Genomic DNA, 142,656 nt, shown 5'->3' on the forward strand with positions numbered 1-142,656 from the left:
CTAGGGAACGCTTTGCCAATTTGATTGGAGCTAATTAAAAATGGTACGACGCATCACATTATCTTCATCCAACATTATTGCTCCAATTTATGTTATGGTCATTCTGTAGGAGGATATCATTTGATGTGTCATAAGCAAAAACACTCAAATGATGTTTGGGTTAAAGCTGCTTAGATTTCATTCTCATACGTCATACACGAAAAATCAAAGAAGATACAAAGGTTCTGTCTACTAAAAAGCCAATATGAAACAGCGTTAATCGGTGCAAAATAACAATTCTCACAAATAATTTCTCAAGAATAACTGGGGATTCCATTCATTCACACCTGCCAGATACTCATTCCCACTTTGCATCCTTCTCTGGCAGTCCTTTCTGACAAGACAGAATTTTTCACAAATTTCAAGTATAGGCTACTTCTCTGCTTAGGACCTACTTTGATCATCAGATATCGAAGTTACCACATTAACTTCTTGCTTGGATTTACACCATTCATTTCGTATTAAATGTAATTAAATTATTATTACTGTTGTTCAATACATATGTTTTGGATTCATGTATTTAAGCATTTTTATTAGGACCAAGATGCGTAGGCCAATATAAGACCAAGCATGTTCGTTAACTTTTTACAAAATATTTATTTGGGCATTTCATTTAATCATGCAAATATTTCAACAACAATAAAATATTTTAAATTTGTTATTGAAATCCTGCTATTGAATTTGTCATATTTCTTCTGGTATTGGCAAGCAAAAAAATATATATAATAAAAAGATAGGCCTATATCAAAACATGACAGTCCAATTCAGTGGATGGTCTTCAGGAGTGGTCAGCTGTGCTCCTGAATGTGTGTTACCATTGTTACAACTCCAAGGTTTCTCCCCGATTCAAATAAACAATGTGAGGGGAGACCATTCTTGCTCTTTCAATGAGCTCCAATTACCAGGATTTAATCTTGAAATAAAGCTCATTGTGATTTCTCTATATTGAAGACTTCCTGTTTACACTACTTGACACAAAGAAAACATATGCCGTTATGACCATTCAAGAACCCTATTGAAAGTGCAACTCCTCGCAATTACCTATTGTAACCCAATAACCTTTATGAATGTGCTAGAACGTGTGTGATTATTGAGTTGCCAAGTTTCTGAAGCGAATGGTGAGTGGGCGTCAGAAAATAGAGAGGGGGAGGGAGAGAGGCGGTGACGGGCACGAGTGGGCTTATTTGCGCAATATTTATCTCCCATTGGTCACTTAATAGAAGCTATTCTGATGTTCTTCAGTGACACGACGAAGATTCCGTCAATAAAAAGAGACGACAAGCCAGTCAAAAGAAAAACAACTGTTGGGGAAGAACATACACTGACTTGCATCATATGCGCTCCTGTTCCATCTGCACCTCTCCACGCCTGGGTTGAAACAATTATCCAACATTACTGCGGTATTTACATTTGATTTATTATTCCATTTTTGTCAGTCTGATTATTACCGTGTTGTACTGGCGTTATAATATTTCCAAATAATAACATTTGTTAGTCGTGTGATTGCAGCTGTTACTCGCAATTACTGTATTTTATAATCAGTAATGGACTTGCAAATGTCCTGTTTATTAATAAAAATGCTCCCGTGAAGAGTTATACTAGCCTATTACAATTTGGTAAACTGTTGGCAGTTAACATCGTACACTAATTGAATAGCGTGGTGGCCACACCATTACGCATGGCGCTTGATCAATAAAAAGAGAGAAAAGTTGTGCCACTAACATGGAATTGAAACAAAGACTAATCAAAGTTAAAAAGAAATACATGCTTATTGTCGAGGGATATTTAAAACCAAATCTGTAATAAGTCTAAATCTCATAGGCAAGTGTTACATTTTCCCTGGCAAGTGAACATTACATTTTCTTCACGTTTTCTTTTTCATTTCAGGGATTTGGCAAAATGGAGTGGTATGTCCTGGTGTTGATACTTAGCTTGCCATCTTCGACCCAAGCAGACTGCTCTTCCCAGTGTCTGCAATGCGCGCAACAAATCCTCAATACAGACATCCCAGTCAACAGTCTGGTAAGAGTTGCTTTACATCATGACAAGATAACTTTGCTTTTATCCAATGGAAACAAACAGAAAGTGTTGTTTTACGTTGATGTGTGTTTATGTATCTATGATGGTGTACTTTTTGTTATCAAATATCGTGGAGCGTTGAGCTTGTTGTGGCAGTGCGCAAAGGCTCGTGGCCCATTTCAGCACCATGGAGAGCGCGCGTGGATTGTGGAAGCGAGTGAGAATTGTCTTCAGACAAACTTGCCATTTTTCCCAAATGTGTTCTACAGAAGCCTGGGGGCACACATTAATGTCAAACTCAGATTAAATGTTTTCTGTAGTAAACAAACAAAGACATAGAACTGAGTGTAGGTAAATATATGATTCTCTTTCTGCCTACTATTTTTCTTTTCTAGCCTTCTCATAATGTGGTTAGTAAATTGGCCGATTTTTGCTCACTGCTCTTTGCATTTTCCTTTCAGACTTGTACCTTGGAATGTGAGGGAACTCTACTGACCACGGCCGAGTTAGACAAATGCGGGAAGACTCTACAATCCCGCGCAGTGGGCTCGGAGTTCAGCGATGAAGATGCGGGTCCGCGGACCACGCCAGAGAGGGAGGACGACCAAGACGCTTCAATTGCAAACGTGGTCAAGCGTTATGGTGGATTCATTAAACGAATTGACAAAAACAAAAACAAATTGTTAACCTCTCCGTGGCGCGAAAATGGCGTTTATAAAGGAGCGTACGCGTTCCCTAAGAAATACGAGGACTTGCTTAGAAAATTTGGAGAGAGAGACCTCTCGGAGTTTTCGGAGGACGATCAGGGCGGAGATGTTGATTCTGAAAACGAGATGGGAGTGTTCAATGATGATGAAGCAGCAATAAACAAGGTCAAACGTTACGGAGGGTTTTTACGCAAATTTGGTCCAAAGACAAAGTCAAAGAGAAGTGACTCCAGGGAGCAAGGTAGTCGAGAGGAGTTACAAAAGCGATATGGAGGTTTCATGCGAAGGATTCGGCCAAAGTTGAACAACTTGAACACCTTGAAGTGGGACAATCAGAAGAGGTACGGTGGCTTTCTACGTCGCCACTACAAATTGTCCGTTCGTTCAGATGAGGAGCCTAGTTCATACGATGACTTTGGTCTATAAAAAAACGAACTTCTTTCGCTAATTCACTTGAATTCTCACGATTATCCGTATGTGTGCTACCTATAGCCTACTGCTTACACATTGTTGCGGCAGATTTCATATCTGTAAAGCAAAGGCCAATAGGCCTACCTGCTTGTGTCAGTCATGTTTAAAAGCTTTCTGTGTGACGGACTTACCCGTGACGAAACAATTAATTTCTGTGTTATTAGTAAAATATTATTTATTACAATATGATGCTTGTTTAATAAATCAATGAATAAATACTTTATTTGTCAAAGTCGTAAGTAAAACATGTTTGTGTCGCTTGAATGAAAAAAATGTCTAGGCGAATTGATTATCAAACTCCAAATGACTCATTGAACGCGAGCACACAACCACCCACACGCACACCTGATTTATGTACGTAGGCTACCATACAACATAGCCTACAAAAATGAAATCGACATCTTGCCATTCACCTTGTAGCGCCAAAGGTGACCAAACGCGTAAAGACGCAGACACATTCTTGGCCACATTCTTGACCTTGCCATAATATGGACTTGGTCTTTTACCAAATAGAGCTATCTTATGTATACCACCTCTACCTTGTCACAACACAACATTGGCTCAAACGCATTAAGAAGGAAAGAAATTCCCCAAATTAACTTTTAACAAGGCACACCTGTTTCATGTTACCATTCGGAGAGAAAATAATACATACACGAATGAGATATGGACCTTTACATCAGTGGTCTAATTTTTAACATAAATACATTTCTTAATTTAAAATCAATCACCCAACTAAATTGAGTTGTGAGGATGAGTGGAAGTGTACTAGCACCATCTTGTGGACGAGTAGCCCAAAAGTAGGCCTTCGGTGCCAAGAGGACAGCGCGGAGCGTTGAGCTTGTTGTGGCAGTGCACAAAGGCTCGTGGTGCATTTCAAAACCATGAGTTCACTGATTGCAATGGCTATTCTAAGAATCCATCAAACATTTTAAGTTGAAGCATAATATTCCCATCAACTTAAATCAATGACATGGATACAAGGACATATCAAACTCACTGTTGAGCGGTCACCATTGAGTCCAGCAACTGTTATCCAGGTTTGATGTCATCTGACTTCATACGCCGTAGTGCACCCAAAGCCAACGCACCTGCCGGCAGTTGCTGGCCAAATATGAATATACGGAGAAACAAAGTTAAGACTTCAGCGCCCCCTATCGGTAAATTCTGATATCAAGGTGAGTGGCACGTCTGAAAACGTGTTTAGAAAACGTATAGGCAAGCTATTGTAACATACCGATGAAATAATATAACAGACTTCCAAGCAGGTAACGAAGTTAAAAAAAATAAAAACATTGACTGTGCTAAAACACGCCATATTTCAACATCAAAACTTCAAGCTTACCTATTTCATTGCAGCACGACTAGCCGGTGACATTTACGAGTCAACTATACTAGCTTGCTTGTATGCTTGCCAATCAAGCTGGGGCATGATCATGTGGTGAATTAGAGAAGACAAGTGATGAAATTCTCGCACAAAACAACTCTAAACCCTGTTTCTAGTCAGAAGAAAAATACAGTACCAGTCAAAAGTTTGAAAACGCCTACTCATTCAAGGGTTTTTCTTTATTTGTACTATTTTCTACATTGTAGAATAGTAGTGAAGACATTAAAACTATGAAATAACACATATGGAATCATGCAGTAACCAAAAAAGGGTTAAACAAATAGATTCTTCAAAGTAGCCACCCTTTGCCTTGATGACAGCTTTGTACACTCTTGGCATTCTCTCAACCAGGTTCATGAGTAATGCTTTTGCAACAGTCTTGAAGGAGTTCCCACATATGCTGAGCACTTGTTGGCTGCTTTTCCTTCACTCTGCCGTCCAACTCATCCCAAACCATCACAATTGGGTTGCGTTTGGGTGATTGTGGAGGCCAGGTCATCTGAAGCAACACTCCATCACTCTCTTTGGCCAAATAGCCCTTACACAGCCTGGAGGTGTGTTTTGGGTCATTGTCCTGTTGAAAAACATATGATAGTCCAACTAATCGCAAACCAGATGGGATGGGGTATCGCTGCAGAATGCTGTGGTAGGCATGCTGGTTAAGTGTACCTTGAATTCTAAATAAATCACAGACAGTGTCACCAGCAAAGCACCCCCACACCATCACACCTCCCCCTCCATGCTTCACGGTGGGAACCACACATGCGGAGATCATCTGTTCACCTACTCTGCGTCTCACAAAGACAGGGTGGTTGAAACAGAAAATCTCAAATTTGGACTCATCAGACCAAAGGACAGATTTCCATCAGTCTAATGTCCATTGCTCGTGTTTCTTGGCCCAAGCAAGTCTCTTCTTATTATTGGTCTCCTTTAGTAGTGGTTTCTTTGCAGCATTTCGATCATGAAGGCCTGATTCACGCAGTCTCCTCTGAACAGTTGATATTGAGATGTGTCTGTTACTTGAACTCTGTGAAACATTTTTCGGGCTGCAATTTCTGAGGTGCAGTTATTAACTCGAATCAACTTATCCTCTGCAGCAGAGGCAACTCTGGGTCTTCCTTTCCTGTGGTGGTCCTCATGAGAGCCAGTTTCATCATAGCGCTTGATGGTTTTTGCGACTGCACATATTGACTGACCTTCATGTCTTAAAGTAATGATGGACTGTCATTTCTCTTTGCTTATTTGACCTTATTTGACCTTGCCATAATATGGACTTGGTCTTTTACCAAATAGAGCTATCTTATGTATACCACCTCTACCTTGTCACAACACAACTGATTGGCTCAAACGCATTAAGAAGGAAAGAAATTCCCCAAATTAACTTTTAACAAGGCACACCTGTTAATTGAAATGCATTCCAGGTGACTACCTCATGAAGCTGGTTGAGAGAATGCCAAGAGTGTCCAAAGCTTTCATCAAGGCAAAGGGTGGCTACTTTAAAGAATGTCAAATATAAAATATATTTTGATTTGTTTAACACTTTTTTGGTTACCACATGATTCCATGTGTTATTTCATAGTACTAATGTCTTCACAATTTTTTGACAATGTAGAAAATAGTAAAAATAAAGAATAACCCTTAAATGAGTAGGTGTGTCCACACTTTTGACTGGTACTGCATGTTATAAAAAGTTATTTTAAATTATTGATTTCATGATGAATTGAGAAAACAGGTTTACAAATAAAAATAAAGGCCTTAAACAAAATACTTACATTTTTCCAGTAATGGCTATGAGGCCATAAATCAGATAGCATTCTGTATTTGACATATACAGTGCATTCGGAAAGTATTCAGACCACTTCCCTTTTGCCACATTTTGTTACGTTTCAGCATTATTCTAAAATTGATGAAATAAAACATGTTCCTCATCAATCTACACACAATATCCCATAATGACAAAGTGAAAACAGGTTTTTAAAATTTTTGCAAGTTTATTCACCTTATTTACATAATTATTCACACCCTTTGCTATGAGACTCAAAATTGAGCTCAGGTGCATCCTGTTTCCATTGATAATCCTTGAGATGTTTCTACATTTTGATTGGAGTCCACCTGTGGTAAATTAAATTGGTTGGACATGATTTGGAAAGGCACACCCTTTTCTATATATGCTCCCACAGTTGACAGTGCATGTCAGAGCAAAAACCAAGCCATGAGGTCAAAGGAATTGTCTGTAGAGCTCCGAGACAGGATTGTGTCGAGGTACAGATCTGGGGAAGGCTACCAAAAAAATTCTGCAGCATTGAAGGTCCCCAAGAACACAGTGGCCTCCATCATTCTTAAATGGAAAAAGGTTTGGAACCACCAAGACTCTTCCTTGAGCTGGCCACCCGGCCAAACTGAGCAATTGGGAGAAGTTCCTTGGTCAGGGAGGTGACCAAGAACCCAATGGTCACTCTGACAGAGCTCCAGAGTTCCTCTGTGGATATGGGAGAACCTTCCACAAGGACAACTATCTCTGCAGCACTCCACCAATCAGGCCTTATGGTCGAGTGGCCAGACGGAAGCCACTCCTCACTAAAAAGCACATGACAGCCCGCTTGGAGTTTGCCAACAGGCACCTAAAGGACTATCAGACCATGAGAAACAAGATTCTTTGGTATGACGAAACCAACATTTTACTCTTTGGCCTGAATACCAAGCGTAATCTCTGGAGAAACCTAGCACCATCCCTATGTTGAAGCATGCTAGTGGCAGCATCATGCTGTGGGGATATTTTTCAGCGGCAGGGACTGGTAGACTAGTCAGGATCGAGGGAAAAATAAACGGAGCAAAGTACAGAGAGATCCTTAATGAAAACCTGCTCCAGAGCGCTCAGGACCTCAGACTGGGACGAAAGTTCACCTTACAACAAGACAACGACCCTAAGCACACAGCCAAGACAACGCAGGAGTGGCTTCGAGACAAGTCTCTGAATGTCCTTGAGTGGCACAGCCAGAGCCTTGACTAGGGTTGCAAAGGGTCGGAAACTTTCCATGGGAAAGCCCGGGAATTGTGGTTATTTTGCTTAAATTCATCAAAAAAGTTAACTTTTAACAGTGAACCTTTTTTTGTGGGATACACATAAGGCAATTCTAGGTCTTGTGGCATATTTTGGTTAAACTATCCCCAATTAAATGGAATTGCAACCCTCTGCATGCACAGTGCATCACATGTATAGCTGATTCTCAAGATCTTTACACTAATGAGATGCTATTGAGCCCACACTACTACACTGTCTTAGCCAAGGACTACATGCTTTCTGGTAAGTTTTGATTATAATACTGGGTGGGGTGTATTTTATAATATATTTTATATGACATACATTATTTTTTGTTAACTGGTCAATAGTAGCCTACAGCAAAGTGTGTTTAAATAATTTCTAACTTGTTAACAATTTCTGCTAGTTAGTTTTTGCTACCATGTGGGTTTTAGCTTGCTTGAGCCTGCTAACTGAAGAGTGTTAATTCACCTGTTTCCATACATGTTTCATTTTAAAACATTTATCTTACAAATGAGATGTTTAATCTAACTGCTTAGCTATTTATCTGTACATGGAATTCTTTTAGTTAAAAAAAAATAAAAAAATAAAATCTTTACAGGAAAATGCTACGGGCACTTTCTGATGTGTGGAGACATTTCACTGCAGCTAATGTAGAAGGAAAAGCTGTGTACATTTGCAAATAATATGTGAAGAATGCAACAAAGATGCAGAATCATCTGGCCAAGTGCATAAAGTTCCCTCAGCGCTCACAAGCAACCTCTGACAAAAGTCCCTCTACTTCTATTCGAGGTGAATATTATGATTCAGACACCTTATCGATAGCAACAGCTCATGGTCCTCCTGGGATCAGAAGTTTTTTTTGACTCCATGGAGGAACGTAGTCAGAGAAATGCTGAAGAATGTCTTGCTCGAGTGTATGCAGCTGGTTCACCTCAGATGCTCACAGGCAATGTGTATTGGAAGATATTTCTGAATGTTCTTCGCCCAGCATACACCCCTCCAACCAGACATGCTTTATCTACTCATTTGCTGGATGCAGAGTTCGACAGAGTTCAAGTGAAGGTCAAGCAAATCATAGAGAAAGCAGACTGTATTGCAATCATCTCTGATGGGTGGTCGAATGTTCGTGGGAAAGGAATAATTAACTATATAATCTCCACCCCTCAACCAGTATTTTACAAGAGCACAGACACAAAGGACAACAGACACAGCGGCCTCTACATTGCAGATGAGCTGAAGGCAGTCAACAGTGACCTTGGACCACAGAAGGTATTTGCACTGGTGACATACAATGCTGCAAACATGAAGGCTGCTTGGTCAAAAGTGGAAGAGTCCTACCCTCACATCACACCCGTTGGCTGTGCTGCTCATGCATTGAATCTGCTCTTCAAGCACATCATGGCACTGAAAACAATGGATACACTCTACAAGAGAGCCAAGGAAATGGTTAGGTATGTGAAGGATCATCAAGTTATAGCAGCAATCTACCACACCAAGCAAAGTGAAAAGAATAAGAGCACCACATTGAAGCTGCCCAGCAACACCCGTTGGGGTGGTGTTGTCATCATGTTTTACAGTCTCCTGGAGGGGAAGGAGTCTCTCCAAGAAATGGCCATATCCCAGTCTGCCTATATGGTCAGCCCCATCAAGATTATCCTCCTGGATTATGTATTTTGGGAGAGAGTGGTAAGCAGCCTGAAACATCTGAAACCTATAGCAGTAGCCATTGCACAGATTGAAGGAGACAATGCCATCCTGTCTGATGTTCAGACTCTGCTTGTAGATGTAAGAGAAGAAATCCATACTGCCCTGCCCACTGCACTGTTGCTCCAAGCAGAGGAAACTGCAGTTCTGAAATACATCAAAAAGCATGAAGACTTCTGCCCGAAGCCCATACACGCCGCACCGTACATGTTGGACCCCAAGTATGCTGGCAAGAGCATCCTGTCTGATGCAGAGATCAACAAGGCCTATGGTGTCATCACTACCGTGTCTCGCCATCTTGGCCTGGATGAGGGCAAGGTTCTTGGCAGTCTGGTGAAGTACACTTCCAAGCAAGGCCTTTGGGATGGAGATGCAATATGGCAGTCGTGCCAACATATCTCATCAGCCACCTGGTGAAGGGACTTTGTGGATCTGAGGCTCTTTCCCCTGTTGCCTCCATCATCCTCCAAATCCCACTAACATCAGCCGCCTCAGAGCGCAACTGGTCTTTGTTTGGGAAGACACACACCAAAGCACGCAGCAGGCTGACCAATACAAGAATGGAAAGATTGGTGGCCATCGGGGCAAATTTGAGGCTTTTTGAGCCTGACAACGAGCCACCCTCAACAAGGTTGGAAAGTGATAGTGAAGATGCCTCAGAGTCTGATGTTCAAGAGGTGGACATGTAGGAGGTCCAGGGAGAAGACATGGAAGCCTGAGAGGAAGACAACCAAAGCTTTATTTTCTAGACTATCATTTTATTTTGAAAACATTTTTGGGAGATGCGATGGATCATTGGGGATCATGCAGTATTCCCTTTCTTTTGTTGTTCAGTGAAATCATCCCATGTGAAGAGTCACAAATTGAACTTTAATTAAATTAGTTAACTAAATAGTCTTTTTTATTTCTATTGTTAGGATTTAATCATTTGCAATGTCTACTTATGAAAAGGTTTATGTTTGTCTCCATATGATATGGTAAATATATCCAATGCAAAAAACATCTACATTTAAATGGTATTCATTTGCATATATTTCCGTTAATTCCCATATATTCCCACGGAAGGTTTCCACCTCTGAATATTCATATTCCCCAAAATGTGCAACCCTAGCTCTGAGTGAACCCAATCGAACATCTCTGGAGAGCTGAAAATAGCTGTGCAGCGGACACTCCCCATCCAGCCTGACAGAGCTTGAGAGGATCTGCAGAGAAGAATGGGAGAAACTCCCCAAATACAGGTGTGCCAAGCTTGTAGTGTAGCATTACATCCAAGACTCGAGGCTGTAATCAAAGTTGCTTCAACAAAGTAAAGGGTCTGAATACTTATGTTGATGTGAGTTCAGTTTTTTTATTTGGAATAAATGAGCAAATATTACTAAACCTGTTTTTCTTTGTCATTATTGGGTATTGTGTGTAGATTGAGTCAAAAAAACAATTGAATCCATTTTAATAAGGCTGTAGCGTAACAAAATGTGAAATAAGCGAAGAGGTCTGAATACTTTCCGAATGCACTGTAGATTTCAGTTATTCCGGGCACACTACAGTGGAAACATGACTAACATTGACCTGTTCTAATCGACAACTCATAGCCCTAACAAATTACAAAGATTGAAGAATTTAGCAAATTTATTTACAAAGTGTACACTCTTACAAGTTCAACAAAACTACCAGTATGTTCACTTTCAATTTGTTCAAAGCTTTAAAAGGTAGACTCAGCGATATGACATAGATGCATTAAGTAAACAGCATTGTTCGTTAATTTCCGCAACCACTAAGAGCGTTGAAGCACAAGGCTCAACTTCTCTGCTGTTTTGGTTCCCTGGCTGCCACGCTCTAACAGCCTGAAGCGAACCCGCGCACATGCGCTGATACTGTGTGTGAGCGAAATCTTGCATTTCATTTTCAGAACCCAATATAATTAAATGTATTGTAATATTCAACAAAAAGATATATACAGTTAATTCATTGCTTGAAATGAAAAATAATTCTGACATTGAAAGATGAGCATTTGTAGAATCTACATTTTTAGCATAATGTAAAGAAATAATGTAAACATGGCACGTAGACCCCAGTGAAAATGGACACCTGAGAAGAGCTAAGGTCATGACTTTTGAGCAGGGATGGCATCTACTTGCATGTTGGGAAAAAACATACACACACGTGCTGGTTCTTAGACTAAAACGGGCAGTGCATGTATACGTTGTTATACTTTTTTAAAGTCTTACTGAGATGGGTGCTTCATAGTTCAACACCACTAGACCTACACTGGTTCCAGCACTTAAACCAGTGAGGACAAACGGGGCCTCAGTTCCTGCTGTGTGTGTGTAATAATATAGGAGTAGTACATCTCTCTAACTCTCCACCTCCAACGTCTCCTTGGCTTCCTGCACCTGAACGTCCACCTGTGTCTCCAATGCTGTGACTGCTGCCATGCCCTGCAGCGTGTTGTTACCCATGGGCATTGCCACCATGGTGGGGGTGCCCTGGAGCGTGCCCCCTGCCAGGCCCTGTAGCTGGGTTCCCAGCGCGGCAGGCAGCGTGATTAGCTGGTAGCCCGGGCTGACCATCTTGATGAAGGCCGTGGTGGCGGCGGTGCCCTCCTGAACGGCGGCGGCTGAAGAGAGTACCGTCAGATTGGAGGCATCTGGGCCCAACTCGCCCACAGGAGATGTCAGCACCGTGTAGGTCTGCTGGCCGGCACCAACCGCGCCACCCATCGAGAGAACTTTGCACCCAGCAGGCAGGCCCGTCAGCTGGGTGAGGGGCAGGGTGATCTGGGTGGGGGCGCTGGACATAACGGCGGGGCCTGAGACAGCGCGGGTGAGGCGGGGGCGTTTGGGCGTGGGTGGCGTGGCCACGGGGGTCAGGGTCATGAGGACATTGTTGAGGTGTTGGGATTTGCTTTTCAGCTCCTTGGCACGTTTCCTGTGCTCGTCACACTGCTGCTCCAGAGCTACGGCAAGAGAAAGCGGTCAAACTTAATACACACCTAGGCCAAACAGTAACATTTCCCATTATTTGCTCAAGGAGCTGCTTCTAAGCGAGTTGCAACAAAAACAATGATGTCTACAAAAGAGAGTGTAAAGAATGTCTAGAAAACCCCATAAAAACACAAAACAAGGACTCAAAGACACAATAATGAAGAATGTTATTGTGAGCATTTAACTCACCAACAAGACTGCGTGAATACTGCTCCCTATATCGGTCCATCTGGCTCTTGTGACTGGCCAGCACCTTCTTAACCAGGTCGAGCATGCCAAAGTTCTGCACAATGTTGTTCAGCAGCACAGCGTCTGAGAAGTCAAGGTCCAACACAGAGAGTAGGGAGATGAAAAGACAAGTTTGAAGTTAGAATGGCATTAGGACAGCAGAACAACAGCTCCCACATGACTGCATGTTCAATAAATGGGAGAAACATACAAGCTAGTATAGCAATATTACAGAGTGAAATACCGTCATTAGTACATTTTATAAAAATATTTGAGTGAAATATCCCTTATGATCATCTAACAATATGAAACTGACCATTAACTTGCAGGGGAGGCTCGGTGATGCGCTCCTGCATGCCCTTTAGCACCTCCTGGATCTCCTTCTGGAAGTCCTCCACCACCTCCTCCAGCAGCCCCGCTTCCTTCAGACCCCTCCAGAATGTCACAGAGTCCTCTGGAACAATGCAAACACACACCATGGAGTTGCTTCTATACAATCAACTATATAGTCTCAAATAGATATTCAGAGAGTTGGATAAAGCACTGTTTAAACCGGATTGCTAGACTTGTGAATTGCCAGTATATAGAGAGTCCGTGTACAACATGGTCACAATTATAACAGTCAATGGATCTAAGTGCTTTTGCACCGTCTCAGGTGATTAGACAAATAGTTGGCCCATTACCTGATTGCCTGTCTGATTATTGAACTTTGAGCGGTCACCTAGCCTCATTTCTAAGCATTAGTGGTCAGTTGGAAAGAAGAAGGCAGGCTAAAAACTTTTGATATTTAAAATTATAACTGAGAGTTCAAACTCACCTCCTATGGCCGTGACCCATTCCGTGGTCTCGTCTGATGATACTTCTGTTGGAAACGTGGCCTGTGATCCGTTCACTAGAACAACAAAATCGTAAGCTTTGAATAACTTACAATTTTACACAAAAAATGACACACATAAGAGGGTTTGAGGGAATCGAGGCGTGTTTGTGCGCTTACTGTCGGCTGAGGAGGGGGTGACAGGGACGTAGTCGGTGGACTGCTGGCTTCTGAGTGACACTCTGGTCCCCACTAGGTCAATCTTGGTACTGCGGCATGTGTTGGAGCACACTTTGGAATGCTGGTAGAAATCCAGCTCGCCAGAGTCCATGATTTTCCTATGGGGAGTTGTATTATACACCATTATTTAGCTGCAAGACAGCATCAGAGAAAGTATTTTTTTCTCCAACAAAGTGCAGTGTCATGTTCATTAGGGAAGGGTTTTCCAAAGTCGGTCATGAGGCACCCCTTGGGTACACATTTTGTTTTTTGCCCCAACACTACGAAGCTGATAAAAAAACAAAAAAAACTTGATGAGTTGGTTATTCAATCAGCTGTGTAGTGCTAGGACAAAAACCAAAACGTGCAGCCAGTGGGGGGGCCCAGGACAGATTTTTGAAAACCCTGCATTAGGGCACACAACGTTAAATGTTTTAAAAGGTTTTGCAATGGAAAGCGAAAATAAGCGTTTCTTATTGGATAACTCCAGGAAGCCCCTCGTTTTAGTCCAATTTAAATGTTTTTCTTCAGTTTGGTGCCTAATGAACACTACCCAGGCCAGCCATACTGAACTAGTGCCCTAAAAAATCACCTGATATCATATGTTATGTCATAGTGCCATCTTGTGGCACATTTGAGAACTGCACAATGATTACATGCACAAAGGATCATGTTTTGGATAACTTGGGCATGAGAACTTTGAATGCTCCAACTTTTTGATCTACATTTCCACTTTGCTTAGCAGTGGGAACTACAAGAATTCTAGATTACTTGCATGGAGGACCATGTGATTCACATTATAAATGTATTGTGCAAACCCAAATATGCATCCTTTCGAAGCCACAGACCTGATCATTGTGCCGTTCACTCGGATGGCTCTCTTCCAGTCTTTCAGTGTAGATTTCCCAGCCATATAGACAAACTCCTTGGGACTGATGAGATGCTCATTGAACTGGAACACAGATAAACAGACATATGTCATCAGAGTTGTTTTCATTAGTGCACATCGTAGCAAAACGGTGTGCACTAAAACAATTAAAACAAGCATTTCTTATTGGACAATTTCAGGTTTTGTCCCAAATGAACAGGAATCAGTACCTCCACTGGTTCCTTCCTTGGTGTGCATATCAAAGGAATAAGTAACCTCAAAATCATGATCCAATAGGACTGAGTTAAGTTTTTAAAAATGGCTAAAGTGAGTTAATCAGACTTACTTGGACACATTTGATGTTGATGCCTGGACAAACAAACTTCTTCCAGACCAGAGTGGCCTTCACGTCCCCACAGGTGACTGGGTAGACCACGTCAGCCTCCACATCCATCTCACCTGACAGCTTCACTGATAAGACAAACACATAACACTTCAGTCCTTTTATTTGATTGTTTCAAAATACGAATACAGTACTGATGTGCAGGTCAGCTGTTTGTTCACTCGCACCCATCAGCAATTGCTAATAACCCGTCCACAACTGCCCGAATGTGATAAATTGAAAATCTGAGACCTGCACCTGACCCTCACCTGCAAATTTAGAAAATGCACTGTACAGTTCCCTTTCAATTCTCTCTTGAACAATTACGTTTTTCTTCAACATTTCTTCATTTATTTTGTTGAATATTTAGGCCTATTTAACAGTAGCCTAATGTTTTGCTGAAACAAAACAATTCTAACAATGACACCTTGTGCATGCTTTTGTCTTATTGAACTATACTCCGACATTGTCCTTTTTGCCTCAGTGGATCGACGTTAACTTACCAGAAGCATTTGGTGTGTATTTGGAGTGACTACAGTTACGCCTTAAAGCTTAGGCTTACGCTCTAATGCCAGATAAAGAATAATTCAAGAAAAACTCTATAAAGGCCTTGAAAGCTTTCCACAGGGTTGCTGGCCCATGTTGCCTCCAATGCTTCCCACAGTTGTCAAGTTGGCTGACCGTTCTTTGGGTGGTCGACCATTCTTGATACACACGGTAAACTGTTGAGCATGAAAAACCCAGCAGCATTGCAGTTCTTGACACAAACCGATGCGCCTAGAGCTCAGAGACAGGATTGTGTCAAGGCACAGATCTGGGCAAGGGTACCAAAACATTTCTGCAGCATTGAAGGTCCCCAAGAACACAGTGGCCTCCATCATTCTTAAATGGAAGTTTGGAACCACCAAGACTGGCCGCCCGGCCAAACTGAGCAATCAGGAGTGAAGGGCCTTGGTCAGAGAGGTGACCAAGAACCCGATGGTCACTTCGACAGAGCTTCAGAGTTCCTATGTGTAAATGGGATAATCTTCCAGAAGGACAACCATCTCTGCAGCACTCAACCAATCAGGCCTTTATGGTAGAGTGGCCAGATGGAAGCCACTCCTCAGTAAAAGGCAAATGACAACGAACTTGGAGTTTGCCAAAAGGCTCTTAAAGGAGAAACAAGATTCTCTGGTCTGATGAAACCAAGATTGAACTCTTTGGCCTGAATGCTAAGCGTCACGTCTGGAAGAAACCTGGCACCATCCCTACGGTGAAGCATGGTGGTGGCAGCATCATGCTGTGGGGATGTTTTTCAGCGGCAGAGACAGGCAGACTAGTCAGGATTGAGGGTATGATGAAGGGAGCAAAGTACAGAGAGATCTTTGATGAAAAACTGCTCGAGAGCACTCAGGACCTCAGACTGGGGCAATGGTTAACCTTCCAACAGGCCAACGAGCCTAAGCACACAGCCAAGACCACGCGGAGTGGCTTTGGGACAAGTCTCTGAATGTCCTTGAGTGGCCCAGCCAGAGCCTGGATTTGAACCCGATCAAACATCTCTGGAGAGACCTGAAAATAGCTGTGCAGTGACACTCCCCATCCAACCTGACAGAGCTTGAGAGTATATGTAGAGAAGAAATGGGAGAAACTCCCCAAATACAGGCGTGACAAGCTTGTAGGGTCATACCCAAGAAGACTTGAGTCTAATCGCTTCCAATGGTGCTTCAACAAAGTACTGAGTAAAGGGTCTGAATACTTTTTGTAAAATGTGCTATTTCATTTTTTATTATTTTTATTATACATTTCCAAAAATGTCTAAAAACCTGTTTTTGCTTTGTCATTATGGGGTATTGTGTGTAGATTGATGAGAAAAAAAAAGATTTAATAAATTTTAGAATAAGGCTGTAACGTAACAGAATGTGGAAAAAGTGAAAGGGGTCTGAATATTTTCTGAATGACTAACTTCACACTTTACCTAAGACTGCCTCCTTTGTCAAAGTGGTGGTGGTCTCGGTTTCAGACTCAATGCTTCCATCTGCAAGTTCCTCCCTGAATGGATATATACAGAGAAACTCCAATGAGTCTATAAACCATAGACAAACTTCAGTGAGTGCTAAACCAAAGACAATATGCAGCACCCCAGATGAGAGGGTACAATCAAGCGTACCACTACCAAAGACTAGTCTATAACCATCTTTGGTAGTGGTACACTTGATTACAAAACTACTACCACTAGTAGGGTTGACCTTTTGAATATATGTAACCTGACTAGGAAGAACTCATCACTAAATAGTGTTATGTAACATAAGGTATAGGCCTAAGGGGTATCACTGACTCAAATGACTGAGGTGTGTGTATGGTAAACACACGATCAACTAATTCGTTGTGTATCAGGCTCTAACACTTCCCTGGCTGGGCTGGAGTAGCAGCCATGGGAATTCACTGATCCTCATACATAGCTCTAGTGTGTCCACCACTCACCCCATCTGGGTCAGCTCTGTAGCCACCAGCACAGTCTTCACTTCGGCAGCTGAGCCCTCCCCTGCTCCATCCGGCGTTGTCACGACTACCACCTCCTCCACATGAACATTGACCTCAGATGATGCCATGAGGGAGGTTGAGGTCTCACTAAGTGATACGAAGACACAGTTGTGTGCTAATGATAACATTTGTAATTCAAGAGCACATCTCCCTTCAATGTCTTCAAGGCTGGTTTAGCTTGCATGAGATGAGGTGGGCTATTGGCAATTAACAGGAGCTATTGGGCACTTCATTGTGGCTACCACCAACTGGCCTTACAGGGGTGATTATGGTGGTAGGGATCATAAGCTTGGCTTTAATAGGCCCGTTTCAATTGGCTACGTAGCTAAACTAGCTTGATAGCTAGCTAGTGCAGTTAGTGATAAATGTTGTGGAGAGGGCCTGGCTAACTAATAAATATCACACCAATGCTATTATTGAGCGAGCTAGCTAGTTGTAACCTACAAGGTTCTCATTGCAGCTTTTTCTGTGCTGTAGCTAGCAACAACCATATTTATGGCGTAAGAAGTTTGCTAAGTAGCTAGCTAGTTAGCTAGCTAAGTGTTTAGCAAGCAAACCAGGCCCAAACAGGGCATGCCGATACAGATAGGGAGACTTATTCAGCTGGATATTTTACAATGCTAGATAAACCATACATTAGAAATTCCATTTCACAGGCTGTAGCTACGTTTTAGCTTGACAGTTCACGTACAGAAAGCGAACGCTACGTCGTGGTGATAAAATAACGTAATCTTTACCGAGCACGGCACGCACGTTACGACGACAGACATATTGAAGCATCCAGTGTTAACGGTCTGCTACTAGCTAGCTTGCATAGTGAGGAGCAGTTGGTTGCTTGTTAACTAGTCACAGAGGCACCCATCTGCCTGTTTTTAATAGTAGCTAGCTAACGTGACACTTTTTGAATAGGTTCTCGTCTTACCTTTTGTTTTCAGATTTACAGAAATGGCTGCTACTGTTGCAGTGCTCAAGAGTAACGCTTCGAACACACCGACTGCGTCATTGCATCACTGCTGCATAACATTTTGCGCAGCTAGGCAACTATACTGATGCAGGTACCTTTTGCAAATGGTCGCATGCGGTTGGACACATGGAGGAGAGAATCATTTTCGCAGTATCCTCAAAACCGTGTCTTTTTGACACAACTGCTGACAGCTACAGGGACATAAACACAAAAAATGCTGCTTGGAGACAAGTGTCCACGATAGTAGGATTGCCAGGTCAGTTTAGTAGTGAGCTTGTGCTAGATGTGGCTAGTTAGCGTTAGCTAGCTAGCTAACCTAACTTGCTAACCTAGCCAATGAGGTGTGTGTGAAAGAAATAGTCATACCACCTTCCTCAACGTTGGTTTCATTGTTGAAAGAGCCTACTCTGCCTATCTTGACTATTTATTATTGCATTTCGCTCCAAAACTGCATTTTGGAGGGAAATTATATTATAGGCTCTCACAATTAATTTGAGGATGTCATCGAATAAATAATATACTTGGCAAATAAATAAATAAAAAATGTAAAGAAATTATGCAATCAAACTGTTTTTATGTAATCCCAAATTTTTACTGAATGTGTGCAAAAAAAAATCTACATTCATATTTTGCTACTTTCTGTCAAGTCCACTCATACAATTTGATGCATACGTTCGATTTATCGAACGTATGCACCACACAGAACGCACTGCAACTGCCTCTGCAACGCAATGCTGCAAGGCAAATGCAGCGTTCCATTGGAAATTAATGTACTTCTGGTGTATCGAAACGCAATGTCGCAGTCGGTGTGTTCGAAGCATAACGCCAGAAGTACATTCATTTCCAATGGAACGCTGCATTTGCCTTGCAGCATTGCGTTGCAGAGGCAGTTGCAGTGCGTTCTGTGTGGTGCATACGTTCGATAAATCGAACGTATGCATCAAATTGTATGAGTGGACTTGACAGAAAGTAGCAAAATATGAATGTAGATTTTTTTTTTGCACACATTCAGTAAAAATTTGGGATTACATAAAAACAGTTTGATTGCATAATTTCTTTAAATGTTTTATTTATTTATTTGCCAAGTATATTATTTATTCGATGACATCCTCAAATTAATTGTGAGAGCCTATAATATAATTTCCCTCCAAAATGCAGTTTTGGAGCGAAATGCAATAATAAATAGTCAAGATAGGCAGAGTAGGCTCTTTCAACAGTGAGACCAACATTGAGGAAGGTGGTCTTGATCGCGCTGTTGGGCCGGGACCAGCCCCGCCGAAAGCTAGCTAACGCTAACTAGCCACATCTAGCACAAGCTCACTACTAAACTGACCTGGCAATCCTACTATCGTGGACACTTGTCTCCAAGCAGCATTTTTTGTGTTTATGTCCCTGTAGCTGTCAGCAGTTGTGTCAAAAAGACACGGTTTTGAGGATACTGCGAAAATGATTCTCTCCTCCATGTGTCCAACCGCATGCGACCATTTGCAAAAGGTACCTGCATCAGTATAGTTGCCTAGCTGCGCAAAATGTTATGCAGCAGTGATGCAATTACGCAGTCGGTGTGTTCGAAGCGTAACGCTTCGAACACACCGACTGCGTCATTGCGTTTCGATACACCAGAAGTACATTCATTTCCAATGGAACGCTGCATTTGCCTTGCAGCATTGCGTTGCAGAGGCAGTTGCAGTGCGTTCTGTGTGGTGCATACGTTCGATAAATCGAACGTATGCATCAAATTGTATGAGTGGACTTGACAGAAAGTAGCAAAATATGAATGTAGATTTTTTTTTTGCACACATTCAGTAAAAATTTGGGATTACATAAAAACAGTTTGATTGCATAATTTCTTTACATTTTTTATTTGCCAAGTATATTATTTATTCGATGACATCCTCAAATTAATTGTGAGAGCCTATAATATAATTTCCCTCAAATGCAGTTTTGGAGCGAAATGCAATAATAAATAGTCAAGATAGGCAGAGTAGGCTCTTTCAACAATGAGACCAACGTTGAGGAAGGTGGTATGACTATTTCTTTCACACACACCTCATTGGCTAGGTTAGCAAGCTAGGTTAGCTAGCTAACGCTAACTAGCCACATCTAGCACAAGCTCACTACTAAACTGACCTGGCAATCCTACTATCGTGGACACTTGTCTCCAAGCAGCATTTTTTGTGTTTATGTCCCTGTAGCTGTCAGCAGTTGTGTCAAAAAGACACGGTTTTGAGGATACTGCGAAAATGATTCTCTCCTCCATGTGTCCAACCGCATGCGACCATTTGCAAAAGGTACCTGCATCAGTATAGTTGCCTAGCTGCGCAAAATGTTATGCAGCAGTGATGCAATGACGCAGTCGGTGTGTTCGAAGCGTAAGGCTAGTTAGCTGCTTTCGCTAACGTTGACCTAACGAGATGTTTACGGGCGTCGGTTTGCGCAGTCACGGATGGTGCTATCGCAGAGTTCCATAGTCGTGATAGAGAATTTGGCAATCGATTTGGAGTAATATAATTAATTGGATATTGACATTTCATATTTATTACATTATAATATCACAAGAAACACAAAAATTTAAGCAAATATGTTTGTCTTTGCCAGTATTGAATATTAACTGGTCTGTAAAATACCATTCAAGAAAATGCCCGTATTTAAGTAATTCATTCATAACAAACACCGTGTGTTAGTTACCACTTTCATGTTTAACTACATATTTGACACTTACTATCTGACATAGATGGTCAGATGGGTCAGTTAGGACAATAGTCAATCATGATTGTTCCTGGTTACAGATTATTGAGCTATTGGCTTAGTTGGTTTATGGGTGCTGGCCTGTCATGTAACCTAGTTCATAAAATAAATAAAATACAATGCATAATGTGTAGACACATTACTCCTCTGTATTGTTGGCTTACAGTGCATTCGGAAAGTATTCAGACCCCTTGACTTTTTCCACATTTTGTTATGTTACAGTCAGTGGTGTAAAGTGCTTCAATAAAAATACTTTAAAGTACTACTTAATTCGTTTTTTGGGATATCTTTACTTCACTATTTATATTTGACAAATTTTACTTCACTATATTCCTAAAGAAAATAATGTACTTTTTACTCCATACATTTTCCCTGACACCCAAAAGTACTGATTGTATTTTGAATTGCTAGCAGGACAGGAAATTGTTAAATTCATGCACTTATCAAGAAAACATCCCTGGTCACCCCTATTGCCTCTAATCTGGTGGATTCACTAAACACAAATGCTTAGTTTGTAAATTATGTCTGAGTGTTGGAGTGTGCCCCTGGCTATACGAAATAAAATAAAAACAAGAACATTGTGCTGTCTGGTTTGCTTAATATAGGCAATTTTAAATTATTTATACTTGTACTTTTGATACTTAAGTATATTTAAAACCAAAAACTTTTAGACTTTTACACAAGTAGTATTTTACTGGGTGACTTACACTTTTACTTGAGTAATTTTCTATTAAGGTATCTTTACTTTTACTCAAGTATGACATTCGGGTTCTTTTTCCACCACTGGTTACAGCCGTATTCTAAAATATACCCCATAATGACGAATCGAAAAAAGTGTTTTAGAAATATAGACAGGCACGCACCTGTCTATATAAGGTCCCACAGTTGGCAGTGCATTTCAGAGCAAAAACCAAGCCATGAGATTGAAGGAATTGTCTGTAGAGCTCCGAGACAGGATTGTGTCAAGGCACAGATCTGGGGAAGGGTACCTACCAAAAAATGTCTGCAGCATTGAAGGTCCCCAAGAACACAGTGGCCTCCGTCGTTCTTAAATGGAAGAAGTTTGAAACCACCAAGACTCTCCCTAGAGCTGGACGCCCGGCCAAACGGAGAAATCGGGGGAAGGGTCTTGGTCAGGGAGGTGACCAAGAACCCGATGGTCACTCTGACAGAGTTCCTCTGTGGAGATGGGATAACCTTCCAGAAGGAGAACCATCTCTGCAGCACTCCACCAATCAGGCCTTTATGTTAGAGTGGCTAGACGGAAACTACTCCTCAGTAAAAGGTACATGACAGCCCACTTGGAGTTTGCCAACAGGCACCTAAAGGACTCTCAGACCATGAGAAACAAGATTCTCTGGTCTGATGAAACCAAGATTGAACTCTTTGGCCTGAATGCCAAGTGTCACATCTGGAGGAAACTTGGCACCATCCCTACGGTAAAGCATGGTGGTGGCAGCATCATGCTGTGGGGATGTTTTTCAGCGGCAGGGACTGGTAGACTAGTCAGGATTGAGGGAAAGATGAACGGAGCAAAGCAACGAGAGATCCTTGATAAAAACCTTCTCCAGAGCACTCAGGACCTCAGACTGGGGCAAAGGTTCACCTTCCAACAGGACAATGATCCTAAGCAGACAGCCAAGACAATGCAGGAGTGGCTTTGGGACAAGTCTCTGAATGTCCTTGAGTGGCCCGGACTTGAACCCGATCGAACATCTCTGGAGAGACTTGAAAATAGCTGTGCAGTGACACTCCATATCCATCCTAACGGAGTTTGAGAGGATCTGCAGAGAAGAATGGGAGAAACTCCCCAAATACAGGTGATCCAAGCTTATAGTGTCATACCCAAGAAGACTCGAAGCTGTAATCGCTGCCAAAGGTGCTTCAACAAAGTACTGAGTAAAGGGTCTGAATACTTGTGATATTTCACTTTTATACTAAATTACCAAAAATGTTTAAAAATCTGTTTTTGCTTTCTCATTATGGGGTGTGTGTAGATTGATTAGGGGGGAAAAAAATGTAATACATTTTAGAATTAGGCTGTAAGATCAAGGGGTCTGTTAGGCTGTAAGATCAAAAAATCAAGAGGTCTGACTACTTTCCGAATGCACTGCATGTGAAAGGAACATGAACAATGTATCATTATAGATAGGCTACATAGTTCTCTAAGGAAATGATGGATCCCATGAAATCATCATGGAATTGTTATTCAGTGTGTATTTATTCCTTGTGTTACTATTTCTATTTTATGTAGGCCTATATTTATCTTTAATTCTGCATTGTTGGAAAAGGACCCGTAAGTAAGCATATTACTGTTAGTCAATTCCTGTTGTTATTCCTCTATGGGATCGGTGTCCCTAAACCGGGACAGTTGTTGCTAATGTGACTAGAATGATGTAAGTAACAGCCAACTTTCCAGGACATAGACATGTCTTATATGAGGATAAAGCTTAAATTTGTGTTAATCAGTGAAAAAATACCATGCTATTGTTTGAGGAGAGTGCACAGCAACAAAACACATCACGGCAACTAGTTTGATACATTCACCTCTGAATCTTGCTCTGATTTGTCATCCTGAGGGTCCCAGAGATAGTTTTGTTTGATAAAATCAAATGTTATATTCAAATGTAGGAAATTGGTTCTACAGTTTGAACCCCTGCTGTCTCTGGAAAGAAAGAAAACGCATGTTTTTTGGTTTGTATTATCTTTTACCAGATCTAATGTGTCATATTATCCTACATTAATTTCACATTTCCACAAACTTCAAAGTGTTTCCTTTCAAATGGTATCAAGAATATGCATATCCTTGCTTCAGGTCCTGAGCTATAGGCAGTTATATTTGGTTATGTCATTTTAGATGTAAATTGAAAAAAATGGTCTGATCCTTATTGAGAAGCATGTGACAAATAAAATTTGATTTGATCTGTTTTTCCTCCCACCATGATGGCATGTATTGTGGCATGCCTGACTGCATGTTTATGCTTTATTTAGCACCAAATTGAAAACAAAGCCTAAATGTTGAGAATGTGACAGCAAAGATATTGATAACTAACCACAAATGATAACTATAAATAGGTTTCTCCTATTCATCTGGGGGTGACAGAAAAGTGCTCGCCATCACTAACCAGGTTTACATCCAAACTTTTTATGTGAGGAAAGTACATATCGGATAAAGCATGTCCTTACAGGCCTGATAGAAACGGAACTTTCCAAATGTTGATTAAACAAAATATGCTAGACAAAATTTGATTTTTTTTGTGCCAGTAAATGAATTATAAGAGAAATGCCGGTGGAAATGCTTATGCTCAAATATTGATTAAATAACCATCATATAGAAGTAAAGTCACGCGATGACATTTTGCGTGGTCCTCCCACTAAGACTCGTCAGGAAAGCATGCAGTTTATTAAGGTACAGATTGAATAAATCTGGGGGGGGAGTACAAGGTGATGAGATTGATTCTCCTTTCCCACAGGGTGGTGAAAGTGGAAGGGGATGAGCTTGATTCTCCTTTACCACAGGGTGGTGAAAGTGCAAGGTGATGAGTTTGGTGCTCCTTTCCATTAAATATCTAGGGTCTTATTCTGGTGACATGATGATCAATGCTTGATTGCCGTTTGAAAAATAAAAATAATCTCGCTCTTTTGTAAAGCGGCAGGGACAGATTATAATGTTTATGCATATTATAATCTCATTATAGACTATAGGCTATGTGCGCTCTAGCGGCTAGCCAACAGTGCACAGATAACGCTGTTGACTAGAGCGCACTTGGAAACTGCTAGGAATATTAGCTAGCAACCTTAACGTAACTTAATATCAGTTGTAAATGTTTCCACTAGTGACTGATTTACATTTACATTACATTTAAGTCATTTAGCAGACGCTCTTATCCAGAGCGACTTACATTTAACCTTTTTTTTTTTATTTAACTAGGCAAGTCAGTTAAGAACAAACTCTTATTTTCAATGACGGCCTAGGAACAGTGGGTTAACTGCCTTGTTCAGGGGCAGAACGACAGATTTGTACCTTGTCAGCTCGGGGATTTGAACTTGCAACCTTTCGGTTACTAGCCCAATGCTCTAACCACTAGGCTACCCTGCCGCCCCATTAACTTTACAGTTAATGCAACTTTATAGCATTTTAGCTATTTTACACAGCATTTTATGTCATATAGCTAGATAGCTATCTACATTTTGAAGAGAGCTTTTCAATTGGCATCTCTCCCCGTTTTCAGTCACAGGTGGGGACTGAATTAGGTGTGAGCAGTGACGAAGGTGGGCTCATGAGTTGTGCTCCAATTTTCCTTGGGATAGCTTTATTTGTGACCTACAGGCACAAATTAGAAGCATAAGAGAGTTGCCACATCAATGTTACACTGAGTTAATTCGTTAAGGTATTGTTATTAAATGTTATATTCTAATGTTATTATTTATATTCCATTCCAATATTATATTCCAATGAATTATTGTTTTTATGAATTAAAAACAACCATTGAAAACCTTTTGCTCCTGAATGTAATTTTAAAGACTGCTGGGATTTAAAATCTTGTATTATTCCAAACATATTTAGTGCAATTGTACATAATGGATTGTATGGAAAAGTAACAACAAAGAACAAAGAAAATTAATGTGCAGGTGAGTTAAGAGGGACTTTACATCAAATCTCCTCATAGTGCAGATATTAATGGTGACATGTGCAACACCATTTCCCTGCATATTATTTGACAACTAGACTTAGCTTTTAAGTACTACTTTCTAAAGAATTTGTAAATAAAACTGATTAAATGGATTTTAACACACTTGTGTGAAACCCCATGCCATAATCCTCTACCGGGGTAACTTCTAAAAACAACATTTCATGAAATAACTTAAAAAGTGTCAACTGTAGCCATTTATTTCCCTTTATAGTTTATTCGTCTAAGCATGTCCTTCATCCACATACCAATTTTTTTCCAAACGTAGCTTTTTTGTGTCAGCAATTAGACATTGTTCTTAGGAGGGAGGGCTAGTTACCTTTTAGTACCTTATGTCTTACAACCAAAAGAACATTGACAACATCCAGTACACTCACATTTTATTAGTCCATTACACAGTTAGATCAAGACAGACTCCCCTTCAACAATCCATGCCATTTATGTAAAAAGCGATGCATGTCAGTGTTTGAGTTTATACGTGTGTGAATTTTATGTATGTTTGTGTCTGTGCATGTGTGTGTGTGGGCGTGCGCAGCACATTTGAAATTCCAGCCATTAGAATGTATTCCAACCATTTAGAAATGTTAAAATCTACTGTTTGAAATGCTGGTGGTGTTGATGTTTTAGTGAGAGAAAAAAATGTTATACTGTAGGGATGTGTAGAGAGATGAAGAGCTATGACAGTTGTGATATCTTGCAGGTAAACTTGTTCCCTATTGAATGACAGATGAGATTGCAGGATGTAGAGCAGAATTATGATTTTTGACACAAAAATTCCTCGCTAAAAACACACTTCACACAAGCTGGGAAATGGGAATTCCTTTCAGTAAAGCCTTCTTATCCAGAAAGGTCTGCTTGCAGCTCCTTGTTCCGGCGCACTTCGGCTGCATGCATCTCCTAGGAAAAACCATTAACACCACAAAGAGAAATCTGTCAAGACGCAGGTGACAGGTTATGTTGTCTACAGCCTAGAAATATGTCAGAGTACTTAGCTAGTTCTGTTCTGAGCATAGATCTTTATTTCTCTGACCAAGAAAAGGTGGGGCGTCAGACTTAGAGATAGAGAGAGAGAGAGAGAGAGAGGAGAGAAAACAAAACAGGCCCTCACCTTCTCACGGAGCCGCTGCTTCAGTGAGTTCAGGTATGCCTCCCGGTTCGCTTTCTTCGCCTCCATTTTGGAGTTGAGCTTCTCTTCCGCCATCTTGCTGAAGTTGTTGTTCTCTTCCATGGCCTTGTGCAGCACCTCCTTCTCATGCTCCCTCCGCTCAGCCAAATGCCTCAGCACCTGAGCCTCCTGGGACTAGGGAGCAGAGAGAAAAAGTGCACTCTTTTCATGCACAGATTTTGTTAGCAGTGTATATTTACTGAAAATGAATGTCAGTATACGGCAGTAGTATGCTAACCCAATGCTAACTTCTATGATTTTCCGTAACCCTAACCCTTACCCTAACCTCACTTAAATTAACTTAACCCCTGTCCCTTAACATAACCTTGACCCTAACCATAACCAATTTCTATCCCTACACTAAAGTGTTTGTTTGCTGGTAAAATATCCAGTTCCTATTATGTTGTAGGAAAGACTGATGATAAAATCATTTCCCCAATATCAGGGAATTGAATCAAAATGCTAATGAGTAGCCTGATCATTTATTGTCAAAGCATTCAACCAGATTTTGCCCCCAGACTTCCACATACACATTTCCCTCCTCCCTACGATATATTCCAGCAGCCATGACAGGCGCTCCCCAGACTTTTCTTTCCCTCAGGGAACCCAATGACAGGTCTGTCTGGGTCTGTCTGATACGCAGCGATTAAGCATTGAAGCAGTTCTCACCCAACAACGATAATTAGTCATCAGTTTTTCTATTTAAGTAGAAATGCAAGGTAGAAAAAGGCTCACAGAAAACCCAGGAAATCCCCCTAACTGAACTAGGATGATGAAGCAATGGGTTGGTACGTTTTCATGAAATGTCAGATATCCGTCTCTTTTTCAAGGTTGTGTTCATTAGGGCATGCGACAGAAAACGTTTTGAAAAGTTTAGCAATGGAAAAAGACAATAGGTATTTCTTATTGGACAAGTCCAGGTCATTTTTCTTCCATTTGTTGCCTAATGAACACAACCAAGCTCATTCATGTGTGACAGCTCTGGCATTTCAGTAGAGGGTCTGGATGTCTAGAGAGAGACTGGTATTTGTTTCCCCATCTCATTCATCTTTCCTTACAGCTTCTTCGCCTCCTTCTCCCCATTGAGTGATGATCTTTTCCTCATTTCACTTAATCTCCTGTTTACGTCTCTTCTTCCGTCTCTCCTCAGCAAAGTCAATAGCCTTTTACCTCACTAGCTTTTTGTCTCTCCTCCTCCTTTTCCTCCCTCTGTCTTCCTTGCCTTGCCTTCCCTTCTCTTACCTTAAAAATGCCTTATGCCTTGAGCTGTTCTTGTCTATTGATGTTCTTTATTATGGTCATTCGTATTGTTTCATGTTTTGTGTGGACCCCAGGAAGAGTAGCTGCTGCTTTTGCAACAGCTAATGGGGATCCTAATAAAATACCTCTCAGCAAACTAAATTAACATACTTCACATGTTTTTTTCCTCTCCCCTCCTCCGTGACTTCCTTCATACACTTGCACCCTTCCATCATACACTTGCACCCTTCCTTCATACACTTGCATCTGTCATCCTCTCTTACCATCCTACTCTCCTCAGCAACCTCCATGAACTCTATGAACCTGAAATGCTTTTTCCCCTCCTCACCCCCCCATCCTCATTTCCTTCTCTTGCACTCTCCTTCCCCTCTGTTCCCATCTCTTACCTTCCGCCTGTCCTCAGCAACCTCCATGAACTTCTATCTCACCTGCTTTTCCCCCCACTCTCTCCCTATCCTCCCTTTTCTTACTCCCTCCCTCCTTTCCCTCCATCCTCTTGTCTTACCTTCCTCCTCTCCTCAGCTGCCTCCAGCCTCCTCTGCAGCTCATCCAGGGAGATGTCCCTCTTGGGGGGCGAGGTCAGGGCGGGGGGAGAGGCCAGGGGACTGGGCATGTCCGGGGACAGGTCGGTGGGGGACTTCAGGATCACCTCAAAGGACTGGCCCGACAGTCGCTTGTTGATGGGCTTCACCTCCAGGTCTATTGAGAGAGACAAGACAAATAAGACACAAAATGTCTGTTGTGCATTACCCTAGATGGGTGGGTGCTACACATTGGTGGTAGATTGTATGGCCGGTAATTCATCCTATGTAAAGTGTTTTGAGACTAAGAACGAATTTAAAGCCAAAATACAACATTCACATTAAAAAACAAAGCACACTTTGGGCTGACCTCCAAATTGGTAGTTGGTGGTGGGGTATGATGTCTGGGGGTATAGGCAGGAGCAGATGAGAGACATCATGGACATCTCCTTGATCTTCTCTGTGTAGGCTTTAAGGAACAAAGAAACAACGAGAGACATGGTAAGATATTAAAATGATATACAGGGTAAAATAATCGTCCTATTTTTATTTGCCATATTCCTTTGTGACCATGGCAACCATGGCCCCAGGTTTTTAGGAGGAAATGTAGTTAAGAAGGCTAGTATTACAAGGCTGTATACAGTGCAGCTGGGATGAGATTGAAGGTGTGTCTGCTATAAAAACGTGAAAGTGCAGTAATGGCACTTTCACAGCAGATTGAGTTAGAGACTATTGCATTAGCTGCCAACTGGACTAGTTTTTAAATTTCAGCACTTTGGCAGAGTCATGTGAGTGTGTGTGTGAGAGAGAGAGAGTAAGAGTGTGCCTGGTGCTACCCATACTGTAATTACAATGTTAGAGATACTTGTAATCTACTTTTACCACTATGCACGGTTATGCAAATCCAATAACCAGGGTCGGATTACCGAACGGACACGCAGGGATATGTGTGTCGTCGTCCCCCCCCAGATAGCATATGATAGCAAAATGTGTAGAATAACAGGAAATTTGCTTTAAATTGCAAAATTCTGTCTCAGCCTCAATGCAAAATTGTGCATTCGGAAAGTATTCAGACCCATTGACTTTTTCCACATTTTGTTACGTTACAGGCTTTTGATAAAATGTATTAAATTGTTTGTTTTCCTCATCAATCTACACGCAATACTCCATAAGGTTTTAAGAAATGTTTTTGCAAATGTATTACAAATAAAAAACTGAAATATCACATATACATAAGTATTCAGAAAATTTACTCAGTACTTTGTTGAAACACCTTTGGCAGCATCAAGTCTTCTTGGGTATGACGCTACAAGCTTGGCACACCTGTATTTCTCCCATACTTCTCTGCAGATCCTTTCAAGCTCTGTCAGGTTGGATGGGGAGCGTTGCTGCACAGCTATTTTCAGGTCTCTCCAGAGATGTTAGATCGGGTTCAAATCAAATCCAGGCTCTGGCTGGACCACTCAAGGACATTCAGAGACTTGTCCCGAAGCCACTCCTGCATTGTCTTGGCTGTGTGCTTAGGGTCGTTGTCCTGTTGCAAGTTGAACCGTCGCCCCAGTCGGAGGTCCTGAGTGCTCTGGAGCAGGTTTTCATCAAGGATGAAAACATCCCCACAGTATGATGCTGCCACCCCCATGCTTCACCGTAGGGATGGTGCCAGGTTTCCTCCAGACGTGACGCTTGGTAATAAGACTAAAGAGTTAAATTATGTTTACCAATAGAAGGCAGTATTAACTCAATACAGGGTTTGCTTTCTGCTCTCCATAGCCGTTTAAATGTCTGTCCACATAACCGTGCTCGGAAAAAGTCTCAGGTAGCTTACGCCAAGTGTATACCGGTAATGTTATTCTAGGTTCAAATTAAATACTAAAATGTATTTACGTGTCCGGTGTCATGAATCTAAGAAGCATTCTAAGATACTACAGTGTCCTTCCCCAGATCTGTGCCTCGACACAGTCCTGTCTCGGAGCTCTACGGACAATTCCTTCGACTTCATGGCTTGGTTCATGGTTCATGGCTTGGTTTTTGCGCTAACATGCACTGTCAACTGTGGGACCTTATGGTGTGTGCTTTCCAAATAATGTCCAATCAATGTAATTTACCACAGGTGGACTCCAAACAAGTTGTAGAAACATCTCAAGTATGATCAATGGAAACAGGATGCTCCTGAGCTCAATTTCAAGTATTATAACAAAGGGTCTGAATACTTAGGTAAATAAGGTATTTCATTTTTAGTAAACATTTCTACAAACCTGTTTTCACTTTGTCATTATGGGGTACTGTTTGTAGATAGATGAGGGAAAAGTGTATCCACTTTAGAATAAGGTTGTAACGTAACAAAATATAGAAAAAGTCAAGGGGTCTGAATACATCCCGAATGCACTGTATAGAATAGCAGGAAATTAGCTTTAAACTGAAACATTTTCTCTCAGCCTCATGACAAAATGTGAACAATAGCATGAGATGAGCTATAAAACAGCAAATGTTTCTCTCTGACCCATGGCAAAAAGTATAGAATTGCAGGAAATTTGCTTTTAAACTGCAACATTTTCTCTTTGCCTCAAGACAAAATGTGTAGAAGAGCATTATAAAACTGCAACATACCAAATACGGTAGTCCGGCCCTGCCAATAACTGTGGTAAAACCAAGCCCAAAGTTAACCCACCAAAGCTTAAGATGGCTAGCTCTGATAATAGACAGTATTGGGTTGTGTTCATGAGGCACCAAACGGAGAAAAAAAACAGACAAACAGCGAGGGACTTTCGTTCTAGATTGCTGAATGTTTTACAGCCTTTTTCCCTTGCATGCCCTTATGAACCCCCCCCCCCCCCCCCCCCCCCCCCCAAATAAATAGCTGTGACACAAAGCAACTGTTTAGCATTCTGTCCCTCTGGGTAATGAAGCTCTGTCTAAGGCTCACACCCAGATCAGTCAGCAGAGGCGAGGGAGAAGACGCAGCCTACACATCACAGTTACACTTAATCAATACAGGTCTAATTACTATTGTGTTAAAGGTCAGTGTTCTCATTATTTATGGTCTAAGATATGATCAGCAATGTGGGGGACATGTAGCTTTTAGGCTTGTTTGTCAGGGGAATTTCATTTACGACTTCTAGGCTGAAGGCAGGGTTTGTCTGGAGGTCGCTGATAGGACACATGAAGGGATTATCCAAGTGCCAGGATGTACTGTAGTCAGGTTTTGGGGAGTGAACTGGGGCTGAATGGATTTAATACCGTTGAGGTAGAAGGTTTGGTAACGCTTAATGTACTTAATGTAGCTTCTTATGAAGTGTTATTTTGCCATATGGACATTCACAACAGCTTATAGATGCAGTCAACATTATGAAACTGTATAACAAAGCAAACAGGTATGAGAGGCCGTGATATGTTGTGAATATATCACAGCTAAGAGGCCTCTCCTGTAGTTTTATTATCCAGTTCATCTTTAAGGTGTTATATGAATGTTTATAAGGCAATGTATAGTAACACCTCATCAGAAGCCACTTCAAGGAAAGTATGACAGTTTTTCCTTTCACAAATTAAAGGAAAATATCACCTGCACTCTCTGTAGCACACCAAACACAGGGAAAGACCCACTAATATGGGAGTGCAACCTAGTATGGAAATATCCACTAACTATCAATCAAATCAACTAATAGAAGACTGGTGACCCTTCACCATTTGAATTGCCTTATTGTGTGACTACGCCACCTTCTCTTCTGATGATGAAGATACTGTACTTTACAGCTGAGTATGTTCCCCTTCCTGTCACTGCTCCACAGCAGCACAGAGACTTAACATGTAATATTAATCTCATCCAAAGCAGTCCCCCCGCCCCCTCAACCCCTAAGTTTTCACATGGTCCCTCCCTGGCCCCTGTAGGAACCATGCCACTGAATGCAACCACTGAACAAGTGCGGGTTACGTAAGTAGCGTGTGCTCCGCAGTCTGTGTTCAGTGGTGTGCATTCTGCAGTGTGACTTGTTTTATGCTTGGCAGGGTGTGTGAGCCATTGGAGTGAATTCACCAGCACCCGTCTCAAAGTACTGCTCAGTTGTGGTGCTTTAAGAAACTCACGCCAACCTACATATTGTATATGAAAGACACCATCTGCTGTAGTATTTTTTCACCAGTGGTTCAAAACCTGGGGTACGTTTACCCCTAAGAGCAAGGAGAGATAATTGGGACGCGCCCCATGACTGCCTGTGTGTTGGTCCTGTCTGAAGTCAGTCGTCCTTTAATGCTAATGAGGCAGGAGCCTGAGCATGTCTAGACGATTAGCCCCTGGAAATACTACTTCCTCTTAAAGATCAATGCCTTTTAAGGTGGCTTGCTGCTGCTGAATAGATAAGCAGGCTGTGTTGGAGCAGATATACCGACCTGCTCTAACTCTCATGGGTACATGAGGAAAGTGGGCACAGCACACACCCTGGAGTTTAAAAAAAAGGATCCTTTATTTAAACATTTTTCAAAGTGCCGTTAATGTTTCAGCCATGTTAGCCTTGCAAACACATGTAAGGCCCCTTTCCATCGCAGTCGTGTAACACAGTGTCGCAGATGATCCATAAATCATATTGATGGGGTTCCTGCCATGTTAAACACTGCTTCCACATTTGCAGAGATCTGCTACGAATCTGATTTGTCTCAGATCTCTACTAATTACAACTAGGTGTGATGGATTTCAATGCAAGAGATAATTAAGCATGTGTCTCTAGTGTCTGTGTGTAGGTGGACAGCACCGTGATGCTGAAAGGGCTTAAGCCTGAATATAGAATCTGTGCAGGATAGAAATATTGTCCAAATGTGAGAGTCAGCAACTGCGCAACTTTTTCCAATGCTCATTAAATTGTGTAACATTTACAGTGTAAATGGCAAAGCAAGAGTGGTCAGAGAATTTGTGTGTTATACCTTTGTGTTTCTGTGTTATACCTTTGCTGTCATCCCTGCTCTCATTGCATAAATTGCAATGTTCTGTGAATATTTAGTAAACATTCTTCCAATGTCATCTCAAAGACAGGGTGCAGTACCTTAGAGCAACTGTACATTTTATGTATTTTGTATCTATTGTATTGTGTTTACCCTCATTGTGAAACGGACTGTATAAATACAAAAATGGAGAGAGAGAGAGCGAATAAGAGAATGAGAAGGGTCTGTAGGTGCACGTGCCCCCAGACATATTTTACTTAGCAGTTCTATTCAGGAAGAAAACTGCGTCCTGCATTGAGCAGCAGACATCTTATTCTCAGCAGGAAGCCTCCATCCTCCATTTAAAGTTTAAAGTTGCACTGTAAAGGTCTAGGATCAGTTTGCCCTCCCCAAATGCTAGCCTTGTGCATTAGTAGAGGAAATGCAAAACGAACCCCAGACCAGTGTCTAGGGGAAACTTCATCCTACTCCTTATAGAACGCAGGGGCTGAGCTGCTTCCTGAATCATGCCAGGAAACAGCAGATGATTGTGGCAGAGCACTCAAAAATGTGATTTTACCGTGTTTTGTATATATTTCTACACTATAAAGTTTGAATAATACTGTGAAATTGTGAAAATTATGATAATGCACTTTTAGTGTAAGTGCTGTTTGAAAAGACCACATGACATTTTTGCTTGTTTGGCTGAGTGGGATTTTTGGAAAGCCTGGTTAATAGACCAATAAGAAAGATAGTTTACCCTCCTGTCTCCCAATAACAGCTCGTTTTCAGGTTACATATACCTCCCATTAGGCTTCTCCAATTAGGCCCCTCTCTCAGACAACACCAGGACAGTTCCAGCAAAATTCTTGCTTGAGAAATTGCATATTGCTAAGAATAATTATTTATTTTTTTGGACCATTTTAATTTAAAACAATCACTGTAAGGTACTTAATTGTTACCCAAAAATGATTTGGTATTGAGAAGAAAATGGCTGCATTGGACCTTTAAAGAGAAGGCACGTTTTCGACAACGAGGCTGGGTCGCTAGGGTAATCTCAGTGGCTGTTTTTTGCCTGGTCATGTGCTGAATTATTGAGGAGTGATGTCAACTTCCATCCTCCTCTTCCTCCATCCATTTGCGTGTGCATGCATATCACACAGAGATACACACACAGCTAAAGCCTCACACAGATTCATGCACACCGCACAGACACACAAAGCTAAAACTACACATACACACACATCAGTATACGCACACCTAACACACACCTTTAATGCACGCACATATAGTATGCACACACACGCAAGCCTCCCTCCTGCTGTGCACACACACAGTCTTCCATGCTGGTGGGCGTGCATTGTAAATTATTCAAATGCTCTTTTTTAGAAAGGTGTCCTTGCTTGGTTTTCTTTGGAATAATAATCCCTGTGGTCCCCCCCCAAAAAACATCAGTCTACTCCTGCAGTGGAGAGCCAACAAACCCTTAGACCCCCATAACATGGCTGACATTGCAGAGGCTGAGAATTCATCTCTACAGCAGTGCCAGAGCCCTAAGTGCCTCAGTAGGAAAGGCAGGTTCATCAGAGAAAGTAAGGAACTGCTGATATTTACCAAGGTGCTGAATATGTCTATGGAGTGTGGCGCTTATTCCAACAGCTCCATGAAGGGGTTCAATGGAAGCAAAAAAGTCAATGCTCTATGATCTACTACATGAGCCCCCCCCAAACACACACACACACACACACACACACACACACACACACACACACACACACACACACACACACACACACACACACACACACACACACACACACACACACACACACACACAAAATAAGTCTATGATGCATAAACGATTGGATTAATCAACCATTTTCACTGTAACCTAACAGGAGAAAACTAAATCAGACTTTTGGTGGCACAATATCAGGAAATCAATTACTTAAATCCTATTTATTTCACTATATGCCCAATCCACAAAAAAATGAACCACAAAATATCCCCAATCCACAAAATACTGTGCCAAAAGCCCCCCTTCTACAGTAATAGAATACTATCTCCTCCAATAGCACTGCCTGACTAACTCGGTGTCGCTTGGGAAATTAAGTAGTTTGAGGCCCATATTTCATGTGCATGCTTCCAGATGAAACCTTAATATGATTTCTCCTTTGGCTCAGCAGCACCCCTCCCCACTCTCTCTCTCTCGCTCTCTCTCTCTCCCCCTCCTTCCCTTAAGCTCTTGTTACCCTGGCAGCCTCTGCAGAATTGTTTATCACTCTATTTCCAGATCTCTCCATCCTACTATCTTTTCTCTCTCTTCTTTGTAAACACTTGCCTTTCTTGTCTTGATCTATTCACGGCTACAAAATAGTTATTTTCAGTCTCTCTTTTCAGTCTCTCCTCACAGGAGACTAGGTACAACTTCAAAAGAACAGACTTTGATCATAACGAGTTAGCATGTAACGACGTACCACTGGTGGGAACCCAGCAGACACAGAACACCCAGAAGCAAAGAACACCATAGGGGGTTCACCTACTTTCTAGACCACTTAAGAAACAGATACAGATACACAAGCTGTGATCACTCCCCCAAACATTCCAAGGGAAGGTTCCAATAAAATAGATTGTTCCCTTCCCATCAACATTATGTATCCCTTTGTTATAGATCTCAAACTTTCTGGATTGGCAGATTATGTTGGGTGTAAGCAAACATATGATTATAGCTCCACATAGGCCAGCTAGTCGCTATATTGCTTAACCGTATTTTATACTTTTATATCCCAGAAGGAGAATCAACCAGGACAGAGGGGAAGGGGGTGAATAATCAGAATGTAATTGGGCCATTGATTGGAACAGAGCGCAAAGGTCAAAGCAGTTCAATTTTGACAGGAAGTGCGAGCTTGTTCTTTAACCTCCCTCTTTTGATTCGCTCAATTCTCTTCCAGCCGGACTGAGACAATGGCAGAGACAACAAACAAGGACTGACTCTAGCTAGTTTTGGGTTAGGTTTGAATGTGCATTATCTCTATCTGTCCACCAAAAGTGCTACAGTAAAACCATTGTACAAATGTATATAAATTAAGTAATACATTTGAGAGTATCATCTTTACAGTAGGCTTTCAGTGAAAAATGGGCATAAAGCATGCGTTTAGCTGAGGAGTTAGCTAATTCTTTATTATTATAAGATAATACACTGTACAGAACAAATAACCTGTATTCCTGTAATACAACTGAACACATGGACTGCTGTTGTATACTCCCCTGATTCTATCTGTTGCTAAGGGTGTGGCCGCTACTGCTCAGCACTGAGCTATTGATCCACAGCAAGACACACACACACACACACACACACACACACACACACACACACACACACACACACACACACACACACACACACAGTCATGATATAGGCCAGCTCTACCAGGAAGAGGGGTGACAAAGTGTTTAATCTGCAGAATTTAGATATCACACTGGTGGCCAGGTGTCTTTCCTTGAGGCTTTTTATATTAGCTCCATGTGACATTGGCTATTTAGGACTAGGCCAGGCACAACACACCTGACAACCTTTTACATGACATAGACATAAACCATCCAGATTTCAAACCATCTAAGAATGTAAGAAATGCTTTCTTTGTTTATCTAGTGTGTGTGTGTGTGTGTGTGTGTGTGTGTGTGTGTGTGTGTGTGTGTGTGTGTGTGTGTGTGTGTGTGTGTGTGTGTGTGTGTGTGTGTGTGTGTGTGCGTGTGTGGTTAACCAATATCACTGCTGAGGACTAAAGATCTAGTGGTTTGGTTCCTGTTTTGTTCTATGAAAACCATACTACTACTCCTGTGTGTCCTTTAGAGGACAGTTTGTTTTGGTTACTACAATAAACTTTGGTATATGTATAATAGCAATACCAGCTAATCTACAAATTTGATGAATTACTTGTCATTTGTTGCATAGCTGTCTCCTAGTGACTTATCCTTCTGAAGAAGATAATCCTTTATATAATTACATCTCTCTCTCCCTCCCTCCCACACACACACACACACACACACACACACACACACACACACACACACACACACATATACACACACACACAAAACAATCATAATAAGACATGTTCAAACTTTGGATGAACATTTACACTCATTTTTGAGTAAGTTGCAAGCAAGAGAACTGATGACCAAAATGTTACCTCCCCACATCAGTAGCCTATTCAGCAATTGTATTGCCACAATTGGCCAAATCTATATCATTGCACGTTTTAATTATCTATGTCTCCAGTGACTCCTTTGCTTACTTAAAAAAAAAACTGGATAAACATTTCAGTTTTGAGCTTTGATTGGTGCCCGTGGGATGCATCCATCAAAGTCTATTCATTTCCACAAATTAATATTGATCAGAAATTGCTTACTGTATGTCATATTGGGGATCTTACATTATTTGAAATGACGCAAGTTGTGCTGTAAAACATAACTCGCGCTAAGCGACATTGTGACAAAAGGAGTGGTCTCATCTGCATCAGGACCAGTAACCTTTCATCAATATCACAAAGACCGTCGTTTATACAACGTTTGAAATATTCCATCAAAGGCTTTACTGTTTGAGTGTATATTCAGCGTAATCTAGCCTAACATTTAGTCAATAGGTAGGCTAGGTGACTCTATATATGGTAGCCTTGTCTGTAACATGAAGTGAGTGCAGCCACACGGGTTGCTACTAGTCACCCAGACAGGTCGCACCTCGAGCCATCACCAAATCTACAGTAACGCAGCCGACTATGCTTGAAATAACAAAGCTTTTCCCCGACTCTTACCTGATACTGTGCTCGCCATGGTAACTGACGGGAAAGGCGATGAGGGAGAAGAAATGGTTGTGTATCCGTGTGAGGGTGGAAGCTGTCCGCTGCTGCGTTAATGAACAATGAACAACGCACTCTAGTCAGATCTAACCGGCTGCGGTCTGTCAAGAGGAGGAGTTAAGGAGAAGAGGCGGAGGAGTGAGCGCTTGAAGACACACGCGTGCACGCACACAGGATATGGGTGGCTATAAGGATAGACAGAGGCAGATGGATGGGTGTATAGGATTATTATCTAAGACTAACAGAAAATGGTAGCCTTCACTTTTGGCACCTTAAGAGGCATGGGCATAGGTGTGGATTAAGGACACCCCTTCAGCACCACGGACAGTGCCAACGACCACCAACCAATTTGTAGTCTATTCTCGTGTATTCAAATGGCGAGTTGTTTGCAACTGCTTGTACATCTATAGCCAATAGTAAAGTCAGTAAAATGTCATTGTCTCTAAGTTCACACTCCTAAAAGCTGTCTTTCTCTTTCCACAAACCAAGTTGCATAACCCAAACAATCTATCGCTCTACTGTATCTATCTACACTACATGGGCAAAAGAATGTGGGCACCTGCTCGTGGAATGTCTCATTCCAAAATCATGGGCATGAATATGGAGTTGGCCCCCCCTTTGCTGCTATAACAGCCTCCGCTCTTCTGGGAAGGCGTTCCACTAGATGTTGGAACATTGCTGCAGGGACTTGCTTCCATTCAGCCGCAAGAGCATTAGTGAGGTCGGGCACTGATGTTGAGCGATCAGGCCCGCAGTCAGCATTCTAATTCATCCCAAACTTTAGGGTTGAGGTCAGAGCTCTGTGCAGGCCAGTCAAGATATTCTACACCGATCTTGACAAACCGTTTCTGTATGGACCTCACTTTGTGCATGGGGGCATGAAGTGGTTTGAGAGACTAGTCAAGGACCATATCACCTCCCGCCTACCTAACACCCTAGACCCACTCCAATTTGCTTACCGCCCCAATAGGTCCACAGACGACGCAATCGCAGCCACACTGCACACTGCCCTAACCCATCTGGACAAGAGGAATACCTATGTGAGAATACTGTTCATCGACTACAGCTCAGCATTTAACACCATAGTACCCTCCAAACTCGTCATCAAGCTCGAGACCCTGGGTCTCGACCCCGCCCTGTGCAACTGGGTACTGGACTTCCTGACGGGCCGCCCCCAGGTGGTGAGGGTAGGTAACAACATCTCCACCCCGCTGATCCTCAACACTGGGGCCCCACAAGGGTGCGTTCTGAGCCCTCTCCTGTACTCCCTGTTCACCCACGACTGCGTGGCCATGCACGCCTCCAACTCAATCATCTAGTTCAGGAAACAGCAGAGGGAGCACCCCCCTATCCACATCGATGGGACAGGAGTGGAGAGGGTCGTAAGTTTTAAGTTCCTCGGCGTACACATCACGGACACCCACACCCACACAGACAGTGTGGTGAAGAAGGCGCAGCAGCGCCTCTTCAACCTCAGGAGGCTGAAGAAATTTGGCTTGTCACCAAAAGCACTCACAAACTTTTACAGATGCACAATCGAGAGCATCCTGTCGGGCTGTATCACCGCCTGGTACGGCAACTGCTCCGCCCACAACCGTAAGGCTCTCCGGGGGGTAGTGAGGTCTGCACAACGCATCACCTGGGGCAAACTACCTGACCTCCAGGACACCTACACCACCCGATGTCACAGGAAGGCCATAAAGATCATCAAGGACAACAACCACCCGAGCCACTGCCTGTTCACCCCACTATCATCCAGAAGGCGAGGTCAGTACAGGTGCATCAAAGCAGGGACCGAGAGACTGAAAAACAGCTTCTATCTCAAGGCCATCAGATTGTTAAACAGCCACCACTAACATTGAGTGGCTGCTGCCAACATACTGACTCAACTCCAGCCACTTTAATAATGGAAAAATGTATGTAAAAAATGTATCACTAGCCACTTTAAACAATGCCACTTAATATAATGTTTACATACCCTACATTACTCATCTCATATGTATATACTGTACTCAATACCATCTACTGCATCTTGCCATCTTTATGTAATACATGTATCACTAGCCACTTTAAACAATGGCACGTTTATATGTTTACATACCCTACATTACTCATCTCATATGTATATACTGTACTCTATACCATCTAATGCATCTTGCCTATGCCGTTCTGTACCATCACTCATTCATATATTTTTATGTACATATTCTTCATCCCTTTACACTTGTGTGTATAAGGTAGTTGTTGTGAAATTGTTAGGTTTGATTACTCGTTGGTTATTACTGCATTGTCGGAACTAGAAGCACAAGTATTTCGCTACACTCGCATTTGGCTGCAGGGGCAGTATTGAGTAGCTTGGATGATAGGTGCACAGAGGTGCCCAGAGTAAACGGCCTGCTCCTCAGTCATAGTTGCTAATATATGCATATTATTATTAGTATTGGATAGAAAACACTCTGAAGTTTCTAAAACTGTTTGAATTATGTCTGTGAGTATAACAGAACTCATATGGCAGGCAGAAACCTGAGAAGTTCCACTTCCTGTTTGGATTTTTTCTGAGGCTGCTAGATTTTCAACCAAGCTCCCATTGAAATTACAGCGAGATATGGAGGAGTTTTCACTTCCTACGGCTTCCACTAGATGTCAACAGTCAATAGAACTTTGTCTGATGACTAATGTGAAGGGGGGCAGAAGGAGACAGGAATGATTCACCACTGCCATGAGGTGACCACGCATTGAACACGCGCGTTCACGTGAGAGGCAGCTCCGTTCCATCGCTCAACTGAAGTCAATGTAATTCTCCGGCTGGAACGTTATTCAAGATGTATGTTAACAACATTCTAAAGATTGATTCAGTACATCGTTTGACATGTTTCTACTGACTGTTACGGAACTTTTGGACATTTCGTCACGTTATAGTGGACACACTTTGACTTTGGAATTGTTTACCAAACGCGCTAACCAAAGTAGCTAATTGGACAAAAATAACGGACATTATCGAACAAATCAAGCATTTATTGTGGACCTGGGATTCCTAGGACTGCATTCTGATGAAGTTCATCAAAGGTAAGGAAACATTTATCATGTATTTTCTGGTTTCTGTTGACTCCAACAAGGCGGCTAATTTGGCTATTGTTCTGAGCGCTGTCTCAGATTATTGCATGGTTTTCTTTTTCCGTAAAGTTTTTTTGAAATCTGACACAGCGGTTGCATTAAGGAGAGGTATATCTATAATTCCATGTGTATAACTTGTATTATCATCTACATTTATGATGAGTATTTCTGTTGAAACGATGTGGCTATGCAAAATCACTTGATGTTTTTGGAACAAGTGAATGGAACGCGCCAATGTAAACTCAGATTTTTTTATATAAATATGAACTTTATCAAACAAAACATGCATGTATTGTGTAACATGAAGTCCTATGAGTGTCATCTGATGAAGATCATCAAAGGTTAGTGATTAATTTTATCTCTATTTCTGCTTTTTGTGACTGCTATCTTTCGCTGGAAAAATGGCTGTGCTTATTGTGGTTTGGTGGTGACCTAACATAATCATTTGTAGTGCTTTCGCTGAAAAGCATATTTGAAATTGGACACTGTGGTGGGATTAACAACAAGATTACATTTAAAATGATATAAGACACATGTATGTTTGAGGAATTTTAATTATGAGATTTCTGTTGTTTGAATTTGGCGCCCTGCACTTTCACTCGCTGTTGTCATATCGATCCCGTTAGCGGGATTGCAGCCATAAGAATTAACATCTGCTAACCATGTGTATGTGACAAATAACATTTGATTTGATTTGACTTTGTTGTCCTTATGCCATTTTTCCACAACTTTGGAAGTATGCTTGGGGTCATTGTCCATTTGGAAGACCCATTTGCGACCAAGCTTTAACTTCCTGACTGATGTCTTGAGATGTTGCTTCAATATATCCACATAATTTTCCTACCTCATGATGCCATCTATTTTGTGAAGTGCACCAGTCCTTTTTACAGCAAAGCACCCCCACAACATGGTGCTGCCACCCCCATGCTTCACGGTTGGGATGGTGTTCTTCGGCTTGCAAGCATCCCCCTTTTTCCTCCAAACATAACGATGGTCATCACGGCCAAATTGTTCTATTTTTGTTTCATCAAACCGGAGGACATTTCTCCAAAAAGTACTATGTCTGTCCTCATGTGTTGCAAACCCCAGTCTGGCTTTTTTATGGCGGTTTTGGGGCAGTGGCTTCTTCCTTGCTGAGCGGCCTTTCAGGTTATGTCGATATAGGACTCGTTTTGCTGTGGATATAGATACTTTTGTACCTGTTTCCTCCAGCATCTTCACAAGGTTCTTTGCGTTTGTTCTGGGATTGATTTGCACTTTTTGCACCAAAGTACGTTCATTTCTAAGGGACAGAACGCGTCTCCTTCCTGAGTGGTATGACGGCTGCGTGGTCCCATGGTGTTTATACTTGCTTCAGGCGTTTGGAAATTGCTCCCAAGGATGAGCCAGACTTGTGGAGGTCTACAATTTCTTTTCTGAGGTCTTGGCTGATTTCTTTTGATTTTCCCATGATGTCAAGCAACGAGGCAGTGACTCTGAAGGAAGGCCATGAAATACATCAACAGGTACACCTCCAATTGACTAAAATTATGTGTCACGACTTCCACCAAAGGTGGTTCCTCTCCCTGTTCGGGCGGTGCTCGGCGGTCGGCGTAGCCGGCCTACTAGCCATCACCGATCCATTTTTCCTTTTCCGTTTGTTTTGTCTTTGGTTCTTTCACACCTGGTTTCATTTGCTTTATTTCTGTGTGTATAATTACCCCTGTTGCCTGCTTACCCGCTACCTCTCATCGCCACGGCGATTGAGTCATTTTACGGGGCACGCTTCTTCACAAAACTGGATCTCAGGAGCGCGTATAACTTGGTGCGTATCCGGGAGGGAGATGAGTGGAAGACAGCGTTTAGTACCACATCCGTCCATTATGAGTACCTCGTCATGACGTACGGGTTGAAGAATGCTCCAGCAGTCTTCCAATCCTTTGTAGACGAGATTCTCAGGGACCTGCACGGACAGGGGGTGGTGGTTTATATCTATAACATTCTGGTATATTCCGCTACACGCGCCGCGCATGTGTCTCTGGTGCGCAAGGTACTTGGGCGACTGTTGGAGCATGACCTGTACGTCAAGGCTGAGAAATGCTTGTTCTTCAAACAGGCCGTCTCCTTCCTAGGATATCGCATTTCCACATCAGGGTTGGTGATGGAGTGTGACCCCATTGCAGCCGTGCGTAATTGGCCGACTCCAACCACGGTAAAGGAGGTGCAGCGGTTTTTAGGGTTTGCCAACTACTACCGGAGGTTTATCCGGGGTTTCGAGCAGGTGGCTGCTCCCATTACCTCACTGCTGAATGGGGTACCAGTGCGTCTGCAGTGGTCGGCTGAGGCGGACAGAGCTTTTGGTCGCCTGAAGGCTCTGCTTACCTCGGCCTTAGGTTTACCTTACCTTAGGTTTACTATATCATATAGACCTGGTTCCCAGAACACTAAGGCAGACGCACTGTCCCGACTGTATGATACGGAGGAGCGGTCAATCGATCCCACTCCCATACTTCCGGCCTCTTGTCTGGTGTCACCGGTGGTGTGGGAGGTGGACATCGAGCGGGCTTCGCGTTTAGAGCCTACTCCACCACAGTGTCCAGCTGGACGGGTGTACGTTTCACTTGAAGTTCGCAACAGGTTGACCTGGTGGGCTCACACGTCACCCTCCTCTGGTCATCCGGGCATCGGTAGGACGGTGCGATGTCTTAGTGGGAAGTACTGGTGGTCCACTTTGGCCAAGGACGTGAGGATTTATGTGTCCTCCTGCTCTGTGTGCACTCAGTGCAAGGCTCCCAGGCACCTGCCCAGAGGGAAGTTACAACCCCTTCCCGTTCCACAGCGGCCTTGGTCACACCTGTCGGTGGACTTCCTGACCGATCTGCCTTCGTCACAGGGCAACACCACGATCCTGGTCGTTGTGGATCGGTTTTCTAAGTCCTGTCGTCTCCTCCCTTTGCCCGGTCTCCCTACGGTCCTACAGTCTGCGGAGGCCCTGTTAACACACGTCTTCCGGCACTACGGGGTGCCTGAGGACATGGTTTCTGATCGGGGTCCCCAGTTCACGTTCAGGGTTTGGAAGGCGTTCATGGAACGTCTGGGGGTCTCGGTCAGCCTTACCTCAGGTTTTCACCCCGAGAGTAATGGGCAGGTGGAGAGAGTAAACCAGGATGTGGGTAGGTTTCTGCAGTCGTATTGCCAGGACAGGCCAGGGGAGTGGGCGAAGTTCATCCCATGGGCAGAGATGGCCCAGAACTCACTCCGCCACTCCTCTACGAACCTATCGCCCTTCCAGTGCGTGTTGGGGTATCAGCCGGTCCTGGTACCGTGGCATCAGAGCCAGATCGAGGCTCCTGTGGTGGACGAATGGGTGCGGCGCTCGAGGGAGACCTGGGAGGCCGCCCACGGGTACCTTAAACAGTGCCGAAGGGCGGCAGAAGGCTAGCGCTGACCGCCACCGCAGTGAGGCCCCGGTGTTCGCACCAGGGGACCGGGTCTGGCTCTCGACCCGAAACCTGCCCCTCCGCCTGCCCTGCCGGAAGCTGGGTCCGCGGTTTGTGGGGCCATTTAAAGTCCTGAGGAGAATAAACGAGGTGTGTTATAGGTTACAGCTCCCCCTTATTACCGTATTAACCCCTCGTATCATGTGTCTCTCCTCAGGCCGGTGGTGGCTGGTCCGCTTCAAGAAGCTGAGGTGCGGGAGGTCCCTCCGCCCCCCCTGGACATCGAGGGGGCCCCGGCGAATGCAGTTCTGTCCATACTGGACTCGAGGCGTCGGGTGAGGGGCCTTTAGTACCTCGTGGATTGGGAGGGGTACGGCCCGGAGGAGAGATGCTGGGTGCCGGTGGAGGACGTAATAGACCCATCAATGCTGAGGGAGTTTCACCGCCTCCATCCGGATCGCCCTGCGCCTCGTCCTCCGGGTTGTCCCTTAGGCCGGCGTCGGCGTGCTGCGGGAGCCGCGCGTCATGGGGGGGGTACTGTCACGACTTCCACCGAAGGTGGTTCCTCTCCCTGTTTGGGCGGTGCTCGGCGGTCGGCGTAGCCGGCCTACTAGCCATCACCGATCCTTTTTTCCTTTTCCGTTTGTTTTGTCTTTGGTTCTTTCACACCTGGTTTCATTTGCTTTATTTCTGTGTGTATAATTACCCCTGTGTCACGTTCCTGACCTGTTTTCTGTTATTTTTGTATGTGTTTAGTTGGTCAGGGCGTGAGTTGGGGTGGGCATTCTATGTTTTGTGTTTCTATGTTTAGGTCATTGGTATTAGCCTTATATGGTTCTCAATCAGGGACAGGTGTTTGACGTTTCCTCTGATTGAGAACCATATAAAGGTAGGCTGTTCACACTGTTTGTTTGTGGGTGGTTGTCTTCCGTGTCTGTGTCTGTGCACCACACGGGACTGTTTCGTTTGTTCGTTCGTTTGTGTAGTCTGTACCTGTTCATGCGTTCTTCGTGTATATGTAAGTTCTCTCGTTCAGGTCTGTCTACATCGTTCATTTGTTTTGGAGTTTGTTTAAGTATTTTCGTGTTTCGTTTTTACTTTAATAAATTTCATTATGTCATATCACAACGCTGCGCTTTGGTCCAATCCCTACTCCTCCTCTTCGGACGAAGAGGAGGAGGACAACCGTTACACCCTGTTGCCTGCTTAGGTTTGTGAGGGATAATTTGTGTCATGTTGCTCCTTGAGGTTGTGCCTCAGTTATTTTCACGTATATACCAATTGTGTATAAGTTTAAGGAGCGTTGTTTTTCCTCCTTCCGTGAGTAACTGTGTTCTCTTTTGTCGTGGGCGTTTATTTGGTATTGTACCTGACCCTATTGTTGTGGACTTGCCTATTAAAAGACGCTACTTGGACATCTCTGCTCTCCTGCGCTTGACTCCTTCACCTACCTCTAAATACAAAATCGCAACATTATGTCAATTAGCCCATCAGAAGCTTCTAAAGCCATTACATCATTTTCTGGAATGTTCCAAGCTGTTTAAAGGCACAGTCAATTTAGTGTATGTAAAATTCTGACCCACTGGAATTGTGATACAGTGAATTATAAGTGAAATAATCTGTATGTAAACAATTGTTGGACAAATTACCTGTGTCATGTGCAAAGTAGATGTCCTAACCGACTTGCCAAAACTATAGTTTGTTAACAAGAAATTTGTGGAGTGGTTGAAAAACAAGTTTTAATGACTCCAACCTAAGTGTATGTAACCTTCTGACTTCAACTGTATCTACAGTGCCTTCGGAAAGTATTCAGACCCCTTGACATTTTATTATGTGACAGCCTTATTCTAAAATGTTTAAATTGTTTTTTTCTCTTCAATCTACACACAATACCCCATAATGACAAAGCAAAAACAGGTTTTTAGAACTTTTTGTAAACTTATTACAAATAATAAACTGAAATATCACAAGTATTCAGACCCTTTACGCATCACATTGTTGAAGCACCTTTGGCAGCGATTACAGCATTGAGTCTTCTTGGGTATGCCCCTACAAGCTTGGCACACCTTTATTTTGTGAGTTTCTCCAATTCTTCTTTGAAGATCCTCAACATGATGCTTGGTATCCAAGCGGGCTGTCGTGATTGGTGGAGCGCTGCATAGATGGTTGTCCTTTTGGAAGGTTCTATCATCTCCACAGAGGAACCTTAGAGTTCTGTCAGAGTGACAATCAGGTTCTTGGTCAGCTCCATCACCAAGGCCCTTCCCCCCTGATTTTTCTTTTGGCCAGGCGTCAAGCTCTAGGAAGAGTCTTGGTGGTTCCAAACATCTTCCATTTAAGAATGATGTAGGTCACTGTGTTCTTGGGGACCTTCAATGCTGCAGACATTTTTTGGTAGGTACCCTTCCCCAGATCTGTGCCTGGGGAATTTTTGTTTTAGATTCCGTCTCTCACAGTTGAAGTGTACCTATGATAAAAATTACAGACCTCTACATGCTTTGTAAGTAGGAAAACCTGCAAAATCGGCAGTGTATCAAATACTTGTTCTCCCCACTGTATATAGGAAAACTGTACATGTAAGGAGTCCTTAGCAATACATTGTTTCAGCTTACTGGTTCAGGTTTAGCTCTGGTCCAGGGCACTTGTGAGCATTCCTCCACTTGTAGTAGGGGATTGTGCGCCAGTCGTAGTGGCGGAATGTGCACTAACGTGGAAGAACTTTCACCAACGACTGGACCAGAGCTAGGTCAGTTTGGGCTCTTCTAGCTTGTTGCACCTTGGAGCTCCAAGATGTGCTCCGTCATTTTGGGATAAAAACACACACAACAGTGTTGAAGCAAGAATGTCTGGAACAAGAATTGTTGATATGAGTTTTGTTGTTGTGGTCAATTAAATCTTGAACTGGCCTCTCCTTCTTGATACTGGCAGCAGAGCATGGCAAAGCTTCCTGTCTGTGAAAGAAAATATACATGTTTTTATATTGCATTTATATTGGAAAAAAGCTATATCCACCAATTTTTCACATTTGTGTTTTTTCCTCAGAAATTATTGCTTATATGTACCTTCACATGTGTGTAAAATCTTACTGTTCTCAAATGTTCTATTAATAGATTTTAGAAGTGTATTAAAATGGGTTTTGTTGCAAAAACGCTATTTATCAATTGTTAATTAGCTGGAATGGAATATTCAAGTCCTGTATTTTTGACTGTGATATGTGGTTGAACTGTAAGTCGCTCTGGATAAGAGCATCTGATTAAAATGTCAAATGTTTATATTTTACTTACAGATCTATATTGCTGTATTGATAATTAAATTATACCGTTCTTTATAAAAAATGTAGGCTAGTTACTTTTCACAGTTCACTATGTAAAACTTAGCAGTACTACTTGTTTCTCTCAGTGAGGCGAATATATAGAGTTTGCAACAAAACATGATAATTTGTCTCTCTGAAATGAAATCACCAAGTGATAGATAAAAAAACAAATACATGTATGCCATTGAACAACCCAATGACTGTATATATGAACCCCATGCCTGATTTCATATTGAGGTGAACATCCAAGTGTCTTGTTTTCATTAAATAAGCATATTATTTTTCTTATTATCTACTTCTGTCTGACTTTTTGAGATCAACTTCTACAACGAATACATTATGTCTAATTAAGCAATAAGGACCAAGGACTTGTGGTACTGTTAATGGCCATTATATCACTGTTTATGCATGACACAATGCAGAGCACCTGGATGCAGCCACAAACCCCCGAGGTGCCTCATTGCTATTATAAACTGTTTACCAAAGTAATTAGAACAATAAAAGTATTGTTTTGTCATACCCGTGGTATAACACTGTTTCAGACAATCAGCATTCAGGGCTCGAACCACCCGGTTTATATGGCGCTTTTGCTAATTTCTGGGTGCTCTGCTAATTTACGAGAGAAAGAGAGCATACCTCCTACCATGTTTGTCTGTCTATGAGTGTGGTTGTGTAGTCTGCACGTGTGTGTGTGTGTGTGTGTGTGTGTGTGTGCGCAAAATGTCTTTGATTTCATATCAATGACACTGCCGGACAACATCACAGACATTCTGTTGTGAATAAAGACTATAAGCATTGGCCACTATACAAATTCAATTCAAGCAAACGCATCAACAGTCAGTGCACATAATAATCTAATGTCCATCGAGTTAGTAGATGAGCCTATCATGAGGCAGCAAAGAGCCATGCCTTTGCTTGTAATCTTTGCGCAAGTGCGCATGTGTGAAAGCAGAGAGTTCGCGCCAAGCATGAAAGTTGAACCGCACTGACTGTCTTTAATTCCGGTGAATTGAATTCGGGGAGATACATCAGCCAAGCAACTCCATACATCCTTAGTTATGTTTCAGGTGCTGACCAGTTCTGTGGTTTGACAGCCTGTACTTGTTAGGTTGCTTTAGCTGAAGAGCTAGTTTACTAATCTGCTAATGTAGCCAGCTAGCAAGCTGCGCGAGCCTGCTGAAAAACGATGCCTCCACTGACTTTGAAAGGGATAACTGTGGATTTCCCTTTCACCCCATACGAATGTCAGAAGGATTATATGAGCAAGGTGATTGAGTGTCTACAAAACGTAAGTGTGCTTTATGGACCTTCAAACATGACCATCTTGCTATCAAAGTTAGCAAGCTATCCAGGAAGTGCATTTTTTGTGTGAAATGTCATTGGTCGTCGGGTCAGATTGAGGTGGGTTTAAGATGGGTACAGTAACTTGTAGAGTCAACATGCTCAGATAAATAAATTAGCTAGCTATCAACCTGAATTAATAAATGCAGGAATTAATACAAAATAATAATTTTAAAAAGTAATGCAAACAACCTAGCGACAGTGGAAATGTAAACTCTTAATCCCCATGTATGGACAGTGGCCGCTACACAAACCAACAGATTCTCAGCAGTGCAAGGGGAACGCTGCTGAAACACATTTTAATAAGTGTATTTCAGAAGGTAAATGGGGTTCTGGAGAGTCCGACAGGCACGGGTAAAACCCTATGCCTGCTGTGTGCCACCCTTGCCTGGAGGGACTACTTCAAAGACACCATTTCTGCCAGGAAGATAGCAGAAAAGATGGGAGGAGCAGAGCTTTTCCCCAACACACCATTGGCTTCGTGGGGGACCGCTGCAACAGATGGAGACACAACAAGTATGGGCACCACACACATAGCATCTGTTCTGCATGAAAAACGGCTAATCTATCATATAACTGCCATCGTGATGTTGCTGATTGCAATACTAGGCTAATTCAGCAAAATGTGCAGTCCAGTTCACATAATCTGATCAATACTGATACAAACTGTTGTTTTTCTTAACACATTTTGTTTTCTTTAGTAGATCATCATGCTTTTATATTTACACCTGTATGTTAATACATTTTTGAATCCCTTTTATGATATCTTTGTCCCTTGTAGCTTATTATACTGATATTCCAAAGATCATCTATGCATCCAGGACACATTCTCAGCTGACCCAGGTTATTAATGAGTTAAAGAACACTTCCTACAGGTAAGGGCCTTCTTGTTAATCCTAGAAGACTCACACCCCTGTGTATGTAGCAATTATCGTCAGTGTTAAAATGGTGTTGTTGTTTTCTGACTTTCAGGCCCAAAGTGTGCGTGTTAGGATCCAGGGAGCAGCTTTGTATTAACCCGGAGGTGATGCGTCAGGAGAGCAACCACCTTAAGGTACAGAAAGGATAGGAATAAAGTCTGAGAGGTCAACACAGCTTGTGATGAATCAACCATATTAGGATGGACAGTAGAGGTGCAGTGAGCTTCTGTCAACGTGCAATTAGTAGATGTCAAGTCAGAATGTGTGAGGCATCAAATTAGTTTGTGTTCTGTCTTTACCAAATCAGTCTATACCCTGTTCTAATCACTTTACCAAATCCATATGTTTTGCTTCTACAATTCATGATTTACAGTTTTCAATCTTTATGGTATAAATAACACATGCTGTCCTTTACAACTTATTTTTATCCATAAATATACATGTTAGACATTTATTTTTGGATTTCAGAGCCTCAGTTGATATATCCTGAATCTGACTGACATGGTATTCTCTTCCCAGGTTCACATGTGTAGGCAAAAGATATCCACCAGGTCGTGCGTCTTCTACAACAATGTTGAAGGTATGCGTGTAAAGAGATTGAGAGAGGATGGCTCATACCACAGAATTAAATAGAACACTACTATAAAATATTACACTAGTAATATGTGTATCTTTATGCCTGATACTGTCTTTAAGCACTGACTTTTATTATCCTCTATGATTGAGGACATTGACAAAATCTTGTAAAAACAGAAGTTCATAAGCTATTGTGTACAGCTGTCTAATCCCCCCCCCAAGATAGTAACTGTCATTGACCAATAGTTGAATTAATTTAAATGCCTGCAATTAATTGTGAAATCGGATATTTGATTTTCTCCCATCTCCAGAGAAGAGCATGGATAAAGACCTGGTGAACTCCATTCTGGATGTTGAAGATCTGGTGAAAGCTGGCAACAAGCAAAGGTATGAAATCTCCCATTCCACCCCTTCTTGTACTATTCCACCCCTTCTTCCAAACCCCTAGCTTTACCAGCTTGGCTACAAACCGTTATCATTAGTCTTGTTTGTGGAGGGCATATTGGAATATTAATGTCTCTGGAGCATTTAAGCTGCAAATGCTGTTTCATGGGATGCCGGTTGCCAGATATATAGGCTTTCAGTTATAGCTGGAGCCATCAGTTACAGTATGGCATCCCACTGGATTCCCTCTGAAGTGCCACCCACACTGGCAACTAATAGAAACCTGGGAAACAGGAGGATGTATTTTGAGGCATTGTGTTTTGTAATTAATTTGTCTTGCAATTCAGATAGGACTAAAGGCAAACTTTTGGATGTAGCCATATGGGATTTGTAATTATTCACTCAACTACAGTTTTGCCAGGGAGGTTTAGTTTGAGACTATTGTGTTTTTACAAGGTCAAATCTTTTCATACTTATTAATGAAGATGGATTGAATTCAGTCTTTAACCTGTGCCTTTCATCTTCATTCCAAATCACACTGAACTCATCTGTTATTTTCTCCCTGCCATACTCTTTCTTCATGCAATCATTGACTTATTTCTGGAGAGGACTTTAATATCCCTATTTAGGAAATGTATTGATTTACTGGAGCATCCCTTTTTCTTTGTCTCACAGTTGCCTTGTTTTCATAGGGTCTGCCCATACTACCTCTCACGCTCCTTGAAACAGCAGGCAGAAATCATATTCATGCCTTACAACTATCTACTGGACCCAAAGGTGAGCCAAGTGTTCCTCTGTGATTCTGAGAATGCGAGGCCATATGGGTCATATTTATTAGTGCACACCATAGCAAAATGTTTTGCACCGAGCACAAAAACAAAGGTTTCTTATTGGATAAGTTAAGGTAGTCTCTCCCTCTCCAAGTCTGTTGTCTTCTGTTTGGTGCCAAGTGAATACGACCCTGATGTGTGAGGAGGCACAATCATTTCTCCCTGAAAATGGTCTTGACTGTTCTTTAGCTTTATAGTAGTAGGAAGTAATTTACTTAATCAAACAAGAATTCACAGAGCATCATACAGTATATCCAATGCTACCAAGTAAGATTTATTGACCTGTCAGTTGACTGGCTTTGTTGAATCAAATTTAACTGCTCGTTATGATGTATTATTGTTGAATCACACTAAAGAAATGTGTGTCTCTTTTCTCTCTCTGGAAAGTTATAATGCAATATTTTAGATTTCAGTTTCAGCCAGTTGCTTAATAGTAGTACAAATTAGAGGTCGACCGATTATGATTTTTCAACACCGATACCGATTATTGGAGGACAAAAAAAGCCGATGCCGATTTATAAAAAATAAAAAAATGTTTTATATATATAAATATCATGCACACACACACATTTTTGTAATAATGACAATTGCAACAATACTGAATGAACAATGAACACTTTTATTTTAACTTAATATAATACATAAATACACACACACACACAGCTCTGAAGTAACAATGATACGGAAGAGTCTGCTTAGGAGACAAATACTCAACTGTTTGAATAAAAATAGAGTTTAAGTTACCTGTGATGAATGTTGAAAACAAAAACTGTAATTTCTATATGCAGGAAATCCTATTTTAATAATGGGCATGGTAAGAATTGACGACCAAAGTGCGAGTCATAATTCCCATGACACCTTCTAGCAAAATCTGAAAAGCGGTTCCTTCATTTATTCCATGGGATATTTTTTAGATTCACTTAAAATAAGGTCTGTGTTTCGTGTAGGCTTACACCACCTTGCCAATTTTATAACTGTGTAGATATTGTTAGGATTTATGTTTATGCACTATAGCCTGCTACCATATTGTATGAAGATTAATATTGTTTTGTTACACACACACACACACACACAAACAAACAATACAGATGTATGTGTGTAAAGACTGACCAACATAGAGTGACAGGCCATAAAAGCTGTGGTCAATCTGGAGAGGGGAGGGGTGCATATCTCTGGGCCAACCAGGGAGGGTAGGGAACTGGACAATACCAAATAAGGAACTGTTTGAGTGTAGAATCGGGGGGAGACACAAGACGGATCTAATCTACGCAACGACCAGATGCGGACATCTGCGAGAAGGGGACCAGTCTGAGTACCGGCGATAGGCTGAGCAAAGTTTAAACCACGCTCAGCCTCTACTGTGATAGGCCAACAGACGCTTTGGAACTACGTCATCACGGTATAAGAACAGCTGTTTACGTACTTCCTGCCAGTTCCCAGTTTTACCCTGCGCGGTGATACAGCAAACCCGTATATACGAAAATTGCATTTGCCATTTATTGTTTGCGTTAATTAAACATAATTAAAGAAAGTTAGCAGACCTTGCTTTTTATTTATCCTGATACCGGATTTGTTACACGCAGCGCTCACAATATCCATAGGACAAGGTAACTCTGATCAATATTGCCTAAATATAAGCGAAGATCATTTTTTTTATTGAGTGGATTTATGAAAATATGTTGACAAACGTTACCTTATCCTAGTGAGATTTACACGGGTATCAAAACGTAGAGGCGGTTTAAGTCTGCACGAAACACAGACCTTATTTGAAGTAGATCAAGACATTCTCTATGGAAGACATGAACGGTAAAATAATGAAGGAACCCCTTTCAAGTTCAGCCGCAAGTTATTACAGGATTTATAACGCGTCGACTATTTCTCTCTAAACCATATACCTTTGACTAATCCGGAAACTATCACCTCGAAAACAAAACGTTTATTCCGTTCCGTATTTTATCTAACGGGTGGCATCCATGAGTCTAAATATTCCTGTTACATTGCACAACCTTTAATGTTATGTCATAATTACGTAAAATTCTGGCAAATTAGTTCGCAAAGAGCCAGGCGGCCCAAACTGTTGCATATACCCTGACTCTGCGTGCAATGAACGCAAGAGAAATGACACAATTTCACCTGGTTAATATTGCCTGCTAACCTGGATTTCTTTTAGCTAAATATGCAGGTTTAAAAATATATACTTGTGTATTGATTTTAAGAAAGGCATTGATGTTTATGGTTAAGTACACATTGGAGCAATGACAGTCATTGATTGATTGTTTTTTATAAGATAAGTTTAATGCTAGCTAGCAACTTACCTTAGCTTACTGCATTCGCGGCACAGGCAGGCTCCTCGTGGAGTGCAATGTAATCAGTGTTAGAGTATTGGACTAGTTAACTGTAAGGTTGCAAGATTGAATCCCCCGAGCTGACAAGGTTAAAAATCTGTCTTTCTGCCCCTGAACGAGGCAGAACGTTCCTAGGCCGTCATTGAAAAATAAGAATGTGTTCTTAACTGACTTGCCTAGTTAAATAAAGATTAAATAAAGGTGTAAAAAAATAAAATAAATCGGCGCCCAAAAATACCGATTTCCGATTGTTATGAAAACTTGAAATCGGCCCCGATTAGTCGGCCATTCCGATTAATCGGTCGACCTCTAGTACAAATGTAAGCTTTGGAGAAACTGCTGTGTCATGCCTGCCTTGAAAGGGTCTGTACGTGCTGCTTTTAGGTACTTGGTCAATCTTACTTACAGCAGATGTTTCTCATGTGCTAGCCATTAAACCCCTGTCAGGCTTATTTTAGACTGCTATATTAGCATGCTTTAGTCATGACATGGATGCATATAGAATACATATTGGCTTTAAAAGTAGATTTTCACAAAATTGTGCTCTTTTCACAATTCATTTTACATTTCTTCCTCATTGCTTGACAGAGTCGCAGGGCGCACAACATCGAGTTGAAAGGGGCAGTGGTCATTTTCGACGAAGCGCATAACGTGGTAAGTTGGACTGCAGGTCTCCTTGGTTTATTCATGTGCAATGGAGGTCATTGATAATTGATGATCCCCTTCACCCACCACCATTTTGAAACATCTAAGTTCCACGAAGATATAAAGCATTCAGCCTTTCTTAAAGGAAAATGTTAATACAATTTTAAGGTAGTCAATTATCCAAAGCACTTTTTTGGCTAAATGCCTTCATCGGGGCACAATAGGAAGATACATTTTTAATAAGAGGATGTTGATGGGGGTACATTGCAACGTGTGCACACAGTTCTGCAAAAAATATAAGTAAATCTGCAAGTTGCAAAAAATACCACCCACACATTTCATCAATATACACTCCCCTATGTATTTATTTGGAAAGTAAAGCTACATCTTTTAAATTGTCTCTTTACTCCAGCATTTTGGATTTGAGATCAAATGTTTCATGAGTCAACAGTACAGAATGTACCATTTTTTATTTGAGGATATTTTAATACTTATCTGTTTTATCCCAGTTATTTTCTATCCTCTACCTTCAGGGTCGTGTTCACTAAAGCACACTGTAAAACATGAAAATCAAAAAAAATATTACTGGACAAATTCAGGTAGTACCTTGCCTTTTTACAACCTTTTCTCCCTACTGAACAACACTATCCTGGTGTGTCCTATTAAACCCACTCCAGCCAGAGCCAGTGTGGCAGCCTTCCGTGAGAGAGCCTGAGAACAACCTGCTCTCCTCTGGGTGTTACGCAATCTGCCTGATCACACACACCGCACTGCAGTCAGTGTACACCCTCCCTGCCTGCCTTTTTAGACCACAACCAGATCGGAGTGGGGGACGGAATAGAACATGGGGAGACGATGTGCAAGTCACGCAAGGCTGTTGGCGCCCAGCCTCCTGGCACTAATAGGAGCCCCTGACTTTGCAATAATAACCCGGCAGTCATATGCTCCAAAACCAACTACCAAGAACAAACGTCGCACAGCACTATAACATTGTGGTACATGGTCATGAATAGAGTCAGAGAGGCATATTTGTCATAAATAGTACATTTCTATCCACAATGTTTGCCTACTGAACGTGGCCCTGATTGGCTTCTCCCCCTGTGAGAAAAATGTCCATTATCTTTATAGCCATCTTCACACTGTTGGCTTTCCTTTACAACTATTGTTTTTGACTGTGTGGATAGAAAATTGAGCAATATTTATTTCAGTAAGGCATCATCGGCAGTAGCTGTAGTCTGCTTTTGTGAAACTAAAGAGCAGCCATTAAATGACTGCCAGACAAATAGAAACTGCAGAGCACGAGCATGACTAAGGCAAATAATCGAGATCTGCATCCATAGTGTGTCGACACTGCCACCCTTAGTCCCCCAAAGTCCCAACTTCAATCCATTTTATAGGTCGGTAGAAAAAACGAGAACCAGCCAAGTTGATTTATTTCTTATGTCTCCATTTTAATTTCAGGCAAAACTGGTTTGCTTGTCCAGGAGTTTGGCGTTATTACAACTTTGAGAACAATCTGGAAGGCTGCCAAGTGGCTGGCTGGCTGTCTCTTCAGTCTCCCAACTCTGATTGCCTACTGCAGTACTATACAGTGCATTCGGAAAGTATTCAGACCCCTTCACTTTTTCCACATTTTGTTACGTTACAGCCTTATTCTAAAATGGATTAAATAAAACATTTTCCTCATCAATCAACACACAATAACCCATAATGACTAAGCGAAAACAGGTTTTTTTAAATTGTTGCCAATTTATAAAATACATTTAAAAAACGAATTTACATAAGTATTCAGACCCTTTTGCTATGAGACTTTGATTGATCATCATTGAGATGTTTATACAACTTGATTGGAGTCCACCTATGGTAAATTCAATTGATTGGACATGATTTGGAAAGGCCCAAACCTGTCTATATACCGTCCCAAAGTTGACAGTGCATGTCCGAGCAATAACCAAGCCATGAGGTCAAAGGAATTGTCTGTAGAGCTCCGAGACAGGATTGTGTATCAAAAAATGTCTGCAGCATTGAAGGTCCCCAGTAACAGTGGCCTCTATCATTCTTAAATGGAAGAAGTTTGGAACCACCAAGACTCTTCCTAGTGCTGACCACACAGCCAAATTGAGCAATTGAGGGAGAACGGGCCTTGGTCAGGTAGGTAACCAAGAACCCGATGGTCAACCTGACAGAGCTCCAGAGTTCCTCTGTGAAGATGGGAGAACCTTCCAGAAGGACAACAATCTCTGCAGCTCTCCACCAATAAGGCCTTTATTGTGGAGTGGCCAGACGGAAGCCACTCCTCAGTAAAAGACACATGACAGCTCGCTTGGAGTTTGCCAACAGGCACCTAAAGGACTCTCAGACCATGAGAAACAAGATTCTCTGTTCTGATGAAAACAAGATTGGTTTCTAAATGCCAAGCGTCATGTCTGGAGGACGACTGGCACCATGTTTTTTAACGGCAGGGACTGGGCGACTAGTCAGGATCGAGAGAAAGATGAAGGGAGCAAAGTACAGAGAGGTCCTTGATGAAAACCTGCTCCAGAGCGCTCAGGACCTCAGACTGGGACGAAAGTTCGCCTTCCAACAGGACAACGACCGTTAGCACACAGCCAAGATGTGGCTTCGGCTGCAGGAGTGGCTTCGGGACCAATCTCTGAATGTCCTTGAGTGGCCCAGCCAGAGCCCGGACTTGAACCCGATCTAACATCTCTGGAGAGACCTGAAAATAGCTGTGAAGCGACGCTCCCCATCCAACCTGACAGAGCTTGAGAGGATCTGCAGAAATGATTCACCAACATCCTAATATATTCCTCCATTAAGAAAGGTTTGAGCATGGCGGATTACGGTTCAAACATTACCAGGTATTACGAGACCATTTTTCAGGTATTTAGCACTTTGTGCAAAACTCATGAACAGGAAAATATCCATTAGGCACTAAACGGAAGAAAACTGACAAACGGGGATGGACTACCTGGATGTTTTGAAAACAAAGTACTCCTTTTCGTTTGCAAAACAAAGGAAACTGTTTCCGTTGTTTACCCTTATGAACATGAACCACTGTAAATTTTGCCTTTGACTGCTCTGACCACTGAAAATGCCCACAGGAGAAGATGTGTGAGGAGTCCACATCCTTTGACCTCACGCCCTACGACCTGGCATCAGCCATCGATGCTGTGGACAAGCTGCTAGCGGAGCAGGCCAAAGAGGCCGGGCGAGGAGACGTCTCGGAGGACTTCAATATGGAATCCATAAACGGGGGTCAGAATAATTATTGTCTACACAATTTGGAAACTCATTGTAAGAACAAGCATTCATGATTCCAGAGATCTTTGAAGTAGAGTCCTCCTGGTTCCATTGATTGAGTAACGTGTGAATTGTATTGTTATGACAATTTTACTACATTGTTCAATTTGAAACGGAAACAGTTTTTTATATTTTTTTTATTTGAAAGTGCCACCTATAACAATTCTTTCATTCCAGGTTTGAAATTGGACATAACCACCATTGCTAAAATAAAACGTAAGTTATTTTATCTTATTGTTTGTCATGCAACCCTCATACACTCCTATCTTTAAAAGGAGCAATCAGCAGTTGCTACATCCATTTTTGGACTTATAAATGAATTATATGTACCCAATGATTCATGAAGAATCTAACTTATAAATGCCTCATGAGCTTAATCGTACCCCATCAGAACCCAAAATATAAGCTTGTTTTATGCCAATGTTTGTAAACAAAGAACATTTTAAACAAGAACTATATATATTTTTTAATTTAACCTTTATTTATCTAGGCAAGTCAGTTAAGAACACATTCTTATTTACAATGACGGCCTACCGGGGAACAGTGGGTAAACTACCTTTGTTCAGGGGCAGAATGACAGATTTGTGCCTTGTCAGCTCGGGGAAGAACAAGCCGCCCCCTATATAGCTTCAACACATGGTTAAAACTACCATTTTGATATGGATGGCATCTTGCATCTATAGCCCTATGCATTTGAGAGTAGTTACATTTCTCCAGCCCCATCCCTCAGCTTTTTACCAAACCAGGGTGGGGGAGACTGCTTTGTTATTGTTTCTACTGCTGATTGCTGCTTTAAGAAGCATGGGATTTCACCAATGAATGTGTCCAATGGTTTAAATGTGTAATATCTTAGAGATTGCACTGCACAACTCCCTTCTTACATAAATTGTTTTGCAGAGATACTTCTGGATCTGGAGGCGGCCATTGATTCTTACGACGTGCCGGACAAGGGGATCACCAAACCTGGAAGGTGTGTGCTTCTGGGTTTTACAGAGGGTATACGTGATATTAATATTGAGATGTTTTTGCTTATGGCTGTCATCACCACCCAAAAGAGAATTAAGGATAAAGTCAGTGCATTTATTTTGGAACTCACCTCATAGCACCATTGCAAAAGCACTTTACAGGCTATGCATTTGGTTACTGCTGTCATCTCCAAAGATAATGAAGGGTAAAGCACATTTTACACTTCATGCACATTAGTGTATTTTTTTTGTAATGCCCTGTAATGCCCTGCACGATGCGTGCTTGCATTTACAGTGCCTTCAGAAGATTTTCACAACCCTTCACTTTTTCCATATTTTGTTGTATTACAGGCTGAATTTAAAATTGATTAAATTGAGAGATTATGTAACTGGCCTACACCCCATAATGTCAAAGTGGAATTTTGTTAAAAATGAAAAGGTGAAATGTCTTGAGTCAATAAGTATTCAACCCTCCTTTTTTTGTAGCAAGCCTAAATACAGTGCATTGGGAAAGTATTCCAACCTCTTGACTTTTTCCACATTTTAATACGTTAGTCTTATTCTATAACTGATGAGAGAATGTTTTTATTTAATCCATCTACACACACTACCCCATAATGGCAAAGCGAAAACAGGTTTTTAGAAATGTTTGCGAATATATTAAAAATAAAAAACAGAAGTAACTATTCAGACACTGCCAAGACTGTGCAAAGCTGTCATCAAGGCAAAGGGTGGCTACATTGAAGAATCTCAAATATAGAATATATTTTGATTTAACACTTTTGGTTACTACATGATTCCATATGTGTTATTTCATAGTTTTAATGTCTTCAATATTATTCTACAATGTAGAAAATAGTAAAAAAAGAACAAAAACCCTTGCATGAGTAGGTGTGTCCAAACTTTTGACTGGCACTGAGAGATTATGTAGAGATTACAGTGCCTTCGGAAAGTATTCAGACCCATTGACTTTTTCACATTTTGTTACATTACAGCCTTATTCTATAATGGATTAAACAAATATAAATGTTTGCAAATGTATTAACATTAAAAAACAAATACCTTATTTACATATGTATTCAGACCCTTTGCTATGAGACTCGAAATTGACCTCACTTGCATCCTGTTTCCATTGATAATCCTTGAGATGTTTCTACAACTTGATTGGAGTCCACCTGTGGTAAATTCAATTGATTGGAGATGATTTGGAAAGGCACACCTTTTAGAATAAGGTTGTAACGTAACAAAGTGGGAAAAGTCAAGGGGTCTGAACTTTCTGAATGCACTGAACAATTATCTGTGAGTTCCCTCAGTCGAGCAGTGAATGTTAAGCACAGATTCAACCACAAATGCCTCGCAAAGAAGGGCACCTATTGGTAGATGGGGGGGGGGGCAGACATTGAATAACCCTTTGAGCATGGCGAAGTTATTAATCACACTGGATTGTGTATCAATACACTGTCACTACAAAGATACAGGCGTCCTTCATAACTAATTTGCCGGAATGAAGGAAACTACCCAGTGATTTCACCATGAGCCAATGGTGACTTTAAAACAATTAGAGTTTAATGGCTGTGAGAGAGAACTGAGGATGGATCAACATTGTAGTTACTCCACAAGCTAGCTAAATAACAGAGTGAAAATAACAACAGAATATGAACAGAATATTCTAAAACATGCATCCTGTTTGCAATAAGGCACTAAAGTAAAACTTCAAAAAATGTGGCAAAGAAATTAACATTATGTCTTGAATACAACGTGTAGACCTAAGCGCAGGCAAAATCCTGGACGAAAACCTGGTTCAGTGTGCTTTCCAATAGACTCTGAGAGATAAAATCAGCTTTCAGCAGGACAAAAACCTAAAACACAAAGCCAAATATACACTGGAGTTGCTTACCAAGACGACATTGAATGTTCCTGAGTGGCCTAGTTACAGTTTTGACTTATGTTCAAGCAGAATTCTATGGCAAGACTTGGAAATGGGTGTCTAGCAATTCTCAACAACCAACTTGGCAGAGCTTGATGAATGTGCAAATATTGTACAATCCACTTGTGCAAAGCTCTTAGAGACTTACCCAGAAAGACTCACAGCTGAAATCTCTGCCAAAGGGGATTCTATCATGTATTGACTCAGGGGTGTGAATACTTATGTAAATTAGATATTTCTCTATTTCTTTTTCAATAAATTTGCAAACATTTCAAAAAGCGTGTTTTCACTTTGTCATTATGGGTTATTGGGTGTAGATTGAGGATTTTTATTTATTTAATCCATTTAGAATTCAGGCTGTAACACAACAAAATGTTGAATAAGTCAAGGGGTATGAATACTTTCTGAAGGCTCTGTAGAAAGCGCTCATCCACATTCTGTACACTTTTAAATCATCCCTCTCAGCTTCATCTACGAGTTGTTCCAGAAGGCTCACCTCACATTCGACACAAGGACACCCATCTTTGAAGCCCTGGAGCAGATCACTGGATATCTGGCTGGAAGTGAGTCTCTCTGTTCATATGGCTTACCCTTTATTCAGCCATTCTGATGTGATATCAAGTTCAAATCTAAAATAACATTTTGAAAGCTAATTCAATGAAAATTCTAAAATGTTATTATTGGGCTGTTATATGTCCACTTGTCTGAAGTCCTGAGTCATTGTAGTCTTAGGATTTAAGTTACGCCTTCCATTATTTGCTTTCACTTTTCACTGCCTTTTTCTAGTACTGTACCTTACATTGTCATTCGAATGCTGAGTGTCTGAACATAGTTAGTGATGGCGGTGATACTATAAGTGTTTATTTCAATTAACAGAACCAGGCATATTCATGAACACAACTGGATTACAGAAATTGGCGGACATAATTCAGGTTTGGTGCACTTTTAAAGCGTTGTTTTTTTCTCTTCCTTTCATGTATTTATTTTTAATAACATTTTTACACTAAATGTGCAGATGTAAAAACAATGCATTGGAATTGAAAGATGTTGAGCACTTCTCAGACCTAATGATTTTCAGTGGGTTTCCTGTCCTACAGATGGGACAGAGGGAAGTACAGAAACAGGATCAGGGAAAGAAAGAAGAGGGGGACGATATAGAGGGATTAGAGAAGGGAGATGTGGTTGAAATAAAGCAAAATGCAAAGCATTGGAACAGGAACAATGTCCTTGTTTTAAGTCTATCAATGTATGTCCGATGTGAATACTGTATCATGTTCTTTCTCTTTTATCTCACTAGCTGGTGTTCTGCGTTGATACACAAGAGGGCAACAAAGGTGCAAACATGCCGCTCAACATGCAATCCAGCACCACTAAATTTAAGGTGTGTAATAGGCACTGCAGTCACTCACATCTGTGTCTGGAAATACAAATGCCAATCAGAATTGTAAATTTGAACCATGGTTTTAATACTGTTTTGGCACATATCATTTGTCACAGGTCCATATCCATAAAGACACCAGCCATCATAAGAAAAAACAAAATACTGATGTGTGGTCTTCATCTTCCTCCAAAAAACAAGGTAACAGTATGTCAGTCTTTGTTGAACAAATACATTTCTTCAAAAATGGAGAAGAGAGATTTATTTTTTCACTTACTTAGCGAATGCAGCTAGCTAGTTTAGCCTACACAAACACCCGGCTCAGAGAGAGATGTTATGTTAGCTACCTGGCTATGGCTATCCAAAACTGAAATTCTTCTAAGTCAAGCTGAGCTTTTGGTTTTCTTAATTTATTGCCACAGGCCCACCGGTGTAAATGCTAAACTGTTTGCTGACTGTACACTCTACTGCATGAGTGTAGTGGGTTTACTAATGCGTCAGTTCTATTAGCTATGCTAACTATGACGTTAGTTAGCTAATATGGTGACAACGATGTAGGCTGTGTAGCAGTTATGATAGGAAGGTTTGACTTGGAATGTTTTTTTTTGCCTGGTCACAGACAGCTAATGTGTTGTGCACTGAAGTCCACAAGTGAAGGGAAAATGTGAGAGAGGAGGATAGCGTGTAGATGTGAGAAGGAATTGCAAAGTGATCATGCTGTTTGTATCTGGCTGCAATGAAAGTGAGCTGTGTTTGCATGTGATCAGGGGTGTATTCATTCCGCCGATTCTGTAGAAAAACATTTCTTAAACGGAAGAAAACAGAACGAAACGGCCATAAACATACCAGAATTTGTCCAATAGAAACTCTGATTGGACTAATGATTACAACCTAGATCAGCAAGAGTGTGCAAGGCAGTCACCTTGATTACTAAAATGTTTCTCTCAACCTGTGCACCTACATTGTAAACTTTCATTCATAGGCTAGGTTGTAGCAACCTCATGATGACTATAGGGAAAATTTGAGTCTCATGTAGTAGCCCAAACATATCGATGTTACATTGAGCTGGGTGAATGGAATATGAATGATATGCTGTACTAGAAATAAGGTCATGCTCATTAAAAAAAAGTGATAATAATTGTCCTCCCTCATCTTAAACGGTACCGACCACCACAGGTAGATATTTCCTTCATTATAACAAAAATATTCTTAAAACATAAAGATAAGTATTTTTATATACATATCCTTTTTTATTTTTCAAAAGAATAAACATAGGCTTTTTCATGAACTGCTCTAACAGTAACACTATGAACACTGATCTCAAGTTGCCTAGACAAATGGGTTAATACTCCGTAGGACTACAGTGTATAGCACTAAGCAGTGCTGAATTAGAGATCCATCTATGTGAGGTGGCCTCTTGAGGACTCCATTGTAACTTTTGATTGGTAGCCTCCAATCATGATTTACAGTGCATTCAGAAAGTATTCATACCCCTTGACTTATTCCACATTTTGTTACAGCCTGAATTCGAAATGGATAAAATATAAAAACCCATCTACACATAACGACACAGTGAAAACATGTTAATTAGCTAATTTATTGAAAATGAAATGGAGAAATACTACATTTACATAGGTATTCACACCTCTTTGCAAATTGAGCTCAGGTGCATCCAATTTCCTTTGATCATCCTTGATGTCACTACAACTTGGGAGTCCACCTGTGGCAAATTCAATTATTTGGACATGATTTTGAAAGAAACACACATGTCTTTATAAGGTCCCACAGTTGACAGTGCATGTCAGAGCAGAAACTATACCATGAACTCCAAGGAACTGTTCATAGGTCTCCGAGAGAGAATTGTGCTGAGTCAAATATCTGGGGAAGGGAATAAATCATTTCTAGAGTGTTGAAAGTTTCCAAGCGTACAGTACCATTGGGAAATGGAAAAAATATGGATCTACCCAGACTCTGCCTAGAGCTGGCCATCCAACCAAACTGACCAACCGGCCAAGAAGGACCTTGGTCAGGGAGGTGACCAAGAACCCAATGACAGAACTACAAAAGTTATTTGGCTGAGATGGGAGAACCTGCCAAAAGGACAAGTCTCTGATTAGAGAAATGTTACTCTTTTGGCCTGAATGCAAAGCACTTTGTCTGGAGAAAACCAGGCACAGCTCAACACCCGTCTAATACCATCCCAACCGTGAAGCATGGTGGTGGCAGTATCATGCTATGGGGATGCTTTTTAGAGGCAGGGACTGGGAGACTGGTAAGGATAGAGGGAACAATGAATGGAATCAAATACAGGCAAATCCTTGATGAGAACCTGCTTCAGAGTGCAAACAACCTTAGACTGGAGCGAAGATTCAGAACAAGAATGTGAATCTCCTTGAGTGGCCCAGCCAAAGCCCAGACTTGAGTCCCATTGAAAAGCCCAGACTTGAGTCCCATTGAAAATCTGTGGGAAGACTTGAAGATTGCTGTTCACCACCGCTCCCCATCTAATTTAACCGAGCTTGAGAAAATCTGCAAGAAAGATTGGGAGAAAGTCCCCCAATCCAGTTGTGCAAAGCTGATACAGACGTACACATACAAGATGACTTAAAGCTGTAATCGCCGCCAAAGGTGCTTCTACAAAGGATTTCATTTAAAATAAATGTTTCTAACATTTCTAAAAACATGTTTTCCCTTTGTCATTATGGGGTATTGTGTGTAGATGGGTGAGAATGTTTCTCTCTCCATTTAATCCATTTAGAATTCGGCTGTAACACAACAAAATGTTGAATAATTCAACGGGTATGAATACTTTCTGAAGGCTCTGGCATTGGGCGATATTACGATATAATATCGCCCAACCCTTTGAGACACACCGTTGATGGTAACGACATTGTGATGTAACAGACGATAGTTTTTATATATTTATATTTTTTATCTACGATATTTTAACCTGTTTGTACATGACTGGCACCGCTGGAGTCGAGCAGTGCACAAAAGTGACCTCACAGCCGGGGACACGCCAATTCACCTTCCTATTCCCATTTGCCATTGCCTTTTTCAATAAATATATATATATGTAGACTTAGCCTACTATTAACATAATGTAAGAGTAGGCCTACAATGTATGTAGATGGAGCGGAGAGTGCCAAAAGCTGTGCAAAATGTCAGATGACATTTATCTCGCTCATCTCCAATGTCGGATGATCATGGGCCTTTTGTAGCAGACACTCCTTTTTAATCTGGCTTGTTTTTTTTCAAAGCTTAATTTCCCATTTTTGTCCCAATCGCCATTTTATTTGAATGTGACATGTTGGTCTAAGCATATTTTTCATGATTAACTTTAAAATGGATCTAGGAGGCCAGTAACAGAGTTTTATCTTAGAAAGTTATGTTTGTGAATAAAAACATGATATGGTAATGAGAGCGAGCGAGACAACCAACAATTGCAATATAGAATAATTGAATGGGAAGTTTAGACAAACCTTATAAGTTTCTGGCTTCCACCTGACCAAAGCTTTATGAAAAACAAGTTGTGTGCTGCAGGAAAATCCTTGCAAACCAACAGCCAATAATATAACCCTACACTAAATACAAATTGTATTAAATAAAGTTTGCAGTAAACGTTACATGTACAAGTTAATCTTCTAAACAGATATTTATATGATTGTGGAAGTGTTTATTCATATCCCTGAATTGCGCAACAGGTGTTACATAAGTTCTCACAGCAGCACTTTCAATAACCGGGAAGAAAAAATGTATGTCGCCTATAAAAAGAATAACCCACATTTGGATAGGCTACAAATTACACTAATTAGCTCTCCCAAGAAGACTGGCCAGTGATGTCTTCTATGGTGAACATGTGCTCTCAGTTGAACTCGTCCGAAATCACCATTTGAAAGGGTCTCGTGTCACACTGTAGGCCTACAACGTTGGGTTCCAAATCACCATTCAAAGTTAGCGGTACCACATATCACAATATGATTTATGTTTATTAATTTGCACACAAGAAAATACAATATTGGTAAGATTTCCACATTGTAGTCTAATGATTAGACTTTCATCGGTGGTTTGTGCATGACACAGGCTGCATTACAGATTGTTTACTGCATTGCTAGGCAACACAACGACGCGCCCCAGGTAAAAATAAATACATAGACGATACAATTGCGTATCAGTGATGTTTGGACAGGTTGATGGGACAATGTCATGCCAGACATCGCCCTACCCTAGAAGGCACTGTATCTAATGGAAACAGGGTGTTTCATGTATGTATTTTGAACACTGAGATCTCAGTCTGTATTCACAAAGCGTGTCAGTGTAGGAGTGCTGATTTATGATCATAATGAATAAGATTATATTGACGGGGAACCTGGGGCTTTATGTACCAAGCGTCTCAGTGATCAGCACTCCTACTCTGAGGCGATTTGAGAATAAAGGCCCTTGTACTACAGGTTGACATTGAGATCCCTGTACATTATAGAACAGAAGTCCACTGCTCTCTTCCTTGAAGAAAATCTGAATCAACCGGTCACTTTAGATCTAGCTAGAGGCAGTGTTGCTTGGCCATTCTCTATCCAAAATCTGTCTGCAGGCAACTGAGCTAGACAGAGTGTATTATGGACATCTGCGCTCATGTTTGGACCGAGTTCCCTGGTTGAATGATGTACCATGGTGGTTTACGATTTTAAGAAACCAGTGGTGATGTAATGTTTTCTGGTGGTGTATTCCAGGAAATGTTCTGAGTTACTGGTGCTTCTCACCTGGGTTCAGCATGCAGGAGCTGGTGAGGCAGGGCGTGCGCAGCATCATCCTCACCAGCGGTACCCTCTCCCCTCTGTCCTCGTTCACCTCCGAAATGCAAATGTGAGTGTGTCATTTGTCAACCACACACATACATACAAACACACAGAGGAAAAAAGCTATAACAGGAAATTAGCCATCAACTTTGTTCATCACATACTTGTCTTGTCATTTAGCAGATGCTCTTGTCCATAACATGAGACAGTTCTGTTTTTAGTGTTTTCTACTGACCGTTGGTTTCCTTTTTTGGGTTTCACTTCTTCTCTTGACCCCTTGCCCCCACAGTCCCTTTCCAGTATGCCTGGAGAACCCCCATGTGATTCAGCATGATCAGATCTTTGTCAGCATAATTGACCGCGGTCCAGACAGCGTGCAGCTCAGCTCAGCATTTGACCGCAGGTGGGCACCTCCACCGCTGTGATTACCCTCTCTGGGGTGATTATACAGTGCCTTTGGAAACTATTCAGACGCCCTTGACTTTTCCCACATTTTGTTACATTACAGCCTTTTTCTAAAATATATTAAAACATTCACTCCTCAATCTACACACAATACCCCATAATGACAAAGCAAAAACAGGTTTTTAGAAATGTACGATCATTTATCAAAAATAAAAACGTAAATATCACATTCACATACGTATTCAGACCCTTTACTCAGTACTTTGTTGATGCACTTTTGGCGGCGATTACAGCATCAAGTCTTCTTGGGTATGACGCTACAAGCTTGGCACACCTGTATTTGGGAAGTTTCTCCCATTCTTCTCTGCAGATCTTCTCAAGCTCTGTCAGGTTGGATGGGGAGCGTTGCTGCACTGCTCTTTTCAGGTCTCCAGAGATGTTCGATCAGGTTCAAGTCCAGGCTCTGGCTGGGCCAATCAAGGACTTTCAGAGACTTGTCCTGAAGCCACTCCTGCGTTGTCTTGGCTGTGTGCTTAGGGTTGTTGTCCTGTTGGAAGGTGAACCTTCGCCCCAGTCTGAGGTCCTAACCTGCTCTAGAGTGCTTTTCATCAAGGATCTCTGTACTTTGCTCCGTTCATCTTTGCCTCAATCCTGACTAGTCTCCCAGTCCCCGCCGCTGAAAAACATCCCCACAGCATGATGCTGTCAGGTTTTCTCCAGACGAAGCTTGGCATTCAGGCCAAAGAGTTCAATCTTAGTTTCATCAGACCAGAGAATTTTGTTTCTCATGGTCTGAGAGTCTTTAGGTGCCTGTTGGCAAACTCCAAGCGGACTGTCATGTGCCTTTTACTGAGGAGTGACTTCCATCTGGCCACTCTACCAATAAGGCCTGATTCATGGAGTGCTGCAGAGATGTTTGTCCTTCTGGAAGGTTGTCCCATCTCCACAGAGGAACTCTAGAGCTCTGTCAGAGTGAGCATCGGGTTCTTGGTCACCTCCCTGACCAAGGCCTGTTCTCCCGATTTGCTCAGTTTGGCCAGGCGGCCAGCTCTGGGAAGAGTCTTGGTGGTTCCAAACTTTTTCCATTTAAGAATGATAGAGACCACTGTGTTCTTGGGGACCTTCAATGCTACAGAAATATTTTGATACCCTTCCCCAGACAATTCCTTTGAACTCATGGCTTGATTTTTGCTCTAACATGCACTTTCAACTGTGGGACCATCTATAGACCCGTGTGTGCCTTTCCAAATCATGTCCAATCAATTGAATTTACTGCAGGTGGACTCCAAGTTGTAGAAACATCTCAAGGATGATCAATGGAAACAGGATGCACCTGAGCTCAATTTCAAGTCTCATTGCAAATGGTCTGAATACTTAAGTAAATAACCTATTTCTGTTTTTTTTTTAAATATAATTTTGCAACAATTTCCAAAAAAACAACTGTTTTCGCTTTGTCATTATGGATTATTGTGTGTAGACTATTTTTTTTTTTTAATCCACTTTAGAATAAGGCTGTAACGTAACAAAATGTGGGAAAAGTCAAGGGGTCTGAATACTTTCCGAAGGCACTGTATATATGATAATATAATTTTAGCTTAATTAACACACATTCACTATTTGTTTCAAAGGTTTGTCCCTGAAAACATGGCATCTTTAGGGAACACTGTTGGTAAGATGAATATATCCTACAAATTAATATCTGTCTGTTGTTCTTGATTTGCGGTGGTATTTGTGTATCTTGCCTTTGCAACCATGAGAGAAACTAGTTACACATCATAACTGTTTTTGTATATATTGCAGTGTTCATCAATGTTAAAACATAATGCCAGTCCTTTTTATACTGCAAAATGTTATTTGTGCATTGTTTAAAGTACTTGGGGTAATCAAATTGACTTGTCTCAGTAGTGATGTGTAGAGTTGTAGTGAGATGTTTTGGGGATTTAGAGGTATCTTTAAAAAAAAAATCAATGGTCCAAAGTGAACAAAAGTATTTAATGTATTGATTAATAACAACAAAGGCTATTAAAATATATATTTTTTACTGGTGTAATGTGTATCCTTAAATGTTATGTCATTGGTGTAAACACCTTGAAAATCACTCATTACAGAGATATACAAGGACCTTGAGAATGACCACCAGTGGCAAATTGTCATCGGGGGAGGGGTATATTAAAGGGATACTACTGAATTTTAGCAATGATGCCCGTTATCTACTTCACCTGAGTCAGATGAACTCGTGGATACCATTTGTTTCTCTGTGTCCAGTATGAAGGAAGTTAAAGGTAGTTTCACTAGACTTCCAGGCATTGCTCTAATGCTAGAGAGCATTGGCTCGAGAAACATACTGGAGACAACCCATTCTACTAAATTACCTAAATTCTCATTCTTTCTCTTTTTTTCTTTCTGCAGTGAATCTGGGCCGCGTTGTCCCTCACGGTTTGCTGGTGTTCTTCCCCTCTTACCCTGTGATGGACAAGACTCTGGAGTTCTGGAGGGTGAGTGCAGCTCAGGGATCCCTCAGAAGAGAGGTTGTCACCATTTGAACACCCTCAATTCAGCAACTTTTTTGAAATTCCACCCATACGTTGATAACTTTTTCTATGAAAGTACTTTTTAGGTTAGGATCTGAATATCAATCCATTTCCTGCAGCGAATGAGTTTGTGTTGAATTGACCCAAGGCCTGATGTAGAGGTATCCTTGTATGCGTACAGTTTGTGCTGATGCAGACTATACACTTCTATGGTTACCTACACATGGCAACAGTCGTTGCCATGTGTTGGTAACTGCGTGGATGCAAGGTCTGGAAAATGACATCACCGTAATGCAGAAATTCAACTCTGGAGCAGGCATAGGACCAGATCCAAAGCAGTGTATGTTGCCTAGACGGCTGAGAACAAGCGGTGTGATGAATCATAAATTAAAGACCTTATCCAGTGCCTTCAGAAAGTATTCAGACCCCTTGACTTGTTCCACAATTTGTTATGTTACAGCCTTATTCTAAAATTGATAAAATAAAAAAATCCTCAGCAATCTACACACAATACCCCATAATGACAATTGTTTTGCTAATTTATTAAAAATAAAACGGATACCTTATTTACATAAGTATTCAGACCCTTTGCTATGAGACTTGAAATTGAGCTCGGGTGCATCCTATTTCCATTGGTCATCCTTGAGATGTTTCTACAACTTGATTGAAATCCACCTGTGGTAAATTCAATTGATTGTACATGATTTGGGAAGGCGCGCACACACGTCTATATACTGTCCCACAGTTGAAAATACATTTCAGAGCAAAAACCAAGCCATGAGGTCGAAGGAATTGTCCGTAGAGCTCTGAGTGTCGAGGCACAGATCTGGGGAAGGGTACCAAAAATTGTCTGCACAATTGAAGGCCCCCAAGAACAGCGGCCTTCATCATTCTTAAATGGAAGAAGTTTGGAACCACCAAGAGTCTTCCTAGAGCTGTCCCCCTGGCCAAACTGAGCAATCGGGTGAGAAGGGCCTTGGTCAGGGAGGTGACCAAGAACCCGATGGTCACTGTGACAGAGCTCTGGAGTTCCTCTGTGGAGATGGGAGAACTGGAAGGCGAAGGTTCACCTTCCAACAGGACAACGACCCTAAGCACACAGCCAAGACAACGCAGGAGTGGCTTCTGGACAAGTATCTGAATGTCCTTGAATGGCCCAGCCAGAGTCCGGACATCTCTGGAGAGACCTGAAAATAGTTGTGCAGCAACGTTTCCCATCCAACCTGACACTGCTTGAGAGGATCTTCAGAGGAGAATGGGAGACACTCCCCAAATATAGATATACCAAGCTTGTAAAGTCATACTCAAGAAGACTTGATGCTGTAATCGCTGCCAAAAGTGCTTCAACAAAGTACTGAGTAAAGGGTCTGAATACTTATGTGAATGTGATATTTCATTTTTTTTAATAAATAAATTAGCAAACATTAATAAACCTGTTTTTGCTTTGTCATGGGCTATTGTGAGTAGTTTGAGGGGGGGGACAATTTACCAATTTTAGAATAAGGCTGTAACGTAACAAAATGTGGGAAAAGTAAAGGGCTGAATGCTTTCCGAAGGCACTGCGTGTGTAGGGGATCCTCCTGCTTCTTTATTGATGCTGAGCCTGTGATGAGAATCCTCTGGTCTTACTTAATATAATAACATGCTCTTCTATGCCTGCTTTTTTCCCAGGCAAACGGGCATGCCGACCGCATTGAAAACATAAAGCCCATGTTTGTAGAGCCCAGGGGAAAGGGGATGTTCACGGAGGTCAGTGCTGCAGACATTCCCATTTAAAACACTGCATGTACTCTGTCACTACCTGCAGTTTCGTGACCGTAACAGTAAATGACAGTCATCATGGGAATGTTTCTCCTGCACTATCTTTAGTACAGCGAAGCTAACTTAACCCATACCATTTCCCTTTTGTCTAGATAATTGATGGTTATTATGACAAAGTCAGTGACTCGAAATCTAAAGGGGGCAGCTTCTTTGCGGTCTGTCGGGGAAAGGTAAGACCTGTTTGTTTGTCATGGTCAGTCTGTCTTCACCATATCCTTGCCTGAAGTACTTCCTCTGCTCTGATGGCTTTATAGCACTTACTGGTTAAGATAGTCGCCCACTCACATACTGTAAATCACTTCTACCAAAAGGTCACTGTTTACCCTCCATGACCTAACATCGTCATGTTAGGGAAACATAGCATGCTACCTCATTTATAATGTCAACATAGCAGTTCCTGATTTTGGCAAAGCAGAATGTCACCAGGCCTCATTGGAAAAACAGCACACTATTATACGAGACCAAATTAACACATTCTACAGCACAACGACAGAGTCATTTTCTGGGAATGCTTTAAAGTCCAAAAGTTATGTGTAGAATTAGAAAGTTGACTGTCAGAAGTATTACAATCTAAATTTACTTTCAATCTTTGTCTGCATATTTCAAGACATTCCATATAAGGGTGCATCAGTCGCATGCATTCATGGATTTCAAGGGAAGCCAGGCTTCCTGAAAAAATTGAATGAATAAAAAATAAACGTTTTCTTCCCAAACACCGCTACTGGGGTGTAGTAAGATATCTGATGGGCTGGACGATACTGTTCTCGTCAATTATCTATAAAAAAATATATATACTTAAACTGGAAATCAACCAATCCTCCATCGTTAAGACAATGGAAAAAATCATATACTTCATTATGTCAATATTGAAAGAGCGCGTGCGATGGAGAGGAACAAAGTAATGCAATTTGAGGATGTAGCAGAGACAATTGCAGTTACTGGAGATAGGGGTGAGAATTTGTCTGGGCGGGTATGATGTCGTTGTCTGTTTGTATTGTGTAAAGAAATTGAGGAAAAACCTGCACACATGCCTCCGAGTTCTAGGCATTGCTCATACCTGAAAAATACTGCATTGTTTGAGAACCATTTCGCAGTAGAGAGATATATTTGAAATGGTGTCTATACAACCAGAAACTGGTTGATACAGTATGACCTCATCATGACTTAATTTCAACCAGTTTTGCCCATTGCATCCTCTCAAGCACTGGCTGCTGTTTTGTTATGAGTTTGAATTAAAACAAATAATGTACTTACATTTGTTCCTGGAGTGTTTCCCGTCGTAATCATTTCATTGGGTAATCTACTTCTTGTGAACAGAAACCTTATAAAAAATATTGTTTAAGCCTTTTGACATAAATATCGTGTAGCAAATTCGGGGGGTACCGCTGATCGGGACTTGAACCCGTGTCCAGTGACTATCAACCCAACACCTTAGCTGTTACGCCAAGAGATCCAAACCGCTTGACGAGGTCACACATCCACTACCCCTTCTTTCGGGGAAGCGTTCCCCGCGCCTCTCTATACCAAGTCCCTGAGTTTCACATGGCCCTCTGATGGCCTCACGGGTGCCATCCCACTTCTGACACCAATGTAGAAAATGAAAAAAGCAGAAATAATGCAGTGCGACTCGTTTCACAATTAGTTGGAAGATGTTGTCCCCTTTTTGTTCAGTCTCAGTGGAGGGAGGGGGCTGCTCTCTACCTCCCTCCGTTGAGACTGACCATTAGATTCAAGCACTGTCAGACCAGTGGAGAAAAAAAATTAGGATAATATATTTTCAATCGTCAATTTTATGCTCACTCAGCTGTGCTTCACAAGTACTACAACAACTGATCTATTACTGGTGTGATCATACCTCAAGTTTTGAAATATTATTTTGAAATGGTCTGAGAAGAACAACATTGGCAGGTCAATTCAAGCATATCCAATATGCAGTAATCTATTGGGCTAACCCTACTGCACAAACCTCGTTGTTCTAGAACTGTAAAAGGTTAATGTTGTTAATGTTGCATAGGCTTCTGTTTTTTTAAGTCATGTTTAAAATACAAATAAAATCTGAGCGGTAGATCTCGGCTTGCATTTTGACTCAAAGTGAAATTGACCACTACCTCAGCTGTCACGGCAAGATATCCAAACCTCTTAACGAGGTCGCTAAGTATTAGGTTAAGGTTGCTACAATTTTGACAACGCATGGAGACATCACTCTGAATTGATCTTAAGCCCATACATGATATTTTCTGTGTGCCTTGATTGGTTTCCTTGTACCTCTGCCAGGCCAGCGAGGGGCTGGATTTTGCTGACACGTATGGCCGAGGGGTCATAATCACTGGCCTCCCGTTCCCGCCCCGCATGGACCCCCGGGTCATTCTGAAGATGCAGTACCTGGACGAGATGTGCAGGAAGAAGACACCCGGGGTGCAGGTATGGAGGAAGCCCCTTCGCTGGTCCTCTGACTGATGATATATTACAGGATTTATTAGGGCTTCACTAATAGGTACCCTTACAGAAGTGAAGTTCATGTAAATTGTCAATTCACATTTTTTTTCACTAAAAACAAAACATATACTTTAAAACATATTTTTGGCAAAGATGTTCATGCACTAAGAAGTTGGACATCTAGTTAATATGTGTGTTTCTCTGCATTTCCGTGTGTGTCTGTAGTACCTGTCGGGGCAGAACTGGTATCGACAGCAGGCGTCCAGGGCAGTGAACCAAGCTATTGGAAGAGTCATTCGCCACCGTGATGACTACGGGGCTATCTTCTTGTGCGACCACAGGTCAGTATTGTATGCTGGTCATTTCAGGTGATCATCGGGTACAGTTGAAGTCGGAAGTTTACATACACTTAGGTTGGAGTCATTAAAACTTGTTTTTCAACCACTCAATACATTTCTTGTTAACAAACTATAGTTTTGGCAAGTCGGTTAGGACTTCTACTTTGTAATTTTTCCAACAATTGTTTACAGACATTTCACTTATATATTCACTTGTATCACAATTCCAGTGGGTCAGAAGTTTACATACACTAAGTTGACTGTGCCTTTAAACAGCTTTGAAAATTCCAGAAAATGATGTCATGGCTTTAGAAGCTTCTGATAGGCTAATTGACATCATTTGAGTCAATAGGAGGTGTACCTGTGGATGTATTTTAAAGGCCTACCTTCAAACTCACTGCCTCTTTGCTTGACATCATGGGAAAATCAAAATAAATCAGCCAAGACTTCAGAAAACAAATTGTAGACCTCCACAAGTCTGGCTCATCCTTGGGAGCGATTTCCAAACGCCTGAAGGTACCACGTTGATCTGTACAAACAATAGTACGCAAGTATGAACACCATGGGACCACGCAGCCGTCATACCGCTCAGGAAGGAGACACGTTCTGTCTCCTAGAGATGAACGTACTTTGGTGCGAAAAGTTCAAATCAATCCCGGAACAACAGCAAAGGATCTTGTGAAGATGCTGGAGGGAACGGGTACAAAAGTATCTATATCCACAGCAAAACGAGCCCTATATCGACATAACCTGAAAGGCCACTCAGCAAGGAAGAAGCCACTGCTCCAAAACTGCCATAAAAAAGCCAGACTACGGTTTGCAACTGCACATGGGGACAAAGATTGTACTTTTTGGAGAAATGTCCTTTGGCTGATGAAACAAAAATAGAACTGTTTGGCCATAATGACCATAGTTATGTTTGGAGGAAAAAGGGGGAGGCTTGCAAGCCAAGGAACACCATCCCAACCGTGAAGCACGGGGGTGGCAGCATCATGTTGTGGGGGTGCTTTGCTGCAGGAGGGACTGGTGCACTTCACAAAATAGATGCCATCATGAGGTAGGGAAATTATGTGGATATATTGAAGCAACATCTCAAGACATCAGTCAGGAAGTTAAAGCTTGTTCGCAAATGAGTCTTCCAAATGGACAATGATCCCAAGCATACTTCCAAAGTTCTGGCAAAATGGCTTAAGAACAACAAAGTCAAGGTATTGGAGTGGCCATCACAAAGCCCTGACCTCAATCCTATAGAGAATTTGTGGGCAGAACCAAAAAAGTGTGTGCAAGCAAGGAGGCCTACAAACCTGACTCAGTTACACCAGCTCTGTCAGGAGGAATGGGCCAAAATTCACCCAACTTATTGTGGGAAGCTTGTGGAAGGCTACCCGAAACGTTTGACCCAAGTTAAACAATTTAAAGGCAATGCTACCAAATACCAATTGAGTGTATGTAAACTTCTGACCCATTGGGAATGTGATGAAAGAAATCAAACCTGAAATAAATCATTTTCTCTACTATTATTCTGACATTTCACATTCTTAAAATAAAGTAGTGATCCTAACTGACCTAAGAGAGAGAATTTTTACTAGGATTAAATGTCAGGAATTGTGAAAAACTGAGTTTAAATATATTTGGTAAGGTGTGTGTAAACTTCCGACTTAACCTGAAGTGACCAGCACATACAGTTGATTATCAGTTGTGTATGCCCATCATCTCATGGTTCCAGGCATAGGTCCCTAAATGGCAAGGTAATACAAGAAGGAAAACAAGTAGGCAGCCAGTTCGATGCAGAAAACTTTAGTGAACTGTTTACAGTTGATGTTGGAAGTTTACATATACACCTTAGCAAAATACATTTAAACTCAGTTTAAAAAAATAAATTTCTGAGGTCTTGGCTGATTTATTTTCTTTTGATTTTCCCATGATGTCATGCAAAGAGGCACTGAATTTGACGGTAGGCCTTGAAATACATCCACAGGTACACCTCCAATTGACTCAAATGATGTCAATTAGCCTATCAGAAGCTTCTGAAGCCATGTCATCATTTTCTGGAATTTTCCAAGCTGTTTAAAGGCACAGTCAACTTACTGTATGTTAACTTCTGACCCACTGGAATTGTGATACAGTGATTTATAAGTGAAATAATCTTTCTGTAAACAATTGTTGGAAAAATTACTTGTGTCATGCACAAAGTAGATGTCCTAACCGACTTGCCAAAAATATAGTTAATTAACAACAAATTTATGGAGTGGTTGAAAAACAAGTTTTAATGACTCCAACCCAAGTGTATGTTAACTTCTGACTTCAACTGTATATTCAAGTAGGTGCAGATCAGCCTATATTCTTCTTCAGGCAGCGTTGGTGACGGAACATGACGTGTCTCTAGAAATAGAGGTTGACATTGTAAACATCACATGACTGGGACATCAACTATATTGTCCTATAGGATTCTAGTCATCATCCTTTGCCTGATATCTCCTACAGTACCAGTCTAAAGTTTGGACACACCAACTTATTCCAGGGTTTTCCCTTTTTACTGTTTTCTACATTTTAGAATAATAGTGAAGACATAAAACTATGAAATAACACATGGAATCATGTAGTAACCAAAAAAGTGTTATAAAATGTATTTGTTTATTTGAGATTCTTTGAAGTAGCACCCTTTGCCTTGATGACAGCTTTGCACAACTGGAATGCATTTCAATTAACAGGTCTGCCTTGTTAAAAGTTAATTTGTTGAATTTCTTTCCTTCTTAATGCGTTTGAGTCAATCAGTTGTGTTGAGACAAGGTAGGGGTGGTATACAGAAGATAGCCCTATTTGGTAAATGTTTAAGTCCATATTATGGCAAGAACAGCTCAAATACGCAAAGAGAAACGACAGTCCATCATTACTTTAAGACATGATGGTTAGTCAATCTTTGTGAGTCGAAGGTTAGGTGAACGGATGATCTCCGCATTTGTGGTTCCCACCGTGAAGCATGGAGGAGGAGGTGTATTGGTGCTTTGCTGTTGACACTGTCAGTGATTTATTTTGAATTCAAGGCACACTTAACCAGCATTGCTACCACAGCATCCTGCAGCGATACGCCATCCCATCTGGTTTAGGCTTAGTGGGAATATAATTTGTTTTTCAACAGAACAATGACCCAACATACCACCACCAGGCTGTGTAAGGGCTGTTTGACCAAGAAGGAGAGTGATGAAGTGCTCCATCAGATGGCCTGGCCTCCACAATCACCTGACCTCAAACCAATTGAGATGAAGAGTGAAGGAAAAGCAGCCAACAAGTGCTCAGCATCTGTGGCAACTCCTTCAAGACCGTTGCAAAAGCATTCCAGGTGAAGCTGGTTGAGAGAATGCCAAGAGTGTGCAAAGCTGTCATCAAGGCAAAGGGTGCTACTTCAAAGAATCTCAAATATAACATATTTTGATTTGTTTAAAACCTTTTCGGTTACTACATGATTCCATATGTTATTTCATAGTTTTTGATGTCTTCGCTATTATTCTACAATGTAGAAAATAGTAATAATTAAATACCCTTGAATGAGTAGGTGTGTCCAAACTTTTGACTGGTACTGTACAGTATGTGCAAGTCATCACTTGTCACCATCAATATAAAATATTAACGTTATCGTGATTTAGGAATCACCAGCTATTATGTGGAAGTTGAAAACATCAGCTATCTCACCTATGTATGGGTAGGTAGTGTTAGGTTCCAATTTTGAATAAATAATTCACGGACACTAGTGAAGCTTAACCAAGTTTAATTCTTCCCAAAGGGTCGTTACAGCTGTAATTCAGACAAAGACATGTTTCCACCACTACAAGTATATATATACTCCACTTTAGACACTCCTCCTTCTCTCCAATCCTTACATCTTATGGTTCGACAGGAAGACAAAGTGATAGAGTAATAAACCGTTCTGTCTTCCTTAACTTATGGCTGCAATCCCGGTAACGGGATCGATATGACAACAGCCAGTGAAAGTGCAGGGCGCCAAATTCAAACAACAGAAATCTCATAATTCAAATTCCTCAAACATACATGTGTCTTATACCATTTTAAAGGTAATCTTGTAATCCCACCAAAGTCTCCGATTTCAAATAGGCTTTTCAGCGAAAGCACCACAAACGATTGTTAGGTCACCACCAACTCAAAGAAAAATTCAGCCATTTTTCCAGCCAAAGAGAGGAGTCACAAAAAGCACAAATAGAGATAAAATTAATCACTAACCTTTGATGATCTTCATCAGATGACACTCATAGGACTTCATATTACACAATACATATATGTCTTGTTCGATTAAGTTCATATTTATATCCAAAAACCTCTGTTTACATTGGCGCCATGTTCAGAAATGCCTCCAAAATATCCGGAGAAATTGCAGAGAGCCACGTCAAATAACAGAAATGCTCATCATAAACTTTGATGAAAGATACATGTTTTACATAGAATTAAAGATACACTTGTTCTTAAGCTGACCTGACCTCAACCCCCTTGATGTCTAATCCAAAGCTCTCCACCCGTATCCCCTATCGCACTCCCGTGACTTACTCCCGTCCACCCAGCACATTCCACAGCCACTGTCTCCTACAGATACCCTTTAACTTCTGATGTAAAAACTAGTCTCTTACACTCCTTTATGCCTTATCCTTCTGCTTCTGATCTATCATGTCTCTAGTATATCAATGTTCAAAGTTTACCCCGAATCCAACAGTAGTTATTTTTTCAATAGAGTCAACCATGTCTGTCTCTATTCAACATTGACACTGAATAGAACTTCTGTTTACGTTGTTCTGTTGTAAGGGTGGATTATTCGATCTAGTGTCTCTGTCAGTATCGTCAGACCGACCCTTACACAGTTTTGGTAACACTTTCTAATAACAGTCAGTAATAAACCAATTATAAGGCATTTAAAGTTTGCTCACCTTTTCTCCCATTTGTAAATGTTAGTAAGCTAGTTATTCACAACTTTTATTCATAAATAATTCATAAGATGTTTAATATAGGTCCTTTTTAAACGGTTTACTAATCATTAGTTAAGTGTTTTTGTGGTTCCTAATATAAAGTGAGGGCTATCTAGGCTATACTTTATAAATGTTTTGAGTGACCAGTGTAATTTCTCACAAAAGATGGACATTGGTAGACATTCCAGCAGTACCTGATACTCTTTTAAGGTGTCAAAATGGCTTAAATCATATGAATGATAAAGAATAAGCAGTAGCTTACCAACCTTTTCCAATGTGGTAGTAATGAGTTATAAATGGTGAACAAACTGTTTGTAAATGCCTTAAATTATTTATTACTGAACGTTATAGTGTTACGAGTTTTTCCTATCATGCAACTCTATAGTGTCCGTTGGCTATTTCCTCCAGGTTCAAAAGCACAGACGCACGTGCCCAGCTACCCTCATGGATAAGGCCCTACGTGCGCACTTACGACAACTTTGGAAATGTGGTCCGTGACGTGGCGCAGTTCTTCAGAGTTGCACAGAAACATGTAAGTGGGTCAAGCAGAAGAGTACATCTTGAGTGACTTTCTGACTGCTTGAGAAAGAACCATTAAATTATACATTTGGAATGTACTGTAATAATAACCCTTAAAGGAAAGGTTCACCCATTTTGAATGTTATTGTTTTTGTGCATCTGAGTAATGTTATATCAATGCCCTGGGTCATAAAAAATTAAAAAAAGTATTTAACCTTTTATTTAATCAGGTAGGCTAGTTGAGAACAAGTTCTCATTTACAACTGCGACCTGGCAAGATATAGCAAAGCAGTGCGACACAAACAACAACACAGGTTACACATGGAATAAACAAACATACAGTCAATAATACAATAGAGAAAGTCTATATACAGTGTGTGCAAATGAGGTAGGATAAGGGGGGTGAGGCAATAAATAGGCCATAGTGGCGAAATTATTACAGTATGGCAAATTAAACACTGGGGTGATAGATGTGCAGAAGATGAGTGTGCAAATAGCGGTACTGGGGTGCAAAGGAGCAAAATAAATACCAATATGGTGATGAGGTAGTTGGATGGGCTATGTACAGGTGCAGTGATCTGTGAGCTGCTCTGACAGCTGATGCTTAAAGCAAGTGAGGGAGATATGAGTTTCCAGCTTCAGTGATTTTTGCAGTTCGTTCCAGTCATTGGCAGCAGAGAACTGGAAGGAAAGGCGCCCGAAGGAGGAATTGGCTTTAGGGGTGACCAGTGAAATATACCTGCTGGAGCGTGTGCTGCGGGGTGGGTGCTGCTATGGTGACCATTGAGCTGAGATAAGGCGGGGCTTTACCTAGCGAAGACTTATAGATGACCTGGAGCCAGTGGGTTTGGCGACGGATATGAAGTGAGGGCCAGTCAACGAGAGCATACAGGTCGCAGTGGTGGGTAGTATATGGGGCTTTGGTGACAAAATGGATGGCACTGTGATAGACTACATCCAGTTTGCTGAGTAGAGTGTTGGAGGCTATTTTGTAAATGACATCGCCGAAGTCAAGGATCGGTAGGATCGTCAGTTTTACTAGGGTATGTTTGGCAGCATGAGTGAAGGATGCTTTGTTGCGAAATAGGAAGCCGATTCTAGATTTCATTTTGGATTGGAGATGATTAATGTGAGTCTGGAAGGAGAGTTTACAGTCTAACCAGACACCTAGGTATTTTTAGTTGTCCACATATTCTAAGTCCGAACCGTCCAGAGTAGTGATGCTGGACAGGTGGGTAGGTGTGGGGCAGCGGTCGGTTGAAGAGCATGCATTTAGTTTTGCTTGCATTTAAGAGCAGTTGGAGGCCACGGAAGGAGAGTTGTATGGCATTGAAGCTCGTCTGGAGTTTAGTTAAGTGTCCAAAGAAGGGCCAGAAGTATACAGAATGGTGTCGTCTGCGTAGAGGTGGATCAGAGAATCACCAGCAGCGAGAGCGACATCATTGATGTATACAGAGAAGAGTTGACCCGAGGATTGAACCCTGTGGCACCCCCATAGAGACTGCCAGAGGTTCAGACAACAGGATTTGACACACTGAACTCTGTCAGAGAAGTAGTTTGTGAACCAGGCTAGGCATTCATTTGAGAAACCAAGGCTGTTGAGTCTGCCGATAAGAATATGGTGATTGACAGAGCCGAAAGCCTTGGCCAGGTCGATGAATAGAGCTGCACAGTATTGTCTCTTATCGATGGCGGTTATGATATCGTTTAGGACTTTGAGCATGGCTGAGGAGTGCACCCGTGACCAGCTCGGAAACCAGATTGCATAGCGGAGAAGGTACGGTGGGATTCGAAATGGTCGGTGATCTGTTTGTTAACTTGGCTTTGGAAGACCTTAGAAAGGCAGGGTAAGATAGATATAGGTCTGTAGCAGTTTGGGTCTAGAGTGTCTCCCCCTTTCGAAGATGGGGATGACCGCGGCAGCTTTCCAATCTTTGGGGATCTGACGATACGAAAGAGAGGTTGAACAAGCTAGTAATGGGGGTTGCAACAATTTCTGCGTATAATTTTAGGAAGAGAGGGTCCAGATTTTCTAGCCCAGCTGATTTGTAGGGGTCCAGATTTTGCAGCTCTTTCAGAACATCAGCTATCTGGATTTGGGTGAAGGAGAAATGGGGTTCTGGTTCTACATTTTTTGGAATGGGGCATGCTTATTTAAGATGGTGAGGAAAGCACTTTTAAAGAACAACCAGGCATCCTCTACTGACGGAATGAGGTCAATATCCTTCCAGGATACCCGGGCCAGGTCGATTAGAAAGACCTGCTCGCTGAAGGGTTTTAGGGAGCGTTTGACAGTGATGAGGGGTTGTCGCTTGACCGCAGACCCATTACGGACGCAGGCAATGATCCTGGTTGAAGACAGCAGAGGTGTATTTGGAGGGCAGGTTGGTTAGGATGATAGCCCGTGTTTACGGATTTGGGGTTGTACCTGGTGGGTTCATTGATAATTTGTGTGAGATTGAGAGCATCAAGCTTAGATTGTAGGATGGCCGGGGTGTTAAGCATGTCCCATTTTAGGTCACCTAGCAGCACTAACTCTGAAGATAGATGGAGGGCAATCAATTCTTATATGGTGTCCAGGGCACATCTGGGGGCAGATGATGGTCTATAGCAAGCGGCAATGGTAAGAGACTTGTTTCTGGAGAGGTGGATTTTTAAAAGTAGAGGCTCAAATTGTTTGGGCACAGACCTGGATAGTAAAACAGAACTCTGCAGGCTATCCCTGCATTAGATTGCAACTCCACCCCCTTTGGCAGTTCTATCTTGTTGGAAAATGTTATGGTTAGGGATGGAAATTTCAGAGTTTTTGGTGCTCTTCCTAAGACAGGATTCAGACATGGCTAGGACATCCGGGTTGGCAGAGTGTGCTAGGGCAGTGAATAAAACAAACTTGGGGAGGAGGCTTCTAATGTTAACATGCATGAAACCAAGGCTTTTACAGTTACAGAACTCAACAAATGAGAGCGCCTGGGGAATGGGAGTGGAGCTAGGCACTGCAGGGCCTGGATAAACCTCGACATCACCAGAGGAGGAGTAGGATAAGGGTATGGCTAAAGGCTAAAAGAACTGGACGTCTAGTACGTTCAGAACAGAGAGTAAAAGGAGCAGATTTCTGGGCACAGTGGAATGGATTCAAGGTGTAATATACAGTCATGGGTATGGTAGGATGTGAATACAGTGGGGGTAAACCTGTGCATAGAGTGACGATGAAAGAGATTTTGTCTCTAGGAATATAATTTAAACCAGGTGATGTCACCGCATGTGTGGGAGGTGGAACTAAAGTGTTAACTAAGGCATATTGAGCAGAGCTAGAGGCTCTACAGTGAAATAAGGCAATATTTACTAACCAAAACAGCAATGGACAAGGCATATTGACATTAGGGAGAGGCATGCGTAGCAGAGTGATCATAGGAGTCCAGTGAGTGGCTTCAGGCAGCTAGCGGGCCGTGGCTAGTAAGCTAGCAGAAGGGCCTTTTAGGGACGTCGCGACAGAAGAAAGTCTTTTGTGGCCCCCTCGTGCTGTTACGTCGGAAGACGGAGGGCTCCGTGTGGCAAACCAGGCCAATTGGCAAAATAGGTATAGTGGCCAAAGAATTTGTCCGATGGGCCTCTTAAGCTAACAGTCCAATGTGCTCTAGACAGCTAGCGGGCCGCGGCTAGCAGGCTTACGGATAGGCGGGACGTCAGGGGACGTTGCAACGGAGGAGCCAGTTGAGAGACACCCTCGGGCGAATCACGTCGGTAGTCCAGTCGTGATGGGTCGGTGGGGGTCCAGGCCAGTCGGCAAAATAGGTATTGAAGCCCAAGGAGTGGCTGATGGGCCTAGCAAGGCTAGCTCCAGGCTAATTGATTCTTGCTTCGGGACAGAGACGTTAGCCAGGAGTGGCCACTCGGATAGCAGCTTCCTAGCTGCGATGATCCAGGTGGGGGGGGGGGGGAAAGGATTGGAAACATTTCATGTTTTCATGTGTATCTGAGTTATTGGCGTTCAAGCAGCAGCACTGTGATAGTCGCTCTCATTACACTGGAAATGAATAGGAATACGACTTTTAGATCGCGGAAACCTCAATCATACATGTTAGATTTCAGTACTGGCCGACGTTGTAACTCGGGAGGATGTCTTCTCTCTTTTTGCGATATTCCTTCCTCAAGAAATGTGTAATTTACCGGAGGGTCTAGCACATTGTTCCTATTTGTCTGCCTTTTTAGTCCAGGGTGCATTGCATGGTGCCGTTGCCAGATATATTATAGAAAGGAGATATGGATCCAATGAATGGAGGAACGTACAGTGCATTTGGAAAGTATTTAGACCCCTTGACTTTCTCCACATTTTGTCACTACAGCCTTATTCTAAAATGGATTAAATTATTTTTTCCCCTCATCAATCTGCACACAATATCCCATAATGACAGTTTTTTCTTTTGTGGAATTTTGCACATTTATTAACAATAAAAACCTGATATCACATTTACATAAGTATTCAGACCCTTTACTCAGTGCTTTGTTGAAGTACCTTTGGCAAAGATTATAGCCTCGAGCCTCGGCATGATTGATGGAGTGCTGCGGAGATGGTTGTCCTTCTGGAAGGTTCTCCTGTTCTCCACAGAGGAGGTCTGTCAGAGGGGTCATTGGGTTCTTGGTCTCCTCCCTGACCAAGGCCCTTCTCCCCCGATTGCCCCATTTGGCGGGGTGGCCAGCTCTAGGAAGAGTCTTGGTGGTTCCAAACCTCTTCCATTTAAGAATGATGGAGGCCACTGTGTTCTTGGACTTTCAATGCTGCAGAAATGTGTTGGTACCCTTCCCCAGAAATAAACTATTTAATTAATTTTAGGATAAGGCTGTAACAAAATGTGGAATAAGTCAAGGGGTCTGAATACTTTCCGAATGCACTGTATAACGTCCCACCCAGCAGACTGTCGACCAATTGCGTTCACGCTGTCATACTGCGTCATGTGGTTGCTAAGCTAATCATCACACAATCCCTTTAAGTCCGTGTATATTTCGAGAAACGTGCCTATTTCCCTTGTAAGTACGTAATGTCATGATTCCAAAGCTATAACATATTACAGATGACAAGTTAATTATCTCACATCTCGGAAAAGATTTGTAATGTTGTACTTCTTGTTGACGAAATTCGTGCTAATGTTACGTTTTTGAGCTAGTGCCCAATAGACTCTTTGGAGGAGAGCGCTCCTTGTCCCAGAATCGTCCAGAATGCACTGCGCAACCCATTGACGTAGCATGGGCAACATTAAACTGCAGATACTTGTATGCAAAAAAATGTTTGCACTGTAAAGGAGGAGTTGTGTTCTGATATTATGAGGGGGTTCCTGATGAATTTGCCATCTCAAAAGGGGTCCCAGACACAAACATGTTTGGGAACCCCTGGCCTACAGTTCTGGCCGAATGTATTGGCACCCTGCACTTTTCTTAAATAATTCCTTATTTCTTCTAAAATTTGTTGAAATTGAAAAATAACTTTTGGTCTCCACACACAATTTGAACCATTTTAGTTTTTGGTAACTGAAGTTTACAATAAAAGTTCTGAAAAGAAAACAAATGGCATGGACAAAATGATTAGCACAGAAGAGCTTATACTTGGTTTGCACGGTCTTTTGCCAAGATAACTGCTGACATATGCTTTTCGTAGCCATCAGCTTGCTGCACCTTTCTACTGGTGGTTTTGCCCACTCTTCAGCTGCAAACTGCTCCAATTCTGCAATTTTTGAGGGGTGCATTTGACAAACTGCTGTTTTCAGATCTCACCATAGGTTTTCCATGGGATTCAGATCTGGGCTAAACGCTGGCCACTCCAGAACAGTCCAGTGTCTATTCTTGAAGCCATTCCTGTGTGCTTTTTGATGTGTTTGCGGTCGTTGTCCTGCTGGAAGACCCACCACCTTCTTCAAGGGATGCCCCGTTTTTGGACACTGGGTTGAATAGTGAACTCAAACACAGCAACCCCACAGTATTATCAAACCTCCCCCATGTTACTTGAATCTTCTTTTCTAAATTAAAATTGTAAACTTAAAGTTTCAAAAACAAAAATGTTTTTGCAATGTTGAGAATCCACTTAACAATGTTTATATATATATATATATATATATATATATATATATATATATATATATATGAATTATCTAAAAAATGTGCAAGGTTGCCAATACATTTGGCCGGAACTGTACATCTTTCCTCAGAACTGTAGCCTACAGCTCTCCTCAGAACTGTAACCAAGATTTTTCATCAGAACTGAAGCCTACATGTAGCCTTTCCTCAGAACAGGGAGTCTACCTCCCTCGATTACACTGTGGGTAGTGTCAATGGGTGATTCAGAGTTGCAGAACTGGGGATGAAACTGTTATATTCCTCCATTTGGTTTTGTTGTTTCACTGCAGACGTGGGACACAATTTTTGTTGAATTCTGACCTTAATCTTGACCTCTGAACTCTTTGACTGTTCCAATGTCCCAGAGGCCTCCTCCAGAGAAGAAGCCTACAAAGGGGAGCTGTGGTGGGGCGGTACACTCGGCAGATGCCCAGTGTGTCAGCGCCGGACCCTGCCACTCCTCCGAGGGCTCCACCAAGGGAGGTTTCGCCCAGAAGGCCAAAGTACTGGACTCCCACGTGCCCAGTCTGAAGAGACGACGGCTGAGTGAGTATCTACACCGCACATGCAGTGGCACCAAGCATGGTTTGAGTGAACGTTTTAGTTGCATAACAATATGTCTCCTTAGGCTTTTGCTTCTCATCAGTTCTCTCATGTGCAGATCTGCGTTAAATACCTATTAAATACTATTTGAGATGCACTTGACTTATCGCTTCCTCCGGCGGGGGTACAGGTTAGTCATGGTAATTTGTCCATGTAGTCACTTTATCCCTACTTACATGTACAAATTACCACAACTAACCTGTACCCCTGCACGTTGACTCGGTACTGGTACCCCCTTTATATAGCCTCGTTATTATTTTGTGTTATTTAGATTTTTTTCTTTCGTTTATTTAGTAAATATTTTCTTAACTCTATTTCTTGAACTGCATTGTTGGTTAATAGCTTGTAAGTAAGCATTTCACGCTAAGGTCTACATATAACATCCGGCGCTGACAGAGATGGCCGCCTCGCTTCGCGTTCTCAGGAAACTATGCAGTATTTTGTTTCTTCTTCTTATTTCTTACATTGTTACCCCAGGAAATCTTAAGTTTTATTACATACAGCCGGGAGGAACTATTGGATATAAGAGCAACATCAACTTACCAACATTACGACTAGGAATATGACTTTCCCGAAGCGGATCCTCTGTTTGGTCCACCACCCAGGACAATGGATCGGATCCCAGCCGGCGACCCAAAACAACGGCGCCGCAGAAGAAGCGGTCTTCTGGTCAGGCTCCGTAGACGGGCACATCGCGCACCGCTCCCGAGTTTACTACTCGCCAACGTCTAGTCTCTTGACAACAAGGTAGACGAAATCCGAGCAAGGGTTGCCTTCCAGAGAGACATCAGAGATTGTAACGTTCTTTGTTTCACGGAAACGTGGCTCACTCAAGACACGCTATTGGAGTGGGTACAGCCAGCTGGTTTCTTCAAGCATCGCACCAACAGAAACAAACATCTCTCTGGTAAGAAGAAGGGCTTTATGATTGCTTTATGATTAACGAGACGTGGTGTGATCATAACAACATACAGGAACTCAAGTCCTTTTGCTCACCTGACCTAGAATTCCTTACAATCAAATGTCGACCGCATTATCTACCAAGAGAATTCTCTTCGATTATAATCAAAGCCGTATATATCCCCCCCAAGCAGACACATCGATGGCCCTGAATGAACTTCATTGGACTCTATGTAAACTGGAAACCCCATATCCTGAGGCTGCATTCATTGTAGCTGGGGATTTTAACAAGGCTAATCTGAACTAGACTCAAAATTTTATCAGCACGTGGACTGGGATATGTTCCGCATAGCGTCGGACAATAACATTGATGAATACGCTGATTCGGTGAGCGAGTTTATTACCAAGTGCATCGGTGATGTTGTACCCGCAGCAACTATTAAAACCTTCCCCAACCAGAAACCGTGGATTGATGGCAGCATTTGTGCAAAACTGAAAGCGCGAACCACTGCTTTTAATCAGGGCAAGTCGACCAGAAACATGACCAAATACACACCGTGTAGCTATTCCCTCCACAAGGCAATCAAACAAGCTAAGCGTCAGTATAGAGAGAAAGCAGAGTCACAATTCAACGGCTCAGACACGAAAGGTATGTGGCAGGGTCTACAGTCAATCACGGACTACACACAGAAAACCAGCCCCGTCGTGGACGACGATGTCCTGCTCCCAGACAAACTAAACAACTTCTTTGCTCGCTTTGAGGACAATACAGTGCCAACGACACGGCCCGCTACCAGAAACCTGCCGACTCTCCTTCACCGCAGCCAACTTAGAAAGCTAAGGTAACTGAGCTAAATGACTTTCGCCCCGTAGCACTCACCTCCGTCATCATGAAGTGCTTTGAGAGACTAGTCAAGGATCATATCACCTCCACCCTACCTGACACCCTAGACCCACTCCAATTTGCTTACCACCCCACGACGAGACGGCCTACAGGGAGGAGGTGAGGGCCCTCGGAGTGTGGTGTCAGGAAAATAACCTCACACTCAACGTCAACAAAACAAAGGAGATGATCGTGGACTTCAGGAAACAGCAGAGGGAGCAGCCCCCTATCCACATCGGTGGGACAGCAGTGGAGAAGGTGGGAAGTTTTAAGTTCCTCGGCGTACACATCACGGACAAACTGAAATGGTCCACCCACACAGACAGTGTGGTGAAGAACCAACCTCAGGAGGCTGAAGAAATTTGGCTTGTCACCAAAAACACTCTCAAACTTTTACAGATGCACAATTGAGAGCATCCTGTCGGGCTGTATCGCCGCCTGGTACGGCAACTGCTCCGCCCACAACCGTAAGGCTCACCAGAGGGTAGTGAGGTCTGCACAACACATCACCGGGGGCAAACTACCTGCTCTCCAGGACACCTACACCACCCGATGTCACAGGAAGGCCAAAAAAATCATCAAGGACAACAACCACCCGAGCCACTGCCTGTTCACCCCGCTATCATCCAGAAGGCGAGGTCAGTACAGGTGCATCAAAGCTGGGACCGAGAGACTGAAAAACAGCTTCTATCTCAAGGCCATCAGACTGTTAAATAGCCATCACTAACATTGAGTGGCTGCTGCCAACATACTGACTTAATCTCTAGCCACTTTAATAATTAAAAATTGGATGTAATAAATGTATCACTAGTCACTTTATATCATGTTTACATACCATACACTACTCATCTCATATGTATATACTGTACTCTATACCATCTACTGCATCTTGCCTATGCCGTTCGGCCATTGCCCATCCATATATATTTTTATGTACATATTCTTATTCATTCCTTTACACTTGTGTGTGTGTAAGGTAGTTGTTGTGAAGTTGTTAGATTACTTGTTAGATTTTACTGCATGGTCGGAACGAGAAGAACAAGCATTTCGCTACTCTCGCATTAACATCTGCTAACCATGTGTATGTGACAAATAAAATTTTATTTGATTTTGATTTGACCTGTTGTATTCGGCGTATGTGAAAAATAAAATGTGATTTTAATTTGACGTTTGCACTGTTGTGACTATTCTATTGGTTCCATTGTACTGGTTGGGCAAACTAAATCAATCGCAGCTGTAATATATGAAAGTATTTTTTTAACCAGGTTAGTCTTGTTGCGATGATACAAAATCTGTTTTTCAGGAGAGACCTGAACCATTTGCCACAGGTCTGGTCATGTTTATGGGTCTGGAAGTGACTTGTCTCATCACCTCTTATCACTTGTCTCATCACCTGTCTCCTGTTTCTGTTCTCAGATGAGCATGGCGGCAGTGAGGGGAACGGCATGGCTAGGCTGTGCATCGAGTACGAAACTGAGATGGAGGCGAGCCGAAGGAGGCCGGCCGGCCTGCTGGACGCCCTGGAGCATAGCGACAGCCGCTATGGAGATGAAGACGAGGCCCTAGGGGGAGAGGAGAGGGTACACTTGGCTTTACTACAGAAACCTCTGTCTGAACAGATGAGTTGGAGGATGGTGGTCCTTCAAAATAATATCAACGAATGTTTTACTGAACATGTCTAGTTAAACTGATGCAGAAGGAGAAATGCATGTTTCACTGCTTTGATGCAACTGCCAATATCGTTTTACCAGATCAAGCTGAGTCCTGGACTCACTTAGGGAATCCGTCCTTAAGTGATGAAATAAGGAGACTGATTGGTAAACGCTAGGAACCCACAGCATTGAGCAAAAAACGTGTTTTAGTTGACTAAATATGAGCTAGCATACAGTTGAAGTCAGAAGTTTACATACACTTAGGTTGGAGTCATTAACTTGTTTTTCAACCACTCCACAATTTTTTTGTTAACCAACTATAGTTTTGGCAAGTCGGTTAGGACCTCTACTTTGTGCATGACACAAGTAATTTTTCTAACAATTGTTTACAGACAGATTATTGTTTACAGACAGATTATTACAGACAGACTTGTTTTTCAACCACTCCACAATTTTTTTTGTTCAACTATAGTTTTGGCAAGTCGGTTGGTACCTCTACTTTGTGCATGACACAAGTCATTTTTCGAAACAATTGTTTACAGACAGATTATTTCACTTATAATTCACTGTATCACAATTCCAGTGGGTCAGAAGTGTTTATACACTAAGTTGACTGTGCCTTCAAACAGCTTGGAAAATTCCATAAAATGATGTCATAGCTTTAGAAGCTTCTGATAGGCTAATTGACATAATTTGAGTCAATTGGAGGTGTACCTGTGGATGTATTTCAAGGCCTACCTTCAAACTCCGTGCCTCTTTGCTTGACATCATGGCTAATTTCTTTTGATTTTCCCAAGACCTCAGAAAAAAGTCTGGTTCATCCTTGGGAGCAATTTCCAAACGCCTGAAGGTACCACGTTCATCTGTACAAACAATAGTAGGCAAGTATAAACACCATGGGACCACGAGGCCGTCGTACCGCACAGGAAGGAGATGCATTCTGTCTCCTAGAGATGAATGTTCTCTGGTGCGAAAAGTGCAAATCATTCCAAGAACAACAGCAAAGGACCTTGTGAAGATGCTGGAGGAAACGGGTACAAAAGTATCTATATCCACAGTAAAACGAGTCCTATATCGACATAACCTGAAAGGCCGCTCAGCAAGGTAGAAGCCACTCCTCCAAAACTGCCATAAAACAGCCAGACTACGTTTTGCAACTGCACATGGGGACAAAGATCATACTTTTTGGAGAAATATCCTCTGGTCTGATGAAACAAAAATAGAACTGTTTGGCCATAATGACCATTGTTATGTTAGGAGGGAAAAGGGGGAGGCTTGGAAGCCGAAGAACAGCATCCCAACCGTGAAGCATGGGGGTGGAAGCATCATGTTGTGGTGATGCTTTGCTGCAGGAGGGACTGGTGCACTTCACAAATAGATAATTTTCCTACCTCATGATGCTATGTTGGTATATTGAAGGAACATCTCAAGACATCAGTCAAGAAGTTAAAGCTTGTTCGCAAATGGGTCTTCCAAATGGACAATGACCCCAAGCGTACTTGCCCTACAACCTGACTCAGTAACACCAGCTCTGTCAGGAGGAATGGGCCAAAATTCACCCAACTTATTGTGGGAAGGTGGTGGAAGGCTACCGGAAATGTTTGACCCAAGTTAAACAATTTAAAGGCAATGCTACCAAATACTAATTGAGTGTATGTACATTTCTGACCTACTGGGAATGTGATGAAAGAAATCACACCTGAAATAAATAATTCTCTCTACTATTATTCTGACATTTCACATTCTTAAAATAAAGTGGTGATCCTAACTGACCTAAGACAGGTAACTTTTACTCGGATTAAATGTCAGGAATTGTGAACTTTATTAGATAATATTTCAATGGTAATATAAGCTCTATCTATTTCTGTTACTCCCCTCTACAAAATACTTATACTGTTTTTCATTGATTTATTAGTTAAAATTAACATTATTAAATCAAACTGATTTAATCAAATATCATTTCATACTTGTAATCAATGAAAATGAAACATAATGCTATTGTTTCCCTTATCGCTAGCAAGTATGTGGCGCTTGCTAAGCACTACATACAGTTTCCAGTAATCCGCTCACTAAGATTTTGTAAAGCCATACAGTCATTTTGTGTCAGCACAATCAAAAGGTCACACATTTAACTACAGGGCTTATATTACTCTTCGGATGACAGATTCACCACCAGTGGTTGAGCACCTTTTATAATGGCCAATTGTTTACTCTTTTTTTCTAAATGCCATTTCCCACTTAACGCTGAGCAACCGAACAAAGGATGTGTGTTTATGTTCTGAACAAAACGCTCTCCGGTTCCAGTTCCCAAAAGCCATGTGGAGGTTGTCTCAATACAAATGTTTAGTAAGTTAGGAAATAAATAATAGATACCTGCAAGCTTAGGCTAGTTATTGGATGTGGTAACACTACTTTTGAAGTTAGTCAGTCATGCACTATAGACTTTGTTCCTTCAAATATCTTAGCATGCGACTTAGAATGAGCCAAAGTATTGGGCATGTATTCAAAGTGGTGTAGTATGGAGATTATAACGTAACCATATGATATCTTTGAGTTGAGGGGGGGAAACATATCCCGTCTGCTCTTTCACTCAATATGTTCCTGAAATATCAAATGTCCTAAAGTAGTTTTTTTTTAAAATTTTAAGCAAGTGTTTTTTTTTAGTATAAATGTAGTACTGAATATAACTGCTGATGATGCTAACAACATTGTCTGATAATGGTTCCATTCTGTTTAGGCTAATCGCATATCCACGCTGTCTCTTCAGTACGACAAGCGCGTGGATGACGAATTGCGTGGTGGAAAACGAAAAATCAAAGTGGTCCAAAAACGGGTATGTGAAATGCTGCATGTCTAAACACAACTGCTGTTAAAAGCTCTATAGCGCACTAAGTTTGAGGCCTATGTGTAACTCATCCTCACGCTTCCCCCAACTCGTAGCGGCTTGGTCACAGAGGAATGATGGCACAAACAATTATTTTAGAAATACCCTATAAGGCTAATGCTAAGACCTACCCCCAGCTCCAACACACTGTCTTCATACCACAGTCACAAGAGCCTCTCACTCCATTGTTTATGTGTCACCCGTGTTGTTGATCCCTGTCATCATTGGCACAAGGATGCGTTGGCTGGGGTTTGTGGAACAAAATACATTGAACGGGAGTTCCATTATTTATTCTGGCACGGAGGTTTCTGTGTGTGATACTGACTCATGGAAAATCGTGCTGTGCATACCTATTGTTGAGTCTTGTCTGTTTGGCCAACCGTGAACATCCTCATGGTTTGTATTAATATTACCTAGGTACAATGAAATGGCACTGTCATGTTGTAGAAATTAACTTGTGACGCAATATAAGTTTTGAATCTGTGAAGAAAACTCATTGAGACACATTCAAATTGATAAAATTGGCTAAATAGTAGGTTTTCAAGAGAAATTCAGGTCACAGTATGGACTATGAAAAATGTATAGTTTAATTTTGTCCAGATAGTTTTATCAAATATACTACCGTAAAACTTAAATTAATAGCCTGGGCGTTTATTTGCTTCAGTCACTGAACACAATCGGTGCTTATTAGCGTCAGGCTTCTATTTGAGCCAGGCGTCTCTTTCCAACAGTAGTGCGCCGTCTGACTGAGAACTCAATACACTTAAGGAATTTGTCAAGCCAGCCTGCACTAGCAGCGAAGTCAGAGGCCCCACTGTCACTCAGTGTCGTAGATCTCCTTTGCGTTCACCCTGATCATCTTACGCCACACCCGGAGTTTGATCACTGCTAGCTTGAATTTGATGTTTTCTTTTTGGTGGCGCAATGGCTAGCAACAATGACATAATAAAATAAATAAATTATGACCAGAGCGGTGTCCATGGTAATCTTGTAAACAATTAATTTAGACCCAGCAGTTATTTGAAACGTACAGTTATTTGCTGAAATGTGTGCCGATGCCCAACTATTAAAAGTCTAAGCGTTTAATTTAAGTTTTACGTTAAGTTGTAGGTTTATTTCACACTATGGTGAATCAATCCTGTGTTATAGTATGGTGGTTCTTTGAATTGCGGTGGCATTGATTTGGGCAAAGCATTTGGGAAATAATTTACTTATTTTTCTGGATTTTTAAATGTAATTTGGTTAGATCTTACTATTCTAAATTATTTGTACCATTGTGATAACATTGTGCCACCAATAGGAGTAGTAACACCAATGACACATTTTAGGTCATTGAAGATTTTCTTAAATGGAGGCCACAGATGCATAAAATTAATGATTATTAACCCTTTAAAAGAACATTTACTAAAGTGATATGATTAATAATTTTGTTCACAATGTAATTAGCCTTCATTTAAATTAAGTAACACCAATGACACTTTGTATTTAGACACACTACATGAGCAATGGAATCCTCATATTTTACATACTAAAAGGATTATTCTTTAATATAGACCCCTCCTACTGTAATAGTTTGCTATTGGAGGGAATGCTCAAGGCCCCTGTATATCTTAGTAATTAATTATTTAACACCAATGACACAACTATTGACATAAAACAAATTTGTCACACATGCGCTGACGGAGGGGTAAGTTTGTCAACACAGGCTTGATTGAACTACACTGAAAAAAATATAAACGCAACATGTAAAGTGTTGATCCCATGCTTCATGAGCTGAAATATAAGATCCCTGTTTTTGTGAGCTACTTTGTTTGACAAGATAATACATCCACCTGACAGGTGTGGCATATCAAGAAGCTGATTAAACAGCATGATCATTACACATGTGCACCTTGTGCTGGGGACAATAAAAGGCCACTCTAAAATGTGCAGTTCTCACACAACACAATGCTACAGATGTCTGAGGGAGCATGCAATTGACATGCTGACTGCAGGAATGTTCACCAGAGCTGTTGCCAGAGAATGTTTTATGTTAATTTCTCTACCATAAAACGCCTGCAACATCGTTTTAGAGAATTTGACCGTAAGTCCAAGCGGCCTTAAAACCGCACCACGTGTATGGCTTCGTGTGGGCGAGCAGTTTGCTGATGTCAACGTGAACAGAGTGCACCACGGGGGGTTATGGTATGGGCAGGCATAAGCTACGGACAACAAACACAATTGTATTTTATCGATGGCTATTTGAATGCACAGCGATACCGTAACGAGATCGAGACCTGAGGCACATTGTCGTGCCATTCATCCGCCGCCATCACATCATGTTTCAGCATGATAATGCACAGCCCCATGCCGCAAGGATCTGTACACTATTCCTGGAAGCTGCTAGTTCTTCCATGGCCTGCATACTCACCAGACATGTCACCCATTGAGCATGGTTGCAATGCTCTGGATTGACTTGTACGACAGCATGTTCCAGTCTCCACAAATATCCAGCAACTTCGCACAGCCATTGAAGAGGAGTGGGACAACATTCCACAGACCACAATCAACAGCCTGATCAACTCTATGCCAAGGAGATGAGTCACGCTGAATGAGGCACGTGGTGGTCACACCAGATTTTCTGATCCACGCCCATACTTTTTTTTGTTTTAAGGTGTCTGTGACTAACAGATGCATATTTGTATTCCCAGTCATGTGAAATCCATAGATTTCATTTATTTCAATGGGCGGATTTCCTTATCTGTAACTCAGTCAAATCTTTGAAATTGTGGCATGTTATGTTTTATTTTTGTTCAGTTTTCTTATGCAGTAAAGTAAGGTGATTGGTTAAAAGTGTGTGACACCTCAGAATTTCTAAATCCTGGAGGGACTGCAAAGTATGGAGTAGATTTAGCGCTCTCTTTTGTCCCCTTGTTTTGAATGTTTTCCACAGTACACTCCCCGGTGATGACCTCGTACAATTCCAAGCAATCTTCCTTCCACCTCGTTTAGGCCCCCTTAAACAGCTCTCACTCAAATGTCATGTATATGTTATGGAGTGGAACTGTACGAGTGGAGGGAGAGACAGAGGTACAGTGCCTTCGGAAAGTATTCAGACCCCTTGACTTTTTCCACATTTTGTTAGGTTACAGGATTATTCTAAAACATTTTTATTTATTATAATAATAAACAATCTACACGCATTGCCCCATAATGCAAAAACAGGTTGGCATTTCTGCTAATTTATACAACAACAAAAAAACGATCACATTTACATAAGTATTCAGACCCTTTACTCAGTACTTTGTTGAAGCAGCAATTACAGCCTCGAGTCACATTGGGCATGACACTACAAGCTTGGCACACTTGTATTTGTGGAGTTTCTCCCATTCTTCTCTGCAGATCCTCTTAAGCTCTGTCAGGTTGGATGGGGATTGTTGCTGCACAACTATTTTCAGGTCTCTCCAGAGATATTCAATCAGGTTCAAGTCCGGGCTCTGGCTTGGACACTCAAGGATATTCAGAGACTTGTCCCGAAGCCACTCCTGCATCGTCTTAGCTGTGTGCTTAGGTTCCCTGTCCTGTTGGAAGGTGGACCTTTGCCCCAGTGTGAGGTCCTGAGTGCTCTGGAGCAGGGTTTCATCAAGGTTCTCTCTGTACTTTGCTCCGTTCATCTTTGCTTCAATCCTGACTAGCCTCCCAGTCCCTGCCGTTGAAAAACATCCCCACAGCATGATGCTGCCACCACCATTGTTCACTGTAGGGATGGTGCCAGGTTTCCTTAAGATGTGACGCTTGGCATTAAGGTCAAAGAGTTCAGTCTTGGTTTCATCAGCCAGAGAATCTTGTTTCTCATGGTCTGAGAGTCTTTCGGTGCCTTTTGGCAAATTCCAAGCGGGCTGTCATGTGCCTTTTTACTGAGGAGTGGCTCCGTCTGGCCACTATACCATAAAGGCAATTTTATTTGAGAATAAAGCAATAACATAACAAAGTGGAAAAGTCGAGGTGTCTGAATACTTTCCAAAGGCACTGTATAAGGGCTTCTATAGTTTTGGGGGGCATACAGTTATCACACGCTAACTCATAATTTCTTGTGACAGTTTTATATGTGCTTCAGCGTAAATGCCTTACAGGCACATCTCCCCACAGCGTTGTTCAAATAACTTAGAATAATAGGTATCATTCCATTCACCAACCAAATGAACACAGTGAAATACCCTTGCATCTCTCATGGCTAGACACACTAACACACCATATATCTCCCACGTCCCATAGAAAATCCCCCTGTCTCCTGATGTGTCAGAGGAGGGCAAAGCGGGAAAAGCCAAGTCGTTCCTGGCGGAAATGAAAAGGTCGCTGAGTCAGGTAAATTTCCAGCGAATAATGGCGGCCCTGCAGACGTACAAACGGATGGATGACCTTGACGAACTGCTGGCCGAGGCAGCCGACCTCTTCACCGGGGACACCAACACCCACAACCTGCTCCGAGGTGTGTGTATGTGTGCTTGTGGGTTCAGCTTGTATAGTAATGGATCTCGGCCTTGTGTGTTCGCTGCTGGGCTCATCTGAGTCATCAGGTCACTCTGACTCAGCTAGAGAAAATGGATCCTACTCAATGTTACATTCTAATGTTAAAGGAAAACATTTGCTGCATGTGCCGGACGTCCGTGTGCGTGCACAGCCTGTCCAGGAGTGGCGAAGGGCATGACTGAAGCATAGGGAAAAAATAACTAGCAATCAGAAGTCACATCGCTTGAAGTCGCACCCCTCTTGCATACATTGACCCCGAATGACAACAATGGCTGTCATTTAGGCTTGTCCAACCTAGAGTTCTCATCGGGTCTGAATATTTGAGGCCGGTTTTACCCATGCCCGGAGAGCTGAAGCCTGAGCCCAGGCTCGGTCCGACATCACAGAAATGTAATGAGTCCAACCCCCCCCAAAAAAAAACTGTTTCCTAGAAAACAGTACATTGATTTAAACTGGTGTTAAGAACAATGCGGCGGAGTTGGGAGGGAGTGGAGTGAGGAGATGAGGAAACAGCCCTTGTCTTAGAAAAGAGAAGAGAACTGAAAACTCACCTTTTGTTATGATAAACTGGATGGCAAATATTGGGATAAAGTCAGCAAATGCAATTGAAGTGTGTTATTTTTCTCTTGACTCGCATATAGGCTATAGTAGCCTTATATAATCTATCGAGCTGTTAGTGCGTCCTGTTTTCTGTCTTAACTCTCTTAACTCTCTAGGATAGGTGGGACGGTAGCGTCCCACTTGGCCAAAATCCAGAAAAAATATAGCGCGCCAAATTCAAATATATTACTATAAAAATCAATCTTTCATGAAATCACACATGAAAGACACACAATTAAAGCTACACATGTTGTGAATCCAGCCAACATGTCTGATTTCAAAAAGGATTTACGGGGAAAGCACACCAAACATTTATGTTAGCTCAGTACATAGCCACAGAAAAACACAGCCATTTTCCCAGCAAAAGATAGTAGTATCAAAAACCAGAAATAGAGATAAAATGAATCACTAACCTTTGAACATCTTCATCAGATGACACTCATATGACATCATGTTACACAATACATTTATGTTTTGTTCGATAATGTGCATATTTATATCCACAAATCTCGGTTTACATTGGCGCCATGTTCAGAAATGCCTCCAAAATATCCGGAGTAATTACAGAGAGCCACGTCAAATAACAGAAATACTCATCATAAACTTTGATGAAAGATACATGTTTTACATTTAATTAAAGATACACTTGTTTCTAATGCAACCGCTGTGTCAGATTTTTTTTTTTTAAATTACGTAAAAAGCACACCATGCAATAATCTGAGACGGCGCTCAGATAGTAACAACATTTCTCCGCCATGTTGGAGTCAACAGAAATACGGAATTACATCATAAATATTCCCTTACCTTTGATTATCTTCATCAGAATGCAGTGCCAGGAATCCTAGTTCCACAATAAATTGTTGTTTTGTTCGATAATGTCCATTACAAAAGTCCAATTAGCTAATTTTGCTAGCATGTGTAGTGCACGTGTCCAAACGCTCGCGCAGATGCAGGTAAACGTCGGACGAAAACTTCAAAAAGTTATATTCCAGGTCGAATAAACTGGTCAAAGTAAGTAGAGAATCAATCTTCAGGATGTTGTTATCATTTATATCCAATAAGGTTCCAACCGGAGAATTATTTTCAGTCTCTATAAGTAATGGAACACAAGACGATATAATGAGGAAAGCGCGCGACCAAGAACTGGCAATCTGCCAGACCACTGACTCATTCCCCTCCCATCCGGTCCCACAACACAGCATAAGCTTCATTCCACGTTCTACTGACTGTTGACATCTAGTGGAAGGCGTATGAAGTGCAAACAGATCCATATATTACAGGGAATTGAATAGGCGATGACTTTAACAACGACCACTCTCAGATTTTTCACTTCCTGTTTGGATTTTTTCTCAGGTTTTTGCCTGCCATATGAGTTCTGTTATACACACAGACATCATTCAAACAGTTTTAGAAACTTCAGAGTGTTTTCTATCCAATAGTAATAATAATATGCATATATTAGCATGTGGGACAGAGTATGAGGCAGTTCACTATGGGCACGAAATTCACCCAAAAGTGAAAATGCTGCCCCCTATACCAAAGAAGTTAAGTATGTTAGCCTACTTAAATATACAGTATCTCAATCAAACATTCATTCATTTCATTACACAGCATTCAAGTAATTTATGCGTTTAAAGCTGAAATTCTTAATGGTGAAACTGCCACGTCCGTTTGCAATATTATAACAACGTAGAAGTTACTGCAGACGACAGACACCGTCTTTTTCACTTGGACATCATTGCACGCGCAATTTGGAATATACATTTTTTATTTTAATTCAACCTTTTATTTAAGTCAGTTAAGAACAAATTCTTATTTAAAATGACGGCCTACTCCGGCCAAACCTGGAAGACACTGGGCCAATTGTGCGCCGCCCTATGGGATCACGGCCGGATGTGATACAGCCTGGATTCGAACCAGGGACTGTAGTGATGCCTCTTGCACTGAGATGCAGTGCCTTAGACCGCTGCGCCACTCGGGAGCCCAACATGTACTGCAATTTCACTTCCACTCTGTCAACAACAACAAAACAAAAATATTACGGCCTTGACGCTGTTTGCCCCTACTGTGTATTTAATCTTTAAATACAACAAGCATTTAATTTTTTTAATAAAATTCTTATTAAAATTCTTAAGAGCCTTTAAATATTTTCTGCCATACATCCATTTGAATAATCGCTCAAAATCCCTGTTTTGAATGCATAGTTTATTCCGAAATAACTGCATTAAGCCTATGCCTGATTAGGAAAACATTTTGATAAATTATGGGTCTACTTTAGATAGTTTACCAGGTCCAGCATGGCACATTAGCAGGGCAGTCATAGACAGTATTTTGTTTGGATGTGTCGCGTTATAACAGATGCCATTGGAATAATGTGGCTGCTGAGAGACTGCAGTAGTAAAAGCTGCTAAGACACATATACTTCTTTTTCCTTCTCAAACACAGCGTGGCAAGGCCGCAACCCGCCTGGCCTGAAACAATTCTTGGAATTTGAGGTCGGCCTGGTATAAGACCATCGGGTTCGGGCTGAGAATGAGAACTGAAGTCCAAACATGAGCCACTCCTGTGTGACAGTCAAATGATTTTCCTGGTTCTGTAATGTCTACTGTTTTTGGTCATTACTGTCAGTTTTCAAATAACTTCAAGAGAATTACATTAATCAGCATTTTGACTGCAACAGGACTTTGAAATCATTGTTACAAGAGAATCCGTTAGAAGCGGGATGTTAAAAGTGGTCATGGACAGTCATAGCCAGCACATGAGTAATGCAGTTGATGATATATGTAAGTTATGCAGGAAAAAGGAAGTTAGTTACACAAGTTCTCTTTTGTGGTGAGTCATGAATTAAGTCACATGTACACAAACGTTACACACATTTTAGTGTAGCGCATATCTTCTCTCTGATACAAGATTCCAAGGAAATTGTGTAAACTATGAACTGGCAAACTGTAGTATTGTATTCCTGTTTTTAGGAAATGTAACAGTTTTCAAGATAGGCATGGCTCATATCATAGGTTTGTTCATACAGGTATGCACTGGGGTTTGACCTCAAACCTTACTGTATTTCAGGATTCTACCAGTTCATACGACCCCACCACAAGAAGAGATTTGATGAGAAGTGCGTGGAACTGACTGGCCAGGGCTGTGGCTACAAACCCGATCACTCGCTCTCCAAGGAGGAGAAAGAAACACTGATGCAGAACGGGGGTATGCAGTCAATTCTTAGTTTCTGACACTGACCACTAGGATGCATTTAGTAACACTGTATTTTCCAGACATGTCAAGAGACTGGATAGAGTGTGATTGTACATGTGATGCATGAGTCATTTCACATTTAAGCAAGGATACCTTTGTGCAGCAAGATGACACACACCCAGTGTCTTGGCTTAATCATACCAGTTCATGACTCCTGAATCATTACATTCTGACTAGCCCAATCAGGGCCAGCCCAAGCCTTTTGGGGGCCCTAAGTGAGATTTGGTTGGGAGGCTCCACACCTCATGGACAAAACATTTTACTGGCCCCCTCTTCACGATGGCAAGAAAAACATTTTAAAGTGAATTTCCTGCAATTCTACACATTTTGCCATGGGGAGTGGAGAAAATGTTCCAGTTTTAAAGCAAGCTTTCTGCAATTTTAGACATTTTGCCATGGTGTGGGGGAGAAGTTTAGCAATTATATAAAAAAATGTCATGCAATTCTACACATTTTACCAAGACTTATGACATGTTAATGATAGCCCTATCTAAATGAGTGACTAACAAAATCAATGGGGGACCCCTGGAGGTCAGGGCCCCTGGGCATATGCCCTGCATGCCCGTCGGTGTTCGGCTATGATTTATATATCTGGCTAGACGTTACCAATCTAAGAATTGTTAGCTGACATAGCTAATTGAGTGACTGTCAGTGACTGACGTAACAAGAGACACACAGCCAAATGTAGAAATTGCACCTTGTTTTTTCTACTATGCTAAATCTCTCCCAGGGGCCCTAAGTGACCGCTTATGTCGCATATGCCTGGAGCTAGCCCTGAGCCTAATTGTCCGACAATAATGACCATTGTTGCAGCAAGGCTTCAAAAATGCAACTTAGTGTTTTTGTATTTCACCCCCTGAACAACCCAGTAACCTGGATTTGCTTTTGTTTTAAAGCCAAGCCGGGAAAGCTGACGAGTGTTGCTGTCGCTTCTGATTCAAGCTCCTCCTGCAGTCAGCTCAACGCCAGTCTGCTGCTTAATAAAGGCGGCCATCACCTTGGAATCCACGGATTGACTACAGAGGAGCATTTGCCAAAGAATCAAGTGCTTACAGGTACTGCTGGATACCTGGAGTGTATTCCGTGAGATGGAATGTTCATAACGTTTCAGATAGAAATGTTACAAATAAATCTGACACAATTCCCTACATTTCATCTGCACGACATCTGTTCTACATAATATATTTATATCTGAATGTTCCATAAAGTTGTGCCTTCCTGAACAGGCCTATTTTTTGGGGGGGGGCGGAGTCTTTAATTGAATCTTGAATCTTTGTTTTTGAACCAAGGATTCCCCTCTACATTCAGTTACAAACATGCAGTTACAAAGGAATTTTTATGCGCTTCAGCATAGATACCTTACAGGCAAATCTCCCCACAATGTTGTTCAACCGTTCGCCATGACAGATGTGGTGTTATTGTTCCAATCTTTCGCCAACCAAGTTTACACCATGAAATACCACCACATCTTTCATGGCTATGTATGAGCATGACACAAAGATCGAGCATGATAGAGATATGAGAGGCCACATTCACGCACATACTGTATAAAAGTTTACATGCTTTTTCTTTTACTGGTTTAGCCAAATCCTGAAAGAGTTGAACGTGTTTGTCTTGTTCTGTGCTCACCAGTTGATCCTAAATGCAAAGACCAAGCACCAGTCCAATCTGCTCAGAAGAGTCAAATCTACGCCAGTTTCATAGCGGATGTGAAAAAATCCATTGGACTTGAGAAGTCCAACCAACTGTTCTCAGCTATTCAGAGCTATAAGAAGACCGACAACTATGATAGCCTGGTGGGCACAGTAGTGAGTTTGTTAACTGAGAAAAACGAAGACTTTAACCTCCTTAGCAGTAAGTTCTTGACTATTAGAGTTGAGTGTCTTGGCAAGCACACTTCTTTGCATTCTCACTTAAATCTGAAATTCAATGAAATCAAATCGTAACAGTTGAACATCCATCGATGAACCATGAAATGCTACGGAATAGATGTATATTATTTTTGTCATCCTTTGTGTCCCTAGCATTTGCCCTGTTCATCCGGCCTCACCATAAGAAACAGTACAAAGAGATACTGGACGCCTTGATAGGTGACTCCACAGGCTCAAGTGCTTCCTCTGGGATTTCAGGCCAACTAATGCAAGGTGAATGGACAATTCGCAAGTGCCTTCAAGAGAGAATAACTTGTAGCAATTCAGTAGAAGTCCTTGTATTGTCAGCACTATTGTAACTACAGTGAGCATAAAGTCTATAGAAGTAATTATTGAACCCATTATTTTTTGTTTAACAGGCGTTGTTAATTAACACTTTGGTAGTGTTGAAAACAGCTGTTTTGCAATAATGACCATTTTAATTTAATAATGTGATTAAATGTAATTTAACAAAGTTAGAGTTGAAAAAGACATAAGCATGTAAAAGATATGAACACATTAACAGAATTTTACAGTGTCAACCATTTTTCAATGCACTTTTGGGTTTCTCAGTTTCAACGCCTGGGAAAGCACAAAGGAAGATCTCGTCTTTCTTTCCCAGCAGCCAAATGAAATGAAAGCTGTTGGACGTGGAGCCTCTAAGAAGAATCCCCCTACTCTGATGCTGCTAGTGTTTTATTGTATGGAAATTATGGTAACAAGTGAGGGTTTTGTGGTGTTGTAATAAATGTATGCAGATTATGGGAATATTTTCCCAACATATTTTATAACTTTTTTTATTAAACAAATGTTGATGTGATTGTTTCTTCTTTTATTATATCATGTAAGATATTGATCAAAATATTAAGTTATTTACCACACACCCAGTTGTTTTCTTATCAGAAAGGCTTTGATGGGTGCTAAGAGCTGCTTTGTCATCAACTGAAATATGACAGTAGTGAACTGTTAAATTAACTGTTAGACATAATACTCTAATTTCTCCTGAAGTTTACACTACTTGTTCACACGTGAGCACATCAGGATGGGAGAAATGATTGGTATGCAAACAACCTATGGTGTTGAACATATGTTGCATTTCGTATGGTATATATTAATTTGTGGATGTCCATCATCCATTATGTTACGAATTTGCAAAACGTACAATGTATATTCGCGAAACATATGGCCCGATTTCCAATTTATTGTGGCTGAAGTTAGCTAGCTGGGGGTAGGGTTCGCATAAACGGTTAAGGGAAGGATTAGCTAACATGCTATGGAGTTGAAAAGTTGCTAAAAAGTAGTAAATGGTTGTAACGGTTGTCACTGATGAGATTCGAACACAACTTTTGGGTTGCTAGACTTTCGCTGTATACACCCGACCAATCACCCTCCTTTCGTTTTTGCCTTAAGTAACTTGTCTTATTTAACGATACCAAACGTAACATATATTAATTTGAGTGTCCCGGATTTATGTTTATGTTACGTCTAGTTTATGTAATACCAAAGACAAAACTGAATTACCGCGGAAGCGGTAATTTTGCTCTTGTCATTGGAGAAGGGCTTCCCCGAGTATTAGTCATCAGATAATGTAGGCCTATAAATTCAAAAGACGTTGAACATGTTAACATCAGTTGCTAGCTGACAAGAGAGAAAAATGCATCCGGTGAGTATTATTTTTCTGCTCAAATATAGCGGGCTCTTCAGTGCCTACGGGAAATAAATGGATATTAGGCTATTTAACTCTTGAAGCTGAACGCCTCATAGTAATTTGATGGATTTGGACAGTCATATTGAGAGACGTAGACTCACAAAAGTTATGATTGATTCTAAATGATAACATTACTCTTTCTTCCAATAGCTGACAAATTGTTTTCTGCCTCTCCTGGTATTTGCGCTCTGTGGTGGCAGCGTGCCAGAGTCAGGCGCTCACACACCGACTTATATCTGGAAAGATGACGCGACAGGGGATTCCCTTACGTGCGACCTATGCGCTCCTGGAACTTACTTACTGAAGCATTGCACAAAGGACCGCAAGAGCGACTGCGGACCTTGTCCAAGGTCCCACTACACAGAGATCTGGAACTACATCGAGCGGTGTCAATACTGCAATCGTTTTTGCACGGCTGATGAGATTGAAAGCGTGCCGTGCACCCAACTGCACAACCGACAGTGCGAGTGCAAGGACGGGTTTTACATGAGACATGGGTCATGTTCAAGGCACAGAAGGTGTCCACCCGGGGAAGGGGTCATCTCCGATGGTAGGTTAAGTGATAATATGTTTGGCTACCCTTCATAATGAATACGCCTTTTCCACTGCTATGTTTCCAGTTGGCTCTGCAAACCACTGCAATCTGTTTACAGATTAAATACACTTTGTATGATCAATATTCTTATTTTCCAGGAACCGCACACACTGATGTGAAATGTGAACCTTGCCCAGTGGGCTTCTTCTCTGCAGAGTCCTCCAGTAGGAAAACATGTCAGAAGTTTTCTGTGTGTGCCCCAAGTCGCACCACTATACCTGGCAATAACATGAATGATGTTTACTGCTCAGCATGTACGAATGGTTCAAGAACACATGAAGGTGAGAATATTTTGTCCATTCTGTTTAGTCTTTTTTGTAGGCATAGGGAAAAACATTTATTAATGATAATTGTATAATGCTTTCTTATCTACCAAAACTGAAAATGAAAAGCCTTAATTGTGCGTCACAAAAGGTGGAATTATTTATTGTAATGCAGTCAATTAATATGGTCTTGGTTTCTCTCCTTTTCTCTTTCTCTCTCACTCTCTCAACCACTCAGATGAAGCTATATGTGATGGGGAGTTGATGGAATTCCTGGCACTACAGATCCTCACACCAAGAAAGGACAAAAGACTGGTGGCTGTGCTCAGGAGGAGTGCTGGTAAAGCCACAACCAAAAATGCAACTGTACTAGACCTCCTCAAAACTATTAAGAACAAACCTGGCAAACCTTTTGCTATTCAAATGCGTGATATCCTGAACACAGACAGGCTGCTCCATTTAAGAACTAAAGTCAACAAATGGTTTCCTCATATGAATTTATAGGGCTAATATATATCACCACATATTGTAAACAGTTTATGTTCTTCACGTTTTTGTTTTGTATCCATTATCTTATTTTATTCTTATTTATTGTTGTTTATACACCTTGTGGGTGGGGGCAATGGTTAAAAAAATAGAAGACTAGTGTTTTGTTGTTGAATTCCTCATTGTGCAGTATATAAGAATACATCACTATGTTGCCAAAAAAGTTCAAGACTTATTGTTTCCCTTCAATAAAATACATTCAAAAAGACTAACTATTTTTGCTACTTTCTTAGGCTAAAAAAATGTATGTTTACACCTATGCAGTACCTTTAGCAATAATAATAATAATAAACCTCTACTTTAGTGAAGAAAACAATTATGACAGTTGTGTTGTAATAAAAACGAGTGGTGTCCACTGATTAAATGCAGTCTTTTATGCATTATAAAGAGGGAAAACCCAGATATTCACAAAGTTTGTGATGTTTCTTCATGCAAAATAGATTTGTGGTTTAAAATTAAATTAAGCTGCTTTATTTTAGGGGTTTAGTGAAGGCGGGTCATTCACAAAATCATTTCAGCATCCAAACCCCAACTGTGCACCAGCAATTTGATGAATGGAGAAACATCCCTTACAAAACACCTACGTGTATTTTCATTAGGCCTACACTTGTAGCCTGAATTGATTCATCCACTGTTGTCCACGCGCTCCTCGGTCTCAGCCACTCATCTCTGCCTTGTCCTCTAGCGTGCGTCTCAGCCACTCATCTCCGTCTTGACAAAATGTTAGTGTTCTCCTCATATCACAATTTGGAGCGTATACCACCCGGTTTCTAGTCAATTAGCTAATTTGTCATGCGGCTGACATGCAGTAATGTTAAATAATGGTGTAAAAGCTTATAGTTTTTTGGGTATGTTGTATTAATTGTGATAGGCTCACATTTTATCGGTACGGCTTACCACCACTATTTATTTTGCTTGGACCCCGTACTGGCCTGTACCGCCTTAGTTTCAAGTTTTTAATGTCACATGCACAATTACAGTGAAATTACTTTCTTGCAAACTCAAAACCCAACAATGCAATAACCACTAACAATGTATTACTAGAAAAACACACGAGAAATAACAATAGGAAATATGAAATACACAATAAAGTAAGTATGTAAAGCATACTATATACAGGAAATATTTAAAATGTCAGTTCCAATACCATATTAACATGTGCAGGGATACTGGAGTGATGGAGGTAGATATGTATAGGGGTAAAGTGACTAGGCAACAGGATATAAGATGAACATAGTAGCAGCAGCTTGCATGTAATTGAGTGTGCTGGTGTGTAGAGTCAAATCAAATAAAAGTTCATTTGTCACGTGCACCGAATACAACAGGTGTAGACCTTACAGTGAAATGCTTACTTACAGGCTCTAACCAATAATGGAAAAAAGGTATTAGGTGAGTCAGTATAAATGTTTGTGCATATTATGTGTGAGTGAGCAAATCATGGAGTGAGTGTGTGTGTTGGAGTGACAGTGTGTATGAGTGTGTAGGGCCCTGTGATCAATAAAGATACAAGGTAAACTCGGTCCATGTAGCTATTTTGTTATCTATTCATCACTGGTATTGCTTGGGGGTAGAAACGGTTCAAGAGCCTGTTGGTGTCAGATTGAACTCTGTTGGTGTTACGTCTGAAGGTCATGCTGCACTTCAAATGGCAACGCTTGTCACTAATACTTTCAAAAATAACCCTTTATGGGGTCTATGGTAACTTTGGTAATTTACACTTGAATAACTTTTAGAATATGTATTCATATACAGTGCCTGCACACCCCTTTTTCACATGTTGTTGTGTTACAGCCTGAATTTAAAATGGATTAACTTGAGATTTTCTGACACTGATCTACACACAATACACCACAATGTCAAAGTTGGACTTTGTTTTTCAACATTTTTACAAATGAATAAAAAATGAAAAGCTGAAATGTCTTGAGTCAATAAGTATTCAATCCCTTTCTTATGGCAAGCCTAAATACGTTCAGGAGTGAGATTCTGCTTAACAAGTCACATATTAAGTTGCATGTACTCACTCTGTGTGCAATAATAGTGTTTAACATGATTTTTTAATTACCCCATCTCTGTAGCCCACACATACAATTATCTGAAAGGTCCCTCAGTCGAGTAGTGTATTTCAAGCACAGATTAAACCACAAAGATCAGGCATTCCAATGCCTCGCAAAGAAGGGAAACTATTGGTAGATGGGTAAAAAAAAAAGCAGACACTGCATATCACTTTGAGGAAGTTAATATGTTTTGGATGGTGTGTCAATTACAGTTGAAATCGGAAGTTTACATACACTTAGGTTGGAGTCATTAAAACTCGTTTTTCAACCACTCCACAAATTTCTTGTTAACAAACTATAGTTTTTGCAAGTTGGTTAGGACATCTACTTTGCATGACACAAGTAATTTTTCCAACAATTGTTTACAGACAGATTATTTCACTTATAATTCACTGTATCACAATTCCAGTGGGTCAGAAGTTTACATACAGTAAGTTGACTGTGCCTTTAAACAGCTTGGAAAATTCCAGAAAATGATGTCATGGCTTTAGAAGCTTCTGATAGGCTAATTGACATCATTTGAGTCAACTGGAGGTATACTTGTGGATATATTTCAAGGCCTACCTTCAAATTCAGTGCCTCTTTGCTTGACATCATGGGAAAATCAAAAGAAATTAGCCAAGACCTCAGAAAACAAATTGTAGACCTCCACAAGTCTGTTTCATCCTAGGGAGCAATTTCCAAACGCCTGAAGGTACCATGTTCGTCTGTATAAACAATAGTACGCAAGTACTGTTTAAACACCATGGGACCACACAGCCGTCATACCGCTCAGGAAGGAGACGCGTTCTGTCCCTTAGAGATGAACGCACTTTGGTGCGAAAAGTGCAAATCAATCCCGGAACAACAGCAAAGGACCTTGTGAAGATGCTGGAGGAAATGGTTACAAAAGTATCTATATCCACAGTATAACGAGTCCTATATCGACATAACCTGAAAAAATGCTCAGCAAGGAAGAAGCCACTGCTCCAAAACTGCCATAAAAAAGCCAGACTATGGTTTGCAACTGCACATGGGGACAAAGATCGTACTTTTTGGAGAAATGTCCTCTGGTCTGATGAAACAAAAATAGAACTGTTTGGCCATAATGACCATAGTTATGTTTGGAGGAAAAAGGGGGAGGCTTGCAAGCCCGAAGAACACCATCCCAACCATGAAGCACGGGGGTGGCAGCATCATGTTGTGCGGGTGCTTTGCTGCAGGAGGGACTGGTGCACTTCACAAAATAGATAATTTTCCTACCTCATGATGCTATGTTGGTATATTGAAGGAACATCTCAAGACATCAGTCAAGAAGTTAAATCTTGGTCACAAATGGGTCTTCCAAATGGACAATGACCCCAAGCATACTTCCAAAGTTGTGGCAAAATGGCTTAAGGACAACAAAGTCAAGATATTGGAGTGGCCATCACAAAGCCCTGACCTCAATCCTATAGAAAATTTGTGGGCAGAACTGAAAAAGCGTGTGCGATCAAGGAGGCCTACAAACCTGATTCAGTTACACCAGCTCTGTCAGGAGGAATGGGCCAAAATTCACCCAACTTATTGTGGGAAGCTTGTGGAAGGCTACCGGAAACATTTGACCCAAGTTAAACAATTTAAAGGCAATGCTACCAAATACTAATGTGTATGTAAACTTCTGACCCATTGGGAATGTGATGAAAGAAATGAAAGCTGAAATAAATCATTCTCTCTGCTATTATTCTGACATTTCACATTCTTAAAATAAAGTGGTGATCCTAACTGACCTAAGACAGGGAATTTTGACTAGGATTAAATGTCAGGAATTGTAAAAAAAAAAAAAAAAAAAGACTAGGTGTAAGGTGTATGTAAACTTCCGACTTCAACTGTACATCCAGTCACTACAAAGATAGAGGTATCCTTCCTAACTCAGTTGCCGGAGAGGAAGGTAACTCAGGGATTTCACCATGAGGCCAATGGTGACTTTAAATGTTTTAAAGTCACCATTGACTTTAAAGGCTGTGATAAGAGAAAACTGAGGATGGATCAATAACATTGTAGTTACTCCACAATACTAACCTAAATGACAGAATGAAAATAAGTCTGTACAGAATAAAAATATTCCAAAACATGCATCATCCTGTTTGCAATAAGGCACTAAAGTAATACTGCAAAAATGTCGCAAAGAAATTAACTTTTGTACTGAATACAAAGCACTATGTTTGGGATGAACACAACACCTCACTGAGTACCACTCTTCATATTTTCAAGCATGGTGGTGGCTGCATCATGCTATGGATATGCCTTCATTTGGATAAGAAGAAACGGAAAAGAGCTAAGCACAGGCAAAATCATAGAGGAAAACCTGTCTCAGTCTGCTTTCCAACAGAAGCTGGGAGACAAATTCACCTTTAAGGAGGACAGTAACCTAAAACTCAAGGCCAAAAATACACTGGAGTTGCTTACCAAGATGACATTGATGACATTGAATGGCCTAGTTAGCAATGATCAACAACCAACTTGATAGCACTTGAAGAGTTTAAAAAAAGACTCACAGCTGTAATCGCTGCCAAAGGTGATTCTAACATGCATTGACTCAGGGGGTTGAATACTTATCTAATCAAGATATATTAGTCTTTTATTTTTCATTAATCACATTTTTGTGGGGGAATTTTTATTCAACTTTGACATTACAGATTATTTTCATCGTTAAAAACAAGAAAATATATTTGAATCCCAAATTATAACATAACAAAATGTGGAAAAAGTCAAGGGTTGTGAATACTTTCTGAATTAACTATATATATATATTTTTTTTTTATTTGTCCATATTTTCCATGAGTTTCTAGTGGATAGGCCATATGGTTATAGAGAAAATGGTCTAATTAATGAAAAAATTATCTAATTAACAATTACTTTAAATTAACTCTTGCAACTATTTACTTTTTTTCACAACTGCCACCAGTTTGGCACCAAAATATTTACAACAAAGACATAGTAAAATAAAAGTGTGTAAAAAAATAAGTATATTTCATGCTGAAACCCTCATTTTAAACACCAATGGTATTCACTAAGTTTTTATGGTTTATTTTTGGGATTATGTTTTACAACTTTGTCATTACATTTTTTATATTTATTTTATATTTTATACTATTTTATATATTTTACATGTGATAAGGCCACACAGAGAGCCAGAGATAATTACAGACACCTGGGGTGGCTGGTAGCCTAGCGCTTGGGTAGGAGAGCCAGCACCCTGAGGTTTGCCCGTTTGAATTCTGGGTCCAACGGGAAAAATCTGGTGGGAAGTGAGCTGGCAACCGGAGGGTTGCTGGTATCAAATCTTAGATGCCATTGCCTGCTGTGTGCCTTTGAGCAAGGTAATTAACCCCTAACAACAACAGCTCTCTGGGCACCCAGTGTGGCAGCCCCCTGCACCTCTCCAAAACCTGTATATGTACAGTGGCAAGAAAAGTATGTGAACACTTTGGAATTACCTGGATTTCTTCATAAATTGGTCATAACATTTGATCTTCATCTAGGTCACAACAATAGACAAACACAGTGCCTAAATTAATAACACATAAATAATTATACGTTTTCATGTCTTTGTTGAACACACTGTGTAAACATTCACAGTGCAGGGTGGAAAAAGTATGTGAACCCTTGGATTTAATAACTGGTTGACCCTCCTTTGGCAGCAATAACCTCAACCAAACACTTTCTGTAGTTGCGGATCAGACCTGCACAACGGTCAGGAGGAATTTTGGACCATTCCTTTTTGACAAAACTGTTTCAGTTCAGCAATATTCTTGGGACGTCTGGTGTGCACTGCTCTCTTGAGGTCATGCCACAGCATCTCAATCAGGTTGAGGTCAGGTCTCTGACTGGGCCACTCCAGAAGGCGTATTTTCATCTGTTGAAGCCATTCTGTTGTTGATTTACTTCTGTATTTTGGGTCGTTGTCTTGTTGCATCACCCAACTTCTGTTGAGATTCAATTGGCGGACAGAGCCTTACATACTCCTGCAAAATGTCTTGATAAACTTGGGAATTCATTTTTCCGTTGATGATAGCAAGTTGTCCAGGCCCTGAGGCAGAAAAACAGCCAACACCATGATGCTCCCTCCACCATACTTTACAGCTGGGATGAGGTTTTGATGTTGGTCTACTGTGCCTTTTTTAACATAGTGTTGTGTGTTCCTTCCAAAGAACTCAACTTTAGTTTCATCTGTCCACGGAATATTTTGCCAGTAGCACTGTGGAACATCCAGGTGCTCTTTTGCAAACTTCAGGTGTGCAGCAATGGTTTTTTTGGACAGCAGTGACTTCCTCCGTGGTGTCCTCCCACAAACACCATCATGTTTAGTGTTTTACTCATCGTAGACTCGTCAACAGAGATGTTAGAATGTTCTAGAGATTTCTGTATGTCTTTAGCTGACACTCTAGGATTCTTCTTAACCTCATTGAGCATTCTGCACTGTGCTCTTGTAGTCATCTTTACAGGACGGCCACTCCTAGGGAGAGTAGCAACAGTGCTGAACTTTCTCCAGTTATAGACAATTTGTCTTACTGTGGACTGATGAACATCAATACTTTTAGAGATACTTTTGTAACCCTTTCCAGCTTTATGCAAGTCAACAATTCTTAATCTTAGGTCTTCTGAGATCTCTTTTGTTTCGAGGCATGGTTCACATCAGGCAAGGCAATGTGAATAGCAAACTCAAATATATATATATATATTTTTTATAGCGCAGAGCAGCTCTAACCAACATCTCCAATCTCGTCTCAATGATTGGACTCCAGGTTAGCTGACTCCTGACTCCAATGAGCTTTTGGAGAAGTGATTAGCCTAGGAGTTCACATACTTTTTCCAACCTACACTGTGAATGTTTAAATGCTGTATTCAATATAGACAAAAAATACAACAATTTCTGTGTTATTAGTTCAAGCACACTGTGTTTGTCTATTGCTGTGACTTAGATGAAGATTAGATAAAATGTTATAACCCATTTATGTAGAAATCCAGGTAATTCTAAAGGGTTCACATACTTTTTCTTGCCACTGTATGTGTGTCTTTCAGAAGGGTTAGGTTATAAGCAGATTAAACATTTCTGTTGGACCTTGTGTGTAATTGACCAATAAAGTTATCTTAATCTCTTAAAACCTCTTAACCTGTGATAATCTGAAGTTTCCACAAAGGCCACTAGAAAGCCAAAAATCTCAGTTCACATTAATATAGCCCCGCTTTGCAACCCTATTTGTGACTAACACAACTTTATTCATGGATGAAGACATTATATAAAGCAAAATTGAATGCTGAAATTTGATATAAGAATAGCATTTTATAAATTATGCCCCAGGTACTCCATCTAGGACCTTGCCACCTGGCATTGAAATTAACATTTAATTACAGCACTTTCATCAACATGGTCTCTATGCATTAGGTTAGCCACACAAGCCTATAAGTAGTAGGTCAAATGCATTGGTGCCTCCAACACAAATTTCTATCAATTTCAATCCACATGCTTGACTGCCAAACGTCTAAAAACGTGTTAAAATAACATCCAATATCCACTGCTAAGAATCAACAGTAGACCTATAAGCAGTAGGACAAATGCACCACAGCCTCCAACTCAAATGAATCAACTATTTCAATCCACATTATGGGTGCCTGCCAAATCTAGAGATAATCCTTTCCCAGTGGCATGCACTGACTGGTCTAGTAACTGTTGGTATTTACACAACTATGTTGAAACTGACTCACCTAGAAAAAACTTGGTCCCTATGGTATTTGTTACTCAATATTCATGCAGTGTGTTCAACAAGATTGGTATGCCCAACTCCTACGCTGGTTGCTCAGTGAATGGATGGCCTTTTCATAATCTTTCCATTATTATGTCATTATACTAAAGCAAGATTGTAATTTTCCAAGATTTTTTTTTTTTTTACACAAGATGGTAATGTTCCATACATGACTCAAAATTGTTGAAACCATAAGGAACATCCAAGGCAACAGCTACTATGAGTTTTTCCAGGGTTGTGGAAAATAGAAGGACCACTTATTGTATTCACAGAACCAGTATTATGATCCCACTGGGCAACAGCCCCCAAAAAATCAATGCGATGACTTGGAATCAACGTGGAAAACTGATTGGATTTGCAAAAAGTCGTGAATGTAAGGGAATTTCATCTTTTTTTCACCCAACTTTTAACCTGAATCCAATGACATGGTGAAATGTTTTGTTGATTTCACGTTGAATTCCCGTTAGTTGACAACTCAACCAAATGTAAATCAAAACTAGATGTTGAACTGACATCTGTGCCCAGTGGGATGACATTTTCAATAATTTATGGTGTTTTCTCAGCAGTGTCTTGCTATTCTGGTAAATGGTGTACATTCTTTCCCAGAAATCCAGCATGTTTCTTGCAATATTAAAGTGCTTTATTTGTAAGTTTATGGTTTATTACAGTGGTCACTAACCTTTTCTGAGTCAAGATCACTTTCTGAGTCAAAATGCATGCTGAGATCTACCGCTCTGATTTTTTTTATTACCATGACTTAAAAAATGTAAGCCTATGCAACAATAACCAATTAAAAACAGTACTGTTGCAACGAGGTTTGTGCAGTAAGCTACAGGCTACAGGCTAATGTACAGCTACATTATCACCGCATACGGGCTTTGCTTGAATTGACCTGCCAATGCATTGTTGTTCGGGACATTTTTTTAAATTTTACCGGTTGGTGACCACTGGTTTGTTATGTTAATGGTGAATCTGGATAATAATGGAAGTTATTTTGAATGTGTACTCAGGGTCAGATTGATAGTATTGAAACTGTTGCTAGGGTTGGGACAAAAATGGAATTTGGATCACTAGTAGTTTCCTATGCTATTCACATAGGCCTACGCTTCACCATTCTCCATGCTTTGTCTGCCCACACAAAAACTATTCTTACGTCACTGACAGCCGATACTGCTGCCCTTTCTGTGTTATGATATGCCTACCTGATTTCATAACACAAGATAATCCTCACAATACACAATAGTCTTAACCCACACAGTGACACCTACAGCGATTACGCTTTCAACAGACTCATAAACCCATAAACCGTAAACCTCATAAAAGCACAAATTCTATTCATTCCCACCTGAGAGTTCTCACAATATATATAATCTATTAATATGCCAGAGTGATTGTAAGAGTGATTCACACACTGTAAATAACCAACTGTTAATAAGTATCTCGATTAATCATTGAAGATCATGTAAATAAATATATTGATGCATCCCTCATCAAGGGGGATTAATCCCTGCTCTCGTGCTCTGTGATGAATCATGAATGTATTCTAAGAGTGGCGTGAGAGAATACAGTAGACGCCATGTGTCTGAAAGTGATTGATGACCTATTTTATGTGTCACGTGGTTATGCCCATTTATGTATATCCTGTCCGGATGTCCTCACGCTACGTACCTCCTGTCTTGAATGTTCTCATACTATCGAGTGTGTGCTTATGTAACCTGATAGTGCAGCTGTTTTGGGTAAAGCATGTGTTTGCAATAAAGCTGTCCTGGTGATTGATGTGTAGTGACCTTGTTGAACTGAAAGAAGATGTGAAACCGTTGGGAAATTTGGGAATTTATGTAATGATTGGGGAGGCCTGAGTTTGACAATTTTAAACAGATGGGAATTTATATAGTGAATTGGGGAGGCCTGAGTTTGACAATTTTAAACAGATGGGAATTTATATAGTGAATTGGGGAGGCCTGAGTTTCAACATTTGAAACAGTTGGGAATTTTTGTAGTGAACTTAGGGAGCTACTGTTTAGGGAGCTGGTGAAATGAAAAACTATTTTCCGGGTAGGTCTGCCTGAGTATAAGTAACTGTTAGACTTGTCCTATTTGTAGTGATTATGGATCCCCATTAGCTGCTGCCAAAGCAGCATCTTCTCTTCCTAGGGTCCAGCAAAATGAAGGCAGTTTATACAATTTTAAAACATTACAATACATTCACAGATTTCACAACACACTGTGTGCCCTCAGGCTCCTACCACATATCTACAGCACTAAATCCATGTGTATGTATAGTGCGTATGTTATTGTGCGTGTGTGTGTGTATGCATGTGTCTGTGCCAATGTATGTGTTGTTTCACAGTCCCCGCTGTTCCATATGGTGTTTTCTTATCTGTTTCTTAAATCAAACTTTACTGCTTGCATCGGTTACTTGATGTGGAATAGAGTTCCATGTAGTCATGGCTCTATGTACTGTGTGCCTCCCATAGTCTGTTCTGGACTTGGAGACTGTGAAGAGACCTCTTGTGGCATGTCTTGTGGGGTATGCATGGGTGTCTGAGCTGTGTGCCAGTAGTTTAGATAGACAGCTCGGTGCATTCAACCTCTAATAAATAAAAGTAGTGATGAAGTCAATCTCTCCTCCACTTTCCTCCACACATAAAAATTGGATGTCATTGTCTTTCAGACCTGTTAGAACTGTTGGTATACATTGAGAGATGTCGTAGAGAGAGAGAGAGGGAGAGAGAGTAATATTACACAATTAAATAATAGATCATCACACACAGACATGGCTTCATAGTTGTTCATAGTTTGTCATAGTTTCTAATTATCGTTTCTAATCATAGTTTCTAGTCTGAGAGGTTTGATATAATAAGGTCAAATAGACCCTATGAGGGCAGAAGCTATTGTTTACAAACAGTATGAATAAAAACAATGGCTACTGTTCAATGGATAAATAGCCTTCATTTTTAAAAACATACATGTCAATTAAAACAATTAAGACACATCATTCTTAAATAATATATATCTATATACAAACATCACATTGAATATTCAACTCACCTTCAAAAAGCACCATGAGGAAGGAAGGATTCCCAGATGATCTTTAAATTGTTCTGTCTTCATGCTGGCTATTGGAGAGGGGAGGGGCAGTTGAGTGAGCTGGTGCCTTTTATGGCACTGCCTCTGGGAGCCTGTTCGCTTGTGACATGATGAGAGAGTGAAAGAGGGCCTGTAAGTATTTTGTGCTATAAACATACTTCTATTTGAAGAGATTTTTGACCATTCAGGGAACTACTATCAAAGAGTCATGAAATCATAAAAAAATGTATGTCTACACTAAAGAATGTGAATTTGCTCATAAAAAATAAAATTTTTGACAAGTTATATGCATGAAAATAAAGATGCTTAAAACATTTGACATTTTGGAGAGATTTTTGGACACTGTATTGGCCTCCTAGGCCTTGTTAAGGACAAATGTCTATAAAGATAGATTGGTATACGATATCTGCTCCATTTTTGGGGCACATATTGACATGTGTACAGCTCAATAGGCATTTTGTTACATTTCAGTCTTCTGTGATGTATTTAAAGTGGTATATTGGGTTGCAACCTCAAAAATGAATACATTTAAACTAAATCTGACATGTTACTGGTGTCTTCTTTTTTAAGTCCATAACCATGTGTGTGAGGTGTACACTTTTGTTTCACAGTACATTTGTTCAAGACTACCAAGAAACATTCTGTGTGCCCCAGATTTAGCCCACTGCAGTAGAGAGAGAGAGAGAGAGAGAGAGAGAGAGAGAGAGAGAGAGAGAGAGAGAGAGAGAGAGAGAGAGAGAGAGAGAGAGAGAGAGAGAGAGAGAGAGAGAGAGAGAGAGAGAGAGAGAGAGAGAGAGAGAGAGAGAGAGAGAGAGAGAGAGAGAGAGAGATTTAATTCATTGAAGGTAAATCACAATACACCTAGAATTGGTCTAGGAGACATGTTTTCTGTGGTTTATCGGTTTATCTGTTAGACTTGTCATAGGACACTCACTAAACCCTAAACCTCAACTAAATCGTGTAATAAATCATGTGGATATTGAGCAAGTTGTGATGACTAAACTGCTTGGAGTAACACTAGATTGTAAATTGTCAAAACCAGAGGTGTGTACTCGAGTCACAAATATGATGACGTGCAACTCAACTTTGACTTTAACACCAATGACTCGTGACTTGACTTTGACTTGAGCCTTATGACTCAGCCTGACTTGATACCCTCCCCAAGCCCAAATATATAAAAATTATGCTATTAAAAAAAGTGTGCAGCGCATTCATTTAACGGATTACAGTTTGAATCAGACTGCAGCCAATCAAATTGTGCCAGCTGAGAAAAAGTTGTGCGTGGCAGTGCAGAGGAACTTCGGCGGGTGAATTCAGATGGAGCCCTTGGAAAGATGATACCCAAAATTATTATTTTTGGATATAAAGACGACGCTGTATCAACAAAAAACGGATTGCAACTTGCAAAACATGCGGGAAGAAAATTACAGACGGAGGTGCAACAATTTCCAACTTTGTTCGACATTTGAAGCTGCACAAAGAACGGTAAGTCGTGGCTAATATAGCCGACAGCTATATATGTTATTACTTTACTAGTGTATCATGTAGGCTAACGTAACGTTAAATCAATGAGCCTCCACACAGTCAGTCAGTGCGGGAACGTGATCATTGCACCCAAGATTGAGCTACAACTGGCTAGGCAGTTGGTAGCCTAAATCCTGCCTGATGTTACTGCTGTTCCTAAAACCATTGACATACGTTAGCCTACTGTAACCACACAGAGAGAGAGTGTGTGTGTGTGTGTTAAGGTTGGGCGATTGTGTACAAGCCTACATCGCCCGATTGCGCCCCATAGTGATCCTCGATAGTCGATCACTATTGGGGGGGGGGGGGTCTTTCTCATGGCTACCCATCTATATCCATGGAAATATAACGTTTATTTGGAAAGTAATAAATATATAGATATTTTTAAAAGCATTCATGATTTGCGTAAATGTAATATACTATTACTCTTGTTAAAAATATGAAATGGAATTACATTTGGTGAAGAGCACATTATGACTTGTTTAGGACTCGAAACTCAAAGTTTAGGACTTGAGACTTGACTTGATACTTGACGGTCTTGACTTGAGACTTGACTTGGACATGCCTGTCTTGACTTGGGACTTGAGTGCTAAGACTTACTTGTGACTTGTAAAACAATGACTTGGTCCCACCTCTGGTCAAAACATATTGATGCAGTAGTAGCTAAGATGGGGAGAAGTCTGTCTATAATAAAGTGATGCTCTGCCTTCTTAACAACATTATCAACAAGGCAGGTCCTACAGGCCCTAGATTTGTCGCATCTTGACTACTGTTCAGTCGTGTGGTCAGGTACCACAAAAAAGTACTTAGGAAAATTGCAATTGGCTCAGAACAGGGCAGCACGGATGGCCCTTGGATGTACACAGAGAGCTAATATTAATAATAAGCATGTCAATCTCTCCTGGCTGAAAGTGGAGGAGAAATTTACTTCATCACTACTTTTATTTATGAGAGGTATTGACATGTTGAAGGCACTGAGCTGTCTGTCTAAACTACTGGCACACAGCTCGGACACCCATGTATACCCCACAAGACATGCCACAAGAGGTCTCTTCACAGTCCCCAAGTCCAGAACAGACTATGGGAGGCACACAGTACATAGAGCCATGACTACATGGAACTCTATTCCAAAACAAGTAACTGATGCAAGCAGTGAAATTTGATTTAAAAAACAGATTAAAAAACACCTTATGGAACAGCAGGAACTGTGAAACAACACAAACACGCACGCACGCACGCACGCACGCACGCACGCACGCACGCCCGCACGCACGCACGCACGCACGCACGCACGCACGCCCGCACGCACGCCCGCACGCACGCACGCACGCACGCACGCACGCACGCACGCACGCACTATACATACACATGGATTTAGTACTGTAGATATGTGGTAGGGGCCTGAGGCCATGCAGTGTGTTTTGAATGTATTGTAATGTTTTTACATTTTATAAACTGCCTTCATTTTGCTGGACCCCAGGAAGAGTAGCTGCTGCTTTGGCAACTGTTTCAAATGTTCAAACTCAGGCCTCCCCAATTCACTATATAAATTCCCATCTGTTTAAAATTGTCAAACTCAGGCCTCCCCAATTCACTATATAAATTCCCATCTGTTTAAAATTGTCAAACTCAGGCCTCCCCATTCACTATATAAATTCCCATCTGTTTAAAATTGTCAAACTCAGGCCTCCCCAATTCACTATATAAATTCCCAAATTTCCCAACGGTTTCACATCTTCTTTCAGTTCAACAAGGTCACTACACATCAATCACCAGGACAGCTTTATTGGAAACACATGCTTTACCCAAAACAGCTGCACTATCAGGTTACATAAGCACACACTCGATAGTATGAGAACATTCGAGACAGGAGGTACATAAATGGGCATAACCACGTGACACATAAAATAGGTCATTAATCACTTTTGGACACATGCCGTCTACTATAATTCTTCTGTGGTGGACCTTCATCCTTTTCATAAATGATGATGAGTAAATGCAGAATATGGGGATATGCTCATTGGCAAGCAGCCTTGACTTTGCAATTCCTATGGCTTATACTAGATGTCAACAGTCTTTGTTCAAGGTAACAGGCTTGTTTCTTACAAAATGAGGCAGAATTTGGAGTTTTGGTACAAAGAGTCACAGTGTAAAATCAGTCTGTCGGTGTGCAACGAAAAGGACTCGCCTGCTAATTTTAGTTTTCTATTGAACATACTTCTTTCCGTATGAAATATTATAGTTTATTTACACTTTAAGGTACCTGAGGATTAAATATAAACGTAGTTTGACTTAGTTGAACAAAGTCTAGCGGTAGCTTTTTGGATTCCTTTGTCTGCATGTTGAACGAGTGGATTACTGAAATCAATGGCGCCAACTAAACAGACTTTTTGCGATTATAAAGAAGGATTTTCTATAACAAAACGACCATTCATGTTGTAGCTGGGACCCTTTGGATTGAAAACAGAGGAAGATTTTCAAAAGTAAGTGATTTATTTAATCACTATTTGTGATTTTATGAAGCTTGTGCTGTTTGAAAAATATGTTGATGTGGGGCCCCGTCCTCAAACAATCGCATGGTATGCTTTCGCTGTAAAGCCTATTGTAAATCGGACAATGCAGTTAGATTAAAAATCATTTAAGATTTTAACCGATATAAGATACTTGTATGTTCATAAATATTTAATATTACGATTATTTATTTGAATTGCGCACCCTCCAATTTCACCGGATGTTGTCGACAGGTGTCGCGCTAGCGGGACGCCTAGCCTTAAGAAGTTCTCTGTCATACAGTATTGTCTCCATCATGTGGGTCGTGTGTATTATTTTAGCTTATTTTCCCATGACAGCATGGAAAAGTCCTTTCTGTACTGATACAGATATTTGATTGTTGTCACACCCTGATCTGTTTCACCTGTCCTTGTGATTGTCTCCACCCCCTCCAGGTGTCGCTTATTTTCCCTGTGTTTCCTGTCTCTCTGTGCCAGTTCGTCTTGTATGCCTTTCAAATCAACCAGCGTGTTTTCCCGTACTCCTGCTTCTATTCTCATTTTGCTAGTCCTCCCGGTTTTGACCCTTGCCTGTTTTTTGACTCCGTACCCGCCTGCCTGACCATTCTGCCTGCCCTGACCTCGAGCCTGCCTGCCACTATGTACCTTCTGGACTATGAACTAGTTTTGACCTTTGGTCGTGGACAGGCAATTCTCTTGCCTACGCCTTTTGGATTGATTAATAAATATCAAAGACTCAAAACATCTGCCTCCTGTGTCTGCATCTGGGTCTTGCCTTGTGCCCTTATAATTATCTTCATAATCTGCCTGCTAAACTCAGCAAAAAAAGAAATGTCCTCTCACTGTCAACTGCATTTATTTTCAGCAAACTTAACATGTGTAAATATTTGTATGAACATAAGATTCAACAACTGAGACATAAACTGAACAAGTTCCACAGTCATGTGACTAACAGATATGGAATAATGTGTCCCTGAACAAAGGGGGGGTCAAAATAAAAAGTAACAGTCAATATCTGGTGTGGCCACCAGCCTCATTAAGTACTGCAGTGCATCTCCTCCTCATGAACTGCACCAGATTTGCCAGTTCTTGCTGTGAGATGTTACCCAACTCTTCCACCAAGGCACCTGCAAGTTCCCAGACATTTCTTGGGGGAATGGCCCTAGCCCTCACCCTCCGATCCAACAGGTCCCAGACGTGCTCAATGGGATTGAGATCCGGGCTCTTCGCTGGCCATGGCAGAACACTGACATTCCTGTCTTGCAGGAAATCACGCACAAAACGAGCAGTGGCATTGTCATGCTGGAGGGTCATGTCAGGATGAGCCACATGAGGGAGGAGGATGTCTTCCCTGTAACGCACAGCATTGAGATTGCCTGCAATGACAACAAGCTCAGTACGATGATGCTGTGACACACCACCCCAGACCATGACGGACCCTCCACCTCCAAATCGATCCCGCTCCAGAGTACAGGCCTCGATGTAACGGTCATTCCTTCGACGATTAACGCAAATCCGACCATCACCCCTGGTGAGATAAAACCGCGACTCGTCAGTGAAGAGCACTTTTTGCCAGTCCTGTCCGGTCCAGCGACAGTGGGTTTGTGCCCATAGGCGACATTGTTGCCGGTGATGTCTTACAACAGGCCCACAAGCCCTCAGTCCAGCCTCTCTCAGCCTATTGCGGACAGTCTGAGCACTGATGGAGGGATTGTGCATTCCTGGTGTAACTCTGGCAGTTGTTGTTGCCATCCTGTACCTGTCCCGCAGGTGTGATGTTCGCATGGACCGATCCTGTGCAGGTGTTGTTACATGTGGTCTGCCACTGCGAGGACGATCAGCTGCCCATCCTGTCTCCCTGTAGCGCTGTCTTAGGCGTCTCACAGTACAGACATTGCAATTTATTGCCCTGGCCACATCTGCAGTCCTCATGCCTCCTTGCAGCATGCCTAAGGCATGTTCACGCAGATGAGCAGGGATGCAGGGCATCTTTCTTTTGATGTTTTTCAGAGTCAGTAGAAAGGCCTCTTTAGTGTCCTAAGTTTTCATAACTGTGACTTTAATTGCCTACCGTCTGTAAGCTGTTAGTGTCTTAACGACCGTTCCACATGTGCATTATTCATTAATTGTTTATGGTTCATTGAACAAGCACGGGAAACAGTGTTTAACTTCTTATGGCTGGGGGCAGTATTGAGTAGCTTGGATGAATAAGGTGCCCAGAGTAAACTGCCTGCACTCAGTCCCAGAAGCTAAGATATGCATATTATTAGTATATTTGGATAGAAAACACTCTGAAGTTTCTAAAACTGTTTGAATGATGTCTGTGAGTATAACAGAACTCATATGGCAGGCAAAAACCTGATAAAAAAATCCAACCAGGAAGTGGGAAATCTGAGGTTTGTAGTTTTTCAACTCATCGCCTATCGAATATACAGTGGGATACTTTAGAACCTTGTTTGATGCTTCTACTGTGAAGGAGGGGGGAATGAGGGCTCTTTTAGTCAGGGGTCTGGCAGAGTGCCATGAGCTGACCATGCGCATTCACGTGAGAGTTAGCTTGCATTCCATTGCATTTCTGAAGACAAAGGAATTCTCCGGTTGGAACATTATTGAAGATTTATGATAAATATGATAAAGATTGATTCTATACATCGTTTGACATGTTTCTACGGACTGTAACAGAAGTTTTTGACTTTTCGTCTGCACCTAGTGATCGCGCCTCATGAATTTTGATTACTGGGCTAAACGCGCGAACAAAAAGGAGGTATTTGGACATAAATGATGGACTTTATCGAACAAATCAAACATTTATTGTGGAACTGGGATTCCTGGGAGTGCATTCTGATGAAGATCATCAAAGGTAAGTGAATATTTATAATACTATTTCTGACTTTGTTGACTCCACAACATGGCGGATATCTGTATGGCTTGATTTGTTGTCTGAGCGCTGTACTCAGATTATTGCATGGTGTGCTTTTTCGGTAAAGCTTTTTTGAAATCTGACACAGCGGTTGCATTAACCTCTACTTCATCACCCTCCCGGATCCGGGATCCTCCTCATCAAAAAAGCTGACTAGCATAGCCTAGCCTAACGGGACAGGGATATCATATAATATAATTTTCATGAAATCACAAGTCCAATACAGCAAATGAAAGATAAACATCTTGTGAATCCAGCCATCATTTCCGATTTTTTTAATGTTTTACAGCGAAAACACAATATGTATTTCTATTAGCTAACCACAATAGCCAAACACCCAACCGTATATTTTCACCATGTTTCCACCGCATAGGTAGCTTTCACAAAACCGACAAAATAGAGATAAAATTAGTCACTAACAAAGAAACAACTTCATCAGATGACAGTCTTATAACATGTTATACAATACATTTATGTTTTGTTCGAAAATGTGCATATTTGAGGTATAAATCATAGTTTTACATTGCAGCCACCATCAAAAATAGCACCAAAGCAGCCAGAATAATTACAGAGAGCAACGTGAAATACATAAATACTCATCATAAAACATTTATGAAAAATACATGGTGTACAGCAAATGAAAGATAAACATCTTGTGAATCCAGCCAATATTTCCAATTTTTTAAGTGTTTTACAGCGAAAACACAATATAGAATTATATTAGCTTACCACAATAGCCAAACACACAAACGCATTTATTCACCGCAAAGGTAGCTTTTGCAAAAACCACCAATAGATATAAAATGAATCACTAACCTTTGGACAACTTCATCAGATGACAGTCTTATAACATCATGTTATACAATACATTTATGTTTTGTTTGAAAATGTACATATTTAGAGCTGCAAATCGTGGTTATACATTGTGAATACGTAGCAACATTTCCCCAGAATGTCCGGAGATATTTTGGACACTCACCTAATCTGACCAAAGAACTCATCATAAACTTTACATAAAAATACTTGTTGTATGGCAAATGAAAGATACACTGGTTCTTAAAACTTCTTGTCAATACGGGGGCGCTGTTTTCACTTTGGAAAAAATCGTGCCCAAATGAAACGGCCTCGTACTCTGTTCTAGATCATACAATATGCATATTATTATTACTATTGTATAGAAAACACTCTCAAGTTTCTAAAACTGGTTGCTAACATTCCCATCCTCTCTTGGCGCAAAGAACGGAAAACTCCAAAAGTCCCAATAAACGTTGAATAAACTGATAAAACTCAGTGAAAAAACCTACTTTATGATGTTATTATCATATGTATCAAATAAAATCAGAGCCGGAGATATTCGCCGTGTATACCGAACGCTTTTCAGAAGACAATGTCGAGGTCCCTCGCGCGCCGTCAAAGACAAAGAAAATACCGGACCTGTCACTCCAAAAGCTCTTGTTCGGCCTCAGATCAAGCTAGACACCCCATTCCACCTTCCACTGCCTGTTGACATCTAGTGGAAGGCGTATGAAGTGCATACATATCGATAAATAAAAGCCAGTTGAATAGGCAGGCCCTGAAACAGAGCCTCGTTTTCAGATTTTTCACTTCCTGTATGGAAGTTTGCTGCCAAATGAGTTCTGTTTTACTCACAGATATAATTCAAACAGTTTTAGAAACTTGAGAGTGTTTTCTATCCAATAGTACTAATAATATGCATATTGTATGATCTAGAACAGAGTATGAGGCCGTTTCATTTGGGCATGATTTTTTCCAAAGTGAAAACAGCGCCCCCGTATTGACAAGAAGTTTTAAGGAGAAGTGTATCTATAATTCCATGCATAATAGTTATATCTTTTATCAATGTTTATTATGAGTATTTCTGTAAATTGATGTGGCTCTCTGCAAAATCACTGGATGTTTTGGAACTACTGAACGTAACGCGCCAATGTAAACTCAGATTTTTGTATATAAATATGAACTTTATCGAACAAAACATACATGTATTGTGTAACATGAAGTCCTATGAGTCCATCTGATGAAGATCATCAAAGGTTAGTGATTAATTTTATCTCTATTTCTGCTTTTTGTGACTCCTCTCTTTGGCTGGAAAAATGGCGGTGTTTTTCTGTGACTAGGTGCTGACCTAACATAATCATTTGGTGTGCTTTCGTCGTAAAGCCTTTTTGAAATCGGACACTGTGGCTGGATTAACAACAAGTTTATCTTTAAAATGGTGTAAAATACTTCTATGTTTGAGGAATTTTAATTATGAGATTTCTGTTGTTTTGAATTTGGCACCCTGCACTTTCACTGGCTGTTGTCATATCGATCCCATTAACGGGATCCCAGGCATAATAATTAAACCCTTTACAATGAAGATCTGAAGTTATTTGGATTTTTACGAATTATCTTTGAAAGACAGGGTCCAGGGTTCTTTTTTTGCTGAGTTTATGTTGATTTGTTTCATTGTTAGTCACAGTTTTGGTTCTCAAAGAGCAAAGTTATGAAAACAAATGCTTGTGCTCTCTTTACATAAGGACTTCAGCAGCTAATGGGGATCCTTAATAAATACAAATACTGTACAAATTACAATGTATTTTTAATGGCCTATAAGAAGGCTTATTGTACTCCTATTGAATGGAATTGATCCCTGGACCCTTTTTCTCCCCAATTCCGTGGTATCCAATTGGTAGTTACTGTCTTGTCCAATCGCTGCGACACCCGTACAAACTCGGGAGAGGCGAAGGTCAAGAGCTGTGCGTCCTCTGAAACACAACCCAGCCAAGCCACACTGCTTCTTGACACAATGCCTGCTTAAGCCAGCCGCACCAATATGTCGGAGAAAACACCGTACACCCGGCGACCGTGTCAGCATGCATTGAACCCGGCCCACCACAAGAGTCACTAGTGCGCGATGGGACAAGAACATCCCTTCCGGCCAAACCCTCCCCTTACCCGGACAACGCTGGGCCAATTGTGCATCTCCCGGTCGCGGCCGGCTGCAACAGAGCCTGGACTCGAACCAGGATCTCTAGTGGCACAGCTAGCACTGCGATGCAGTGCCTTAGACCACTGCACCACTCGGGAGGCCTACTCTCATCTAATTTTAAGCCAAAAATACATAATACACATAGATGGGTTAGCTGACAACCTTACGAAAACAATACGCACACTTCAGTGGGGTAGAAGGCTGTGTGTTGTTGTGATTTTGGATGGCCATATCGCTAGCAACAATGACAAGAAGCTACCATGTGGAAAATCATTGTTCTTGATATCATGTCTTGTTTTGAGGCGTCTATGCTAACATGGCAAAAATCCGATAGCTAATTAACCAACAGTAGCAATATATTTGAGACAACAAGTGCTCATTTTGCAAATGTATTTGTTTTCAATAAACATTGGAAACTAAATAAAGTTTACATGTTGTCAACAATCTAAGCCAACCCCATCCGTTTAGCCCCATACAGTTGAAGTCGGAAGTTTACATACACCTTAGCCAAATACATTTGAACTCAGTTTTTCACAATTCCTGACATTTAATCCTAGTAAAAATTCCCTGCCTTAGGTCGGTTAGGATCACCACTTAATTTTAAGAATGTGAAATGTCAGAATTATTTATTTCAGTCTTTATTTCTTTCATCACATTCCCAGTGGGTCAGAAGTTTACATACACTCAATTAGTATTTGGTAGCATTGCCTTTAAATTGTTTAAATTGGGTCAAACGTTTCGGGTAGCCTTCCACAGCTTCCCACAATAAGTTGGGTGAATTTTGGCCCATTCCTCCCGACAGAGCTGGTGTAACTGAGTCAGGTTTGTAGGCCTCCTTGCTCGCACACGCTTTTTCAGTTCTGCCCACAAATTTCCTATAGGATTGAGGTCATGGCTTTGTGATGGCCACTCCAATACCTTGATTTTGTTGTCCTTAAGCCATTTTGCCACAACTTTGGAAGTATGCTTGGGGTCATTGTCCATTTGGAAGACCATTTGTGACCAAACTTCCTGACTGATGTTTTGAGATGTTGCTTGAATATATCCACATAATTTCCCTACCTCATGATGCCATCTGTTTTGTGAAGTGCACCAGTCCCTCCTGCAGCAAAGCACCCCCACAACATGATGCTGCCACCCCCGTGATTCACGGTTGGGATGGTGTTCTTCGGCTTGCAAGCTTCCCCATTTTTCCTCCAAACATAACGATGGTCATTATGGCCAAACAGTTCTATCTTTCTTTCATCAGACCAGAGGACATTTCATAAAAAAGTACGATCTTTGTCGCCATGTGCAGTTTCAAACCGTAGTCTGGCTTTTTTATGGCGGTTTTGGAGCAGTGACTTCTTCCTTCCTGAGCGCCTTTCAGGTTATGTCGATATAGGACTCGTTATACTGTGGATATAGATACTTTTGTACCGATTTCCTCCAGCATCTTCACAAGGTCCTTTGCTGTTGTTCTGGGATTGATTTGCACTTTTCGCACCAAAGTACGTTCATCTCTAAGAGACAGAACGCGTCTCCTTCCTGAGCGGTATGACGACTGCGTGGTCCCATGGTGTTTATACTTGAGTATTATTGTTTATACAGATGAACGTGGTACCTTCAGGCGTTTGGAAATTGCTCCCAAGAATGAACCAGACTTGTGGAGGTCTACACATTTTTTTCTGAGGTCTTGGCTAATTTCTTTTGATTTTCCCATGATGTCAAGCAAAGAGGCATTGAGTTTGAATGTAGGCCTTGAAATACATCCACAGGTACACCTCCAATTGACTCAAATTATGTCAATTAGCCTATCAGAAGCTTCTAAATCCTTGACATCATTTTCTGGAATTTTCCAAGCTGCTTAAAGGCACAGTCAACTTAATGTATGTAAACTTCTGACCTACTGTAATTGTGATACAGTGAATTATAAGTGAAATAATCTGTCTGTAAACAATTGTTGGAAAAATGACTTGTATCATGCACAAAGTAGATGTCCTAACCGACTTGCCAAAACTATAGTTTGTGAACAAGGAATTTGTGAGTGGTTGAAAAACGAGTTTTAATGACTCCAACCTAAGTGTATGTAAACTTCCGAGTTCAACTGTAGTTGCGCACGCATCAGTGTTGTTGCTAAACAACCAACCCTTCTATAATCTTTATACAGTTATCTATGCTGGTTTATACAACGGGCGGGTCTAATCCTGAATGCTGATTGGTTAAAACCTCATTCCAGCCGGTGTCTATTCCATAAATTACCACCGGCTAAAGCTTTGATGTTGAAATGCCTATTTACTCTGTTCCATCTGACTGTCTAATCAGCCCAGCCAGGCAATTTATGAACTTGATCTCCACTATAAAAAGCAATTAGACATCTCACATTTCTTTTAGACTAGCCTTTAGTTTTCAACAGTGGAGATTTGTATAAACCTTGCCTGTCTGTCTCTCCGACATTTGCAACATTGTTTCAATATTCAAATTCGTGTTGTGTTCTTAAATGTTCACTTACAACTGAATCTACTCCTTCCTCAACATCTCATACCCTCTCAGGCAACCCTAGCTCAATCACTGGCTGAAGGAGAAACCAAGGTGGGATAACAGGACGAACCACAGATGAGCTAAACTCCCCCCCAAACAACCCCATCTCTCTCGCAATGCCATTGCCTATCATAGGGATAGGGAATGTCAAGTCATTCTAGGGATAGGGAATGTCAACTTCCAAACTTCTTTATCATGTATTCTATTGTGGACAGACATTGACAAGTCTCTTCTAATTCCATAGGCAAAAATGTCCTGCACGGGGGGAAAACCATGAGACTATTGATTAATGACAGCTAAGTAGTAGGTTACCTTTGGCGAAGACTCCTTTCCTAATGTTTTCATGAAGGCCAAAACTGAAACTATTTTTATTTGACATGATAAAGAATGTCATTTGTTTCTGTGTAATGGTACAACATATTCTTGACACTAGAGGGCAGACACAGACAGGGAGCTAGAGATATCTATGCAGCCATGCTATAGACATTCCCTTTTACAGTGGTCCGTTTTCTTGTTTCATACACTGTATATTAAATATAGATATGATAAATAACAGTAATGTCCAACATGTGTGACTCTGTCCAATGTCCACCACACCTGCATCCTGTAATCAGATAATGCGTCCACATTCAGTGGCATAATATGTCTGGCCAGGTGTATTCAGCATCTGAAGCATATTAAGCATTTAGACCCGAGTTGAAGTTGGTGAAATATACTTCCCCATCACGTGAGCGACAGTTGGAAAGCCAATCTCTGACTGAACCATTTATTATTCAGACAAATCATAGAAACTCTACTCTATGTCTCCATCTAGTGAGACAAACAAAGCATCACACAGTCTGAGATGCACTACTTTTTAGTCCTTTTTCTTACAGTAAACCATTTTCTCATGGTTGATGATCACACACATTAGTTACACTTTTCCATTATGTTGGAAGAGGTCAAGACTGTTTAACATACAGCCTTCATCTTCATGAAAATGGATGAAAATGGACCATATGCTGACATGCACATTTGTGGCCTGCTGGATGTCATTTTGCAGGGCTCTGGCAGTGCTCCTCCTGCTCAAAGGCGGAGGTAGCGGTCCTGCTGCTGGGCTGTTGCCCTCCTACGGCCTCCTCCACATCTCCTGATGTACTGGCCTGTCTCCTGGTAGCGCCTCCATGCTCTGGACACTACGCTGACAGACACAGCAAACCTTCTTGCCACAGCTCGCATTGATGTGCCATCCTGGATGAGCTGCACTACCTGAGCCACTTGTGTGGGTTGTAGACTCCGTCTCATGCTACCACTAGAGTGAGAGCACCGCCAGCATTCAAAAGTGACCAAAACATCAGCCAGGAAGCATAGGAACTGAGAAGTGGTCTGTGGTCACCACCTGCAGAATCACTCCTTTATTGGGGGTGTCTTGCTAATTGCCTATAATTTCCACCTTTTGTCTATTCCATTTGCACAACAGCATGTGAAATTTATTGTCAATCAGTGTTGCTTCCTAAGTGGACAGTTTGATTTCACAGAAGTGTGATTGACTTGGAGTTACATTGTGTTGTTTAAGTGTTCCTTTTATTATGAGCAGTGTATAATAATAATCAATCATTTTGCTCTTTATTTAACCATCTTACATATAAAACCTTATTTGTTCATCGAAAATTGTGAATAACTCACCACAGGTTAATGAGAAGGGTATGCTTGAAAGGATGCACATAACTCTGCAATGTTGGGTTGTATTGGAGAGAGTCTCTGTCGTAAATCATTTTCCACACACAGTCTGTGCTTGTATTTAGTGTTCATGCTAGTGAGGGCTGAGAATCCACTTTCACGTACACTACCGTTCAAAAGTTTGGGGTCACTTAGAAATGTCCTTGTTTTTGAAAGAAAAGTCCATTAAAATAATGGACATTTGTCCATTAAAATAACATCAAATTGATCAGAAATACAGTGTAGACATTGTTAATGTTGTAAATGACTATTGTAGCTGGAAACGACAGATTTTTAGTGGAATATCTACATAGGCCCATTATCAGCAAACATCCCTCCTGTGTTCCAATGGCACGTTATGTTAGCTAATCCAAGTTTATCATTTTAAAAGGCTAATTGATCATTAGAAAACCCTTCGCAATGATGTTAGCACAGCTGAAAACTGTTGTTCTGATTAAATAAGCAATAAAACTGGCTTTCTTTAGACTAGTGTGTCACGACTTCCACCGAAGTCGTTTCCTCTCCTTGTTCGAGCGGTGTTCGGCGGTCGGCGTCACCGGTCTTCTAGCCATCGTCGATCCACTTTTCATTTTACATTTGTTTTGTCTTGTTTTCTTACACACTTGGTTTCCATTTCCATCATTAATCGTTGAGTATTTAAACCCTCTGTTCCCACCATGTCTTTGTGTGGAATTGTTTGTTTGTAAGTGCTTGTACGCTATGTTACCGGTGCGCGTCGGGTTTTGTACCCATATAGGTTCTTTTTGTATTGCCGTGGGGTTTGTATTAAACTGCTCCGGCTATTACCTATCTCTGCTCTCCTGCGTCTGACTTCACTGCCACCAGTTCCGCAACCCTTACATAGTGCAGTATCTGGAGCATCAGCATTTGTGGGTTCGATTACAGGCTCAAAATGGCCAGAAACAAAGACCTTTTTTCTGAAACTCGTCAGTCTTTTCCTGTTGTACAATCTAATGAAAAATTAAAGTTAGGATACTGCATGGTAACACAATCACAGATTCGTTAAGGCCATGTCAGGATTTGGCCAGGATTGTTCAGGTTTTGGTCACTAGATGCCCCCATTGCGCCTTTTTTTAACCTTATTTTGGAGGATATCCATTTTTTCCTCTTGGCTTTATTTTTGACGTGGTGGATTTATATTCTTTGCCTGAAGATCTTTTTCTTTTATTAAACCACCATCTCTAGTACTGCTGTGTCTGCCTCATCTTCTGGGTTCTGCCGACTATTAGTGACTGTTTCTCACACCGGGTCCTGACAGGCCATCTCCCATATGACTCATACACTGAGTTTAAAGCAATTTTACTGTGGTAATGTAAAGTTATGGCACCCTGAAGTCCACAGTAACACATTGCACAAATGGCCATTGTTGTAGGCTTTCAGTTGAACAGTTTTTCAAGATACAAGCTACAATTTGCTGTTCTTAGCAAGCTCATAGATGCGTCTGTGCCCAACAGGTCTGGGAAAAACATTGAAGGGTCGGGTGGAGCCAGTGCTGGCGGTGGTTCTGCCTAAAGGTAAATCCCTGGACCAGTGTGCCAAGCTCACCGGGAGGAAGACCCAAAAACAAAGATGGGCAGCAGTCGTGCCACAAGAAGAGAACCAGAAATGCCCGATCATGCAACCCTGGGGGTGGCACACTGTCTTTGACTTTCTGAACCGCAAGCTGGGGAGTGGGGAAGTCAACCCTAAGGCAGGGGTTATTGGTGGCTTACAAGGAGGGAGGAGACCAAGAGGAGCCTAAGCGTAAAGCTGTTCTAGGCGTTGGAGATCCAGAGGCTCACTGAGTCCCTGAGCCGATGGACTAGGAGTTAAGGAAGGAAAATACTGTGGCACTCGCCTCGCTGACGTCATGTCTTAAGATGGATGCCCAACACCCATACTGAAGCACTTTACCAGCAATCAGATTTGAATGACGGTATTGTTTCTAAACAATTTAGCCTACACTCATGTCAATGCTAGATGGATCTTTGCTGGCTAGAGATGGGTTTAGAATTTGCAGCATGTCACATACATTGCCTTCAGAAAGTATTCATACCCCTTGACTTATTTCACATTTTGTTTCAGCCTGAATTCAAAATGTATTAAATAGATTTTTTTCTCTCACCCATCTACACACAATACCCCATAATGACAAAGTGAAAACAAAAATATCTAATTTACATAAGTATTTACACCCCTGAGTCAGTACTTTGTAGATGCACCTTTGCAGCAATAACATCTGTGAGTCTCTTTTGGGGTAAGTCTCTAAGAGCTTTCCACACCTGGATTATCCTATATTTGCCCATTTTATTATTTTCAAAATTATTCAAGCTCTGTCAAATTGGTTGTTGATCATTGCTAGACAACCATTTTCAGGTCTTGCCATTGACTTTCAAGTAGATTTAAGTCAAAACTGGAACTCGGCAACTCAGGAACATTCACTGTCTTCTTATTAAGCAACTCCAGTGTAGATTTGGCTTTGTGTTTTAGGTTATTGTCCTGCTGAAAGGTGAATTCACCCCCCAGTGTCTGGTGGAAAGCAGACTGAAGCAGGTTTTAATCTAGGATTTTGCCTGTGTTTAGCTTTATTACATACATTTTTTATATCGAAAAACGACCTTGTCCTTAACGATTACAAGCATACCCATAACATGATGCAGCCACCACTATGCTTTAAAATATAGAGAGGTACTCCGTAATGTATTGGATTTTCCCTAAACTTAACACTTTGTATTCAGAACAAAAAGTGAATCGCTTTCCCACATTTTCTGCAGTATTACTTTATTGCCTTGTTGCTAACAGGGTGCATGTTTTGGAATATTTGTATTCTGGACAGGCTTCCTTTTCCCTCTGTCAATTAGGTTAGTATTGTGTAGTAACTACGATGTCCATCAGTTTTCTCCTATCACAGCAATTTTAAAAACGGTTTTAAAGTCACCATTGGCCTCATGGTGAAATCCCTGAGTGGTTTCCTTCCTATCCGGCAACTGAGTTAGGAAGGACGCCTGCAACTTTGTAGTGACTGGGTGTATTAATACACCATCCAAAGTGTAATTAATAACTTGAAAAATTATATTAAACACTATTATTGCACACAGAGTGAGTCCATACAACTTATTATGTGACTTGTTAAGCACATTTTTACTCTGGAACTTATTTAGGCTTGTCATAACAAAGGGGTTGAATACTTATTGACTCAAGACATTTCAGCTTTTAATTTTTTATTAATTTGTAAAAATGTCTTAACACAATTCCACTTTGACATTCAGAGATTGTGTGTAGTCCAGTGACAGACCATCAAAATTTCAAAGAACTTTTAACGTTTCTTCAAGTGCAGTAGCAAAAACCATCAAGCGCTATGATGAAACTCTCATGAGGACTGCCACAGGAAATTAAGACCCAGAGTTACCTCTGCTGCAGAGGATAAGTTCATTAGAGTTACCAGCCTCAGATTGCAGCCCAAATAAATGCTTTACAGAGTTCAAGCAACAGACACATCTCAACATCAACTGTTTCTTAGGAGACTGTGTGAATCAGGCTTTCGTGGTTGAATTGCTGCAAAGAAACCACTACTAAAGGACACCAATAATAAGAAGAGACTTGCTTGGGCCAAGAAAGACGATCAATATACATTAGACCGGTGGAAATCTGTCCTTTGGTCTGATGAGTCCAAATGTGAGATTTTGGTTCCATCCGCCGTGTCTTTGTGAGACGCAGAGTAGGTGAACGGATGATATCCACATGTGTGGTTCCCACTGTGAAGTATGGAGGAGGTGTGATGGTGTGGCGGTGCTTTGCTGGTGACACTGTCAGTGATTTATTTAGAATTCAAGGCGCACTTAACCAGCATGGCTATCACAGCATTCTACAGTGATCCGCCATCCCATCTGGTTTGCGCTTAGTGGGACTATCATTTTTTCCCCAACAGGACAATGACCCAACACACCTCCAGGGTGTGTAAGGGCTATTTGACCACGAAGGAGCGTGATGGAGTGCTGCATCAGATAACCTGGCCTCCACAATCACCCGACCTCAACCCAATTGAGATGGTTTGGGATGAGTTGGACCCCAGAGTGAAGGAAAAGCAGCCAACACGTGCTCAGCATGTGTGGGCACTCCTTCAAGACTTTTGCAAAAGCATTCCAGGTGAAGCTGGTTGAGAGAATGCCAAGAGTGTGCAAAGCTGTCATCAAGGCAGGGTGGCTACTCTGAAGAATCTAAAATATAGAATATATTTTGATTTGTTTAACACTTTTGTTGGTTTCTACATGTTTCCATATGTGTTATTTCATAGTTTTGATGTATGAAATAGTAAAAATAAAGAAAAACCCTTGAATGAGTAGGTGTGTCCAAACTTTTGACTGATTTTGCCAATGTTTTTGCCAAGATTTTGCCAATGTTTTCAGAAATTATTGTACATTTTTCATTCTTTGTAAATATTAACCTCATGCACAACAAAAATTAAAGTGTACTGGAAATTCTTTTTTTTGCTGAAGAAAGGCTTTGTTTTCATATTTGTTTTTCTTACAAAAACTTTGACAGATTTTGACAGAAGAAATTGGAATCGTTTTGACCAGATGTGGCTGCCAGCTTTAATGGGCTCTCGCCCACCTCAAATGTGATTTTTACTCACTTGGGGATTGAAACCTTGGGAGTTCAGAGACCTTTTGGGAGGTTTGAAGTGAAGCCCTTCCCTTCACCCCGCCTCCCGCCTTCCTCATACTCAGCCTCTTTGAAGCTACTGCTATTGTCTCTTTTTATTAAATAATGAAATTGGAGAATGAGTTCTTTCTCCCCATACACAGACATTGTCTGAAGCAGCCGTGTGATGGGGGTGTGGTGATTGAATCTACTGATCCAGACGGACATTTTTAGCAATCTCACTCTTGGTCTTTCAATTATTTTATTAAAAGGTTGAAATCGTGATTCAGAATATAAGGTGACTTCATGCTTTTGAGAAAGGAGTGTACTCATGGCTGCTTTGGTACAGATGCTTTTGCTATCGCCTATGAACACTTTCTATTTGAAGGTGACCTATGAATAAAAATGGATGCTAATGTTTAGAATAAAAACGGGTGGGGGGCTGGACAAGTCTCCGCTGTGCTGCAGACAGCTGTATCTGTCCTCTAATACAGGACTATTAAAGGCCCAGTGCGCCACTTTTGTGAAATGATATTATATATATATATGGGTATATCATCTCTGTATACCCGTCGCAAGACCCACTGGTCGATGCTTATTTATAAAACCCTCTTAGGCCTCACTCCCCCCTATCTGAGATATCTACTGCAGCCCTCATCCTCCACATACAACACCCGTTCTGCCAGTCACATTCTGTTAAAGGTCCCCAAAGCACACACATCCCTGGGTCACTCCTCTTTTCAGTTCGCTGCAGCTAGCGACTGGAACGAGCTGCATCAAACACTCAAACTGGACAGTTTCATCTCAATCTCAATGATGGACACTTACTGACAGTTGTGGCTGCTTTGCGTGATGTATTGTTGTCTCTAGCTTCTTGCCCTTTGTGCTGTTGTCTGTGCACAATAATGTTTGTACCATGTTTTGTGCTGCTACCATGTTGTGTTGCTACCATGCTATGTTGTCATGTGTTGCTTCCTAGCTATGTTGTTGTCTTAGGTCTCTCTTTATGTAGTGTTGTGTTGTCTCTCTTGCCGTGATGTGTGTTTTGTCCTATATTTATATATTTAATGATTTTTTTTTTTTTATCGCAACCCCCGTCCCCGCAGGAGGCCTTTTGGTAGGCCGTCATTGTAAATAAGAATTTGGTCTTAACTGACTTGCCTAGTTAAATAAAGGTTAAATAAATAAATACATATATATTTTTTTATATATATTTTTTTTCTTCAGATTTTTCAGGGGGTCTCACAAAGACACATGCTAGTGTGGCGTTAAAATAGAGGTGGAGACAACTTCAATATCACAAGACAGCGATGTCAAATTATTAAAAGATTACAATACTATAAAGACAATGTATGTAAACATCGTAAAAATCAACCCTGTCCAGAGACTATTTGGATAAATGCGTTGCGCCTTTCGGAGATGCGCCACTCGTAGCCTACTCTGTAACTTAACCCTTTTCTGTTCTACTGTGTGCATTAGGGCCTAAGTGTCATTTTATTTATACTGTACATGAATTGTATTTTGTACACACATCAAGATACTCAGCTCGTCCATCAGTGACCCAGAGAGAGAATGTGTTTGTGTGTGTGTGTATGTTGTGTGTGCGAGCATGCGTGAGTGTGTATGTGTTTCACACACATTTCTTGGGCCTCATGCTCTAGATTCATTAGCTGTTGGGTTTCCAATGTTGTTCGCTTGTATTTCGATTGATTAGCCTTTTAAGAGGTCTTCCCTGCTAAATGGCACTCATCCCAGCTAGGCTTATGTGATTAAGGAGATGTGATTGTAGAATTGATTGGGTGGTTCTTTGACAGATGTTTTACATAGGGATTGCATATAACCTTTCCACTACCAACAGGACAGCTAGGCTACAGGCTAATTGGAATGACTGAGCCTCTGCGTACTCGCTGCGGTGCTCATCTTAACTCTAGAACGTATCGTATCTTCCTTGTCCCCTTGTGTATCTGTTACTTCTGATTCATACACAATGATATCCAATGCCAATTTCGGCCATTAATTGTTGCAGCATTTTTTTTTAGGGATCCGATAAATACTTTCCTACGGAATTGATTTTCCACCAATTCCATTAACCTTTAAGCTATATACATTTCAAAGATTTATTGGCTAATCAATTGGAAAATGGGTATCAGAAACCAATGTCTTTCATATCCCACTGCAGTGCATTATCATTTTAGGTGGACCTGTTGAAAGACAGGGAAAACGCATCCTTCCTTCTTTCCTTCCTCATTTCCTTCCTCATTTCTGTCCTTCCTCATCCCTTCCTTCTTGCTGTCCTTGCTCATCACTTCCTTCTTTCTGTCCTTACTCGTCACTTTCTTCTGTTGGTCCTTCCTCAGCCCTTCATTCTGTCCCTACTCATCCCTTCCTTATAAATGTGCTTCCTCATCCCTTCTGTCTTTCCTCATTCCTTCCATCTATCTATCCTTTCTCATACCATATCTCTTCATTCTCACCCTGTCTTCCTCATCCCTCCCGGCCATAGCCCCATATAGAGATTGTCTATATATGAATCTGGTGACAACTGATTTAACTGGATGTAATAGGTTGAAGGTGATGCATGGGAACAGGGCTGTAAGAAACCAAGCAGATCATTGACTGCCACATAGCGCAATGGATGGATTTATTTTCAGATATTTGAAGGTTGACTGTTGCACTGGTTTCGCTCTTGTACCCAGTGTCTATTTGCAGTATCTGTTTGCCTAATCAGATTTGACTCATTAAACTCAAACTATACTGATATTCTCAATTTTTAATCGGTTATCAAAGGGTTTGAAAATCAAGTTGGGGAAAAAATCACTAAGATAATTAAAGGTCCTTTTCTCAAAGATGAATTGAATAACCTGATATTTTGTGCTAATTATTAAGTTAATTTAGTTCCATGGCCTTTTGTCTCCAACTATTTAAATATTGCAAATGGTGCAAACCAACGAAGAGAAGATTGATATTAGTATACTACAATATGTCATTAACTACTTGAGTTTGTACAGTATGTCCGTTTGCCATTGCAATAATGCAGACCATAGTCTTACTCAAAAGTCTTGTGTCTTATCCAGACCATCATTATTCCATCAAGAAATCAAATTTTCCACCCACTATTGTGTATCAACGGGAAACTAAAATGTTGTTTTTGTTTTCTTAATTTCCGTTTTGATTTGATTATTTCATTGAGCACAAGTACCCTGAAAGATTCGGACAATGTGGTGTTCTCGACTTACTCTAGAGTGTAACGCAAAGGGCATACTTTCGAATTCATACAATCCAAGTTAACTTTTATTTTGCATTTGCTGAAGTCAGTGAACACTGCAAGTATTCAACCTTTTTAAAAGTGCTGTGCTTCCATATCGTGCCTAATGGCAATTTTTTTTCTGTCTGTGTTTTTCTATACACAGATCAATGCTAGTTCCTGTGCTGAGGCAGTGGAAATACAATCATTGGACTTGAGGTCAGGACTGAGGACATCTGTCTGAGCCTTCATGTGTAACATTAGATACTTTCATTGAGGCTAAATAGCAGTGAGCATTGAGCTGTGAGACCGAAGAAAAAGAAAATATAACTTATTTGCCATTATTGTGTCTCAAGATTAATTTCAGTATTTAAGAGTTGATCAGTGAGCTTATACCACTCAAAGGTTAGGAATGGAAGAGTGGTTTATCCAAAAGTCAAGATTCTGAAAGTTTCTATTAAGTTTTTCATATGTTTCTGCTAGTTTTTTCTTACTGATCTACAGTACCAGTCAAAAGTTTTTCTTTATTTTTACTATTTTCTACGTTGTATAATAATAGTGAAGACAACCAGACTATGAAATAACACATGGAATCATGTAGTAACCAAAAAAGTGTTAAACAAACCCAAATATATGTTATATTTTAAATTCTTCAAAGTAGCCACCCTTTGCCTTGACTTGATGACAGCTTTGCACACTCTTTGCATTTTCTCAACCAGCTTCACCTGGAATGCTTTTCCAGCAGTATTGAAGGATTTACCACATATGCTGAGCACTTGTTGGCTGCTTTTCCTTCACTCATTTTTACGAATTATCTTTGAAAGACAGGGTCCTGAAAACGGGACGTTTCTTTTTTTGCTGAGTATGTTTTTAAAAATTCAGTAAATGAGTCTGAATGAACTGTTTCGCTGCCAGACAAGGCTCCGCTTTTAGCCAGGTCAGTTTCTTTTTTTGCTGAGTTTACATGATTTCACATGTGTAATTTCATTGTTTTGATGTCTTCACTTTTATTCCACAATGTCGAAAATAGTAAAATAAAGAAAAATCCTTGAATGAGTAGGTGTTCTTAAACTTTTGACTGGTACTATCTATGGACTGCTTGGACTGAAATGAACATACATTGGGAACTTTCAAACAAATACTTTATTATTTTGAAATATAAGTCTAATAAATCCCGTTGGTTAAGGGTTGAATAGAAACTACATTCTGGAATGATAAGGAAGACAATATAATGTGACATATCAGCCATCAATGGAAACATCAAACAAGCATATGGATGAATAAAAATCTAAATGCTCTCCAGTTATGCAATTTGTTGTTTTGTGGATTAACATTTGAACTCCAAAATGAACTCTTTTGCATATGTCTTAAATTTCACACCATCTATATTACATGAACAGATGCAGTCACTGCACTGGCACACTGTATTACATTGACTTGTGTGTTTCAACATCATATAGTGCTTCTATCACTGTTGCTCTTTGTTTGACAGAAAACTATGGACCCACAGTCTTTGATAAGGCTACTGGTAACCAGTAATGTGTTAATCAAATCCATAGTGGTTTCAAATCCGAATGTAACAACTCAGAAGTTATTCAATAGAGATACATTTGAATAGCAGTGTTACAAGAGAGATACAAAATCATACAGTGAACAACATTTAACCAAGATTTGAACGATAAAACTATCGTCCATGTTTAAAAAAATAGACTTTGTGCTCTTTCATTGACAAATTACCTTTGTTCCATCATCAAAATCAATATCTAACAGCTGAGACTGCAAATATGGTTAATTAAATTCGTGCTCCTGAAATAAATTGAGAATCAATTTCACTCATCACCCAAACACAGGTAATCAAGATTGTATCGATTCATCAGGTTGTAAAATACATTTGTGAACTTTATTATGATCTGTGAGTCCCTATTGCTGATTATTATAATTGTCTTAGAATGGTGAACATACTTTTGGTAATGTAGTGTATGTGGACACCTGCTCGTCAAACATTTCATTCCAAAATCATGGGCATTAATATGGAGTTGGTCCCCCCTTTGCTGCTATAAAAGCCTCCACTTTTCTGGGAAGGCTTTCCACTAGATGTTGGAACATTGCTGCGGGAACTTGCTTCCATTCAGCCACAGCAGCATTAGTGAAGTCGGGCACTGATGTTGGGCAATTAAGCCTGGCTCGCAGTTGGCATTCCAATTCATCCCAAAGGTGTTCGATGTGGGTTGAGGTCAGGGCTTTGTTCAGGCCAGTCAAGTTCTTCCACACCGATCTTGACAAACCATTTCTGTATGGACCTCGCTTCATGCACGGAGGCATTGTCATGCTGAAACAGGAAAGGTCCTTCCCCAAATTGTTCCCAAAAAGTTGTAAGCACAGAATTGTCTAGAATGTCATTCATTGTATGCTGTAGCATTAAGATTTCCCTTCACTGGAACTAAGGAGCCAAGCCCAAACCATGGAAAAGAGCCCCAGACCATTATTCTTCCTCCACCAAACTTTACA

General features: G+C 41.1%; 5 protein-coding genes across 5 annotated transcripts; 3 read left to right on the plus strand and 2 right to left on the minus strand.

Annotated features, from left to right (window-relative positions):
• The first annotated feature begins 1,354 nt into the window (after positions 1-1,354).
• pdyn (prodynorphin) lies at positions 1,355-3,363 on the plus strand. Its single transcript, XM_039007695.1, has 3 exons — positions 1,355-1,439; positions 1,927-2,061; positions 2,520-3,363. The coding sequence occupies exons 2-3, from the start codon at positions 1,939-1,941 to the stop codon at positions 3,189-3,191; spliced, it is 795 nt and encodes a 264-aa protein (XP_038863623.1). The 5' UTR covers positions 1,355-1,439; positions 1,927-1,938; the 3' UTR covers positions 3,192-3,363.
• A 7,335-nt stretch (positions 3,364-10,698) lies between these two features.
• On the minus strand, positions 10,699-18,416 carry LOC120059389 (glucocorticoid modulatory element-binding protein 2-like). The gene is made up of 10 exons (XM_039008401.1): positions 18,311-18,416; positions 17,329-17,475; positions 16,823-16,896; positions 14,827-14,951; positions 14,461-14,564; positions 13,574-13,731; positions 13,397-13,471; positions 12,896-13,033; positions 12,541-12,663; positions 10,699-12,323 (listed from the first exon to the last, which is right to left on the minus strand). The coding sequence occupies exons 2-10, from the start codon at positions 17,454-17,456 to the stop codon at positions 11,722-11,724; spliced, it is 1,527 nt and encodes a 508-aa protein (XP_038864329.1). The 5' UTR covers positions 17,457-17,475; positions 18,311-18,416; the 3' UTR covers positions 10,699-11,721.
• A 7,830-nt stretch (positions 18,417-26,246) lies between these two features.
• LOC120058947 (stathmin-3-like) lies at positions 26,247-38,554 on the minus strand. The gene is made up of 5 exons (XM_039007696.1): positions 38,460-38,554; positions 29,108-29,206; positions 28,722-28,915; positions 26,900-27,091; positions 26,247-26,688 (listed from the first exon to the last, which is right to left on the minus strand). The coding sequence occupies exons 1-5, from the start codon at positions 38,476-38,478 to the stop codon at positions 26,629-26,631; spliced, it is 564 nt and encodes a 187-aa protein (XP_038863624.1). The 5' UTR covers positions 38,479-38,554; the 3' UTR covers positions 26,247-26,628.
• A 10,772-nt stretch (positions 38,555-49,326) lies between these two features.
• On the plus strand, positions 49,327-104,901 carry rtel1 (regulator of telomere elongation helicase 1). Its single transcript, XM_039007698.1, has 33 exons — positions 49,327-49,638; positions 50,009-50,207; positions 50,473-50,566; positions 50,664-50,745; positions 51,131-51,191; positions 51,499-51,574; positions 52,264-52,348; positions 55,335-55,400; positions 58,496-58,649; positions 58,872-58,910; positions 59,592-59,664; positions 62,052-62,149; positions 62,463-62,518; positions 62,884-62,967; positions 63,084-63,165; positions 67,695-67,827; positions 68,050-68,163; positions 69,794-69,834; positions 70,575-70,660; positions 72,368-72,445; positions 72,610-72,687; positions 74,792-74,938; positions 75,179-75,294; positions 80,670-80,793; positions 87,251-87,431; positions 90,688-90,851; positions 93,661-93,756; positions 98,062-98,275; positions 101,986-102,123; positions 103,068-103,226; positions 103,804-104,025; positions 104,196-104,315; positions 104,655-104,901. The coding sequence occupies exons 1-33, from the start codon at positions 49,537-49,539 to the stop codon at positions 104,717-104,719; spliced, it is 3,627 nt and encodes a 1,208-aa protein (XP_038863626.1). The 5' UTR covers positions 49,327-49,536; the 3' UTR covers positions 104,720-104,901.
• A 754-nt stretch (positions 104,902-105,655) lies between these two features.
• LOC120058949 (tumor necrosis factor receptor superfamily member 6B-like) lies at positions 105,656-107,285 on the plus strand. Its single transcript, XM_039007699.1, has 4 exons — positions 105,656-105,744; positions 105,940-106,339; positions 106,483-106,665; positions 106,886-107,285. Exons 1-4 carry the CDS (start codon positions 105,736-105,738, stop codon positions 107,149-107,151), a joined length of 858 nt encoding a protein of 285 aa, XP_038863627.1. The 5' UTR covers positions 105,656-105,735; the 3' UTR covers positions 107,152-107,285.
• The last annotated feature ends 35,371 nt before the right edge of the window (positions 107,286-142,656 follow it).

The sequence above is a fragment of the Salvelinus namaycush genome, chromosome 14, assembly GCF_016432855.1.
Source record: "Salvelinus namaycush isolate Seneca chromosome 14, SaNama_1.0, whole genome shotgun sequence".
NCBI lineage: Eukaryota > Metazoa > Chordata > Actinopteri > Salmoniformes > Salmonidae > Salvelinus > Salvelinus namaycush.

Coding starts and splice junctions, on each gene's coding strand:
- pdyn (XM_039007695.1), top strand. CDS start 1,939: ATGGAGTGGTATGTCCTGGTGTTGATACTTAGCTTGCCATCTTCGACC. Junction 2,062..2,519: donor ACATCCCAGTCAACAGTCTG/GTAAGAGTTGCT, acceptor TTTTCCTTTCAG/ACTTGTACCTTGGAATGTGA.
- LOC120059389 (XM_039008401.1), bottom strand. CDS start 17,456: ATGGCATCATCTGAGGTCAATGTTCATGTGGAGGAGGTGGTAGTCGTG. Junction 13,732..14,460: donor GTGAACGGCACAATGATCAG/GTCTGTGGCTTC, acceptor AACTCCCCATAG/GAAAATCATGGACTCTGGCG. Junction 12,324..12,540: donor GTATTCACGCAGTCTTGTTG/GTGAGTTAAATG, acceptor CTCTTGCCGTAG/CTCTGGAGCAGCAGTGTGAC.
- LOC120058947 (XM_039007696.1), bottom strand. Junction 28,916..29,107: donor CACCAACTACCAATTTGGAG/GTCAGCCCAAAG, acceptor CTCTCTCAATAG/ACCTGGAGGTGAAGCCCATC. Junction 27,092..28,721: donor CAGCTGAGGAGAGGAGGAAG/GTAAGACAAGAG, acceptor TCTGCTCCCTAG/TCCCAGGAGGCTCAGGTGCT.
- rtel1 (XM_039007698.1), top strand. CDS start 49,537: ATGCCTCCACTGACTTTGAAAGGGATAACTGTGGATTTCCCTTTCACC. Junction 93,757..98,061: donor TCAAAGTGGTCCAAAAACGG/GTATGTGAAATG, acceptor CACGTCCCATAG/AAAATCCCCCTGTCTCCTGA. Junction 98,276..101,985: donor CACCCACAACCTGCTCCGAG/GTGTGTGTATGT, acceptor ACTGTATTTCAG/GATTCTACCAGTTCATACGA.
- LOC120058949 (XM_039007699.1), top strand. Junction 106,340..106,482: donor GGAAGGGGTCATCTCCGATG/GTAGGTTAAGTG, acceptor CTTATTTTCCAG/GAACCGCACACACTGATGTG. Junction 106,666..106,885: donor TGGTTCAAGAACACATGAAG/GTGAGAATATTT, acceptor TCAACCACTCAG/ATGAAGCTATATGTGATGGG.